The 123,527-nt window shown below is 45.5% G+C and overlaps 1 protein-coding gene and 1 long non-coding RNA gene across 11 annotated transcripts; one reads left to right on the forward strand and one right to left on the reverse strand.

Annotated features, from left to right (window-relative positions):
- Positions 1-256: 256 nt before the first annotated feature.
- BCAS1 (brain enriched myelin associated protein 1) lies at positions 257-92,518 on the forward strand. Of its 10 annotated transcripts, XM_059133042.1 has the most exons (13): positions 269-452; positions 10,074-10,150; positions 12,511-12,589; positions 32,500-33,071; positions 53,032-53,190; positions 54,153-54,197; positions 56,760-56,894; positions 61,171-61,347; positions 67,572-67,613; positions 75,248-75,421; positions 83,155-83,220; positions 88,142-88,405; positions 92,297-92,518. In XM_059133042.1, the coding sequence occupies exons 2-13, from the start codon at positions 10,079-10,081 to the stop codon at positions 92,369-92,371; spliced, it is 1,860 nt and encodes a 619-aa protein (XP_058989025.1). In that variant the 5' UTR covers positions 269-452; positions 10,074-10,078; the 3' UTR covers positions 92,372-92,518. The 10 variants fall into 10 exon arrangements, with proteins under 10 accessions (XP_058989032.1, XP_058989025.1, XP_058989026.1 ...); XM_059133043.1 differs by lacking the exon at positions 83,155-83,220 and having other exon boundaries at positions 270-452; XM_059133045.1 differs by lacking the exon at positions 75,248-75,421 and having other exon boundaries at positions 270-452.
- An 11,629-nt stretch (positions 92,519-104,147) lies between these two features.
- Positions 104,148-106,766, reverse strand: LOC131807704 (uncharacterized). Its single transcript, XR_009344579.1, has 4 exons — positions 106,377-106,766; positions 106,147-106,207; positions 104,901-105,013; positions 104,148-104,778 (listed from the first exon to the last, which is right to left on the reverse strand). It is a non-coding gene; the product is annotated as an uncharacterized LOC131807704 (long non-coding RNA).
- Between the last annotated feature and the right edge of the window lie 16,761 nt (positions 106,767-123,527).

Below are 123,527 nucleotides of genomic sequence, written 5' to 3' on the forward strand. Positions count from 1 at the left end.
AACTGCAAAACCTTACAGAACGTGTTTTCCCAGCTCTGGCCATGGCCCGTGGTTACCGGGGAAGGGAATCAGCAACCCAGGTCAACCCGAGCAGGTACGGGGGGTGGGGGTGGGGGGGCCTGGCCAGGATGCTTGGAGTGCCAGGCAGGCCTTAGTGCGGGAGAAGTCAGGTGCTGGGTTCTGATTGGAGAGGTGAGAACAGCGCCTGCAGCCAGGAAGAGAACCTGCTTCTGTGGGAGGATCCCTGGGGAGGAGGGCCTCACCCAGACGACTGTTTGCCCTGCTCTGTGTGTTCAGCCGGCAGGCTCCGGAGGAGGAAGCAAAGGGCAGGGAGCCGGGCCCAGCTGCCTGCCTAGCTCTGGGCTGCACCAGCTGGAGACAAGGCACCCTGAGCAGGAGCAGCTCCGGGGGACTCCAGGGGACTGCAGACACTCCCGCCAGGGGCTCGACAGGTAACAGCTTCCAGATTAGGCTTGTTTGTGGTCAGCGGTGATATCTAGACGCCAGGCATCCGAGGATTGAGTTCAATCCCAGCTCTGCCACTGATTGACTGTGTGGCCTTGGGTGTGTGTGAGCCTCAGTTTTGCCGTCTGTGAAATGGATCCAAAGATAGTCGTACCAAATGGGTCATAGAAAGATTGTATGGCCACGTAGGTGGTGTCAGGTGTGAAGCAACAGAAAAAGCTCCAGTTTGCTTGGAACGATGGAGAGCCATTTCCAGTGTAAGACCTGGGGTAAGAAATCAGCAGACAAAGGGGTGTGCTATGGGATTTGGGGACCATTGTCAGGACAAGAGTCCCCCTAGGAAAGCTGACTCTGAGTCTCTGCCAAGGGGCATGGTCTAAGGATGTGGAGGAGAAGGGAAGAAGGACTCCTTGTGTGAATCTGGTTCTTTACATCAATTGTCTTATTTAACATTCAAAGCCGTCCTTCGAGGCGGGTGCTGGGTTCAAATCCCAGCGGCAGGACTCCAGAAGTTGGCATTGCCCTCTGAAACTCCCTCCTGCCTTGAAGCACCGAGGTGATGAGAGGGTGGGTGTCTGCGGCCAGATGTCTCGGGCTGGTGGGCGTCCTGGGGCAGGTTACTCCTCCTCCCTGGGCTTCCTGTCCTCGAGTGTTGAGATCCAAGCAGACACTGTGCACTGATCAATGCTGGCTTTTGTTTTTATTGTCATCATCACCTCTGCCTGACAATTCGGGAGAGGAGGCAGGGCCAGTGGGGAGAACTTCCAGGTCTCCCTGGTTTCCCAGAATGGAGCTGAGACCTGGTCCATTTGGGATTCGAGTGAAGGGAGTGAGGCACGCACGGGTGTGCAGAATTTAAGAGACACCAAGAAACTCAGTCATCCAGATAAACTATATATATATTTTGGGGGAGTAGGGGCAGAAAGAGAGGGAGAAAGAATCTTAAGCAGGAACCTGACACAGGGCTCCATCTCACCACCCTGAGATCATGACCGGAGCTGAAATCAATAATTGATTGGATGCTTAACCAACTGAGCCACCCGGGTGCCCCAAGATAAATTATATTTTAAAGCAATATTTAAAAAATAAAAATAAAAAATAAAATTAATGCCAAAACATCCACAAGGAACAAAATAACGGGTTAAGTAAAGACAGGTTCCGTAACAGCATTACTGTGTTTTTTTGTGTGCTGTGTTAAATGCTGTGTTAGAAATGCTGTGTTAAATGCTTTGTCTCGATGGCTTGAGTTTTCCGGCTCCCCCTTAAATTTTGCACAGGGGGTAAGTGCCTGATGCACCCACCATCCACGGCGGTGGGGTGGGGGTGCTGCTGAGACACCGCTGGCTTCAGGCCTGGGGTGTATCTGTCCTGCTTTGCCCCTAAAGTAGCCAAGAGAGGAGTGTGCTAAAGTCGTTTTCTATTTAGGGGGGCGTAAGAGATGCAAGGCCAAGTCCCCAGGCCTGGAGAATTCTTTTCAGGTTTCTGAACTCGGGAACGGTTGGTTGTCTTTTTACCAAGAAGTCCTGTGCTTCTGGAGAGCCAACGGCCCGTCGGGACCCATCCTGGCCGGTCTCCTCCGTCCTGCTGGGGGGACACATGCTGACGGTCGCACTGTTGGCAGCTCCCCTTACCGTCGCCCAGCACTGGGAATAGTTATGGATATGACAGCCTGACGCACCGGAGCCAGGATCGACCCCTGCTCTGCCTCCTTAGGGCTTTCTGATCTGGGGCGGGGTAGGCGGAGGAGGTGGGAGTTACTCTTGTTTATACACTTAATCACCAACGTCCATTAAAGAAGGCAGGACCAGCCCTGCACCTGTCCTCGCCGGGTGTGCGCTCTGGAGGCGACGGGAATGCCTCCCTGTGCCTCAGTTTCCTTATCTGTGTAGTGGTGGAACCATGGGGTGCTCTAAGGAAAAACGGAGACAATGAAAGTAAAGTTCCTGGCCCCAGGGCCAGGACTAGGATGAAGCAAGCAAGGCACTGGAGGGCAAAATCCAGGGCTGGGGAAGGGGACGCTCATTTCCAAGTGTGGATTGTGCACTTGGAAAGAGAATGGCTGCTTGCATTCCGTACCTGGGGGCCTCTCTGGCCCCGCCTGGCTCGGAGGGAGCCTTCAGATAATGCTACCTGCTGCACGATTAGCTGGAAGACGCTTGGTGACACGAAGAGTAAGAGAGTAAGCTCTAAGTCTTCTAGGCACATCCACCATTTATAAGCGCATAACCTGAGTGTTCCCATAGCAAGATATCAACTACCGAGTGTTCCTGAAACACCCCATGTGATTCTGATAAGGAGACCTCTTCTCCGGGGCCCACATGGTCCATTCTACGGCACAGGACTTGGGGAGCACGGCAAAGGATGGATTTCAGTCCTCATGTGCCCCCTTGTGCAGGAGGCAACCTGTACCACTGTACGTTGGAGACCCTCAGAGAGTCTACCGCTCCCAGCATTGTGCTGGGGAACGCAAGGAGACGCAGGGTCATGGGACCTGGCAGAGCAGGTTTGGTCTCTTTACTCATTTGATCTTGCCTTTGGAGTCGGGGGACAGAGAGCTTGCTCTGCTGGGTGCGCCAGATGGCTCTGTTGGCACGGCCCTCAACTGGGTGGTGGGGAGGACCCACGGCTTGCCTACATTCCATGGCGTTGATCTAAGGTGTTTCTGCTTACTTGGTGACTAATCCTGTCACCACTGTTTGAGAACCTCCCCTTCCCACTGGACAGTCCTTTAGCTCCTTGCTGGAAGGCAGCTTTCAGAAATGCTTTCTCCGGGGCAGCTTGTCCCGTGTTTAGGGTTGACTCTGTTCTCATTGCAAGGAGGTGACCTAAACACCAACCACTTGTGTGAAAGAGGAGGGGAGGAGTTCGAGGACCCCTTCCAGGCTGACTAATTCGCCCGGGGAACACACCACAGAGCTAATGGGATCATAACATTCGTAAGAGAAATAAATAGCATTAGGAAGGACTAACGTTTTCTCACCTGACTACTGCCAAGCCTTTGTGCTAAATTTTTGCCCAAAGATTGCTGATGACCCTTCAGTTGTGCATCCCTCCTCAAGTGTGCACTGACTGTAGATCAGACCACACTCCTTGACTGGGTGTGATTTTCATTTCTTATTACACAGACAGCTATGCAACTTTTGTATTCTACAGTGTATCACATTACATAGAAACATTTAATAAAATAAGAGCATAGCATACATGGCAGAGGACACAGTAGACTGTAAGAAGGAAAAAGTGAAGAGTTTGAGCTGCAGAAACAGGCTGCCAAGGGCTAAAGCCTAAGTTACCCAGTTACCGGCAGATAACCTGTATTCGTCAGCTTGTGCCGTTGTAACAAAAACACCGTAGGCTTGGTGACTTAAACAACAGATACGTATTTTCTGACAGCTCTGGAAGCCGGAAGTCCCTGATGAAGGTCGTGGCAGACTCTGATCCTGGTGGGGCCTCTTTTCCTGCCTCTCTCGCTCTGCTGTCCTCTCGCTGCGGCCTCACATGGCAGAGAATGAGCGAGCTCTCTCGGTGTCCCCTCTTCCAAAGACGCTAATCCTCTGAGATCGAGGCCCCACCCGGCTAACCTCCTCTAACCTTACTGACTTCCTTAGGGAAGTTAGCGACAGGTAGGGCTTCACCATGCGAATCTGGAGGGAGAAGCAGGTCAGTCCATAGCACAATCTTAGGCGAGGAGCGTCGGCTTCCTGCAGCAGGTGTGGCGTCTGTAAGACGGGACAATATAAATGCGTGCCTCGTGGGGCTCTTGGGAGGACGTGATACACCCATATAAGACAGCACTCGGGGCAGGGTCCAGCACAGAGAGCGGGCACTGCAGAGATACGAGCTATTATGATTCTGAAGGCACAGCACATTTGATGGGGTCCCTGTTATAATGGCTAATCGTCAGTCCTTCGCTGCTGTATGTGAACCAACCGCGGGACTAAACACGGTGTGGACTGCCCTCTGGCTATCTTCACATGCGAGCGGTGAGGATGGACCTGCTGCCACCCCTCACCCCTCACCTCCACCCCTCACCCCTATAGAATGGGGGCCGAAGCTATGCCCACAGCTGGTGTGAGTCAGGACAGAGGGCTACTCTGTTTCACCCCCAGGGACTAGACCCCCAGCAGCTCCTCAGAAACGTAGGTCACTAGGGGACACTGGGCCGTAAGTGCGAGGAGAAAACTACCAAGTCCAGCCCCGAGAGCCAGATCCCTCGACTTCCACGCTGGTCACATTTGGGGGCAGGTCATTCTCTGCTGGGGCTGTCCTGTGCCCTGCACGATGGTCAGCAGCGTCTCTGGTCTCTGCTCCCTGGGCACCAGCAGCAGCCCCCTGGCCCTGAGTTGTGACCCTCAGAAATGTCTCCTGGAGGGCAATAAGGTCCTTGTTTGGAAGAGTGGGGCTGGCAGCCACGGTGCCCTGCACACCCATTCTCAGGGAAGGGCGGCTGGAGGCCCAGGTTCTCCAGCATTTGCAGGCTGACAGCACAAAGGACCACAAAGATGGCCCTGGCAAGACTGGGGGGGGCGTTTCAGATGCCTGAGCGGATGGTGATTATGGGGCCCGAAGACAGAGGCCCTTCCTCCATCTAAGAATCCGTGTTCTGTGTGTCAGGTTAGGCAACATCTGGGGGAGACTCCCTGGCCCAGGGGAAGCTTCGGCACTCCGAAGTGTCTAAAACAGCGGCCCTGGCTGTCACAGAGATCACTTGGAGATCTTGAAAACGTCCTGGTGCCACGGGCTCCAGCCTGGAAAATCTGAGGGATCAGGTCCAGCTGGGGCCCGGGCACGGGGATTTAAGTCCACCCCTCCTGTGTCTCCTGCACCCACTGATTGTGGCCTCAAGGACACAGCAGAGGTGAAGAACTAAAAGGACTTTCTATCCCAACGACCCCTCGCAAAGACTGACCCCACGTTCTCAAAATGCTAAGGGCTCCAACATGAGTCCAATTTCAAAAACAAAACGCCCCACCATATGGCCTGGCTGGTGTTTAATGTCAGAATAAGTCATTAAAAACAAAACAACTCACACCACTGGTTCACGAAAGGGCATTACCTTCAAATGTGTTTTTGTTTTTTTCCCTTTTTTGTTTTTTTGTTTTGTTTTGTTTTCCAAATAAAAACTGGTTCTTTCACATGAATACAGCTTTCTTGATGAAAAAACTCCTGATCTGATTAATTTTTCACATTTGTTGGACACCAGAGAAAACCCCAGCCCAGAAAGGAATTGCTGTCCGAACCATCTTGAGCCTCAGTTTTGCTATCCATTAAGTGGGGGTAAAGAGGCCTCGCCTCCCAGAGTCCTTGAGCGGGGTTATAGGGAGCTCAGCGCATCCTACTTTCCTCGTGGTGGTGGGGGGAGGGAGGGTGTGCTTTCCTGGTTTTTGCATGAAAGTCCTGTGCCCCCGGACACCTTCTTTCCCAGGACGTCCTGGACGGACGCTCACCATCATGGTACTCTCTGTGTGTGCCTGAGTATGAGACTGCCCTGTGCCTTTACGAAAAATACAGATCCAGGGCTCCAACCCGACTTTTTGGTGAGAGAATGTTGAGAATCAGAGGTGGTGCCGGTTCCTTAGCTGAATCCCACGATCAGGGAGCTTTGAGGGAAGCTGCCTGCAGATCCGCGTGGATGTAATGGTGATAACTGTAACCATGGCTTCCACGGGCGCGGCGCCCACGGTGAGCCACGCTGTCTTCCCCACACCTCGCATAGAATAACTCATTCAATTCTTGCAACAACCTCTTAAGGTGAGTCCTAATGTCATCCCCATTTTTAAAAAGAATTTTTTAAAGATTTTATTTATTTGAGAGAGAGAGAGAACGTAAGTGGGGAGGAGAAGGAGGGGCAGAGGAAGAAGCAGACCCTCCACTTAGCAGGAAGCCCGATGCTGGGGGTTCATCCCAGAACCCTAAGATCATACCCTGAACTGAAGGCAGACGCTTGAGAGACTGAGCCACCCAGGTACCCCTGATATCCCCATTTTACAGAAGAGGAAGCTGAGGCCCATCGAGCCTCAGTAACTTGCCCTGGATCACTCCCATCCTTATCCTATGTGCTACGTGGCTCTTTACCTAGAGCGTTCAGCACTGGGCTGGCACAGGGCTGGCTCTCCCTACACATCAGATGTGATTATCATGATTGTTTTATTAGCTGTACTATCTTTTTTTTTTTTTTTCCAAGATGTATCGATTGATTGATTTGAGAGAGGGTGAACAGAAGGAACACAAGCAGGGGGAGTGGGAGAGGGAGAAGCAGGCTCTCCGCTGAGCAGGGAGCCCCAGGCTGGTCTTGATCCCGGACCCTGGATCATGACCCGAGCTGAAGGCAGAGGTTTAACCCACTGAGCCACCCAGGCACCCCTAGCTGTTCTATCTTTAGGGCAGGGGAGGACTTGCCATGCTTGAGCCAGCTTTTAACAGAAGGCGTGATCGCTAAATGTGAACTTGTTCCCCTTGCCCTCCCAAAAGTCTGACCCCGCCTTGGAGACGAACTGTGTTCATTTCTGCTGCTACTGACGATGGCCAATAGGTGGCAGGAACCTTTGGTGTTTGTCCCTGGAAATCCTCTTTACAAAAACTGAAGGAAGAGCGGGAACAATTTGACAACACCTGTGTTGTGACTGTGGGTGGGAAGCAGTATCATCCGAACCCAGGTTCTCTTTCTGCAAAAGACGGCGAACGCACTGTCCTTCTTTCCATCCACCTGGCCCTGAATTTGCGAAGAGCCTGCTTCAAATGCTACTTCAAATGCGCCACTATCAGGAAAAGGGAGCCCCAGCTCCTTGGGAGGAAACATTCTCCTGCCTACTCACATCATGACCTCAGACATTTTGTGCAAGTGGCCCCCAGATTGGACTGAATCTGCATTGAATAAGAACTTGAAAAATTTGCCAACCCCTTGGTGTCTCATTTGTAATTTTGTTAAAAGCTGGGCTCAGGTGGTGACATAATCTGCGTGTCTATCCTTGTGCGTGGCTTTGGTCAAGGCATCTCACCCACTGACCTCAGTTTCCTTGTCCGTAAAATCGGAATAATGGTTTGCTGCAAGGAGTCGACAAGTTTATTATAAGTAAAGCCCTTTGAATAGCTGCTCAACACATGGTAATCACTCACCAATTTTGTTGTTGTTGTTCCTATTTTGTCGTGCCTGTAGTTGTTAGAGGTGTCATCTTAATTTTTATACACAGCAGGTTCAAATCCTGGTCAGTCTAACTACCGCCAACACTTTGTCTCTCAGCTCCCTGAAACCCTTTCTTTGCAAACTAGGTTTATATCACTCAGAGTGATCTCCAGCAGCGATTGATAAACATTCTGGAAAAGGCTAGATAGTGAATATCGTAGGCTTTATAGACCGTGTAATCTCTGCTGGGACTATGCAACTCTGCCTTTGTGGCGTGAAAGCAGCCCCCTGTTGACAAGACGCGAATTGAGTGGGCGTGGCTGTCTCCGGATAGAATCCAGGGATAGGTACGGAAATTTGGAGTGCGTGTAAACTTCCTGTGTCACAATCCGTGGTTCTTCCTCTGATTTTTTTCCAACCTTTTATAAATATACAGCCTGTTCTTAGCTCTCCGGCCACACTGAACTAGGCAGTGGACTGGATTTGGCCCACAGCTGTTGCTCACTCACCCCAGTCTTGAGGATTCAATGTGATGTGCATGGTGTCCCGTTTATATGGAAGTGGTGGTCTCTTGTAACTACGCATGGCGTGGATTTTGTAAGTAGGAAGCCTTGCAAATTCACTAAAGTCCTGTATGTGTTAGCAGGTGCTCAGATATTGTTATCGATCAAATCCCCCCAAGAGAGTATTTCGTGAGACCTATAACCCTGTTTTGGCCTCTGAAGTTTCCGATAACTCAGTGTGTCTATTACGAGGGCATGAAACCTCATACCCTGTGGGCCAGAACTCCATGGGAGTCCTTAGAGATGCATGGATGGCTTTCAACCAGAAATCAAAAGTGCTGGCTTGTATTATGAAAGCTCCCAGAGCTGAAGAGTCCGGCCGTTCCCCAAACATACATTATTTGTATGTGTGAAAAAGAAACTTTTAGGTCTCAAGGCAGCAGGTCTCTGGGATGTCTGAAAGCGCCCTACTTCTGAGACCAGGCATCCTCTGGGTCAAACCCTCACTCTGCATTTCCTGGATGTCTCTCCTGGGTGAGTTTTGGGAACCTAATTCCCTCCTCTCAAAGGGGAGGTAGTAATAGGCAGAACATTCCAGGGATCAGGAGCCCAAGCAGCCTGTTTGAATCTTGCCTCTGCCATCACTACGGGGATGACCTTTGGAAAGTGATTCGGCCTCAGCTTCCTCATATCTAGAACGAGGTGATGGCAACACCCGTTTCACAGGGGTGCTGTGGGACTCAGGAAACCGACTCCGGGAGCGTGCTTGGGGACTCAGTGCTGGGACTGAGGACGTGCTACATAATTGTTGACTTTGATCATTATTATTAAAACAAGGCTCTCGAGAGGCTCAGTAATGATGTGGGCACATGCCTAGCTGTGGGAGGGGGGTAGGGTAAGCTATCGATGATTACCCCCTCCTCCCACCACTAACGGATCATTAGACCTGATGAATGGAAACGCCGCATTGAGAACAGAAGAACCAACGGCAGGGAAAGAGACAGTCGCGGCCTCATGATGCTCACAGCGTATCGGGGAAGGGACACAGAAGCTAAATGTTCTGTTTTGCCTTCCCAGTCTGGATTCATTGTTCCTTCAACCCAGATCCATCCACCCTACCTACCTACTCCTAGCCCGGCCCCTGTTATATCACGGATTTACTTAGGCTCATTGCATGAAATCCTTGTGTTTGGTTTAACTAGCACTTAGATATCACTTATACCGAGCCGGATGTTGTTCTTACCGCTTTCCTTACCACACTACCACAAGCATTCATCACTGAGCCCGTGTAGCAGGCCTGTGAGGCACAGAGAGCCTCATTAACTTGCGCAAAGACACACAGCAAGGATAAGCAGAGGGAGGGGTCAAGGCCAGGTTGTCTTGCCCAGGCTCTGTGCTCCTAACCACTGTACCATGCTGAGGTGAACTATCAAAAATGGCCTTAGCCAATGGACTTACTACCTACCCACCAGACTTTATTGCCAACCCACCACACTTTAGCTCTATATTTAATTATAAATATATCATTACAAGTACCTCTAAGTGCTATGAGAAACAAAAGCAAACAAACAAAAAGCCAGCGCCACGAGGAGTTTTAACAAGGGGTCTTTAGTTGGACAATCAGAGAATACTAAAAATTATAAATATTATTTTAATTATCTACCTTCTAACATTTCCTTGATACGATAGCTGTGCTGGGCTAAAAGAGAAAAAAAAAGTTACCTATACTGAATATGTTTTTCATGATGAAAACGATTTCCTCCCAGCAGCTGAAAACTGGGCTTGCATTGGACTTAAACTTTACTGAATACAGGAGTCCCAAACCTTTCCTCATCCCCCAAAATAAATAGGAGCAATTGAGTTAACTTGGGCTTGCGGTCATACACCCACAGTAACCGGCCTGTTCCCGACACTTAGCTTCATAGTCAGGAATAAGATTCTTGTTTTAATTCTTCCCTGTCTTTCTCCCTTTTTCTCCGTTGCAGGAACAATGGGTAACCAAATGAGTGTCCCGCAAAGAGCTGAAGACCAAGAGAACGAACAGGAGGCAGAAGCTAACAAGGTAGTGTAGTTAGGGTCACGGGGTCATTCGCGACTGACCAGCAGCTAGATTTGGGGGTGACCGCAGAGTGAATGGCCTGTTCGGTGCTCATCACACAGACATTACTGACGATGAGCTGCTGTTCCCAGGGATTCCTCTGTTGTAGTCAAAGCTCCAGCATCCATCCAGGAGCTTGTTAAAGATGCAGGCTCCAAGGCCTCGCCTAAGACTTCCCGAATCCCAAATTACAAGGCTGGGAGTCTATGCAACCTGCGTCTTCAAGGACCTCCCAGGTGCGTCGTATGGGGCCAGTTTGGTCCCGACCACCAGGTGGTTCTCAGCTATGGGTGACTTTGCCTGCCATCCCCCACCCCACCTTCCCCGCTCCACCAGGGGCACGTGGCAGTGTCTGGAGACATTCTGGATTGTCACACCTCAGAGCTCCTGATCTAGCGGGTAGAGTCCAGAGATGCTGCTAAGCAGTGCACAGGGCAGCCCCCAGAACAGGGCATGATCTGGCCCCCAGCATCAGTGGTGCTGAGGATGGGAAACCCCAGGTTCGGGCCAGCAGCTCACAGCCTCGGCTCCACATCGGGATCCCTGGCCGGAGTAGCACCATAGACCAGTTAGACCAGAATGAGCATGGCAGTGAGGCCAGGCAGCAGCGTCTTCAGTGCAGCGGGTGGGGGGTTCTACCGGTTTTCGAACGCTTCTAGGAGACTGCGCTGGAGGGCTGAGGCCGGGGACACCCCAGCGCCGCTCCTTAGATCTCCTACCACCAAGCTGCGAGAGCCTACACTTCTGCAATCCATTCCATTAAAGACTGGGAGCCCCGTCCGTGATCATGGAAGCCCCCGTAGGAGGTTTACAACCACCTATGAACTAATATCGACCGTATCAATGGAGAATTCCTGCCCAGAATAGAAGGCTGGGTTTGAAGAAATGGGCTCAAAACTCCAGTGCCTGCAGAGTGGGTGTCCAGCCTGAGTGCTGAGTCCATCGTCTGGGAAGCTTTGCAGACAGACTCCCACTGCCTGGTCCCACCTGGGACGCAACAGAGATGCAGCCTGGAGGGTGGGGTGGCTCGGGCTTCAGCAGTCCCTCAAGCTCCCAAGTGACTCCTCATCTTGGAGCCTCTGGCCTCCGGGGGCTTTTTGGGGGGCAGTGACAGAAGGGAGGGAAGCGGGCAGCAGTTACCTTCGGGGGACCGGAGACCAAGGGTCCATGGGCAAATGGTGGGCTCTGGATGACAGAAACCAACCAGATGTTCCCAGTCGGGTTTGTCATCAGCGGTTGGAAAACAGGGTTCACGAACTCTCCTGCTTTTTAAACACCGGCAATTGATTCCCAAAGACTTGAAAATAAAAACTCTGTGAGCCAAAGAAATCAAATTGGCACACCCAGGACTGCCCCAAAGGGGATGCGGGTCATGAGCTCGGGACCAAACAGTCGCACAGGTTAGAAGAGTCCTTGTCGTGATTTCTTGGGAGGGTTAATGGTAGATGCAAGAACGCAGGCTTATTTGAAACCCTTAAGACCATTATAAAAACCTAAAAAGAAGAAAATCTTTCTGTGTCCCTCCCACAAGGCTCCCGCCTTCAGAAGTGCCATCAGACTGTGGTTTTCTCTCTGGGCGTTTATTCACAGATACTACCCTACCGATGCTATTCACAAAATACGACATGGTGTGCAGAGTACTTAGCACATAATCAATATCCAATTAGTGTCAGCTATTGGTGGTATCATTTAGATGGCCTTGTTACTAAAATAGCATTATGTAACAGACGTTTTCTCTCTGGAACATTTTTCTTTCTGTGTGAATATGTACATACGTACATACGCGCATATATATATATATATATATATATATATATATATATGCATGCTTCTTAAATTTCTGCAGCAAATGTCAAGAATAGAAACAATCAGGGCAGGAAATTGGAACAAAGGTTCCAGCAGTGAGGAGGGAGGGGGAGGGTGTGGAGCAGAAGGAAAGCCACGGTGAACTTCCTGTATTTGACAAGTTTGTTGACTAAGGGCTGAGCTGAGGACAACGCCGTGTTTTCGGGAGGGTGGCATGTGGTTAACCTGCCGGGACTCGGGGATTGGCGTGTCCAATTCTCTCTCCCCACTGATGAGGCGAGCGTCCCTGTCAGCGGGGCGTCTCACTGTGCCATGGGGTCCATCCTGCCTGTGTTCGTGGGGCTCCCTGAGATGAATGGTTTCCTCAGTTCCCTGAGGCATGATGGGAAGCTGGGTAGTTTCCAGAAACACAGCCTTTACGTTTAATTTGGTGATGTACCCTGTGGCCTTGAGGTTCTTCCCTGAGTTCTGATTTTCCCCAAACACCTGACTACGAACTGCCGCATATTCTGTTGCAGGGAGCGCCCGAGTGTGAGTGTGGTCCAAACGGGACGCCGGTGATGATATCGACCTGTGACATTCCATGCTATGACGAAGGTCAGTGCCACGCTGGGGAAGTGGGCTGCTCCTCGGGGGGTGGGGAAGGGTCTGCCGATCCCGTGTATGGTGAAAAGAGACCGCAAGGCTCGAAGCCACGGGCTCGCTTTGAAAACGTTAGTGTTAGTGTCCTGGGGCCACTGGGACAGTGTCACAGACGGGACGGCTTACACAGCAGAAATGTGTTGTCTCACAGTGCTGGAGGCCACAGGTCTTTTCTTTGGACTATATTCAGCTGTATTAAAAAGGAAAACCACAGACACAGAAGTGAAGGTACAGACCATGAGCCAGTGGGGCAGTGGGTAGGTAGGAGAGAAAAGCACCTTCGGGCTCTTCTGAGCATCGCAAGCAGGAACCTGTTCTTTGCCTCTGTCCGAGCTCCCAGGAGGTGTTCCATGGCTTCCAGATGCTGTCCTCTCTGTGCACGTCTGTCTGCGTGTCGCATGCCCCTTCTATAAGGACATAGTCATATTGGGTTGGTGTCCATCCTAACTGACCTCATCCTAACGTGGTCATTGGCAAAGACCCTGTTTCCAAATTAAGTCACAGGCACTGGGGGTTACATTTCAACTCTGAGCAGCACCCGTTGCTTCTGAGTTGTAACCGCCGGAAGACGGCGAGATCTCCAGCAGGTAAGACAAAAGCAAAAGAGTGAAACACTAAGAGGTTGGCATTTGGAGTTGGACAGACTGAGGTTAAAGTCCCTGCTCTGTGGGGTGCCTGGGTGGCTCAGGCGGTTAAGCGTCTGCCTTCTGCTAAGGTCATGATCTCAGGGTCTGGGATGGAGCCACATGCCGGGCTCCCTGCTCACACAATTCCCGAGAGGATTAAAGGAGCCTGTCTATCAAACATCTACACATTACCCAGCACTCAGGAACTCCACAGAAACTGGTGAAGTAGACAAGGAAACAGAATCTTCCCTACACAAGGCCAGTTTTAAAATGGGATGATACTCTTATCTATTTCATTTTGTCCTGCATTAGAAGACTATAAATTCAGTGCATCAAAAGTGGCTAAGTTCTACTTTGCAGAGGACATGTATATAAACTTCTATAAGAAGAAGAAGTGGTCAGGGGTAACTCTGGAATCCACCTGCTGGCTTTCCACCTACCAGCTGTGTGTCCTTAAACAAGTTACTTAAGCTCTCTGGACCTCAGTCTCCTTGTCTGTAAAGTGGGATAACAATAGTGCCTACAACAGAAGTATCAGATTTTTTTAAAAAGATTTTATTTATTTATTTGACAGAGAGAGATCACAAGTAGGCAGAGAGAGAGAGAGAGAAAGAGGGGAAGAAGCAGGCTCCCCACCGAGCAGAGAGCCCAATGCGGGGCTCAATCCCAGGACCCTGGGATATGACCTGAGCCTAAGGCAGAGGTTTTAACCCACTGAACCACCCAGGCACCCCATTAAGTATCAGATTTAATAAAACATCTATTTCAGTGCCTGCCATATAGTAAGTGCTCCATGTATCAGCTGTCATTATTCTTTTATGATTACAGATGCTGTCATTTGCATGTAAGTTTCTGGGTTTCAGTTTCTTCTTCTGAGCAATGAGGAAATGAGTCCTATTATTGGTTCTAGAGGTTTTAGAACACCCTAATGTTAGGGGAAAACTCCTTTCTTTACACTCTACTACACACACCACACTGGACACCAAATGTGTGGGCTTTCCATACCAAGCAATTCTGTGATGCTTCTGGGTGTCCTCCATCTCAATGGAGTTCTGACTCTGTCGACCTACAGGTAACATCAGCCCCCACAGGCTGAAGCCTCAGTCCCTGAAGACTGCTTCCCGCTTTTACACACGCGGTGGGTGCTCTGCTTACTTGCACAAATCAGAGATCCCAGGAGCCCCACTCTGGTTCAGTCATTTGCTAGAATGGCTCACAGACCTTGGGAGAACAGCTGACTTACTAAATGGCCAGTTCATTATAAAAGGACACAACTCAGCCACAGCCAGAGGGAAGGGAGGCATAGGGCAATGTAGGAGGGCTTCTTGGTGGTGGGGGTGGGGGGGCAAGTGGATACCAAGCTTCCATGGCCCAGCCTGGCACCCCACCGTCCCTGCAGCCAGCTCTCTGAACCCTGTACTGTAGGGGTTTTTGTGCATGCTCTATTACACAGGCATGATTGATTAAGTCATTGGCCATCGGTGATGGAACTCAATATCCAGCCACTCTCGCTTCCCCAGAGATGGGGGATGGGGCTGAAAGTTCCAACCCTCTAATCACAAGCCTGGTTCCCCTGGCAACCTGGGCCCCTATCCTTAGGGGCTTTCCAAAGTCACCTCATTAACATAAACTCCGAGGTAGTTAAAAGGGGCTGGCTTGTTATGAATAACAAAAGACGTCTTCATGGCTCTTATCATTTATATGATAAGTTTTAGGCAGCCTGTGCCAGGAATGGGAACGAAGACCAAATAGGTATTTCTTTTCTATATCACAGTATCATTCCTGAGGAGTTTATTAATAGCTTAGATGGCAGGGCCCTTCCCATAGGTTCTACCTACAATAAGCTAAGGTGGGGAGCCTTCTGGAGGATTCTGACACACTGCCGGGACTGGCAATCACTGGACGAGAAAAGGCCCCAAGTTTTCCTCCCTTTAAACCCTGTGGGTCAAACTTACATTTGAGGTACACCAAATGGGTGTATTTACAGCAGCAGCCTTTGATGATGGGGTAAAAGCTGGCCATTGAGATGCACAGGCTTTGAAATGAGAATCATACCATTTATATAATTTACAAACTGTAGATGTTTGTTCTCAGGAAATTGAGAGGTATTGAGAATGTAATATGCCTCTTTCTCTATCATAATTATACGATAATTCCCCTATTTGTAGGATAGGGCACAAGGGCAAGGAGTGTGTAGGAAGAACAAAAGCACGGAGGGGTGGGAATTGAGAAAGGTCCCTCCTGTCTCCCTCCCTTGATCCCTCTCGCCTGCCTTTTCTACATCTATATAGATATATCTATATACATATATACACACACACACATACACACAGACACAATTAATAAATTATATATATATGGAAGGAATTCCTAAACGGAGGAAAACAGGTTACAGGAAAACAGGACGACAGTCTGGAATAGCATATTGCTGTTTGAATACCGAGGCATGACAAGGGAAGCAGAGAATTGCATTTTGGTGAGTCATGGGTTCCCTGCATTTAGCTCTAGTCCCCCACAGCCTTGCTTTCAACTTATCTGGCACCCGCTGGAGAATCTGTAAAGAGTTTAGATTAATCCTCTGAGGTCAGAATTCTGCCTGTCATTCACTGACAACTTGAGTCCTATGCAACTCGTTTCGGAGTGATTATCCCATTTAATGAGGAAGGCAGCCTATTATTACCATCTTGCTGTTTTTTTCCCAGATTATTAACTAAGTTATAATATCCAATGCAGTTTTTAAGGGGATATAAAAGTAGGATTCTTTGGGCTTTTTTTGATTCTTTTGGCAGAAGTCTCTGGCCAAATCTTTTGATACACATCTGTGTCCGTCTCTGGTGGGGTATATATACACATATGCCCATAGAGAAAAGTCACCAGAGAAAGAGAGAAGTGGGATTCTGGATGACTGTGTTCCTTCTTTTTATCTACATTTTCCCTATGACGATTCAACAGTTCATCACCCTGCAGGAACGTTTCCTGGGGGGACTTATTAAGAAGCAGGGATAGCAGTAGGAAGGAAGGGTAAGAAGCCAGGATGCGGGATTCGAACTATGGCTCTGTCCTGTGAGCTTCTGGAAGTTTCTGGGCCTCTGTCCTTTCATTTGCAAAATGGGAACAATATTCATTCCTGGTAGAACTAAACTTCTAAGATCATCATGAGGCTGAAATGAGTTGATACATGTGGAATACTTAGAAGAGTGCCTGGTAGGTGGTAAACACATGGAGAAAGTTCCTTGTGCTGGCTTGGATTTAATGTTGATGCTCATAAAGGCTGTCCTTACAGTTTGACGTTCACTGGATTATCTCTAGCATAATTTTTATCTCCGGGTGGGTCCAATGTACTCTCAAGGGACCTTCTAAGGGGGAACCTGGGGAGAAGAGAGGGATAGAAGCAGATATCACAGAAGGAGAGACAGATGAGAAGATTTTGCAGTGCTGGCCTTGACAGGAAGGAGGGGACCCTGAGCCAAGGAACGTAGGGGTCCCCTCCAAGCTGTAAAGAGCAAAGGAGAGATGTTCCTCTAGAGTTTCCAGAAGCTGATGCATTTTCGATGTCTGACCTTCAGAACCGTAGGATAATATATTTGTGTTATTCTGAGTCACCACAAATGGGGCAATTTGCTATAGCAGCAATAGAAAACCAGTGTGAGTGCACTCATACTTAGGAATCTAATGGACCTGGGCTGAGGTCCCAGCTCTGCCACCCAACAGCTGTGGAACCTTGGCGAAGAATCAATCTGTGTTCCCAGAGAGTCATCTATAAATTGGGAGTAATAATAATATTAGCTTTGGTGGGAGGTGTAGAACAGTGGCTGGCACAGAGTAAATGGGTTGAAATACAGGAGACAAGCAAACTAGACGGAGAGCCTGATGAGCTGCCTGTCCTTCATCTCTGGCTTTCCCCGTCATGTCCTCCCACCATCTGAGACTTTCCCACTTGTGTATTTATGCCTAGAACCTCACTGATCTTTGGAGAAATAAAAATGCCTGATTTTCTCCTTCTGTGACTCCTTTCTATCAAATCTATGACATTAGTTCTCACTCTAAAAAAACCAAAACAAAAACAAAACCACCGTTCAGTTCTCAATGCCGTTGGATGGCAGAGACTAACGCAGGCTATATTGACCAGAACACAGCATTTTCCAGAAACAGGAGACTGTCTCTGCTTCACCTGGATACAAAGTTTCTAAAATATAAACAGCTCAGGGGCACCTGGGTGGCTCAGTGGGTTAAGCCTCTGCTTTCCGCTCAGGTCATGGTCCCAGGGTCCTGAGGTGGAGCCTCCCGGAGGGCTCTCTGCTGGGCAGGGAGCCTGCTTCCCCCCTCCCCTGATTTTCTGTCTGCCTACTTGTGATCTCTCTCTCTTTGTGAAATAAATAAATAAAATCTTTAAAAATATATATATATATACATACACACATATATATGTGTATGTGTGCGCATATATATATATATATATATATATATATAGGCTTCCCTTTCTGTTCCTAGTCAATTGTTTCCAAAAAGAAGAATTGCCTAATTTTGCTTTAAAAACAAATAAAATCCGTGGAATCATTTTATGGGGCTGAAAATTCGTACTTGAGCCACCTGTCCCTGCCCATGCGCTGACATAAAGAGAACAGAAGCATATGCCAATAGTGACCCTTGGGCGAAGTGCAATGGGAGCCCCAGTACCAAAAATCAGAGCTACCCGAGAGGTGAGAATGTGGGCCCAACGTCCCCACGTCCCCATGGGAAGCGACCGACAAGCAGGAAGAGGAAGGCCAACATGCGCCACCACTTTCCGCCCTTCCCCCCTTGGATTGGGACAGAATGGGAGCTCTTTCCCAGAAGGCCCTGCGCTCCAGCAGGCATCCTCTTCATCTCATTGGCCAGGACGAGGTCACGTGTCCACACCAAGGCGCAGGGGATGCCAGGACCGCCCCCATCTCCCCTCAGCGAGCGGAGAACGGCGCGCTGGGGTGGAATGGCCGCTGGGGGGACCGTCCGCGGCGCCTGCCCAGCGTCGGTCTCGTAGAATCACAGCTCGGGTCTTTCAAAAGCGGTAAGGGGGTCGAGCTCACTCCCAGACATTCCTTTTCCCTCCGGTCCCATAGCCTTGCCGTGTGACCTCTCACCCCACAAGCTCTGGGCTCAGCTGTGGCCCTGAAACCCTGCGCCACGCCGCCTCCGCGCGGACCCTTGCCTGTCTCCTTCCCCAGCGTCGCCCGGTCCCGCCTCTCCGTGCGTGGCCGCGACTTCCGAAAACTGGCGCCCCCGGGTGACCCCACGCTCTTGCCCCTCCGCCCCCCGGCAGGTGTGCGCTGGGAAGGCTGATCCTTAGTGCTTTTTTTCTCACCAAGAACTCCAGGGGAGAATTTCTGTTGCATAAAGTCATCCTGTGACACTATTACGGTAGACGGTCTCCAGGTGGGCACATCCCTTCCTCCCCGCCCCCCAAATAATCCATGTTTCCCCATTGTGGTCTTCCCATGGGTTCCCATGGAATCCTGGCCGACCTCCATAACCCCTGATACGGAGTGGGAAGGATGACACAGGAATTCCAAGGCCAAGCCTTCGGGAGCCCCGTAGGCTCTGCCTTTGTCTCTTGCGGCCCTAGCTTCGGCCTCAGCTAACCACGGGGTCCGCCCGAGTGCTCTGAGCCCGCCCTGCTGGTCCCACCGAGAAGCCCGGTGACAAGAAAGAGAGGAATGCCCAGCTCGTCCCCACATGTCCATTCAGCCCAGGCCAGGACAGACCCCTGGGCTACGCAAGCGTGTACTTCCCTCCAGCTCAACGGGTACAGCGTGTAATTCATTGTTATTGGACAGCCACAGACTATCTTTTTTTTTTTTTTTTTTAAGATTTTTTATGTATTCATTTGACAGAGAAATCAAAGTAGATGGAGAGGCAGGCAGAGAGAGAGAGGGAAGCAAGCTCCCTGCTGAGCAGAGAGCCCGATGCGGGACTCGATCCCAGGACCCTGAGACCATGACCCGAGCCGAAGGCAGTGGCTTAACCCACTGAGCCACCCAGGCGCCCCAGCCACAGACTGTCTTAAGGTGTGGATGCGTTAGCCTTCGTGCAGCCATGACGCAGAGGGTGGGCATTCATTTTTCTGTTTTTCTTTCCCTCCATTCCAAACAACATTGCAGTGAACCTCTTGCACAACCGTTTTATCCTTCGCATTTTATTTATTTATTTTTAAAGATTTTATTTATTTATTTGACAGACAGAGATCATAAGTAGGCAGAGAGGCAGGCAGAGAGAGAGGGGGAAGCATGCTCCCTGCTGAGCTGAGAGCTCGATGTGGGGCTCGATCCCAGGACCCTGGAATCATAACCTGAGCCGAAGGCAGAGGCTTTAACCCACTGAGCCACCCAGGCGCCCCTATCCTTCGCATTTTTAGATAGTATCTTCCAGAATGGGGGGGGGGGGGTGCTCTACTACGTATGGCCGGAGTGAGCACTTCTAGGTGAACTGCTTGGATCTGCCGCCTCCCTTCACCTTTTCACAGCTGTGTGAGCTCAAACAAGAGACTCCACTTCCCCACCTCTTGGTGTTAGGAAGAGAAAATAAGATCATGCTTGCAAATCCCTTCACTTGGTGCCTGAAACGATAAAAGATGCGCATTACAACGATGTCTGTTCCTGGAAATAGGGGTGGTGCCTAATTTTTAATCCACATTAGAATCACTGGGAGGATTTTTTTTTTAATCTCATTACCAGACCCTACTTAGAATCAGTAAATCAGAAGCTCTAGTGGGTAAGACCCAGGCAGAAATCTTTTGTTCAGGTTTCCCTGGGTACTAGTATTTTGAAAGCAACTCGTGTTCAGCCATGGTTGGGAACCACCGGGAGGGCACTCACACAGAAAATCCTTTATTCACATTTTTTTTTTTTTCAAAAATAAAACATTGGCATTTCTCTTTTAAATTCTTCCAGAACTTTTTGGTCCCTACCCTGGCTGACACCCTGGGCACAGCATTCTGTTCTAGGGTGCATAGAGTCGGATTTCCAGCAGCTTCTGTTGAGTAAAATGCAACTTGTTCTTTACCTCTCTGGACTGAGAAGAAGCCTGGACACCATATTCTGCTCAGCACGTGCAGACATCCGACATGGTTTCAGGAGCATGAGTGATATATTAACTTGTCCCTCTCTGAGGGAGGCCAGGAGAGCCCAAGAGAGACCCAGGGAAAGCATGACAAACAGCAAAAAGAGAAACAGGATGGTCATGGGGCCGCTGCACATTATTTCATTTTTCTTCCCCAGGGTGCATTTAACCAGATCATGAAACACCGTAACTGGCTTCCATTACAGTTCTAATCCTACAGCAGACTTTTCAAAAGACCTTCTCTTCATATCCTTTTACCACACTGCCCCAAAATAATAAATCAGGGAGACCAAGGAAATGGTAAGCTGCCCTAAACATTTCTGAGTTTAACAATTAAAACGGCAGATCAGTGGGTGAGATGTGCTCTGTGCAGAGAAGACCTCAGAGGCCATGTGTTTCTGAGAACGAGAGGACTGGAAACTCAAGCAGAGTCCGGCCCCATTCATAGGCGCAAAAGCTGCGATGTAGAGCCTGTTCTCAGCTCTGAGCCCAGAGACCCTGCCAAAACCCCCAGCGGATAATCAGCTATTTCCATGAAAGCCCCACTTGAGAATTTTCAGATGACATTTCCCAATTCAAAACAAAACAAAAAACCCTAAACATTGTGCTGGACGAACACCATGCCGGCCCGTTCAGCAGATCTTATAGTTGCCCACTTCTGGTAATGTAAAATTATTCTCCCTACTTTTCATTTCTCAACAAAATAACGTTAAATAAAAAATCATCATCACCTTCAGGTGATCCCAGCTTGAAGCAAGTAAAATTATTCTCCCTACTTTTCATTTCTCAACAAAAATAACGTTAAATAAAAAATCATTATCACCTTTAGGTGATCCCAGCTTGAAGCAAGTAAACCTTTAGCTAATTAAGTCTAACAGTTTGCTTGCTTGGTTTCTGAATCCACCAGGCCCCCTTGACAATGCACTCCGGTATATGTTGTCACCAGGAAGGGACCTCGTGGTAAGAGGTCCCCAATGGTTGTGTCCCCTTTTGAAGTCACCTATATGCTTCATTCATGAGCTCTTTTTAAAATGACCTCTGAGGAATACATCATCTCCAGGTGACTTAAAAAGTTGGGGGGTCCAAGTTTGCTGAGCAGAGGGTCAGACTGTGGAATATGGAGACGCCCCCCAGGGCATGCCCTCACTCCAGGATGCAGGGCCCTCTCGGCCTGGTGAAGCCTCCATCACAGGAACCGGCTCATTAGTCACAGTCCCCACTGTCACTGCCCAGCCTGGCCCAGGCTAAGTGGAAATAGGCCAGCTATCCCTTGGGTCAGCCTTAAGTCCCATTCTAGACCTCTCCTTTCACAAGATGGGCATGTGATAATTTATTTAACCGAACCCCTATCGATAAGTTTCTAGTCTTTTCTCAGGGGTACAGTGGCCCAGCAAATAGCGTGTATCTGTTCTGTGTCTTTGTGACTCAGAGCAATTATATTTATAGGATGATATTCTATTATTAGAAATTAGAGTTCACAGGGCTTGTGAACTTTTAAATTTTGGTATATATCACTAAATTCCTCTCCCCAGAGATTGCCAAAATACACTGCCACCAACGATATATGGGGGCTGTTCTTCTATTCCCTCCCTGTTAGGTTACTCAATACCTCCCTTTTCACCACATTGGTAGGTGGGAAGGTAGCTCTCCTAATTTTGGCCACATTTAATCATCCGTGATGTTGAGCATCCTTCCACATGCTTAAAAGCCAGCTGTGTGCCTTTCCTCTTAACTGCGTGCTCTCCTTCGGTGTTCCTTTCCCCACCCCATTCCCCCCATTGGATGTTTATTTATACAATGTCTTCCTTTTCCAAAGTCACATCTAACTCACCCACCACAAAATTCATCCTTTTAAAATCTCCAGTTCAGTTCTTTTGAGTATATTCACGAGGTAGTACAAACCACGTCCCCACTATCCCCAGAATGTTTTCATCACCCCAACCCAAGACTCGGGGGCAGGCTCAGTCCATTCCCTGCAGCCCCTACCCCCAGCCCTTGGCGACCACTAATCCGCTTTCTTTCTCTATGGAGAGACGTCCGCCCCTTCTGGATATGTCATGTAATTAGAAACCTGCGATGTGGTATTTTATACCCGGATCTCTCACTTAGCGCCTTATTTTCAAGTTCATCCGTGTCACAGCATGTCGCCATGCTTTATTTTTTCCTGCAGCTGAATACAGCTCCACCGCCTGGATAGGCCAGGTCTTGGGTATCCATTCATCCATTGACTGCCGGACATTTGGGCTGCTTCCAGTCCTGCAGCTCTCGTATCTAGTGCTGCTGTGAACATTTGTGTACACGTCCTCACCTGGGCATGCGTTTTTATTCGCTGGACTGTGTATCCAGGAGTGGAATTACTGGGTCATCCAGCAGGAGGAGCTGCTAAACTGCTTTCCAGAGCATCTCCGCCGTGTTGCCTTCCTGCCACCACCGAACATAGGAGGGTTCAGTTAGGTCCGCATCCTCGCCAACACTGCTGATGGTCGGTCTTTCTCATCATGGCCCTCCTGCTGGGTGTGAAGTGGTGCCCTGTCCGGGTTTTGGTTGCCTTTTCCTAATGGCCCATGAGGTTGAGCATCTTTCTGTGTCCTCACTGAGCATTCATGTGTCGACTCTGGAGAATATCATGTCTTCTTGATTTGGCTGCTTTTCCTGGTCCTTCTGCCCTGAGCCTCTTGTCTTATAGTGCTTTCTGGCTGGCTACTCCTAGTCCCCAGAGTCCCAAACTAATAATTGTCACTCTTCAGCAGTGTTCTATGGGGCACGAATTCTACCTACCTCACTCTACATGTCCAAGGCTTATCCTTGGTGTTCTTGTCCCTAGAGGGCACTGAGAGAATAAGACGTGACCTCCCCTGATATGTTTTTACCACTTAAGATGTCTTTTATGTTGTGTCTCTGGTCAATGTTCTTGCTATTTCCCATCCCCGCCACCCTTGGGGGTGGGAGAAAGCCACACTATCACACTGCTGCTAGGAATGTGCATCACTAGTGCCCTTTCTGGGAAAGAAATCTGGCAGCGTCTCTTTTTAGAAATTAAGTGCACATCGATTTGTGTGTCGCAGCTGCACATCTGTGCTTCTGTTTCATAGAAAAAAAGCACTAGTTTAGGATTTTTGAACACAGAAGTTTATCTCAGCATTGTTTGTAATAGAAAGGGAAACAATTACTTGGAAACTACCAGAATGGTCATTGATTAAGGCAATGGCTTAAATATCTTTTGGTATATGAATACTAAGGAATATTATGCAGTTATTTAAAAAAATAAGATGGGGTACCTGGGTGGCTCAGCTAGTTAAGCATCTGATCTCAGCTCAGGTCTTGATCTCAGGATCGTGAGTTCAAGCCCCGCTTTGGGCTCCATGCAGAGCATGGAGACTACTTAAAAAAAAATAAGATAGATTCAGACATATTGACTGAGAGGAATAACTGTGATTGCCAATTTATTCAGGTTGCTTTAACAAAAATACCACAGACTGAGGCAGATTTGTTGTGTAGTAGAAACTTCTTCCTGGTTCATAGATGGCCACCTTTTCACTGGGTCCTCAAGCAGTGGAAGGAGTAAGGGAGCTCTCTGGAGCCTCTTTTATAAGGGCACTAATTCCATTCATGAGGGTTGCACCCTCACGTCCTAATCTCCCAAAGGCCCCATCTCCTAATACCACCAGCTTAGGGGTTAGGATTTGTAGTTAGGAACTTCGTAGGGTCATGAATATTCGATCCGTAACAATGATAGATTAAAAACAATTAAAAAAAACTATATCTACTCTGATCCAATTTTTGTAAAAACCAAGAAGCACAAAGACAACCCTTGTGTATCTGTATCTCGGATGCTCGTATGTATCTGTGTGAACGTGAACCAAGCTTGACAAGCCATGCAGGGTCACATATGTGAGTTATCTTGCCATGAGGGTGGAAGATCCATACAAAAAAAGAAAAGAATTAAGAGATAATTGTTTGGGGTAGTAAACAGATGTTAAATGTGTATTATAATCAAGTTGAGAAAAAAATCAAACATTGAATGTGTCTTTCAGTGACACTATTGGCTCTCACTGGAGCAATGGTGGCTTAGTGCTTGAATTATCTTTGTACGTTCCAGACTTCTGCAGCACATGAATGATGGGAAATCTGTGAGCGGAAAGGAGAGTGGGAATGGTGAGGTCCACTAATACAGTCTCACCCCACAGTGACTAGCAAATCACTGATGACTTTTGAGAGAGGGTGAACAATTACCTTTTGGCCACATGATGTTGGAACCCAACATTAAAACCCAGGATTTCCATCGCTAGATGGGCAGATGTGTTGTATCAAGCTGATAGTCAAGAACCTTCAGCTCTAAGATGCCCCCTTTCTTTTATTTATGCTGGAATTTCTTGGTCAAGACATCCTGCTTATTTCATATTGAGATGAAAAGCATGAAATCTGATCAATCCGTGAAATTTCCAAATCTAACATCTTCCTCCATGCTCTAAGTATCTGCCACATGAATCCTTGTTTCAAGACCTAGAAAACAACAAATGCATTTGCATAACACAGAAAGACACAGTTGTTTGATGTGTCATTTGACTCCTGCAGCAGGACCTCAGAAGGGTCTTTTTTGTAAAACTTTTTGAGGTCTTCATCAGTTTTCCCAAGGGCCTACTATAATCCTTTGATATTCAAATATAATTCTCTTTTGAAGAGCTTAGTGGGTCATCATCTAGTTTCCCTTCTACCTTCCTGTCTTCTTCCGTGAACTCTTTGAACTCGGCCAGATTCTCACTCGACCAGAGCTACGTGTGTGATCTGAGCAGTACTTTCCATGACTCAGCAAACTCCTGCGTCTTCTGCCAGGTTTGCAATTCCCTTTGCAAATCATGTGCATTACATTTCCGCCCTACTTGTCCTTTCTCCGGATGGGTCAGGATATTGACACACAGGCCGGTGTGGCACAGGAAGGGATGTCTGAGTGGGAAATAACTTTTGTAAGCAGACACTTCCTTTGTAAATGAAATTATATTATGATCGTGGCCTCTGCTTCCCTCTGTAACCCTAAGGACTAGGAGGATTTGGATAATGGATTGTTAGAAGAAAGAACACCGCCTCTGCCATCACCAGTTACTACAAGGGTTGCTACTCTCACCATTATTATAGTCAGTGTCCCTGGGCACTGGCTATGCCCCAGACTCTGGACTTCTGCCTTACTTTTCCCTGACTTAATCCTGTTACATGCCAAGAACCACTGGAGGCCCTGGGGACACAGCTGTCATCAAGACAGACCAGGTGTCGGTCTACTTGGGCTTACTTTCTAATGGAGGAGAAGCAAAATGAATTAATGAGACCATTTCAGAGAGCAGGGAAGGCACTGCTGAACCGAAAGAAGAAATGGGGGTGAGTGGGAGGGTGACTTCAGAAAGGGTGGTCAGGGAAGTCCTGACCTGAGGCTTGAATGACGACAAGGTAGCCATGGAAAGATGGGAGGGGTGGGAAGAACAGCTAGTACAGAGAGCTTCGGGTGGGAATAAGGTTGGTGTATTAAGAGGAGGAACCTGGGCGGAGCTGAGGCTCTACCATGTTGGGCATGGTAGAGTTCTGGCTTGATTTTAATTGGAGTGAAGCCATCTTTGGATAGTTTTATGCAGATGAATGACATGATCTAACTTTTATTTAAAACAAAACAAAATCACACACCATCGTCTCCCAGATGTGAGAAAACATGGTTTGTTTCTTCTTTTCTCTCTTGTGCATAGTTTCTTGAAGATCCACTAACCCCGTTAACCAAACTTTGTCTGCTTTGTTCTCTCCCTCTCTTCTGTTCTTGCTTCTATGACAAAATGTCAAGGGTTTGAGCTTTTGAATCAGGCAAACATGAGTTCTAATCCTGACTCTACCACTTAAGAGCAGGTTGATGTCTGAAAGGTGACTTTCCTTCTCAAGCCTCAATTTTCCCACCTGTAAAATGGGAGTGGAGATAGTACCCAGTGTATACATTTGCTGTAATATATAAATAAAATGCTTCTTGTTACAGACAGCATTTACCATAATGCCTGGTACGTGGGAAACATTCAGTGAATGAACAGTTGTACTAAGTGAAAATTTGAACTTTGCCACATGGGGAAAAAAAAACAACAACCAAAAGATAATCCTTCCTCATAATTTCTAAATATTGTAATAGAGACTTGTGTGTGTGTGTGTGTGTGTGTGTGTTTAAAATATGTAGTAGAACTCTGAGGAGGCAGCTTGCTCTAACTGAGAATACCTGAAACTTAGAGAGTAGGAAACATTCCTGAATCTTTTCTGGCCCAGATTTCTTAGATTTTTGAAGATAAATTAATTCACATCATTACTATTTTTAAAAGTCTTTCCAGAGCACTCAAATGTATAGATTAAACCATCAGAATATTTTTTTCCTTGTGATTTATGTTTGGAGATATAAAATAGTAATTATAGTAATAATATATTGATAGAACAAAAACAAAAAAAAACACTAATTTTTCTCAAGAACTCACCACATACCCACAAGCAGTAAGCACCTTGTAGGAAACATTTCATTTGATCCTCATAATGATCCTTTGAAGAAGGCATTGTTATTTTCTTGCTCATTTTATAAGAAAATTGAGGCATAGAGATATCAAATAATTCAGCCAGGTCCCAGGCAGATCTTCCTCTACTTGGGATGGGGCTACTTCCTGATAAATCCATTGTATGTTGGAAGTGGATTTATGAGCATCTGGGTGGTTCAGTAGGTTCATTGTCTGCCTTCAGCTCAGGTCATGGTCCCAGGGTCCTGGGATTGAGTCCCATGTCAGGATCCCTGCTCAGCAGGAAGTCTGCTTCTCTCTCTCCCTCTCCTTCTGCCCCCACCTCCCTCCCCACTCATGCTTTCTCTCTCTCTCTCTCAAATAAAATCTTTTAAAAAAAGAAAGAAAATATATTTACTATACATATATACATATACCTATATTTAATATATAAATATATAAAATATACAAAAATAAAAATATATTTACTATAACCTACGAAGCCTAGCCTACCTTAAATGTGCCTAGAGCACTTCCACTAGCCTGTGGTTGGGCAACATCATGTAACACAAAGCCTAGTGTTGACAATTGCAGGTTCATGAAATATACTGAATGTTGCACTGAAAGGGAGAGACAGAATGGCTGTGAGGATACAGACGGTTGTCAGTATACCTGTTGTCGACCCTGCTGGGAGCTGCCAAGACCCAGCATCACTAGAGGGGGTCACCCGCATATTGCTGGCCCAGGAAAAGATCCAAATTCGGGATTCCTCATACAATTTCTGCTGAATGATTATCACTTTTGCACTTTGTAAGGCCGAAAAACACAAGTCCCAGCACTGTAAGTCAAGGACCATCTGTATTTCATATTTGAGAGTCAAACCGAGGTTCTAACAATGACACCAAAATGCCACTGGAGATAAGTTCTCAATCACATGTCTGCCTATGACGACTTTCTCTTAAAAAGCCACACACATAATACAAAATATATTTTCTGCACTAAGAAGATCAAAATTTTCAATGCTCTCACATATTTGGGTGCTGTCGTTTGCATTCTCACTTGATTCCTTTTTATCTCCCTTAAACTCTTACACATTTTCTTTTCATGGAAAGTAAAATCTCTTTGGTATGTCGTCTGTGTGTCTGCTTTATGAGAAAGCTTTTTATTGCAACCAGATTCAAAATGAACTTCTCTCAAGATTGTTCATAGTAACTGAAAGCTTGGTTCCCATCATCCTGAAGGAACTTTTAAATTCTTTCTGTAATAACGTGAGGAAGGTGTGTAAACAATATTCATCTTTGCAAGATTATAAAACTTGTAACTCTAGTGGGTTTTCTTTCTATTCATTTACAGATTGGATGTGTGTGAGTATGCGTGTGCATGTGCATGCATACATGCACACGTGTCCATTTAAATCGATGTTTTAGGACATATCTCATTTCTAATGTTTGTTGAAGGTAAGGTCTCAAAAGTTGTAATCTGTTTCCTGAAGTGGATATTTTCCCTTCACTTTTATTGTGAAGGCAAAGCATTGGTGGCTTTTCTATCTAGCTTCTACTAACTTATTTCCTCCTGTTTCATTCTCTTTACCCTCTCTCCTCCCATACTAACTGCCTCCTAGACAGACTTGAAGAGCCTGGAGACAGCTTCCCAGGAAGAGGATTGTTTGCTATTACTTGACAAGTGAAATGGATACTGGCCAATTCCATAAAATTCTCTCCAAATCACTGAGTATGTACTTAATTTAAACTGGCAAAAATGAAAAAAACAAATCTTTTGGCCATATAATAGTAAATTTCAGCTTCAGGCATAGCTGGATCCAGGCATTTAAATTCTGTCACTGGCTATTTGTCCCTCAGTCTTTTGGCTCTGCTTTCATCTGAGTTTGTTCTCGGGCAGGCACTGTGAATGTGATGGCCAAATCCACCACTTACAGATGCACTCCCACTGATTGGCTAACCCAAACATAAAGAGTGTAACTCTGTTCTAATGGGTTCAGCAAAAGCCACAGAATTAGTCTAGCTTAGATCATGTGCCCACGTAGGAGGTAAGCATTTTAGCAAAGGAAATAGAATCTCTGGGTGTTGGACCTGAGTATGCACTCACCCAAGTTTGGAGGACAGGCCTTCATTATTATGGAATGTCCCATCTAGAAAGTCCTAGTTCTTACAAGTTATTAGAAATACTTTCTCCATTCTCTAACATCAAAAGGTAAAGTTTGCATCTGTTGTAATTTCTAAATGCATTTGAGGGCTAGTCTAGATACCTGGATGAAAAGAATTTATCCTTTATTCAGGTAATATATTGGGCCCTTAAAAAAAAAAGTCTGGGGCGCCTGGGTGGCTCAGTAGGTTGAGGCCTCTGCCTTCAGCTCAGGTCATGATCCCAGGGCCTGGGAATCGAGCCCCGAATCAGGCTCTCTGCTCAGCGGGGAGCCTGCTTCCCCTTCTCTCTTTGCCTGCCTCTTTGCCTACTTGTGATCTCTGTCAAATAAAGAAATAAAATCTTAAAAAAAAAAAGTTCATCTGGAGACTACACCAAACTAAAAAGCTTCTGCACAGCAAAGGAAACCATTAGCACAATGAAAAAGCAACCCACTGAATAGAAGAAAGTATTTATAAATCATTTATTCAATAAGGGATTAATATCCAAAAGTAATGAAGAACCCAACTCGATAGCAACAACAACAACAAAAATCTGATTTAAAAATGGACAGAGAATCTAAATATATAGACATTTTCCAAGGAAGACACAGATGGCCAACAGGCACATGAAAAGTTGTTCAGCATCACTAATTATTAGGGAAATTCAAATGCAAACCACCCTAGGATATCACCTCACATCTGTCAGAATGACTACTGAAAAAAAAAAAAAAAAAAACCCAACATGAAATACAAAGTGTTGGTGAAAATCTGAAGGGGAAAGGGGAAGACTATATATATGTGTGTGTATGTATGTGTGTGGATAGATAGATAGAGATATATTGGAATACTACTTGGCCATAAAAAAGAAGAAAATCTTGCCATTTGCAAAAATGTGGATGGACCTTGAAGATATTGTGTTACATGAAATAAGTCAAGAGAGAGACCAATGCCATGTGATTTCACTGTATGTGGACTGTAAAAAGCAAAACAAATAAAACAAGACTTAGAGGTACAGAGAGCAGAGTGGTGGTCATCAGAGGAGTCAAGAGGGCTAGGAGGGGGTTCAGCTGGGTGAAGGGGCGACATATGGTAACCAGACCTCCCATGGCAGTCACTTCATAGTGTACACCATCGAATGATTACTACATTATACACCTGAAGCTAATATAATGATCGGTGCCAATTTTAACCTTGATTTTAAAAAGTCTGTCCTTGGGAAGATTTTATTTTCCCCCCAAAGACTTTCTCTCTGGGTGTAACGCTCTTACCACTAGCTCTTTCGGTTCCTGGCTGGAGAGTAAGGAAGGGAGGCAAAAGAGAAAGAGATTGGCGGATGCTCTCGGCATTTTGAAAAGCCCTTCCTTGTTTTGAATCTCAGTCTCTGCCTTTTTGTCAACTGTTTCCTCTTCTCCTGGCATGGACTGTCCCCACGATTCATTTATATTCACTGTGATGCTTCAGCTGCCTACTGGCTTACTTGGCACCTGACACATCCGTCTAAGTCCCGTATTCCCGCTGTCCTTCCCGCCTTCTCTCCCTGAGTACAAGGTTTACCACGATCATGAATTCTGGAGCATGGGGGAAGGGGGAGGAAGAGCTGGTGGGCATACCCGATGCTCCGACGGTGTGACTCCCCTTGGGATCTGAGATTGAAAAGAACCCCTAGTGCTTGTCACTGGCCTGTGGACCGTCCCTTCTGTGCTCCTCAGTGATGACCACCGGACAGGGGTCTGGCTCTCCCTTTCCTGTCTCTTTTTTGTTTGTTCCTGACTCTAGACACTGAGAGTTACCAGTTTGGCAAAAACAACTGCTAATAAAAGTGTGTGTCCTTGTGTGTATGTGTGTTTCACACGTATTGATGAGCTATATGAGCAGACTGAAAGATTCTCCCCCTTTCTCCTTCTGTCCGTTTCTCTGTCTTCCTGTAAACATATTTTAAAAGTGACTGGCTATGGGGCAACTCAGTCGGTGAAGCCATGATCCCGGATCGAATCCCATGTCTGGCCCTCTCCTCAGCAGGGAATCTACTACTCCCTCTCCCTCTGCCCCTCCCCACCTCTTGGGCTCGCTCTCTCTGCTCCCTCTCTCTCACACACAAATAAATAAAATATTTTAAAAAATCAAAAATAAAAGCGGTATCTGTCAATTCTCAAACATCTACTACAGAAAAGGCAGCGTGCCGGAGTCTTCGCATACGTCCTCTCCCTGAAACGTCACAGCAATGCTGCAAGGGAGCTAGTATCATCCCCATCTTCTGTACAAGGAGGTTCAAAGATTTTTGGTGACTTGGCCAAGGTCATATAGTTTATCAGCAGAGAATCTTGATCTTTAACTTTCATTCCAAAATTCGTGGTCTCTCCTTTTTTCCTGAATATCGCCCTGCTTTATAAAAGGCACCTGGGAAAGGAAAGCAGTTCAATGAGACCCAGGCAGAGGTCAAAGCAGAAACAGCTGGAGGCTGGAAGCCGGCCCCTCCCCAGAGGAGGAGGAGGCGCCCAAGTCCTCACGCAGCTCTGCACCCTACCCTATGCTTCTGACTCCATGCCCCACTGAGGTCTAATTTGTCGTCCTGTGTGGACGCTTGCTTGCCCTTCCAGCCTTCAACATGGGATCTACCCCCACCACCCCCCAAATCTAGGCTAACATAGGCCAGATGGTAAGACAGAGCGCAAAGGCTGGGGTCAGGTATCTGTCCATAACCAGACTCTGCGACTTAGCAGCTCACCCAGCAGCTGTGCAGAGGGGGACCAAGCCCTGTGCCAGCCACTTTTGTCACTTGCGGGTCATGATAACAGCTAACCTTAACTCATGGAATCTGCATCACAAAATTAGGAGGTAAGTTCTACCATTTGCCTCACTTTGCCAGAAAATTGAGGCACAAGATGGTTAAGTAACTCAGATTCAAAGAGACAATTTAGCTCAGTGGTTCTCACATGTGAGTGATTTTCCCCCCTCCCCTGCCACCCCAGGGGACATAGGGCAGTGTCTGGAGGCATTTTGGATTGTCACAATGTGGGGACATGGGGGGGCACTGACATCTACTGGGATTAGGCCAGGGATGTGGCTAATCTAGGGGCTGAGGCATAGCAAAGAGTGATCCTGCCCCAAACGTCCATAGTCCCGAGGCGGAGAAGCCTTGTTCTAGCTCCAGAGTTCACGCTGCCTCTGCAGTGCAATCATGACGATTTACTTCTCGTGAGATTCCTCCGAACCTGCCACCGGAGAAGTAACACGAGTGTCACTAGTACGGTGCCTGGGGTGTGCCTTTGACCAACTGGCTCTCCTCCTCGCTAACAGCCCCCCGCCCCCCACAATTCCTCTCTCACAAGAAGAGCAGGGTCAGAGTTGTAGATAACCAAGTTCTGCTTCGCAGAGTGAGCGGACAGCCACAGAGCCCCCGCTTCATCATGGCCTCTGTGTATCAAACGTCTGGAGTCCATTATCCATCCTTGGATTTCCTCGCCGGGTTGAATAACCGCTGTTTATGTTTGTGTTTACAGTCGACTTGGGAATAAGTGTCAAGGAGGATAATGTGGCCACTTCTTCCCCCAAGACAATGGAGATCAGCGCTGTTGCAGATGCCAACGGAAAGAATCTTGGGAAAGAGGCCAAACTCGAGGCACCAGCTGCTAAATCTCGTTTTTTCTTGACACTCTCGCGGCCTGTACCAGGACGTACTGGAGACCAAGCCACGGATTCATCCACTGGATCAGTGAAGCTTGATGTCAGCTCCAGTAACGCTCCAGGAAACAAAGAACCAAGTGAGAGCGTGGCACTTCCGGTGGCAGCTGCACTGGGGCACGACCCACATAAAACCCCAGGCCAGAGCCCGGCCGGGGACGGAGGCTTCTCTGCCGCTGGGGGACCGGCGCCTGCCCCACCTGAGTCGGGAGGAGCGGCCCCCTCCAAGCCTAGGGACTCCAGCTTCTTGGACAAACTCTTCAAACTGGACAAGGGACGGGAAAAGGCACCAGCTGACAGCCGCCAGGAAGCCAAGGGTGCAGAGCGTCAAGACCAAGCCCAGGAGGTTTCCGGATTGTCCAGGCCATCTGATGATGTCCCTGCAGAGAGGGTAAGTGCTGGACAGGGGCGATCCCCTTTGTGAACACCAGCTCTGGGAGGGGGGCTCCGAGGGGCCGAGACAAAGGCACCTACATCGCTCTACAGTCACCAAGCGGCCCCGACAAGGTCTCAAGCCATCGACCCCTCTAGAACAAATAGCACATTGTGGTGGAGTGTCCCCCATGTTTCTGTGGGTGGAAACATCTGTTTGCAGAGCAGTAATAGCTGTGACATCTGTTTTATGTAAAGGAAGAGAGGAGGCGAGTTACATACAGATGAATTCGTCCTTCCATTTATCAAAGGTAGAGGAAGACAGATTACGTTTATGATCAATGGAGTCTGCAGGGAAAGGCATTAGCAGAATAAAAATGGTCCCTGAAAGACTTCACTACCCTGCCTGGTCTCAGTAGGTTGTTCCCCATTCCGTGTGTTTATAGGCTTTTGTTGGAATACATTTCATTTCTTCTTTTTAATAGCCTGGATTGATCTTTAACTATCTTTTGCACCAAAGTGTGGGTTTAAATAAAGAGCTTTTACAGCTCTGGGCAGGCTCTTTTATGTACTAATTATTTTCCAGCAAGCTGGAGTCATATCTTTGTAAAAACTAGATTTTTTTTAAGGAGGTGTCCGGAATCAGCTCCTTCTTTGCCACCTGCACAAAGAAAGGCAGGTTCTTTTGATCTTAAAAAAGAGCGTTGGCTTTTTATCTTGAGAGAGTTTGTTTGTATGTGGGCTGAGAAAGGAACTCCTTGAATGAAAAAGGAAATAAAAGTTGTTATAATGTATTTTAAGGTACTTGGTTTTTTTAGTCATTGGGCTTTTAAATAACAGTATTTTTCCAAAATTTGGGAATGCAGTCAGTAGTAAGGTTAGAAGCAGGAAAAAATTAGTTGGGCTCAGTTTTTCATTACAGGGTTCTGTATCATGGCTGCTAATTTATCTGTCTAAATAACAACTAATTGCACTGTCCTGTTGTTAATAGCACTGGGTGTCTTTTATTGAGCACTTACAGTATACCGGGCTCTGTACTAAACACTACATATATCATTCTCCTTAAGGAAAGCGACTCTCAAGTTAGTCTGCGGTTTTAATGTACCCAGGAGGGTGTTGAGAATTATATTTCATTTTATTTTTTTTTTAAGATTTATTTGTTTATTTGACAGACAGAGATCACAAGTGGGCAGAGAGGCAGGCAGAGAGAGGGGGGGGATGCAGGCTCCCTGCTGAGTGGAGAGCCCGATGCGGGACTCGATCCCAGGACCCTGAGATCATGACCTGAGCCGCAGGCAGAGGCTTAACCCACTGAGCCACCCAGGCGCCCTGAGAATTATATTTTAAATGTTAGGAAACAGTTCAATATTCTGGACAGTTAGAACTGGGGAAAGACAGTCAGGCGTGTGTTCAGGTTCTTACTATCAGCATTCTTGCTGCTTCTGTGAATTTCTATGCCAAGAACTGGTTTTCAGACTCTCTTTCAAAAGTTTAAAAAACTATCCTTCAAATGGCCGCTTCCTGAATGCTCCAGCTCAGGGCCAACTGAAGAGCTTTCTGCATAACTCAAAGTAGGTCTTCAAACGCATCTGGGCATCACATCTTACTGAGTGTGACCCTGCCAGCTACAGGTGAGACCAGGCTAGAGGGCCGGCCGTGACAGAGCCCTTGTCCTCGGGAACTTTGTGGTCCTTCCAGAGAAGAGATACAAAACCCCTGAGATTCTTGTGTGAGGCGCCAAGTGCTCTCCGTGGGGAGGCTGAGTGCTGCAGATACAAAGATAATTGGCCTCACAGGCTCAGGGAACCTTCCAGCAAACGTATAGACCTGGAGCTGGAAAGTTACTTGTCTTGGAGCTAGAAACTAGTCATCAATATTCATGAATATGTGAGAAACGATTTACTGCTTGACTCTGTGCAGAAACTCTTGAGTTCTATTATTGGTCCTGGTTCCTAAGGCCATTTGAAAGTTACGACTTTGAATAAAGACATGTTCCCTTCACTTGGGCATCCAAAGCCAACCCATTGCCCGAGTCAGGAAAAGATGGAATTATTTATGGGAAGCAGATGAAGGACTGAGCTTTGCCCATCTTGGGGCAGGTGTCTAGTGATTCCTCCAAATCCTCCCACCTTAATTAAAAAACCCAGTTTAGGATCTGATACCTGACCCTTGAACATTTTTAACTATAAAAGTCCAAAGCAACCAGTCCATTCCTAGCCTAAGAAAAGTGCAGGAAACTCTAGAGTTGGAATCTATCCACTCAGCTTTTTTTATGAAAGGCTCTTAGGACCAGCACCTGAATTTGAGTGGAATGAGTTCCAAAATGAGATTTGATTCAGAAGATGGGGACTTATGCTGGGAGCATGGCAAGTGTCTGGTAGAGTCTAGCCCGTGGATAATATTTGAAAGTCACAGGGACCTCCCAGAAGACACACGAATTTAAACTTACCTCCTTTTGAAAAAAGTGAGTTGACTCCCTCAGATTCACCAGTGAGGTTTGCATTTGGTTTTGTTACACTACAGATGCCCATGTTTTTAGCAGCATATCACTGGAATCTGAGTATTGAGGGCCCACACTGCACTATACGCATATAAAACACGGAAAACCAGGAGGTAGTCATTTATGTCTCCTTCAGTCTGTGAACGTGCGGATACTCAAATCCATCTGTCTGCAAAGGCTTTGAAAACAGCCTTCTGATTATTGAGATGTCTCATCCGACCACCGGCTGCATGGTCTGTATTGGGCGGGGGGAGGGGGAGGAATCAATTCTTCCGGGAGCATAATGAGGGAATGAGCTCTCAGAAAGTAACACGAACAAAACTTCTCCATCCGTGGCTTTCTTGGTGGGAGTCCCGCATTATGCATAAATGGCCATCAGTGTACTGATTCCGGATTCTCAGTGTAGACTATGCGCCGCGCTCAGCCGTGTCAGCTGCCCCTCCCTCCCACCCACACAAACCTTTCCCCTCAGACTCACTGCATGCTTCTTCCTGGATTGGAATTCCAACCACAAACCTGCAGAGCTGTGAATTGGGAGAAAGATGCCACCATTTCATTCTGGGAGAAGCACACAAATCTTCTGTGTTTTCAGAATGACAATCTTATTTTTGTGCCTCATAAAACTACATTCAGAGCATAGCATAATTAAAACAAGGCCAGAATTCATGAACAAATGAAGCATTTACTACATAGGCCAAAGAAAAGATAAATTATATGCCTGAAAGGTTTCACTGAGCTGTGATTCACACAAACCAACGTGTTGGCAGGGATGACGAGATTTTTTTTTAATTTTTCTAGCCCCTCAACAATTGGACCAGAGTTATAAGATATGCATTTAAGAGATTCATTGCAAAAAAAGAAAAAAGGTCCTATAATGAGAATTTGATCTTTATCCATTAACCAAGAAACCAAACACTGTATGTCTGTTGCCAACCAATAATTCCAAAAGGATCTTTGAAAGGTGGTGGTTTTGGGGGGGGGGGGCGGTGGTTAACCTGTTACCACAGATTCAGGAGACTTAAACAAGAAACATGCCTTTCTTTAAAAGTTTAACCAAATTCTCCAACTGTTATTTAAATACCAACCTTGGCAGAGCATGTAAAAGATAAATCACAGTCTAGTCCTTCAAAGATCATATCATTTTAATAGTAAGAGACGAGATTTGTTAGAGGATGTGGTGGGAAGTGACACCAGTCCTCAAATTCATTCTGGCTATAGATATTAAGAAAGAGACTCCATGGGTTTGCTTCCGTGTGTCCTTTTCTCTCTGGAACTCTCTTCATTCAGGCTTTTATCCTCCACAGAAACTGTTTATGTCAAAGTGGCCATGACATCGCACCTCCCCAAACCCTCATGGTGGCCGCCAAACCCCTTGCGTGTCAGTCCTGTCGCACTGGCCTTGCCAGTTACATCAGGCACCGCTCCTCCCCTGGGCCCTCCCCCCAACACTGCCCGCAGTTCCTTAATCCCCTTTACTGGATCTTATCCTCTAAACCTCGGAGTTCCCCAGACTTTCATTCTTAGACATCTTCTCTGACGACACTTCCTTCCATAGAGACGCCCCCCGTCCCAAGGGTTCAATATACAGCTATCGACTGACAAGTCCCAAATTCATGTCTGTAGCCTAGACCCACCCCAAAAGTCGAGCCTTAAGTATCCAGCCGCCTCTTGACATGGGTCCTTGAGTCTCGACATGTCCATTGGAAGGTCTGCCCAGCATGGGCAACACTGGGCTCCTCTCCCACACCTCACAGCAAGCAACAGCGTGCCTACCCGTGTCCTCCACAGGCTTCCTCATCTCACTAAAATGGCAATCCCACCCGGCCACTGCTATTAGTGGTAGAAATGGAATTCAAGAACCAGGATTTCTGAAAAGTAGGGAATTAAAACATAAGCATTGTAGTCAAGTAGCTGAAGGTTTCAACTCGGCCTCTGCTGCCTACTGGCTGTGTGACCTCAGACAAGTGACTAAACCTTTCTGAACCTCAGTTTCTTCTTCTGTAAAATGGGGATATCAATAGTGCTGAGCACATTTTCCCATTATTCACACTTGCCACAACAGTTAAAAGAGATAAGCCATGTAGGGAACTTAGCACCAAGATGTAGCATTTTGAGAAAAAGAGTATTTAGCTATTATTAGTATCATGGTCCTCCACCCCCCTCCCACATTAATCAATATTTTTGTCTTTTTACTCTGGTCTTCTGTAGTCCTCAGTCAGAGCTCACTGAGATAGCACAGTTGGGTCTAATTTGAAAGATATACCACCAAAGTCAGAAAGTCCTGATTTGGATTAAAGGAAAGAAAGAAAAGAGGCAGGAGTTATAAAATTACTTTAGAAAAAATAGAAGTTCAGTGCCCTTGCCTCAAGCCATGGTTCCTTAGTCTGACATTCAAGGGTCTCCACCAGCTTTTCTCTGTGTTCCCAACTGTATTTTCCACTGTTCCCTTACAAGTACCCAGTCAGAATTCTCCCCATGTGACCTGCGCGTTGCCACCTGCTTCCCCACATTTTCTCCACCTGTCTCTCTCTTTCTCTCTCTCTTTAACAAAAATTCACTTCACCTTCCAGTGCCAAGTTCTCCATGAGGCTGACCAGATGTCCCAACTGCTGGGTGGTTTCTGGTGACATGAATCCTCCAATATTTGTTATTTATACTCTACGTTAAGTCAGATTCAGTAACAAAATCGCTTTGAAGGACGCATCTTATCGAAACATCAAAACTTAAGTAGGAATTCCTGTAATCTTTACCATTTTACAGAGGAATAAATCCAAGCTTTAGGGAAACCAAGTCACTGACACCAGCCGACATAGCTAAAGAGAATTGCCCATCCCCCAAGCCCATACTTTCCATGCTCAACATTATATTTCTACCAAATTGTTGAAATTTGTGCAGGAGGGTTGTGACTAAGTGAAAGTGAATTATTTGTTTGAGGAAATTGTTATTTAATTGTTTTTAAATGTTAGGATGTACAACATTGGAAGTAACAAGTTCAAATTCAAAAAATTTAAAAATCACCTAATTCCCATGTTAGAGCGCCAAGTGAATTATAAGCTGTGTTTTTATTTTGTTTTGTCTACCTTATGGCCTCGAGGCCATGCCATTCCAACAGGTCAAGAGAACTGTCCACCCAAAAGACTTTGTCAGTAGGGAGGAAAACTGTTCTAAATTATGCAAATTATGAAGTAAGCAAGGTTTTTAGCTATGATACTGTAATTTTTGTAAATTATATGGATTCAGTACTAAGAAATGTTTGGTATGAACTGTTTTCAGCAGCAGAGAGATGATGTCCAAGTGTTAAGAGTACAAGGGATCCAGGGCCAAGTCCAGATTCTTCAAATAATGATAATTGTGTCACTTTTTAATAATTCATTATTCATAGGCTCTGTAGTAAGCACTTTGCATATTTTATCTGCTTTGAATTCTTCTAACAACACAAGAAGGCAGGTGTCTTTATTGCCATTTATTTATTTATTAAAGATTTTATTTATTTATTTGGCAGAGAAAAAGAGATCACAAGTAGGCAGAGAGGCAGGCAGAGGGAGACGGGGAAGCAGGCTCCCCGCTGAGCAGAGAGCGTGATGTGGGGCTCGATTCCAGGACCCTGAGATCATGACCTGAGCCGAAGGCAGAGGCCCAACCCACTGAACCACCCAGGCCCCCCTTTATTGCCATTTAACAGATGAGGGAGCTAGAGCTCAGAGAAGTTAAGTTACTTGCCCCAGACCACACAGCTAAGTTAATGGCAAAACCATAATCAAGATTCATCAGTTGCCAAAACCCAGGACACTCAGTCATTTCAAAACCTTGTGTTTTCATCCAGAAAAGGAAGATACTGCCTGCTTGAGGTGGGATTGTAAGGTCAGAGGATGATACAGGCAGTCAATAATAATGATGCTAAATAAAACAGTAGATTTTCTAAGTTCTCAGAAAGTGAGAAATAAAGAATGCCAAACTAGATAAAATTATCTTCCTGCATGATGGAGTTTGGGTAGTTTATCGTTTAGGGTGCCTTTGGCTGCAAGTAAAAAGAAACAAAAACAAACCCACCCAATCACTAGTGGCATAGTTAATGAGGAGAAAGCATTATTTCTTGAGCATGGTGAGAATTCTAGAGCTAGGGGGTTTACGTTGGTTCAACATCTTCGTACTCCAGGACAAGTCAGTCTCCAGGGCCTGCCATGAATTGTTGGCGCGGTTCACAGGTTCTGCCACCTGTGGTTTCCACGTGGCCCGCAGAGTTCCAAGTAGGGTACCTCCATGGTCATAGTGTCCTTTCAAAGGGAAGAGGAGTTTCCTAAGAGTTCCCGTTATAAATTCAGTTGCATATCTGTGTCAAGGTCCAAGGAGGGCTTGTCAAGTTTCTTTGGTAGAAAGCAGACTCTGCTAGCAAAGATGGTATGTTATGGATGGAAACCGGATATATTTTTTATCCAAGTTTGTATCAGGAAATCACCGAGTACATGAAACTGCAGAGGCTGTTCCAGTATCCCCTACTCCTATGGTAATTTACTTGAACTTACTCACAGCACAACTGTCTAATTTGACTATGGCCCACAGTAAGAAATAGATTTTACATCTTGATCTGGTAGACATGCCCATGAATGCAACAAAGAATTCACAGAATACTGCTGTTTTCATAGCATGGAACATACATTGGTATTTTGTATTCTTTTCTGTTCTATCATGTTTGATTTTTTAAAAGATTTTATTTATTTATTTAACAGAGGGAGAGAGATCACAAGTAGGCAACGAGGCAGGCAGAGAGAGAGAGAGGAGGAAGCAGGTTCCCTGCCAAGCAGAGACCCCGATGTGGGGCTCGATCCCAGGACCCCAACATCATGACCCAAGCTGAAGGCAGAGGCCCAACCCACTGAGCCACCCACGCATCCCATGTTTGATGTTTTTAATGCTGGTTTTGACCCACTGAATTACTTTCTAATTTACTAATGGTCACAACATGAAGTTCAAAAAGTTTTCTTCTACCATAATCACCTTCTCACATACAGAGACAGTGATCTTGAGGGATGTGGCTGTGTCTTAAGCAACTAAGTATTCCCAGTGCCTGGTACACTGCCTGGAATACAGTGATGTTCGATAGATGAACTTGACGAGAATAAAGATGGTACACATCATGCTACGACCTTGCAAAGGACCTTGGAATGTATTCTCGCTATCTCACTATCAGCCCTGCTTAACACAACTGTAAAAAGAAAGTGACTTCATAATGTATGCATGATACAGATGCCTTCAGTGAAGTAAAGTATGCCGAATCATATACCTGTATCATTTATTTGGTATTTTTTAAAGGTTTTATTAATTTATTTAGAAAGATGTATATAAAGAGAGAGCATGCATGGCGGGGGATGGGGGTGGAGCAGAGAGAAAGGGACAAGCAGACTCCGTGCCAAGTGAAGAGCCCGACGGAGGGCTCCATCTCAAGACCCCAGGATCATGACCTGAGCTGAAACCAAGAGTCAGATGCTTAACTGAGCCACCCAGGTGCCCCTTGGTATTTTTAATTCGGTCTTTAGCATGTTATGGTGTTAATTGTCATGGTTGAATATCAAGTGAATGGTGTTTTGCAATGAATATGCAAAATAAATTTTGAGTTTACTTTCCCTTTGGTGCTATCCAATCTGAGTCCCTCCCTGCAAGGCTCTAATAACAGCCCTAATTTACTGAGCATTTGCTAACTCACAGACAGTTGAAGGTAACTTTCATGAGGTCCTACGGCTAGAAAGCAAGAGAGCTGGAATTCATCACCAGTGCCCACATGCTTAGCCCCTGTGCCTGTTAAGTTCCATAAGAGGAAATATTTGAAACCTTTTGAAAAATCTTATATTTTTAAGAAATGTCTGAAGCTAATACTTTGGGACATTAACTAATTCTGTGGAACATCAGTCCAACGAGATCCACCTTGAAACAGGGCTCACCATCAAAATGTTTCAGAAAATAAAACTTGCCTTATCTTCTCTACTGAAGATTCACAATGGATTCAGCCTCCTTAGGGCCTGAGAAGTCCTACAGCGAACAGATTTACTTCGCTTTGTTTAACAGAGCATTTCTCAGACTTAATTACCCATAAAACTACTAGCCGCCTAACCGGTTGGGCATAGCTTCTGAGGGACTGTTCTTGGAAATGCTGAGCTAGGCATGTAGACCCGAGTTGGAAAATGGCCTCTTGCAGGATGCAGCAAACCACAGATGGATTTTATTTGAACTTCAGTGTTTTAACATTTTAATTGATGGATACTGTTTTAAAATGAACAAAGTTGACAATATCTTAAAATCATGAAATTCTAATACAGTTCCAGGTTTCAGATGTTTCTTGAAAGTGGGAAGTTTCATCCTGGACAGCATGTGAGTTGTGGCGGACCCTTGGAATGGGGCCTTCTCTCTCTAACTCCTCCGGCCCCCACTCCTCCCTTGTTCCCGACAGTGCGGCCTGGGAGTGGTCCTTCACTTCAACACGTGCGTGATTCCTTTTTGCGGCAAGGTTGTGAGTGAAGTGAAAGATCTCCATCACGGACCACTTTGCTTCCTTCCTACAATTATCACAATTTGAAGCTACTTAGGGGACCATCTGGTTACTAAACTACAAATCCAGCCTGAGAGTTAATCTGCTGGCAGGTGTTGAACAATAAAGAAGAGGCTTGAATGTGCTCATGTATTCGTTCAACAAACATCTGAGGACTTTCTTTGTGCCAGGAATGATTTTAGGGATAGAATGATGTACCTCATGAAAGCTTTCGTTCCAATGAAGAAAGCAACAATAAATAAGAAAAAAACGAAACAGGGTCGCCTGGGTGGCTCAGTCAGTTAAGCATCTGACTCTGGGTTTCAGCTCAGGTCATGATCTCAGGGTCATGAACTTGAGCCCCGCATTGGGGGGGAGTACAGAGTCTGCTTGAAATTCTCCCTCTCTCCCTACCTCTGCCCCTCCTCCCACTCTCTCTGTCCAAATTAAATAAATAAATAAATAAATAAATAAATAAATAAAATCTTTAAAAAGAGAAAGAACAAATAAATAAATAGAAAGAGCTATGAATGAAATCATCAGGGAGAAAGTAGAGTGGAGAGGTAGCAGATAACTAAGTGGGCAGGGGGCAGGTCCAAGGAGTTCGGTCGAACCTACAAATTCAGCAAAAAGGATGGGACTTTTTTTTTTTTTCTTTTTCTGTACAAAGCCAAACGATTCTTAGGTCTGCAGCCTGATTTTGGCAGCATGCAAAACAGTTTTCTCACTACTGAGAAGTGTTTGTTAAACAGATGACAAACATATTCTAGGCTATGGGTCATTAGCTTTTATATTTTGAAGTACTTTTTTAAAAACTGGATATTTTCCCTCTAATAAATGTGAAAGGCCGTGATCACTCTGGAGCTTGCACATGTTAGAAGAGAAGAGTCTTCCACAAATCCTTTTTGCCCATCGGGACTTGCCCCAGGAACCACTCTCCACCTGCTCTTTGCCCACAGCAACTGTATTTTTCCATTTCACATCCTACAGAGTGGGCTTGAAGAAGGCGCCCCAAAACACTGACTACTGCAAAAATAAAACAAAACCAAGAGGCAAGAAAAGCACATTTCAGTGCTTAATTCTCTACCCACCTTTCACTTGCTGTTGGAAATCAGGTTGACAAATCCACTTACCCTGCAAGTGGAGGAGCTCTGAGGGAGAAAACGGGAAACCTTACTGGCAGGAAGCGAGTGTGAATTGCTTTCTTTGATAGATTCCTTTCCCCCGCTTCCAACTCTGACCACAATGAACAACTGCTTTATTTAATCTTACAAATACAACATCTCTGCGTCCGTCAACCCCATAGATTAATGAGGCCCTACCTCGTATAGGTGCCGAGCTCCAAGACGAGTTCTTAATACCCTGAGGTTAGGTCTGCAGAGTGTTAAAGCAGGTGGTGATCTTACGATTTACAGTAAAGAGCGTCAGACCAGATAGCTGGTCCAGACCAATCTGTTTCAACTAGAAGAAGCAGATGAAATGAACACTGTTGCCTCTCTTCCAAAAACAGGAGGGAAAATGGGTAAGTAGAACATTTTTAGATCTGTGTCACGCAGCTTAGGTTGCCCTCTTAGGAAACACGCCAGAAGACAAAGAGAAGATAGGGTTCACGTTGCAGTGTTTTTATGTTATTTGTATTGCCCTCTGAAGTCTTTGGTAATTTTTTAATTAGGAAGCTTGTCTCAACGATGGCACGTCAGCAGTCTCGAATAATGTGCTTTTTGAACAAACCATTTGACATCTAGTAATTTATTGAGAAAATGGGCAAAATTTTATCTTCAAGGCTTTTTTTTTTTTTTTCATTCCAGCGATGTCTGTAAGAGGAAAGTTGGGAAGATTAAAATGGTCCAATAAAGTAGTCGTTCTGTTGATTACGGGACTCCCTTACACTGGACATCATAAGCCAGCATGACACAGATCTGGAAGGAGTGACCTGTGAGGACAGTGTTACAAGACAAGAGCAGGGTTCAAAACAAGAAGGATCCTTGTAGGGAAGAATCTTCTTCTGCCCGCTGGCCCACACATACGCATTCTTTTGGAACCCAGAGAGGGTTGTGGAATGAAAAATTACATGTTTTTTTTTAAAGATTTTATTTATTTATTTATTTATTTATTTGACACAGAGGGAGAGATCACAAGTAGGCAGAGAGGCAGGCAGAGAGAGAGGGAAGCAGGCTCCCTGCTGAGCAGAGAGCCCAATGCGGGACTCGATCCCAGGACTCTGAGATAATGACTGGAGCCAAAGGCAGAGGCTTTAACCCACTGAACCACCCAGGCACCCCCAAAATTACACACTGTTGATAGCAGCCTTTTTCAGTAATGGAGTAATGGAATAATGGGTGCCGGTTACGTTTTTCTTCTTTGCTCGTCCCTTTTTTTTTTCCCATTTTATAAAAGCAGCAAGCACAGGGCCCTGCCAGGCTGAGTTAAAGGGCATCAGCAATCCGGGTAATGTCCAGGTCCTTCCAGCAGAGTGCGCTGTAAGGCTTGCGGCATCCCTGGTGGCCAGCCGTCAGGCTGCTAATAGCAGTTCTTTTTTTCTTGACTGTGATTCCGGAACTATGCAATCCAGAACTAGGATGGCAAGTCCCTGTTCAGAAATAACACTGGATCTTCAAATACACTTGGAACCGATGTGTAGTAATCTCCAGTAGGGGATGAGAAAGAGGAATTTGGCTGTGGACGGGTGGTCTTTGAAGCCTTCCATAACTGACATTTCTTGGGTGCTGTGTTCTTTCCTTATTTTTGCCCTGAGCTTAAACAACGTGGATGTCTTTTTATCAGCTGGTATGAATTTGGGCGGGAAGAGTGGGGAAAATAAAAACGAGCTACAGTGACCAACTCTCCTTAGGTGGTTTTGAGCTTTGTGGGAACACAAAGTCAATGTATTATATGTAACGTAGGAAACAGATATGTAGGCAGGGAATTTTGAAGGTCCCCCAGAACAGTTTTAGTAGACTTTGGCTTTGGAGTTCCTTTCTTGTTTATTAATTTGCTTTCCCTTCTGGGCAAATGGGAAGATGAATTCTATCTTCAAGAATTAACCAAATTCCATTTTTCTCCCTCAATCTGACAATGGCTCCATGCAGGTGATGGGACTCTCAGAGGAAGACAGTCTGGGGATCATTGCTGCCTAGCACACGATGCCCTTTGTGCCGCTGGGGCACAAGTGGGAGAGGAAACAGAGCTTTCCCTTTTATCCCGGGCAGCATGTGGCTCAAATTTCTAACAGATGGAAAGGAATGGAGTAATGGGTTTCTGTACCATTCAGTGTTCTTCGGACAAATTTTCTTGTGTTAAACTGTAAGCTAGGAGCTGATTCTCGGTACAATGATTCAAACAGAAACCCAGGACACACCGTCAGTGAAGAAACCTAGATGGGGGAGACATTTATCACTAATAGCTCCAGACAAGGCTTTCATGCCTTGTGTTTTCACTTTAACAATGTAGACATTGCTTGAAGAGGCCGAGATCCAGTTGATAATTCACAGTTGAAGGAAGGTGCCAGAAGTTCCATATGGGTTTTATTATAGACAATCAAATTATGATAAGGCGGCATTATTTTTCAACATGACAAATTGTGATCACTTAACTAGTGTCCCTGTCTGTTTGCCCTTTGAAGTCAACAGCAAGGGGGGAAAATAGGCTTCTTCCACACAGATGGAAAACAAGCTGACACCATGAACACCTGTTTGTATCAAAGAAGTTTCCAGATATTTCCTGGGGATTGTTTTTGCTTCAGTCTAAAATTTCTGTTCACTGAGCATGATCTGGAGGCCTGATGAGAATAGCAAAGACATATTTGTAGTTAGGAACAAAGATCATTCTACAAAGAACTCAATATGTAAGGCATCATCTTTCCAACTGTATTTAGTTTCGCCCTCTGGGAATTTTTAAAATTTGGAATTAGTCACCTACATTATGTTTTAATTTTGATTTTTATACATAATACCTGGCTCAAATTAAGAGATTCTAAAAATGTTCTACCTGTCTACCAGTGCCATCCCCAGCAGATAATTACCGGTCGCATTTTTAAGTGCATCCTCCCAGGATCTCTCTGGACATACATAAGCAAATGCAAGCATAAATTTTTATTCCTTTTTTTTCTTTTTTTTTTACACAGAAGATGATATAATATACACTCGGTTCTAGTCCATGCTTTTTTTTCAGACAACACTATTTCAATATCTGTACAGCTTCCTCATTTCTAACACTCGTGTACTGTTCCGTTGTGTGAGTGTTCCAAGATCTAGTTTACCTGGACCCAAACAATGACATTGGGCTGGTTTCCCAACATTTGTCAGTGCCCCACAGCAAACAGCTTCATGAATTTGGTTTTTCACACGTGTGTGACTTGAAGTTTAGAGTCAATGCTTAGAAGCAGAATGTCTAGATAAAAGAGTCCGTTCTTTTTTAAAAATTTTGGTAGATAATGCCAAATTGCCCTCAGTCGGGACTAAACTAATTTACATTCCAAACAGCAGTAAACAAGACTGCTTGGTTCTCAAACCAGCCTCCCAGTGGAACGTTTCCAAACTTTCGGACTTTTATTTTTTTCTCTCAATCTTTCCTTTAATGGCGTCCGGATTTTGAGTCACAGTTACAAAAGTCTTCTCCATCCAAAATTATAAAATATAAATATTTTTCTCGTGTTTTCTTCTAGCGTTTTTATCCATTTGGATTTTGTTCTTCTATAGGGTTGACTTAGGACACCAAGTTAATTTGCTTTCAGATGACCACCTGGTCCCTGTATGTTTGATTAAATAGTCCTCCGCTTTGAATAGATTTGAGGTGTCCTCTTTATCATACCCTAAATTCCTATATGTCCTGGAATAATATGTGTCATATAGCAGGGAAGAAGAATAGAGACAAGAGAAATAAATAGAACAACTCTTGGTTTTGAGCAAACCTGAAGAAAGGGAGTTGGCGGGGGTAAGGCAGCATGGAGTGTACATGCTTTTTGCCTTGGAAATAATTTGGGTCTGGAATCAAATTCTAGTTCTACTCTACAACCATATGCAAGTTATCTATCCTTTTCATGCATCAATTTATTCATCAGTAAAAAAAACCCAAAAATGCATATAGTACATACTTCATGAAATCCTTGTAAGAATTACATGAAGCCTTTTGGGACACCTGGGTGGCTCAATCAGTTAGGCATGTGCCTTCAGTTCAGGTCATGATCCCAGGGTCCTGGGGTCAAGCCCCACATCGGGCTCCCTATTCAGTGGGGAGTCTGCTTCTCCCTCTACCCCTCCCTCTGTTCATGGACTCTTTCTTTCCCTCTCCCCACCTTTTCTCTCTCTTTCTCCCTGACAAATAAATAAGTAAATAAATCTTAAAAAAAATATATTACATGAGGCCTTTTTAACTAGTTTAGCAGGGCCTGACATATAAAGGTTGGTCATGATTATCATCATTGACCTTTTTTGCTCTTTATACTTTCCTCAAAGAATTCGTGGCTCCAGAATATCCCATCACATGGAATGTGTTCATTCCTACATGTAGAAATGTAGGTTAATGTAGCCTAGAGGTTAATCTCATACACAAATACCATGTACAAATTTATTGATGTATTCCAGAATTGTTGGGCTTTTCATTGATTCTTCATTCTTACTCTTCCGGAATTATCCTCAAATGATTTTTAAAAAAAATTTTATCTTGAAATTATTGTAGATTCACATGTGGTTGTAAGAGATGATACAAAAAAAATCCCTTTATCCGGGATCCCTCAGCGGTAACATCTTGCAAAACTCTGATACAATATCACAATCAGGATATTGACATTGATATGGTCCCATGGAGAACATGTCCGCCTCATGCTGCCCCCCCTCTCCGGACCTCCACTGCCCTCCCAGCTCCACCCTCTTTCCCAACTTCTGGCAACCCCCATCTGTTCTCTGTTTCAATAGTTAGGTCCTTTCAACAACAGTATATAAATGGAGTCACGCAGTCTGTACACTCTTTGGACAGGCTTCTTTCCTCCAGCAGAATTTTCTGGAGGTTCATCAAGGTCATGAAGTCTATCGATACAAATTGTTCCTTTCCTTCCTTTTTTATTGCTGAACACTATTCTCTGCTACCGAGAGATCACATTTTGTCTAGCCATTCATCCCTTGCAACACATTTGGTTGTTTCTGGTTTGGGGCTATTACAAACAAAGTTGCTATAAACTTTCATGTATAGGTTTTTCTGTGAATATATGTCCTCATTTCGCTGGTGGAAAAAAAAAAGGCCCAGGATATTGCAATTGCTGGGTTGTATTGTGGTTGTGTATTTAGTTTGTCAAGAAACTGGCAAACCCTTTTCCAAACAGGCTGTGCCATTGCTGCCCACCAGCAAGCCATGCGTGAACAATCTAGTTTTTCTGCCTCCTTGTCGGCACTTTTTTGCTCAGTGGCTGCTCTTATTTGCAGGTTGCTGGCACCTCCATTTCCAAGTCTAGGATTTATGAGGCAAGAAGAAACCCCAGGGCCCTCCCCTCCCCAGGGTTCCTTCATTTCCTAGCTGGTCTGTCTTCTCCTCTCCACCTGGCAGAGAGAAAGCAGGGACTTCCCATTGTGCTTACTGGTAGGATAAGGAAACGTCATATTCTCCATCTAAAAGTCAGTCTAAGAAGAAAAAAAAAAACAGTTCAAGGAAAAGGCTCAAGTTCAAGGTGAGGATTTCAATGGAAAGTCCATAAAGCTCTCACTGGGGGAGGTCCCCCGGCAGACCCACAACCTCTGTGCACTGGGCAGGAGGGGGTCACCCTCCCGTTAGCCGAGACTCGCGACCCAGCTGCACCTGGGAACTCAGGGAGGCAGAAGTCAGGCTTCAGGGATGTCAGGAGATGATGCCATGGGACAGAGGATGGAGTTGGAGGTCATCTCTGTTCCTGGAGTCCTGTCCAACCATGTATCCCCCATTCAGAGTGCTTTGTCCTGGGTAAAGAGGTACTAATCGTTATCCGCTTCCTCGGAGGATAGCCACTGTGCAGGATTTCCCTGTCGGTCCCCCAAGGACCACCACTTATTTCCAGGAAGTTCAATAAATGTCCCCTGCGTGTCTAGCCTGAGATCACAGAGATAATCATTGCCTCTTGCCCTCCACAGGAAACGCCCGTCCGGGAGCTAGCCGTGGCCTAGAACCAGGCCCTTCCCCTCCCTGTGAGGAACACTGGGAGCCCATGGGCTGTGGGGCCAGAGGGCCTCAGAGCAGCTGACCCAGCCTGGACGTCAGGGGCCTTCCAGAAAAGATTCCTCCCCCGCCCCCAGATGTCCGTTCCTGGAGGACTTCACCCAGCACCAAACCACCCTCTGTTCCCTCGTGTTCGTTTGTTGTCTTGCAATTGTCTCTGCTTGAGGCATAAGTTACATTTATTGGTTCATCTGTATTTTTGTTTGCTTTTGCTTTGCTCCGCTGCTAGAAGGTCAGCTCTCTGAGGACAGGGCACTGTGCGTCTCAGTCCCTGCTCTATGCCCAGTGACTTGGTCCATGTCATGTGCCTGGTAGACACCTGATAGTTTCTTTCCTAATTCTTTTGCTATCACAGGCATATCCCAGACCTCCTAGGGATTCAGAAGTCCAGTCCAATTTTAAAACTTCAATCTTGGGGTGGCTGGGTGGCTCAGTTGGCTGAGCATCTGTCTTTGGCTCAGGTCATGACCCCAGGGTCCTGGAATCAAGTCCCACATGGGGCTCCCTGCTCAGCGGAGAGCCTGCTTCTCCCTCTGCCTGCTGCTCCCCTTGCTTATGCTCACTCATGTGCACTCTCTCTCCCTGAAAAATAAATAAAATCTTTAAAGAATTAAAAAAAAAAAAAAAGCCTTCCCTCTCATATCCATTTTAACATCATCACAGTTTTTTCTGGAATCAAGCTGTGAGGCAACCTTGGACTTATCATCTGGAGGGGGTAGGATTTTCCCTTCGACTTCTCCTCTGCCCCCAGGTGTGCGCATCTGGGGAGGAGGGATGGAGAGATGAGAGCTCTAGTCTTTTTGCCTTCTGGTGCCATTGTCCTCTCTTGACTCTTCGCATTTGTTGCATTGTAGGCAACTGTAGGCAACCACAGACATCCTCCAGGCGGAGATGTGCCTTCTCTGCCTTAAAGTTCCCTGTGGGAACCCTCTCCTTTCTGCAGCCCTTGCGTCTCATTGCCTGCTCCCCACCCTTGTGGTGAGGGACAGCGAGGCTGCTCCAGCCCAGAAAACTTCCACAGCCCCTGTTCCTTAAGCGGGCACTCTGCATGTCCTCAGTCCGGCTCAGGGTGGCATATCCCTAACCACCCTGACTGCCATAGCCCCTCCACCGTAGCTGAACTAAATAACCTCACCCCACACCTTCCCCAGCCCTCTTCCTTCCTCATCTTCTCTACATTTTTCATGCTCTTATCTCTGGCTAAAACCCCTCCCCCACCTCCACCCATCTCCCTGTGACGGGCTCCATGGCCAAGGGCAACACTGCTTCGTCCTCAGGTCTTCCCTTCTCTTGATTGCGGTTGTTCTCAGCCCCGGGGCATCCTGCAACCCCCCGGGACTCAGTAGACCTCCAGAAAGTCTCATTCAATTGGTCTGAGCAGGGTCTGGGCAGGGGCATTGGCTTAACCACTGCCTAGATGGCTCTAATGTACCATCCAAGTAGGCGTCCATGGGCCAGAGGGACTCACTTGTCTTTTACTCAGGGGACTGTCCTCTCTCCCAGCTTTTGTCCACTACAGACTGGCCGCAGAGGGAGGCCTTGTAGAATAGCGAGCATTCATTGGATGCCTACCAGGTGCTATCGCTTGTCCTGGGTCCTGTACATAGACTCTCCCCTTGACTGCCCCAACCGCTCCAGGAGGTGGCCTCAGAGCCCAGGCTGACACCTGTGGTCTCTCTGCAGTTTGGATCTAGTCCCAGTTCCCCCCACAGCTACTGAATGCAGATGGGGAAACGAGTGATGACTTTGTCCTAGGCCACACCGTAAGTCAGACCCAGTGCAGCATTTCTCAGTGAGATTTATTCTGTTACTGCTTTCGTGATGGCTCCTCTTCCAAAACACCTGTTTGGTTATTTATGTAATATTTTTTTTATTTCAAATTTTATTTCAAATGTTCTTTGTACTCAGCTTCACCTAAGCAAAAATATCCATAGTACCAAAGGTTTGATGCTGGGAATATTTTTCTAAAGCACACCAGAACAGTAACTTTGCATGTGCGCACACCTGTGGGTATACCAGCCCTCAATGGCTGTAAACAGGATTTTCAGCCATCCTTCCCCCTTAACATCGTGGATCCGAAATATACCTGGAATTTAAAAAAAAAAAAATTTAATTCATATAAAAGCCTGGGTTTTTTTTTTAAGATTTTATTTATTTTTTGACACACACAGAAAGAAAGTACAAGCAGAGGGAGAGGCAGAGGGAGAGGGAGAAGCAGACTCCCCGCTGAGCAGAGAGCACGATGCAGGGCTCGATCCCAGGACCCTGAGATCATGACCTGAGCTGAAGGGAGGTAAACCCTCTGTTTATTAAAAGAGCATCTCCTCCAACACAAACAGTTTTTGCCTGGAATTTGCTAGAAAACATAACAAGATTTTTAAGGCCATGTCTCTTAGCTGCTTTTAGTTTTACAAAGTTCCAGACCTTTATGAGACATTTCATGAGAAGCAGCTCTCCCTTTGGAAAGAGTGCTAGGGCTGAGGGAACCCTAGGGATACGTGTGTCATTATTACCTTTTCAAATATTCATCAAAACGGGTGTTTGTATTTTTATAGCCCTTCCACAAAAGCCCCATTTTTAATGCAGACAATTCTGGCCTGGCCTCTGGCATTAGGCTAGTCTCGTAACTATAACCCACATGCCAAATGAGCACCGAGAACAGGGGTATGGAAACTCAGAGGAGGGAATACATAGATGCTGTGGACGGCAAGGCTCAGAAAGACGTCAGTGAAGAATGGATGGGTTTGAAGTAACCTGGCTTAGCCCAGGGTCATGAGCATAGAGATGTGGAACGGAGTACAGGTTTGGAATGCTTCCTCCCCTCCTGCCTGGGTCAGAAGAAAAAAATCAGGTCCTGTATCGTATCCCTCGTACCGATAAACTCCCAGATCCCCAAAACAGAGTTATTATTTTAAAACATCATACTTTCAGGGACATCTGGGCAGCTCAGTCAGTTGACCATCCAACTCTTGATTGCAGCTCAGGTCATGATCGTGGAGTGGTGAGATTGAGCCCCACATCGGGTGCCACGCTGAGTGACTGAGTGTGCAGTCTACTTGAGATTCTCCCTCTGCTCCTCCCCCTTGCTTGCACTCTCTCTGTCTCTCTTTAAAATGGGTCAATAAGGGGCGCCTGGGTGGCTCAGTGGGTTAAAGCCTCTGCCTTCGGCTCAGGTCATGATCTCAGGGTCCTGAGACCGAGCCCTGCATCGGGCTCTCTGCTCAGCAGGGAGCCTGCTTCCTCCTCTCTCTCTCTCTCTCTGCCTGCTTCTCTGCCTACTTGTGATCTCTTTCTGTCAAATAAATAAATAAAATCTTTAAAAAAAAAAAAAGGAAAAGAAAAAAAGTACTTTTAAAAAGTTGATACGATTCATACCTTGGGGATTGTGGAAGTCAGATGGAGGCATCTCTGAGGATAATGTGCAGATCATTGGACTAGGTGACCATAAAGTTGAGAGATATTGGCATCATACACAACGTCTTTGTAGAATTGGGAGAAAAGGGGTTTTGTTCAGGAGGCAACGTGCACTGCTATGTTTGTTACCCTCTGGCTCCAAACAATGTCTCTCCAACTGACTGCAAATGCTGCATATGTTAGAAAGCAGAGGAGGGGAAGGAAGAGGGACTCTCATAAGCTCCTGATTGTTCTGCACACCCGTGGGCAGAAGAAGTATGGCTGGAATTAGGGGGTCAGGGAGAAAGGGGTGCGAAGCAAAAATTATCACTGTGAGAGTCCACATTCAACCAGTGACGACGGGGAAAACTCTTCTTTTACACCTAGGACATAGGGGACAGCAAGGGGATAGAAGGACAAGAGGTCCCCACCGGGAGCTGCTCTGTCCCCAGGAACCCGGAAGAACTGGAGACTGCAAAGGAGGACCCCCAGACCACAAATACAACCGAGAATAATAATTCCATCATGAGCTTCCTTAAAACTCTGGTGAGTGGTTGCTGCCCTTTCTTTCCTCAATCCGATTGCTCCAAAGTTGTGTTAATTCCAAGAATAATATATATTTGCTATTGTATTGGGGGGGGATCATGATGGTGCGGCTGGAACATTGGAGAACAGGGACGGGATGTGCTTTGCAAGGGAATTGGGTCACATGGAGCTTTCAGTGATGGAGCCCTTAGAGCTGGGAACTGTGGCGTAAACAGCAGGTGCCTGAACTATGTGAGTTATGTTGCAACACAACTCTCCTGTGGTCCCATGTCTTATGGTCATTGAACATAAACATAAAGAAAAAGGTCCTTGAGCTGTTGACCTATCAAAGCAGTTTTGCCATTCAGATAGCAAATAAAACTGGAGAAATCGATTCCTATCTAGAGGCAGGGGCCCATGTCCTGTAACGCTTGCTTGTCTCTGACTCCTCAAGGCAGCCATGGCCTGGTCCATGCCAGACCTGTGAAAGGGCTGAATAAATCAATGAATCAATGAATGCATAATCAAATGGACAGCTCCAAGTGTGTTTGGGTTCTTTCCAAAGCTCAAGACTAGCCTCAAAAAAGTAAAAATCAGTCAACAGAACATGCCACAAATACCCAAGTGTTGTGCCTTTGCTTGGATCAGTGGTAGAAGTGATGGAAAGTCTCTGGCCTTCCAGGAGACAATTTGAAAGGTGGTCAAGCTCTTGGTGAATGTATAAGGTCTGATGTATTTCATCATAAAACCTGACTTTTTAAAAAAAAACTTTTTTATATCTAGAAATTATCCAGAAGTCCATGGCTGTCTACCAAACTTGGTAGAACGCTTTTGTACTGAAAAGGACTTCTCATTACATTCGTTACCTGCAGACTGAACAGCAGCAACCCCTTAGGGTTTTTAGAAACAATGTCTCTATGAAATCAAATCACCCTAAAAAGATAGCTATGATTTTTAATACTTGGTTTTCTTAAACTTTTAAGGTTTCACCTAGCAAAACTGAAACAAAAAAAGATCTGGAAGACACGGTAGGTAGTTTGAAGTGTGTTCCTGTTTGGATTTGTGCATGGAATTGGATTTGGATTTGTGTCTGCTGCTTGGTTTCTTGAAGTTTGTGTGTGTGTATGTGTTCAGCAATGTCATAGTGCTGTTAGATTGTCTTTAAAGTGTTTGATTAATATCAGCGCTATTTTTATGAAAATTTTAGTGGAAAGCTTGAAATATTTGCTAACTCTGGATAAATAATGACACAATCACCAATTTCTTATATAAAATAAGAACAAAATACTAACAACCACATATCATGTTGGTCTTTTTAATTGTGCATGGCGAGACCCAGGGAATATAGGAATATAGCACAAATTAGCTACTGGAAATGAGGACGAGGTGAATTACAATTTAAAGTAGAAGTAAACTGCTCTATTTTTGACTTTTAAAAAACATGTTCCATGTTTTTCATGTAATTTGGAAAAAATAAATCTCCTCCACAAAAACAATTGTTGGTGAAATCAAATAGTCCCCACTGGATGCTTGCCAAGGGAAGGAATGTTTAGAGTTAGGATGCCCTAGAGAGCCTGAATTTTTTCACTGTCATCCTAGCCATCCAACCAATTCCCTTCAAAATAAATTTTATTTGGAATAACTACTTTCTAGAGATGTTTTCCTTTAACCTTGACAGAACTGATTATCCCTAATGGAACACATGGTTTAACTTTCACGGGAATCGTGAGGAAAGTTTAATTTGGTGACAGATAAATGTCTTGCATCCTTCTTTTGATAACTGAGGGTCTTTGAGAGACGCCGGGACCCAGTAAATGGCCGGGCCAGCCCAATACATCTGTTACCAATATTTGAAGGGGCCAGGTTGCAAAAAGGATCCTAGAATTTGTCTTAAGACCTGCGTTTGAGCTCCAGGCCTGCTATGTGGTAGCTGTGTGACGTGATCCGAACCTATGTGAATCCAACATCTGTAAAATTGGGACAATAAATTCTGTCTCCAACCCCAGCTTTGAAGGAAAGTGTGGCAATGCCTGGCAAACTGTGGAACTCTGTTCAAATGTAGGTGATCACTTTTTCTATAATCACTGCTAGATGTATTGGACATCATGATGACATTTGTAGTGTATCAGTTGCTTCTTCTAGAATGTTCTTCTTCCATTTGAAAAAAAAAATTTTATCTGACTCATCTACATGCTTTTTCCTATAAATGTAGTCATTTGCTATAAGGCAGCTGGGGTCAAGTTCAATGAATAGTTGGATCCAAATGTTTCTCTTTTGATTCTGTGTCTTACATTGTTTGAAGTCACACAGTCAGCACACTAGGCTATAAACAGTGGGGTATGTGGGTGTGTTGTGTGGCTTCCCAAGTGACCTGATGCGCTCATTCTCTTAGCTGTTCATGCACCAAAACTCCTCGCTCCACCCCCCAGAATGTGGTCCCAACTGCACAAACCTAGCTGATAAGATCTCACTACCCTGCCCAGAGAGGTCAGGGTCACTGCCAGTGGAGCTGAGTCTCAGAAGAGGGTTTTGTGAATGTAGGTTGTCTAATACACAAACCAACCTCTTTCCACAAACCTGCATTTTTAACATTCTTTCTACCAAAGTTCTTGGATTCTTGCTTTCGAAACATATACACTGTTGGTCCATCTTCCCATTGGCCCAGACAATTTTTATTTTTAAAGATTTCTTTGACAGAGAGAGAGATCACAGGTAGGCAGAGAGGCAGGCACAAAGAGAGGGGGAAGCAGGCTCCCCACTGAGCAGAGAGCCCGATGTGGGCTTGATCCCAGGACCCTGAAATCATGACCTGAGCCGAAGACAGAGGCTTAACCCACTGAGCCACCCAGGTGCCCCTGGCCCAGACCATTTTGAACACACTCCATGCTCCATGCAAAATCCCCCACCATTTGTAACTTGAGTCGACAATTCTGAATGGTTGTGGCTGGGCTGTTTCAGCTCCAGTCTCCCCCGACTTTGGCCCAGCGGACTGGCGCACAGCACAGTAGACGCTTCTCTTGCCTGGGAGATCTATCCATCTAGAAGTCAGTTGAAATTTTTGCAGATGATACAGCTTCCCTGAAGTTTCTAATACTGAATAAAAGATGGGTTGGAGAAAGGAAGCCACTGTTAACAGTGTTTGCTTTGACTCCAGGATGCAAAAATAAATTGTTTTCATGTATCTTTTCCTTTCCCGTGTGACAAGAGTATTTAGATCTTTAAAACTATCAAGTAGGGGCAGAATTATCTTTTTTTATCTGAATATTTTATGTCATACGGATCAAGCTTAATGTCCTGTCTTTGTCTTTAGCAAATAGACTTGCGTTAATCTGGGTCATTTAAATAGGCTGCCCTGTTGAAAATCATGTACTGGAAATGGTCTTGGAATTTACCAGGTAGTAAATTGTCTTTGAAAGTTTAAAAAAGATAAACATTCACGTGATGTGAACGTTATGGTTGGGGGATGGGGTGATTGTGAAAGTGACAGTTAATTGTGAAAGTGTTTTAATGCACTTAAAAACGACAGGGGAATAAAGAAGGATTTTTGTTTAAAAACAAAGTTCTAAGCTGTGACTGCTGTTGCCCAAAAGGCATCCAAAGCAGAAAGTGTCTGTGATGGCCAACCAAGACAGAAGACCTGTGAGAACCAAGCTAAAGGCGCCAAGAAAAAGCACCTGCATAGCCCCCGGCTAGGATTCGCATTTAGAAAATTCTTTAGGCATAAGGTCTGTATCTTGTTAAACTAGAAAGGAAAAAAAAATAAAAAAAGAAGAAGAAGAACCCTGGTCTTCACCATATGTACACGTGGCTGTGCTGGGTCCCTCCAGCTCTACTTTGGGGAAGACAGCCTGGTGTGATTGAGATCATGCATGGGAATTAAAAATGGTGTCAATCAAATTTCAATGATTCTTTTAAGTCTCCGTAATTATTCATAAACATCTGACTAGTTTCTTCCTAGTGTGGACCAGGGTTCTGAAATTATCCTTCTAACTCAGTGTTTCTCAAATGTCTGAAGCATGCATACCATCTTCATCATTTTTGTCAGATGTAGTATTATTTGGTTGATCTTTTTATATTAAAAAGGACTCATTTCCTATTTAAAGAAAACTTTATATTACCGGATATGTGGAAAACTCGAGTCATTTTGCATAAAGAGTTAACCATGAATATGGCTCACACACACACAAAAAATATATTCTAGCTACCTTGTTTGTGTCAAGCTCCAAATCTAATGCCTTTCTAGCCTTATTAAAATGCAATTTGCCAGCAATAGAAAAATGTTAAAGATGTACCAAGACCAGACTAAGCTTTTCCCCCTGAGTGTTCTTAAAAAGATTAGATGAGAATTGAGGGGGAAATGTATTTTCTCCATTTTAATGGGTTTTTTTAAAATGTTTTATCTCAGCACAACCTAAAGTTGTATGTGATACCACCAATGGTATGCTTCCTACACTTTGGGAAATACGCTTCTAACCTCAAGAAAACCATCTTATCTTTCTGTGGTCTGTTCCACTCACTCTCAGTCTTAACTAAGCTCATACTGATCCCAGAAAAAAACCCAAGCACAAGAAAACAATGAATGAAGGCAGAGCAGTTTCTATCCCCATGCCCTTGGGAAGTGAGGACAACATAGAAGTCAGCTGTGGAGTTTTCTCTCTTTGAATGGCTAAGAAGACACCAAGGTTTGTCTGAAACCAGCAGTTAAGATCCTTGAATTGGGCCAGCATCCTTGGTCATTTGTTTGAAATATCCACCATTCTCCACTAAGTTGAATGAACTTAAGGGGTGGTAGGGGGAACCTTCCCCAGCAGGATGTTACAGCCCCAGGATTGTGTAGGCAAGTAAAAACTCCATAGAAAGATCTCCTGGCTGAATCTATAGTTGCATAAGCAAACTGTGTTATGAAGCCACTCTTGAATTTCCATACAGGCTGATTTTGTTTTGTAAAGACAGCAGGGGTGGAGGGAAAGAGATTGCCTTGAGGGGGTGGTTGGGGTTAAAACGTGGTGCTACTGTACGTGGGAGACCATTCGGTAACAGTGTCATGTAAGTGTGTCATGGACCTCATGCAGAGAAATGCACTTGGAGCTTCTGCGAGTCGGGGGGTCTTGAAAGTTTACAATGTACGACCTTCCCTTTTGTACCTGCATTTCCGGTGGCATTCATCTTATGCACAGCTAAGTTTCATGCCTCCAGAATCACTTTCCTCCACAAAAAGGGGGGCAGCCAATTTCTGTATTCTTTTATTTTTTTAAGGTAGATTTATTTATTTATTTATTTGACAGGCAGAGATCACAAGTAGGCAGAGAGAGAGAAGGAGGCAGGCTCCTGGCTGAGCAGAGAGCCCGATGGGGGGCTCGATCCTAGGACCCTGAGATCATGACCTGAGCCGAAGGCAAAGGCTCAACTCTGAGCCACGCAGGCGCCCCCATGTTCTGTATTCTTAAGTTCTCCCCAGATCACTGGCTTCACATCCTGGCACTGAGTTGCATTTTGGGCAAAGTTAGGATTCAGGGGAAATACTGGGAAGGAGAAGAGATGCCCCTTTCTGGACTATAAGGTTTTGCCTTTTTATGTAAAGTAAGGAGATAATTCCCAGATGTTCTCAGGTGTGCAGCAGTTTGCTAGCGCTTCTTGGCTTTTACCTCCTTTTTCTTCACTTTATGATTCTGTCATCCAAAAAGATAGGAAAACAGGGCCATTAACACGGACCAGACAGACAGTTGCATGGTTAGAGGAGGTGTATGTCTCCTTCTCAATTTCATTGTAACCTAGGAAAGAAAAGAGGAAATCCAAGCAAATTCAGGGATAAAAACATCATCTTCTGGTTTTGCAATTCAAGAAGAAAAAAAAATACACTGAGGACCCATTGGGATCAACTCCTAGATTCCCGTCTCTTTATCTTCATTTTTCTTCCTATGAAAAGAAAGTTTTCTTTAAAAATTTTTTTTCTTAGTATAAAAGAATAGGGAGTCCTGGAATTAATAAGTGAAATAAGCTTCTTGTTATAAATAGAGTGTCAGCTTTTCTTTGCTGAATTTGGATCTTTTTCTCTTGGCTTAATCACATGCTATGCTTCAGAATCAAACTTTTTCACATGTTCTTCAAACACTGAACATGACAACATGCACACAAGGCAAGGCATTGTTTTAGGATTATTTATTTATTTATTTATTTATTTATTTTCCCGACCATACCCAGAAATGCTCATTTCCCCACTCATGTTTTCTTGTTGCCCACCCTCTCTGTAGGGCTTCTAAAATATTAGTAGGTGGCTTGTGTGAATCCTGAGCTCTGCCCCACATTCATTGTTTTCCACTCCTCGGTGTCATGTTTACCTCTAACTAACCGCTCCCCTCTCCCACGCCCAAGTGTGAAACAAGATGAACACTTACTAGGGAAGAAGGTAAGGTCATTTGATACGCAATCTCCAAATCTAGTATGTTAGAATTTCATGGGTAATGTTGCCAGTTAAAATACAGACACTCCCTTAAATTCAGATTTCAGATAAATAGCAAATAATTTTTTAGTATAAATATAAATATGTCCCAGGAAATCCTAGGGATATTTACTCTTACGCTTCAAAATTATTCTTCGTTGATCTGAAATTCAAATTATCAGGGTTATCTTATCTTCTTATTATTGAGAGTATTGGCTAAATCAGGCAACGCTATCCATGAGATTGACTCCAGAAAATACCAAGTTTTTGTGATCTCTTCCACAGTGCAGACAGAGAGTATTAATATTCAGCTGGCAGAACTGCACCTGGGGCACTTCTTTGGGAAGTGGAGAGCTGGGTGGCAGGGAGGAAAGCCTGCAGGTGGTCTGTGGCTCCAGAGCCCACTAAGGAGGGGGAGGGTGGGCAGCAACAGCATGGCAGGATCCTGTGTAGGCATTTCTCTCTGGTCCTTTCCATACAATTATTTAGTTATTTATTTAATACCTATTTTGTGGCACACCCTGGGCCTGATGGGAGCTACGGATGTAATGGCGTCCAAGGCAATGGCTCTTACCCTCAAAGCTCATGATCTGGGCAGGAAGATACATATTTGACAAACAATTACACTAATATATTACAGTTATATTATTCTATATATAATGCAGTTATCTCTTTGCAATGTTTTTTTAAGAGTCTCTGGGTATTTTCCCAGCGCAAAGAGGATGGCCCGTTCCCCAATGAAACTGATGAGTGTAGATGTGTTTCTCAGCCTTTTTGTCATTATCACTTTCCCAGTTGAAACTTTTTTAGATATTTTCTCCCTGGATGGGTTCAGTAGCACAAGGAGTGGGGGACTTTGGTTTGTTGGAGGTGGTGTAGTATAGAGGAGGGGGTAAGAGCTTGGGTTTGGATGTCAGAGTCCCCGGATTTTGATGTCAACTCTGACCCCTTATTAGTGTAGTGGTGGGAAAGTTTTTTAACCATCTGGGACCAAAATTTCCTTCTCTGTAAAATGAACGTAATAATCAGTTCCTTCCCTCATAGAACTACTGTTAGAACATTCAGTCATTTAGAACAGTGCCTGGCACTGGTATCTTTGATTGTGATTATTAAATCAAAGTTAAAAGTTGGAGACAATGTCCCTTACATTTATTTTAACCTCTTTCAACTTCACAATTGAATTCATCAAATAGTATATGTATAATATAAGCAAGTGCACACATATTGGAGGTACATATTCAAACTGTTTTCACTGATGGGAACATCATCAAAACCATTTGAAGACCAGTGGCCTCAGTATAAACTAACTTTCTCACAGGAAAATGCCTCTTACCAGCACCTTGATTCCTAATGACTTATATAACGTAATGTATTCTTTTGCAAAAGGAAACTATCTTGACTTTTCCCAAAATTTTAACACAAATCCGCGTTCATATAGAATCTTTGCAAGGACAGAAAATGATAAAGAAAATTAACGTGTAATCCCAGCCTGGGCTTATTAAAAAAGAGATCTCACACTTTTGAAATCCAGAGGTCATTTTAATTTTTTTTTAACTCTCTAGGGTGCTGAAAAGTCACCTACCACTTCATCTGATGTCAAGTCAGACAAAGCAAACTTTATCTCCCAGGAGACCAGAGAGGCAGCTAAGAACCCTCCATCCCCCGATACTGCAAAGGAAACTGCCAAGGGAAAGGGGGGACCCAGCTCTCTGCCTCTGGGCAAACTATTCTGGAAAAAGGTAAGTCCCATTTTCAAGATTTGTGAAGTAGAGTTGGGGCTAGGGTGACTGGAGAAATTATTTCATTTGGGGTCACCTGTGGGCTCACCAAGTACAGAGTTTTTTATTTTTGTTTTTTTTTCCCCCAAATGACTCAACTAGCCATTGAGCTGAAACCTTGTAATTTACTCCTGGGAAGAATGAGTGTCTAGTGTGTGAGAAGCATGTGTTTCATGGGAAAGACAAGGAAATAAACAAGTTCGATTTTTTTCATTCTTGGAGTGTCCTCGGTCCATGACAGACAGTGGTGGTATTTCGTGATTTTCTTTCCAACATGGCTTTCCTCTGGCTTTCTCCTGGATTCCTCTGACCACTGTCCCCACCAGCGAGCTGAACCACCTCTGGGTGCCTCTCTCTTTCCCCCAGCAAGATAGAATCAGTCATTATGAACCACTAAAGCTCACTCTGCTTTTGGAAAACGGAGGTGTCTACCATTCACCACCAGGGCGGGCACACACCGCGCTCTGTGATAGGAGCACTCCGAACAGTGTCTCATTTCCTTCCCTCTAGAATTCTGGCGGCTCACAAGGGACCGCGGTGCGGCGGCGGGGCTGGGTCCGCCTGCGAGCTAGCCCTTGATCATCATTGCTGAGACACCCCAGCTGCCGCACATGTTCAGACTCTTGCCTCTTTTAAATGTGGCCAAAAGATGAGCAAGACGTCGTGGGTGAGAGAGGGGAATATAAGTCATAGAGCTGAAAAACAAATCAAATTAGGAATTTCATCAAAACACCCATGCCACTTAGCACGCAGTGCAAGGCAGGCCAGAAATATAGACACTGCTACAGTGTTCACTTTATTCTTTGGTCCAGAATCCAGCTGGATTTCTGGAACCCTTTTCTGTTGGCTTTCTGTCGTACAGAGATCTTCCTTCTGGGCTCTGCCCAAAACACAATCTCCAGTACTTAATGAAAACTTTGGGTGATGTCATTTGGCATTCTGTCCGAATCCTCTTTCCTTCCCAACCACCAATTACTTATTTTTAAAAACTTTCTATCAGCAATATAATGTAGGGGAAATTTCCCAAGTGAATCGTGTGTGCATATTGGCAGCCAGGAAGATGACTAGGCAACCCACATTCAAACATCATTTATTTTAAAAATGATATATATTTAAAATGCTTGAGGAAAAACTGAGCTAAAGCTCATTAAACTCAAGATTTAATATATATTTTGCCCAAGGTGAGTCTATATTTAGTTTAAAAAGTAATCCAATTAAAAGGAATAGTTTAAGAAGTAATCCAATTAAAAGGAATAATGTTACTGATCTTTAGTGTGTATCATAAATTCGGATCCTCCGAGGAGGGACACGCAACAGAATTGATGTGCAATAGATTTATTGGAGGAAAACACCCTGAAGGATAAGGGGGAGGGACAGGAGGAGGTAGAGAGAGGCCTCAGACCACGGCGGGGGGCTGACACGGCAGAAGGGAGACAGCGAAGGAAGGAGAAGTTTGGGAAAGCCACAGACTCGGGGTGGTGCTGGGCCAATGGCGAATCCCAGAGCAGAGCTTGGCCACAGGGGTCACGTGTTGTGTAAGAAGGGCCCAGTACCCTGCCGTGCTCGGTCGTTGCCTTGGAGCAGACAGCAGAGGTGTGGTCTCAGCATTCACTCTGTAGCAGAAGCCGAGAGTTGGGGGTCGAGGGCTGTCCCTCCAGCCGTGAAATCAGAGCAGCGTACCTGTAGCGGCCACAGATGGTACGCGGAATGTGGCCAAAACCTTATCAGAGGCTGGCAAATGACTCAAGTTCGAGGAACGCTTAGGGAAGGTTTCAAAATTGGGCGTTGGACAGTGAGCCTTGAAGAACTGCCTCGATTTCCTCATTTGTAAAATATAGGTAATAATAGCACCTCATCCTAGCAATGAAGAGTCGATGAAATCATTCTTGCAAAACCCCTAACACTGTACAAAAAGTGGCCAACGGATGGGCCTTCCGACCTTTGTCACTTGTCTCCTTTGTGCTGAGCAGTGCGGCCACCCTAACTGCTCACAGGGGTCATGTCTTCATTTCTCCATGCCCTCCAGTCTGGGGAAGCTTCTAAGCCACTCTGCCTCAAATACCGCACCTGCCCTTATCTTTGGGGTCTATACGGCATGTATTCGTTCCTCTTTGAAATTCAAGCTATTTCCATGGAGAAAAAAAAGACAAGAACCCTGACGTTCTTCCCCTAATGGACTGATTTCACAGAGTTCAGTCTCGCTGTTTTTTTTTTTTTTTTTCTTTTTCACTGTTATCTGGCTTTATTTCTTTAATCAATTATAAAAATAATGAAGAGAAGCGAAAACCCAAATCACTCGTAAATCTTGCTTTTCCTTCTCTCACCCAATCAGAAAGAACCGCTCTCTGTGGAAGTAAGATAGGGATGATTCACTTGTACAAGAATATTTTCAGTCTCCTTTGTGTGCAGTTTTTTTTTGCGCCAAACGCTTTGTGCTAATGCGTGGAAGAAAGAGCAGTGACCAGATCGCTGCCCTTCTGTCGCTTACATTCTTGGGGAGGGGGGGGATTCACGTGCTAGTGGAAAACAAAAGACCTTCGTTTTCTTTTCCTTAAATTAGATACGCTTTGGTTATAAAATCACTGTTGTAAAAATTTGGGGAAGAAAAAGAAAAATGCTAGAAAATTTTGATTTTTCCACTAACCCAAGCTCGCTTTCTTCTCCTCTTTTGACTGGGAAGCTTTGAAACAAACGGACTTTGGTGTGTATACATCTACAATGTGAACATCAGAAACAAAATGTCCCCCCTAATGTGCTATGGATGGGAAATGATAAGTTATTGTCATTTATTGTCTTGATGGCTAAAGTCGTTCTTATTATAAAACAAAAATAACACAAATAACCTTTGAGAAAATTAATTTTAAATGATGGTATATTTGCCTTTAAGTGTTTAAAATCCGGGTACCTAGACCACCTACATGTTTCCCTTATTGTTCTGGGTTCTTTGGGAGTACCGTTTGCTCTGTGGCCTCACAAAAGTTACTCAACCTGAGTTCCTTTTTCTTCATCTGTTGAAAGAAAGGGTTGGAACAGATGACCTCAGAAAATTCTGGTGTGCGGCAGGTCTTGCATAGACTTGAAGATCAGACTGCATAGCCTTGGACAAATTTCGGAACCCCCGGAAGCCTCTGTTTTCTTTTGTGTAACTAGGGACCCGTTTCTCCCGCCGCGCTGTTATGCCAGTCCACTAACTGTAACAAGAGACCCTCAGACGTAGTACGTGCTCAGCGAACAGTTTTATCGTTTCTTTAGGTGTGAACAGTTGCGGGTTTGGATCTAAATATCCATGTGTGGCGTCTGGCGCCAACAGCACCCGAGGTACAAAACGAGTCTGAGACTCACTTATCCCACTATCGAAACACCTGAAGCCTGTTGGAAGGAACAGGGGAGATACACACGCCTGTACGTGCAGGTGTGTACGCGTGCATGGACGCGCCCACAACTTGTAAATGATACGTCTGGACTGTCTTCATAGTAGTGTCTTGCCTGCTTTCCCTTGGAGGACACACGTGATGCCGTGGGAAACAGCGGGCATGCGGAAGCCCAGGAGACACGCCATCCGCTCTCAGCTCTGACAGCCCCTGGCTGTTTGGTTGTGGTCGGGTCACTTAAATCCTCCAAGCCTTGCGTTCCTCAGTTCGGGAAGTGGACAGTGACAGCCACCTTTTGTGACAGCTGGGAGGATGGAGTGGAAAAATGAATGCGAAGTGACGAGCCCCGTTTCAGGACAAGGATGTTGGAATCCAGTGTTCATGTGTGGGGAGCAAGTTACACAAGGCTATGCGTGTCTGAAAAAAGGCAGCAGTCAGTATAGGGCAAAACAGACTAAGAGAACTTAAAAACTCTTCCCGAATCATCTGTTTCAAGTACAGATTCCTATATTTGATCTTAGAAATCCCTGAGAATCCTGGTTAAGAAAGTCTGTCATATGGCCGGACCATTCTGGAAGCACTTGAAAGGCGGGCTGAAATGTTTAGGCTTGAGGAAAGGTCTTAGGGCCACTGTGAAATCAGTGAATGCAGAACAGCTGTCACATGATCAAATGATGCTTCCAGAAGACCCACGAGCAACAGGATGTCTGTTGGCTTAAGTGCTACCATGTGACAGTATTTTAAAGAAACATTCTTTTTTGAGTGTGCTCTTCAAAGGACGGGAACACTGGCTGTGCAAGTTGAGACTGGTGCGTTTCAGGGGCTCTGCTGGGGTCCTCATTCTCAGCAATATAGACGCCCAGACGGGACCCTTCAGTTTCAAACTGGGTTTTCTGTTGTTATCACGAATGAGGCTGGACAGTTTGTAGACTGAGCGGGGAACAGCCAGGTGGCCGGTGCACCAAAGAAGATCAGAAGTTTCTGGTTTTGAGATTTGAATGGGAATCCTGCTGTCTCGGTGTTTCCTGATTAACCTCACGCCTGAGTAGGTTCTTCTGGCTGGAGATTTGAGAACCCAATAAACACCTTTCGGTCTGCTGAGGTGGGGCTTGCACTTGACAGTCCTCTCTGGTCTCCTTTGAAGTGAGCTGTGCAAGTTTCATTCTAGTCTCTGAGATTTCCTTCCCGGGCATATTTCCTATGTGGAACCATCGATCATCCGCCTTCTATCTAAGAGCTTATCTATCACCCAGGACCTGTCAGACTGCTCCCGGGTGCCTCTCCTCCTCTGCTTGTAGGCTTTCTACTAGCTGGGAAACATAGGAGAAAAGGCAGAAGCTGCCCGAGGCCTTCGTTTGTCATTGTGGGTTGAGTGTGGAAACCACGCTGGGTGCTGGAACACATGACATGTGAGATCCAGACTTGGCTCAGAGAATGAGTTCAACGGAGATACTGCTGATGAATAGTCCAAGCTGCAAATCTCATCTAGAGAGAAAGCAAGTCTGGTCGTGGAGAGAGAAGCTCACACTATTATTAAAAGGTGTGTTTCTGACCCTTGAAATCATCACAGCAGGGGGAAATCTTGGCTCTCAGAACCATCTCCACCACTTTCTGGCTGCACCACCCTGAACAAGGGACTTTAGCTCTCTGTATCTCCATTTCTCCCTAAATAAACAAGGATCACCATCCTTACTGCTTTGGGCCACTTTCAGTGAGAGGAGGTCTACGAAGCACCTGCATATACAATGTCTCTACGGGTATACAAGCCGTGAATGTTGATTCCTTTCTTCCCTCCTCCTGCATGTTTTAAAGGTGACAACAAACACAGGGCTTGGAACAGAATGAATATAAAAAAGAGCTCCTAGACTGGAATCCAAGAGATGGTCTCTGGACACCCTAAAATTATTTGCAAAATATTTTGTTTGTGTTTATTTTTCTGGGATGAGAATCCAGATCTGTAAAGTGAGTTGAGTCTCAAAGTGGTCTATAAACACCACCCCTCCCCCACCAGATTTAAGAACAACCGCAATGATGAGCTCCAAGGTTGAAGCTCAGCAGACTGATGTGATGGCGGTGGCATTGACCTTTGATAGCATTGGGCCAGTTGCTCTCCTAATCTGAGGCAGGACTGTGAATGCCAGGATTACTGTAGGGAGGAACAGTGTTTGAAGTTGGGTGTATTGGACCCCCAGCTCTCTGAGCCTCCAGAGGAGGGTTTTAACCAGATTGATCTTGGTCATGATGACATTGACCCATATGGACGGCTGATGTAGGAAGCAGCTTCTGATGCAGGCCACTGTGCTGTGGTTGGGATAAGGCTGAAGACCCAGCTCATGACCTGGGTGCCTATTTGCTCTATGAGTACCACAGATGGACTTCTCTGGACTTTATGCCAGAATTTTCCTGAGCAGCTCATTCGCTTTTACCTACCAGTGACAGTGGCCTGTGTGATCGATCCTTTTCCTCTTTTTCTCAGCAACTAGAGAATGTTAGGGCAAACGCTTCGCTGACCCACAGCCCAGACTGTGGTTTGTGTTTTCTGTAGCAGCCCCTTCTCCTCACTCCGTTTGTGTCCTGGGCTGCATGTGGGCATTTATTTTCCCTTCGTTGCATGTTAAAAAATACAGAACTATTTATATTATCTTGCTATACCGTTTACTTTCCCATAAGCCTCCTTCAAGTTCGTTTTGGAACCAGGTATGTGTAAGAAATTCCATGGCCAAGAATGGCACTGGAGACCTGCGAGCCCAACTAACTCTCCTTTTTGGGGGGGTAACATTCTGACTCTTACTTTTGTTTTTATCTCCCCTTTAGTCAGTTAAAGAGGACTCAGTCCCCGCAGGTGCAGAGGAGAATGTAAGTGATGCGTTAAATGGCAGAACCATTCTGTGCTCATCTTCTGCATGCTGGACCATGCATGGGGCATTCCAGCTCTGGGGCCCGTGTTCTTGCATGCGCCAATGTCTCCCATTTTCTGTAGACTCTTTCATCCCTTCACGTGATCAGGGGCCAATGGGAAATGATGCTGGGTGAAGATTTGTAACACCTCTTGAATCCATGCAAACTAAACACAAAATCAGAGCAAGAGTCTTTACCATTTGTTCTCATTTAAAGGCTGAAAGAGTCTACCAAACATAAGAACACACTCACACATCCTTAAGGGGCTAGGATGCTGCACGCTGGGCTCCTCCATCTTCACTACTCATTCACCTCTATTTCCATGGCAACCCAGATTCTCTACTAACTGTGGGTGGTACCCAGGGCAGGTCGTGGCGTCAAGCATGAGAGCATCTTGCCGAGCTCCGAGTTGAGACTGTCGGTCTTGGGCAGGAGAGCTGCCCTCTTGAGCCTCACTGTCCAAACTTTCAATACCGTGTGTTCACATTGGAAGGGGATGGCTTGGTAGAGGCACATCAAAAATCGTTTTCCAAAACATCTTGCAGGGAGATGAATCAGTTGTCCTCCTGAGTCAGCAGTTCTGGTTCTGAAAGAAGTACAGTCTTTTTGGAAAATTTTGTGAGCGGGGACAAGTGAGTTCACAGCTCCTTAAGAGAGAAACTGATCGTGATCATTTTGCCAAAGTAAAATATGTTTGGCTCTTTCTAGGTGTCTCTCGTTTGCTAGCCTTGGGCAGGGCTTGTGTTTTCATTTTTATTTAATTGCTGGCCTTGCACCGATGTTGAGTATCCAAGGACATTCCAGAAGTGTTGCCTGTGATGTGGAATGAAAATCAGAATGGCTGTGTTATAATTCTTGTTAGGAGAAAGACCTTCAGATCTGCTTTTTTGTTGTTGTGTTTTCTTTCCCTCCCTCCTCCCCGCCCCCACCCCCCCTCTCACCCACCTGCCTTTCCTTCTTCCTTCCTCTCCTCCTCTCCTCCTGGCCTTCCTTCCTTCCCCCTCCCCCTCTCTTTTGACTCAAACTCAATAGCTCAGGAAAGCTCAGGTCTTTCATAATTCCCGAAAATTCTCATGAATTTACCAGCTCTTTTCTACAGAGTCAAAGCCTATTTCAGCAACCAGTAAGCAGCAACTCTGAGTCTTTTTCCCATGAACTTTAAATTTAAAAGCTTCTGGTGAAGTCTGAAGCATCAGGTAGCTTGGAGGTTCTGGGTTTTCTGAAGAGAAACTTGTTCTTGGATGTTTGTGGGCAGTTGCCTGACTGAGGAACACCTCGCAGCTCGCATGCTAGCATGCAGAGGTCACCTTTGACAGACAAAGTATCTCCTTTTCTAATGTGACGTTCAGGACAGAAACATAAATGTGAACCAGAGTTATAATTACTGATGCCAAAAGAGAACAAAAAGCTGATAAAGATACCAAAGAAAGCAGAGTATTTTCTCAAGTATTTCTCAAAGTATTTTCTCAATAAAGAAGCGTTCTCAAGATGGCTTTAAAGTACTTAGCCCTACCAGTGACCTTTCTGTTTGGAAGCTCCAACGTTTCATTGTATAGGAGCCTGTTTGTTGGAGGGCATGAGGCTAAAAGTACTGATTCTGGGCCCATCATCCCAGGCTGTGCCACTTCTGCGACCTCAGTTTACTCCTCTCTTAAATGGCCACAATATTACCTACCCCTTAGGGTTCTCATGAGAATTAAATGAACAAGGCATGTAACGTGCATACCTCAGTGCCTGAAACATGAAGAATTCATTCAGGGCACAGCACACGGCAGCTCACATGCCAATTCCAGCCCATTGTCCGTGTCCCCGTGGCCCACGAGCTAAAAATGGTTTTTACATTTTGAATGATGAAAAAAATTTAAAGAAGAATAATATTGCAGGGCATATGAAAATTACACAAATTTGGGACACCTGGGGTGGCTCAGTCAGCTAAGTGCCCTGACTCTTAATGTCAACTGAGGTCATGACCTCAGGGTAGTGAGACGGAGCCCCACATCGGGCTCCATGCAGGGCGTGGAATCTGCTTAGGATTCTCTCTCTCTCCCTCACCCTCTACCCCCCCCACCCCTTCCATGCTCATGCACTCTCGCTCTTTCAAAATAAATAAATAAGTCAGTAAATAAATAAATAAAATAAGAATATCTGTTTTTAAGAAAAAACACACAAATGTTACATTTCAGTGTTTATGAATAAAGTTTTATTAGAACACAGCCATACTCATTCATTTGCATATCACCTATGGCTGCTTTTCTGCCTCAGTGGCAGAGCAGAGTAATGGGGACAGGGCCCTTGGCAGGAAGAGTCTGCCGTCCCTGCGGTCACTGTTAAGGCATAGGAGTTGTAACAAGATGATTAAGTGCTTCCCAGCAATCAGTGATTTTATATATATATGTATATATACACACACACACACATATACATACACACACATATATAATTATATATTACATATATAATATTATATATATACAATTTTGTGAAATTACACATCTGTCAGCTGACTCAGTGCCCACATGGAGTCAAGGCATGTGTCAAATAATTAGCTTAATTACCTCCTCCCAAATAAGAGAGATCGCATTAATGAATAAAACAATGCATAGTACTCTAAACCTCCAAGCAGGACATTAGGTGTTAGTAATCATATTATAAGAGTCCGTTAGCACCTCTGGCTAAAATATGGTTGGGTTTCCTTATTTTTTAATTTCTCTACCATCAGTTTCTATAACCCATCTATCATCCAATGCAAAAGCAAAAGACAGAGTGACTTCCACATTTCTCAAAGTTTTTCACGAAGAGAAAATCAAGGCTTTGGAGACCCACAGAAGTGTAGTGTTTTTCTAGCATGTGCTTTTGGTGCTATCAGAAATAAGACCTCCTACAACAACTATTGAATCATTCTGCTGACATTTTGGCCATTGCTTAATTAAGTTAATGTTCTAACGCATGGAGGGAAAAATCTTTCCTTACCAATGACCTACATGTTGAAGGAAAAAGGTACTTCTGTTGTTTACCTCAGTAAGTAACCTCACAGTTGCCAGTGAAAGGAAACAGCCCAACCTAGATTTGTTTTAATTTATTGGCACTCCTCACTGGGAAGTAGCATTGCTTTCAAATCAGTCTTGATGTAGGACTTCCTTGTGACTCAGCCTTCCTGGCCTGGCTACATTACTTCTCACACCCCAGCACACAGTCCAGAGTAAGGGAGAGACTGGGCCAGTGGAAACTCGGCCGGCCTGGAGTCAGTTCTCTTTCCCAGACTTACATGGGTTCCCAGGCTCTACGAGTCATCTCTTATCAGGCTGTGTTGTGGTAACATCCAGGTCCCACGCCGCATTGGCTTTCAACAGCAAAGATCCTTCTTTTTCTCACTCACGCTATAAGGCAGCCATAGGCTGGCTCTGGTTGATCCAAGTGGCTCCTTCCTGCCAAGATCTAGACTGAGAAAAACATCCCCTTCAACAAGGATGTGCAATTGTTGTGACAAGAGAGAGGAGAGGGCTGGGGAGAACCATGAGATGGCTCGGAGAGCTTCCACTCAGTCCCACTTTACAGCATGACTGCTCATGTTACATTCACCAAACAAGTCACCCAGCAGTGGGCCCAGATGTATGATCTCTTTATAGGAAGCCAGAGTGAAAAATTGGGAAAGTAATACCTTCTGCGGCAAACCCCCATACCCAAACTCCATATGGCCAAGGAGCTTGACCATGTGGATTGGCTTAGATCTGCTCAAACGACTTTTTCCTGTCACGTGGGCTTAAGGTTAAGGAGGGTTGTTCCCCCAACACACAACTGGGAGTCCATAAAGAGAATGAGGGAGAACAGTGACTAGATTGAAAAATAAAATCTTTCCTAGGTCTTTGTAATCAAATAATCATGTTCTAAATCAAATCAGACAGCGTCTTTTAAAGATTCCAAAGTGAAAACTGTTAATATCAATATTATGTGTTATGGGGGCAGTATAGGTGGAGGAAATCTATTTTGCTATAAATTGGTTTTCAGAACTCACAGTTCCAGTGAAAACTGTAAAATCCAAATTCCAAGAGCAAATATGGTACAATATTTGAGGCAAAAGAAAGTGAAAACTTTTGCTCTAATGTATTGTCTGTGTTAAACATACTAGCCATCTTCACTCAATGTATAATATCCCCTCCTGAAATCAAGCCAGGGGGATTTGATTCTAAAGGATAGCACAAATCTGATTTTCGTTATATCCATCATACCCAAAATTAAAATGTGCAGATATAGTTCTATATTCTAAATAGGAAGTGACTTTTTCCAAAAGCCTAGCCTGGAAGGATGTCAGAAAACTATCCAAATAAAAATCAAATTCTATGTCTGTATATGAAAATCAGCTCCTAACTCAGCTCAAATACTTCTGGATTTCCACACTGGAAATCAGTGGATTTTCCTTGGCTGCTGAAAGCCAATTTCTTGGCCTGACTTCAAAGTTAATGGGTGTCTCTAGAAGTCCCCCCAACACCAGGCTTTTTTTTTTCCTTTTCTTTTTCTTTTTCTACTGAAATAGTTGTGTTTTGAGGAGTGGGCTCTGGCTAGGATTTATGAGTTGACACCACTCAGATTTTTAAAAGACCAGCAAGAAAACCATTGACAATCAAAAAATTGATTGCTGGAGTTACTGCCACACAACCTGATCATTTTATTGTATAATTTTCCCTCCAGGCTCTTGCATACAAAAAAGGAACCTGCTGCTTCAAAGACAGAATAATTCTGAACCTAGATTCAATGAGTTAGACTCTGGCCATTTACCTACCTAAGGGCTATTCTCTATTTCTCCATCCTTCTTCCCTTGATCTTAGGCAACGTTGGCAACTACCACACCCCCCAAAGTATCATGATTAGTCTAAAGTAAATATCCCATTTTTTTCAACAATAATTTGGGAGTAAGGATGTGACCGCTTCTGGCCTGTGAGATGTATGCTGAGGTAGGAAATCAAATTACAGAATTTCATTGGAAACAAACCTTTTGCTATGGCCAACCTTCCTTTTTTAAGACATTAGGTTGAGGATGTGATGCCTGGAACTGTGGCAGCTATTTTATATCCATGAGATAACAAATAAAAGGATGAAAGCCCATCATTCCCAGAGCCAAAGGATAGAAGGAGCCCGGGTTCTTAAGGACATTGTGGAGCCATTGAACCAATCCTAGAACTTCCTACTCTCAAACTGGTTGTTCTATATCATTACTAGTAAAGTCACTATTAAGTATTCAGTTACTGATACACAACTCCATCCTCCCAGAAATGGCTACTTACCTGTGCTATGACTTAGGCCAAGTCATTCAATCATTCAGATTCTTCGTCTCTAGAATAGGGATAATGTTAATTACTCTGAACTCTTTAATAATTTAGTAACTATTCCCTGAGATAATATATTAAAAATACCTTGCATGAGGTCTGTGGTAAGAGGTAGTTATTAATATCATTTCTAAAAAGTGGGCATGCTCATGTTGGATAATTCCTCATAATTCAGGCCCATGGGAAAAAACAGCTCTCATAATAGCACAATTAACAACACTAGTATTAACTGAGTCATTGTTATGGGTCAGACACTGTTCTAAGAACTTTATGTGCACTGCCTGATTTAATTCTGCAAACAACCTTCTGATGTGTACACTGTCTGGATCAAGAATTGAGAACACCCAGGTACAGAGATGTTGAGTAGAGACCTTGGTCTAGAGCCTCCGTAAGGGCTGGAGTAGAGACACAGGGCCAGGCAGGCTGGAGCCGCAGGCTGCTCTCATGAACTCTATGTCAGATTTGCCTGCATTTCAGGCTGACCCCTGGATTCTGGGGGCAGAAACCTTTTTTCAGAAATGCAACTGAACTGAATCAGGCCCACATGTGGGAATCCATGACCGTGTCTGACCACCAGTCCCCAGTATGTCACCTGGCTTCAGTCTCAGCCTGGTTTCCCAAGATGGGCTGGGTCAGAGCCTGGCAGCCCACAGCAGGAGAAGCCCTCCCACAAACACCTGTGGCCCAGTGTTTTTTTTCTTTAGATGGGACAACTCCACTTGTCCACTCTAGCTGCTACCACTCCTTTGGGTCTTCTGGTCAGTCTCCGCTGATATTACATGCCTTCTTCACCGCCTTCGGACTTTTGAGTGAATGACTCCCCAACCTAGGTCTTTATCTTCAAAGGGAAGATGCTAGAAGTCCTGTAAATAGGTTATAAAATGGAAGGTGGGGAGAGATGGCTGTGATTTAGTTGCCATATTTCGGGGTGCTCCCTTACATTGATTTGTTAATGGGCACCTCCCAGTTTTGATCACTGGGATCATGTGCAAGCCAATGGCATATTCTGCATGAAGGAAAGGAAAATAATTTCTCCACAGGCCTACAGGTATTTCTGGAAATACCTAAGCTCCCTTCCCCCACTCCCTGATGGCAAGAACGAGATGCAGAGGAAGCTGGGGGGTCCGGCACCAGCAAAGACCAATGCAAAGATGCCTTTGGCTCTAGAGTGCCTTCCTCTGAGGCAGAGGATGACAAACCTATCATCCAAAGAGCTGGGTAGTAAATGTTTCAGACTTAAAAGGCCACATGTTGTCTCCGTTGCCTGTCTTTCATCTTTTAAAAACATTTTGCAGCCCTTTTAAAAAAAAAAAAAAAATGTAAGATCCATTCTGTGCTCGGTGTTGTGCTGAAACAGTCTCTGGGACAGATTTGGTAGTCGATTGCCAGCCCCTGTCTGAGGAAACAAATTTTAGAGCCTTCTCCAGGCCAATTAAATCTGTTGCAGGGATCAGTGCAAAGCAGGAAATGGTCCAGAGGTGACCGGGGCACAGCACAAATGGAGGGAGGCGATGCAAAAGAACAGAATTTGAAATCAGAGTGCAGGTGAATTGGACCCTTCCACCCAAACCCCCCATTACTGGCCATCCCTTCTCCCCCACAGACCTTTAGCGGGTTCTAAGCTCACCAGGTACGTCGCTGGGGGCCGTCAGGAACTTCGCCATGGTTTTCTTGCCAAATGCCGTTTTCTTCTGAACTTCAATTAAGAGACAAAGGCAAATGACCGGCCCTGGGGTGAGGTGGGAAGTAAGTCAAAGAGGAGGTCCCGTCTGGGAAATTCAGTGTGGACTTCACGCTGTCTTTTCCACAAAGAGGACAGGTCTTCCCAGTTGCATGCAGCAGAAGGTGTCCTTGTCACCGACTCTAAGGCTGGACCTTTAAGGAAATAACGACTCCTGATTTTTATACAGGCCTGGGGTAAGTCGCCTTGATGGCAGGCCAAAGAGGCGGGGCTCCTGGAATGGAAATGGGCAGAGCCTGCTGTCCCTCGGAAGGACTTCTCTTTCAGCCTTGTACCTTGCGGAGCACGATTTTTGCTACTTCCAAGTCAGCATATTTGGCATTTTTTTTTTTTTTTTTTCAGAAATTGGCTGTTTGAAAGCACACTTTGCATCCTTCTCAAAGATGTGCCTGGGTAGAAATGATCATTGGGTCACACCTGTAGCACATGGACACGGGGGCCACCAGGACTCCCCCTACTTTATAAAGCCTGTTTTGGGGAACGTGTGTGTTTTTCTTTTCACTGTCTTATTACCTGGCAAAATAATCCAGGTGGTGTGTGAATCACCAGTAGAGGTTGTAAAGTCCGAGGAAGTAGACTCAACCTTACAAACAGTGGATCTCAACGAAGGAGGAGATGCCACCCCCGAGCCCACAGAAGTAAGACTCAAAAGAGAAGAACGCAAACCACCAAGAACCCTCCTGATGACGTTTCTCAGACAAATGGTAAGCCCCCTGCTCCCAGCAGGGAAAGCTGGAATCCTCAGATCAGCTTCTGAGAGTGAAGGACCTGTCTCAGGTGGGGTGAGACGTAACTGTAGGGGGTAGAGGGATGCACGGGTCATCAGTCCTGTGCAGGGAGATAATTCCCTTTCCTCCTCCTGACTCAGTTTATTGCTAATGCTCCTTAATCTTTCCTTAACTCCTGCTAACTTCCTTTTTAACAAGGAAAGAGCTGATCTTAGGTCCTGAGCTTTGGCACAAGCAGCATCCACGCAGAAGTTAATATTGCTCGTTTTCAATTTAATTTATTTTTAAAGTTTCCTTCTGTGTATGGCAAATGATATTGTTTTTCTCATTATGGTAATGACATGCAGTTTCCTTTGAGAATACATTTATTTACATAAAGAACATAAGGCATTGTTTAAAGGACTAGGTAAGAAATAGGCCAAGTTATATATATTGATGTTGGAAAAATTCTGGAAGTGATGTGTGAGTGACACAAACTTGGACAAAGCCGATCTAAAAATAATTCCAATTATAAAGTGACAACATAATTTTCTAATCGTGGACACGTATAACTTGGTGAATTTGTCATGCTTTTAGCTTGCATAAAATGGAAAGAATGTGGGCAGATGTTTTTTGGTGTCTCTGAAGTGTCATGTACATTAAATAACAAAGCATCCAAGAACTTATGCAACAAAACCCAACGTGGTTGGAAGACAAAAAGCAAAAGCCCATGCAAAAGGTCATCGGTTTAATTCTCTTTTAATGAAAAACAAGACTTTCATTATAGGGCACCATTATCTTCAGGAGTATTTGGGAATTTAATCCTTTGAGAAAGCAGCCCTCCAGTTTCACAGGCTCTGCCCAGTAAGAAATTCTTTCTAGTCCACCACACAGCATAACATAACATAAAACCCTTGCCAGTGGGAGCTGAGGCATATAAGAAATGACTCTCTTAGAAACTGTCAACAGGAATCATTTTCTTTTGTCATCGGACTCTCGGGGAGTAGGAAGTATAGAGTCAGTAGTGAGCAGCCTGCATGGCTGGGTCCCCATCTATGCTCCTGGTCATTATTAACTCTGCGTTTCGGCACCGAAAATGGGGATCAAAATCTGAGATTTTTCAACCAATTTTTACACAATGTCAGGAAAGAAAAGAACATTTGGCCTCTTTCTGGCAACCCAACTACATTACAAACGGCATCCCCAAATAGCTCGTCATGACAGTGAGAGTGATCCAACTTCCCCATTCCTGGGTGGGGCTGAGAGCACCACCCCCCTCCCCAGCAAATAGTACGACTTTCTCTTCCAAATAACCAACCTGAGACTTCTTCGCTTAAAGACAAGAGAATGTAAGAGCCTCCAAATAAAGCACAAACGAAGTCTAAACCACCCACTGCATCCTTTCAATTCAAATCCTTGAATTCTAATGAGGTCCCAGATTACTCCAGTTCACCCCCCAGAGCTATCCTTTAGAGGCCTCTGGGGGATATTTTCTAGCATTAGAAACGGGTTCCTCAGAACAGATGGGGGAATGAGTTGGAAGCGAAAGAGTCCTTTATGATTGAATCTCCATAGGACAGGGATGGAGGTGCAAGGGGGCGCATCTTCCTGGAGCAATCCTCAGTGCGTTCGTAGCATCCGGTCTACAAGGGCCATCGTTCTAATTATGTACCATCTGTAGAAAAGGTTACGCCTGGGAGCTTGACCATGATTGCCCTCAATTAATGTTCAAACTCTAAACTCCCATGATTTAGGGGATTTTCCCTAAAAATTCCAGATACCGTAGTGATTCTTGTCTTGCAGTCTGTTTTGTTTTCATTATAACAATATATTACCATTGTGAATAGTTCAAATACACAGAAAACGTGGGTCTTCCATTTCATCACTGATCACACGACTCCGTGTTACCACACCCAGCTCACTTGTTTATGTCACTGGCCCTATCCCTGTGGGTATGTGGTGGTCTATCCCTGATATGACCCACCCCATTCTTTATAACAATCATGGAAGCACATCCTCTGGATTTATCATACTGGGATTGATGGAAACTGGATTTGTTTCCAACTCGCTGCACTTCATTTGTTCATTCTTTCAACAAATGATTACTGAGTACCCATTGTATCCCATACATTGGGATATAACAATAAGTAGATGTGGCCCTGTCTTCACAGAAAATAAAACCCAGTGAGGAAAACATGTTTACTTTTAACTCTAGGCCATATGCAGTGAGCACACACCATGGGTCCCAAGCACATGATCTCAGGTCCTTCACTCATGAACCTGACGAACATTCTTGCACACCTACCTTTACGCACATGTGCTAATATTCCCACAGTGCGCATTCCTGGAGTTGGCTGCAGCATTTGTCTTCAGGAAACACTTTGAGTTCACATATCATGACTTCCAAAAGAATTTAAAGTCTGGATTTATGCGGGAGAAGATCAAACCAAACCAAATCCTCCTCTCAGGGCTTGAAACTCGAGACAACATCCGACTCATCACTGAGCTTTTCCTTTTTTATTTTTTGAGCCAAATAAGTGAACGTTCCAAATTGATTTTAGATATTGTTAGCAAAATATAGTTCTTTTCAAAATAATCAATTTAATTGAAGAGGAAACTCAACTGCAAATGCATTAACCTTGTTTTGTGATCAATGTCTCCATTCATCAGCATTGATTTCCTACCTCTTTACCTTGGTCTCTCTTAAATTTCTCTCAGAAAACATATTTTGCTGTCCCATGGCAATATGACTCACAGTTGCATATTTAAAAAAAATAATAAATGCATTGCCCAATTTATTTCCAAAGAGATTTTTTTCTTTCCAGAAACTAACCTCTCGTTAAAAAATAGAAGTTAAAAGACTATCATTTTGCAAATAATCTTCTTTCAGGAAAAATAAGTATATTTTAGGAAAAAATAGAGTCCCTACGTCCTCATACGGCATCGGACACACATAGATCTACCACTTCACAAAAATGCTATGGGCTTCTATAGATCTTCAAAATAATTGCAAGGAGTTGCTAAGGCATCTGTCATGCCCTAAATAGAAAAAGATTCTTATATGTATTAATTCAAGTGTATGTCAAGAAATTGGATATTTGAAGTGCTAGTATATTTTTATCAGGTGAGTAGGTGGAGAACTCTATTCATGTGCCCACAAACCAGGTAGGCAGATGAAACCATACGGTGGTAGATAGAAATACAGATATAGGTTTATAATTTGTCAATATTAATAACACCCTGTACTTACAAAGTGCTTTCCTCCTCTGAATCATTGTTGCCTACTGTTTCATTTAATCCTCCTCCTGTCTCTTTCCTTAGACCATTCATTTTGTAAGAAGCTTTTTGTTGGAATAATGTTCTCAGGCACAGAGAAGGACTGTGAGCTTTAATATAAGATCCGAATGCGGATAGAGCCAGGAAATCACAGTCTTCCGTTGCTTACCTTCAATCTATAAATCTAATAAAACCAATTGAAATGTGCCATCTGGAGGAAAAGGGAGGATGGTTTGTTATGGTGATCGTAAAAGAAAAAAACAAGAACAGGGATCTTCTAGCTCAAGTTCTCAATCTCCTGTTCTGCCCCGAGACCTGACTATGAACACAGAGTTGCTCTTCAGGTTTCTGAAAGTCACATTTCTTTGGGCAATTCCTGTCTCCAGAGCAGCTTGCTTTCCTTTCTACCTTGGCAGGGGATTCTGTGGTCACTTGGCACTCTCAGTTAATAATTACAGTAATGATGATAATAGCTAGTGTTTATGTATCATGTGCCAGTGGCCTGGCCAGCACCGTGCTAGCCTAGTGCATGCCTTAGCTCATTTATTAGCCTAAAAACCCCAACAACACATCCCTGCCCCCACCGTGCAGAGAGGGCATGAAGGCTCAGGGTACTGAAGTGACCAGTCAGGGTTACAGAGCTGGTAAATGGCAGCACCATCACTCAGACTCTGGTGCGTTTTGCTGTTAAAGCTCACTCCTGTACTTAGACGTGACTGTGCCTTTCTGGGCTCCCAGCAGCTGGTTTTCCTTGAGGGTACGTGGAGGTAGAATAGCCCAAACTCCATTTTTGTGATTCTCCTGGTAGTGTTTCCGGTGCTCAGCTCAAGTCCCTGAAATTACAATGAGGCAAGAGAGAGGAGAATTAACACATGACTGTGTTAAGCTGGGAGGGATGTTTTCTGAATTTACTTGTCACTAAAATGAAATTTGCCTTGACTGTGTCGTTTTGTCTGACAGTCCAGTTCTGTTTCAGTTGGGCATCTTGGTAAAACACGAAGGTTGGACCCATAGCCTTTGTTGATTCTGGAAATTTCTAGCAGGTTCATTTGCTTGGATTTGTGTAACCATGAGGCTGACCTAGTCAGTCCTGCACTTTCTTTTTCTAAATGTTCTCAAGCAAGGCTGGCCCATGTAGAACAATGCAGAAGAACCAGAGGAAGAAAAAAAGATAATTGAAAGTATCTTCCCAATTCTTCTTTTAAATCGCAACTTTGGTTGGATTAGATCTCCACCAAAAATATGCTTACACTCCTCTCAAAGGAATGAGAATACCCACCCAACATTTCCACTAGAACTCTGAATATCTAAGTGATACATGTTGGAGAGGGTTCAAATGCTCCTCAGAGTGTCAAGCTATCGGAATGCGTGACACAATAAAGAAATAAAAATGGCCTTATAAACATGCAAAGCTTAGATGTCACAACCAGATTCCAACCCAACACTGCCGGCTGGGTGCCCTGAGATGCTTCACCTTTTGCTCTCATGAATAAAAATAAGCCCCTGGAAGAAATTTGCTCAGTAATGAACTAGAAAACCTCTGAAGTTCCTTCCTTGGTAGCCTTCAAATTATTCTTTAGGGTATTAGGTAGTCCCTGGAAAAAAAAAAATCTGGGTTCCTTTAAACAGGAACTTGATTTTTGACAGCTGGGGCAAATGAGCTTCTGTGGTTATGGTCCTTTGAATACAAAGCCCAACATGAACTATTTGACTTGGTCTCTGAAAGAGGACACACGAGAGAGTGATAGAAAACAAAGAGGGGAAGGCAGGGAAGGCCTTCATAAGACCCTTAGTCTAACTCAGCATGCAGTTATCTTTGCATATATACAGCTTTTTGTGCCTCAAAATGAATAACAGAGGAAAATCCTAGAAAAGCTTGAAAGAATCTCTTTTTTAAAGAAGAGGAAGTTGAACTTCTTTGCATTGATCTCCCTGACAGCCGGAGGGGCTGTTCTCAGGATACTAACCTAGATCACTGCTGCCAAGAAAGCCTTCTGATTCAATCCAAATTCTCCTCCAAGGGCTCGGAAAGACAGGGAGGGGAAGAAAACAGATTGCAACCTTCAGCTGGCAGAGGACCTAAGGGATATCAAATTGAAACCACTAAAGGGAAGTTAAAAATCTCTCTCTCTCGGACAGGAAGGTTGGCCCCAGGAGCCATGCATGCCCCTTGATCTCCATTCAGGTTTAGCTTAAAAAACCATTTTGTATGTTTGTTTGTCTGGTTTTGCCCCTCAGCACTACCCGAAGGCCAGCTAGTGAGGATGTGACACCATAGTCTAAAGGACACTAGGAAATGTGTTTGGGTAGGAAAAGGCTCTTAATGATGGCCTGAATTCTGGAGGCCAGAGAACTGGCAAATGGCAAAACCCTTTGGACGCAATGAGAGGCTGTCAGAGCTGGTTACAGGGAGAGAAATAATAACCAAGAGAGTCTATTTCTTTTTCTAAATGTTCTCAAGCAAAACTGGCCCATGTAGAACAATGCAGAAGACCCAGAGGAAGAAAAAAAAAACATTTTCCATCTAAATGGATCTAAAGTGTATGTAGAGGACAAACCTATCCATTTTGCCTCTGGGCTGAACACCTTGGTGAAGCCCATGACCGTGATGTCCCTAAGAAAAGCTCATGGAACTTCCAGACACCAGGGGGTTCAGGCTGAAGAAAGATTTCTTCCATTGCTAACCATTCAAGAAGCATGTATCAAGGTTCTGCCAAGCTCTGTGAAGGTTGTTTCGGAGGTAGGACAAGATCTAGAAATTGTCATACTGCCTTAAACTGTTGACAGTCCTCATCAAGACTTCTCAATCTTAGCAGCACCAAGTAATATTTAAGGATGAGCCTGGTTGACCTCTGAGGAAGGGCATGTTCCACAAACTTCCCTATTTGAGATGTATGAACCTCCAGCTTATCCAGGCCTTTATTATCTTTCCTAATCAGGGGCTTTGTATTAGATGCTCAATTAAAAAAAAAATGTGTTCACATGCACCCCTATAAAAAAAAAAAATGTGTTCATTGAATGGTGCCTCCTACCTTGGAGGGACAGTATGGGGAGGCGGTTAAGAGTATGGAATATGAAATCATTGCTCGGTATCAGATCCGGACTCCCTAACCTGCTAGTTCCATGATGCATGCTGGTTTCGCTGAGTTTCCATTTCCCTGCCTGTAAAATGAGGCAAATAAAATTATTCTTCCATCTTAAGCTTCTGCATGATGAATAACTGAACTAGGTAGGGAGGGTTATTATCTCATTGAACACACTGCCTGACCCTTAGTAAGCACTCCACTAAAAATTAGCTTTCATGAATAATAATTTTTATTGTCTTTACTAATATAAGTACCATACCTCAGGTTACAGAGACATATAATATTAATCAGTCAAAAATTATTTGAGTGCCTTGATGTTTTTACCTGTTCTCAATGCAGGTGTTAGAGTTTCTTGCCATCTGTAGACAGAACAGCTAAGATCATAACAATGGGAGCTGAAGTCTTCCTTTTGCCTCCCATTGCTTACCCCCTGCTTCCTACACTCCCTGTGGAGGAGATAATGAACAATGACCAAATATGTGGGAATTAAACCCGAGGCAACATTGTTGCTAAGAACTGGACAATTCATTACCAAATTTCTCAGGTACTTTATCAAACATTGGGCAGAGAGCATTATTGAATTGACCGTTGAGACAGCAGACCCCAGTATTGGTCTGCATTTGTCTATGCCAGTTAGCTTTAAAAAGTGATGCTTAAACTCAAGTATGCTTCAGAATCACCTGGAGGGCTTGTTGCTCAGCCCCGCTCCCCACCCGCCCCTGAGAGTTTCTGATTCAGTAGATCTGGCGTGGTTCTCAAGAAATGGTATTTCTAACAAAATCCCAAGTGATGCTGAGGCTGTGGCCCTGGAATCACAATTTGAGAACCCTTTGGCTCCTATGCTTTCAGGAGCCAAAGCTGTGAATTCAACCCAACCAGCACTATCCTGATACCATGGGCCACAGCAGTCACTAAAAAGGAAAAAAATAGGATATTCAGTAAACCCCACCTCTCTGTGAGGAGAAAAAAAAATACAAGGAAACATCCACCACCTTAAATGTTACCAATGGAAGTCTACCGATGGTTTAATTGTTCATTCATTCCACACGTCCCACCACCTCCTGGTTCCAACATTGGCATTTTGGTCACCGTTTCTTTATCCCAGGATTACCTACTCCCAGGGTTTAAGAGTTCCATTGTTGTTGTTATGTGGGGAAGCCAACACTTGACTATAATCGGACTCTGGTTACAAACCACATGGAAATTGTGTATCTCATGAGTAATGTGTTTCTAGCTGGTCTTCCATTTGTCTTGACCCTGAATCTCAGTCATGAATGACTGAGGTCATCCATTTCAGAACTCCCTGTGCGTTCTCCACGTTGCTGTGCTCATGGTAGCTGAAAGGCCATTGTCTGTTTGTTATTTTAGTCAGTGAAAGGGGATGGAGGGATCCCCCACTCAGAAGAAGTAAATGGGAAGGACTCGAGCCATCAAGTAAGTGACCTGTGAGATCTGCTCGGTGGGGGGTTGGGCTTGCATGTTCTCCCTTCTTTCCAGCTTAGTTGCCAATGCAATTCTCAGCCACAGACAATCATTTACCATCTCTAGGTTAAGCACCTGCTGTATGCTAGGCACTATCTTGGGCTCTGCAGATATATGCATGAACAAGCTTGAGTTTCCTGGCTCTTTCATATTTAACAAATGTTTTCCCTCTTCTCCACCTGGCAGCTCCCTTCCTGTCCTTCAGGTCTTGGGCTAAAGGTCACCTCCTCCAAGAAGTAGATGTTCTACTTCTGTCCATCATCAGTGCCTCTTGTTCTTTTACTTTGTGGAATTGATCACACATTGTAACAAGTCATTTGTCTATTAATTATGCTTCCTTTACCCCTTCCTTTCCGTGTCTGGGGCATCGGTGGAGCAAGGGAGGAGGCTCTTTGATTTTTCTTTCATATTCCATAGTGTCTGGCATACAGTAGGAGCTCTTTCTTGAGAAAAAAAAAAGGGGGGGGGAAGATATGGGATCCCGTGGGGTTTTTTCCATTATTTTCTCCATTCTAAAGAAACCTAGCTATGACATTGTTATAATGACACAAATCCTTTTTTAATGGGATCGTCTCATGCTCAACACCCCATTTTATAACCCGCTTGCTTTCTTAACTTAGAAATATAGCTTCACAAAAGTGTCCTCAAATATTCTTCTACTGATGTTTGCAATACAGAGAACAGGTTAAGAACATGAGTTGCAGGCTCAGACCACCTGTGTTCGAACCCTGGCTCCGCTCCTTTTTATCTGTGTGATTAAAAACAGCTGACCAAATCTCTCTATGCCTCAGTTTCCTCATCTCTACAATGGAGCAAGGAAAAGTACTGCTTCGTGGCATTGTCCTTCTTTACGTGTCAACACATGTAAATCCCCTGGAACAGTCCTAGTACCGCAGACCCAGTAAATGTTAGTTGCTATGGAAGCCACACGGGCTGCCGTACAAACGAACAACAGACTCAATGGTTTAACAACAGAAATGTATTTTCTCACAGTTTTCTATGAAAAATCCAAGATCAGGATGCTAGCGTGGTTTCTGACAAGGAGAGCTCTCTTCCTGGCTTTCCTACAGCTGCTTTCTGTTATGTCTTCCCATGGCGGCTCTTATAAGGACACTAATCCTATTGGATGAGGACCCCAACCTATGACCTCAATTAACCCTAGTTACTTTCTTACTCCAAATACTTTCACACTGCGGGTTGGGGCTTCAACACAGGAAGCCATAGAGGTGGCTATTAGTTTGTTACTATTACTGTTATGCTACTGATAGGAAATTACCACACTAGTGTATTGTTCATAGCACACAAATGGACAGCAATGACTATAAATAATTTATTATATTTCTATTTCTATATTAATTGAATTAGACCATATATTTCAACAGGGAATATGTTGCTTTTTGCTACACAAATTATTTTTGTTTTTCTTTTTCAACTTCTGACTATGCTCACCCCCCCACCCATTCTCTCGACCACTTCTGAACCCAAAATCCTGAAGTGCACTACCTTGAAAATAAGATAAATTTACTTTATTCATTACGAAACATCCAAATATCATTGTACATTTTGTCTGGGATCTGAATGTGAAACAGGGTTGCCAGTCACCTTGGCGATTCTGAAATGGAAGTGAAGTCCGTGAAAATCTGAGTGAGCTAGAAACTTCATTCCATTTACACTTACTGAGGAGTGTTCTGAGTATCCATTAGAGAGCCCTGGATCCAGACTTGAGATGGGTGATCTTGGAGATATGATAAATGTTTAGTTTCATTTTGGGGCGTGGAAAGAGACAGTCTCTGTTCCTTTCCAATTCGCCCCCTCAGGGTTATAAAAATCTTGGTTGATGATTCCAGGAGAAGCAGCCTCGGGCACCTCCTGGTCTAAGGTATGCTTCCAAGGTCTGAATCAAACAGGATGTTCCCATGACCTTGTCCTCCAGCTTTCTGCCAGCATCACTGGGTTCTAGGGGAGGACACACTCAGACGATTTGGATGAGAATAATTTTTGTTATAAATTCTGAGACAGAGTCAGATCCCAAGCAAATCTTTTTAAATCATCTACATTTCGTGATAAAACAATCATCACACAGTTTTAGATTCTTAGCTTACTTTGAATATAAGGAACCAGCCATCTGTTATTCTCAGAAGTTAGTTTCTAAGCCATTAAGAAGAACATTTAAGCCTAATAGCATGGCGTAACCCTGTGGTAAATGGAGCTGATCCATTGAAAGCTCTCCTCCTGGAAAAAAAAAAAAAAATCAATGTCCTGTGAAAGCTATTGATGTGTGGGCACTTCTCCCTCCCCACCTCACAGTGATTTGCTGAGGAAAATAGTGTAGAAACATCTGGAAGGCGAGTTGCTGGCCATTCATTCAGCCCATTTTGGTGGAGACTTACTATGTGTCAGATGAGGTGCTGGGAATGAAGCCACAGAAGACAGAAGAGTTTTGTTCTCCGGAGCTCCCCCTCCAGCAGAGGGAGGCGTGTGGAACACTCTCAAGTGAGCCAAGAAATCCCCAAGATTAAGGCAAACATAAAGAAAACACAGCAGTGTTTTGTCAGAGAGGAGTCGGGCTTCTTTAGACCCTCTAACCAGGGACTGAGTCTCCAAGGAGGCAACTTCGGAGCTGAGACTTGACACAAAAAAGCAGCAATCCTGTCAAAGCCTATGCGCACACTGAGAAGTTAACAGTGAATGTGAAGCCCCCTTTTTTGAGAATAAGCTTGTTCATGGAAGAAGGGGAGGCCATGTGTCTAGAGCAGAAGGAGCAGAGGGGAAAGGGATAAAAGATCAGGTTGGAGAGGCACAGGGACGCTCGATTTAACAAGTATTTCCTGAGCCCTTTGTCTGTACCTGGCTCTCAGCTCCACACAGAAAGAATCTGTCAGGAAGATTCGCTGTGGACAATGTTGGGTCAGGATGACCAACTCTTCCCAGTTTGCCTGAGACTTTGTGTTTTTAAAGTTAAGTTGTGTGTCGTGGAACCCCCCCTCTCCTAGACCCAACAAGAAGGCGGGCCCCCCGATGTTTGGCCTTTCCCATGGGCCAGAAACCATGTGATACAGGCTTTCCGTGATTGACTACTTTTATCCTCAGACCACCATGAGGTACGAAGTCTTTGTTGCATCCACACAGACAAGGAAGCTGAGAGAGCAAATGACTTATTCCAGGTCATACAGCAAGGATGTGATGGAACCAGAGCCACGCCCTGTTCTTTTGACCACAAACAAAAAGCCCTTAACAAATAACTGGATCTTACCATCTTCTATGCAAAAAAAAGAACAGTCAACAGGATGTTCAAATGGCCTGTGGTCTTTCTGACGAGCATCATGGTGGGGATTTCTGTCTCACTGTACAGGGATATCCACTCTCCGCTCTCTGTAGGATTTGGGCTTCTGTATCTTACTTCACATTTGCTACAACTTTGGCAGCCAGGGTCTGATGGAAATATTCAGCAGGCCGTGGCAGGACTGCTTCTTGGGGTGACTCGGTTTCGGATGTTTCCTTTCTCCAGGGAATTCTGCCCTCAGGAGACTCTCGGGACTGGGGAATCTTCTGTCTTCTTGCTTATTTCTAAGGGTCATATTGATACTGATGAGAAATGATAGTTCTTTGTGTATTGTTTTCTCCATCAAACTGCAACTTTATCCGAGGAACTTTTTCACTCAGGAACAATCTATCACTTTTACAAATCAGAACTTATAAACATATATTCGGTGGGTCAAATGTGGCCCATGGGGCTACTGATGTGGCTGTTTTCCAGTTTCCATGCGAAAAATAGAAGACTGGACAGCACTGGGGTTGTAATCCTACACAGGGTCTTGGCTGGCTCTGAGCAGCTGGCTCTGAGCAGCTGGCCCCTACCGTAATTTCAGTTTAAATAAATTATGGGGGAAAGGCTTTTACAGATTTTGTTATCTGTAATTTACCTAGAATTTTTTAGAATTTTGGATTGTATAGCTTCATCCTTCCAAATTGTAGGAACCAGGTAGGATTGCAAAAATCTCTCTTCAGCATGAAAGATGTGCATTCAAAACTTAAAACACTTATGTTCTCTCACCACTGTTTTATAGACAGAAGAAGAGCTTCACACCAGAAACGAAGGTAGACATAACCATGAAAAAAGACTAAGCATCCTCAGGAAAAGAATCACATATGGTTGTTAAGCGGGAGAAACCCTCTCAAAGCTGGCTTAAGCACAAAAGGGCTTCAGGAACAGCTAGATCCAGGGGCATATGTGAGGCTATCAGCATCTGGGTTCTTTCTCCTTCTCTCTCTCTCTCTTTATCTCTCAGCTCTGCTTTTCTCTCTAGTGTCTTCCTTTTCAAGCAGGTTTTTCCTGAAAATGGTGCTGGCTCTGGAAGCTCCAGGCTTTTATCTTCACGGTTCGGAATCTAATGGAGGGTGGACAGATCTCTCTTGGGTGGTTTGCTCAGTTTTTATCTGCATCCAGCCAGCCTGAACCGATCACAGCAGCCCGATCATGTGCACAGCTCTGATCAGCCAGGTCTGAGTCCTGTGCCTTTGTCCACGGGCGGAATTAATTTGTCTGAACCCACGGTGAATAAAGGAGAGAAAAGTGTGATTCTCCTAGGAAAACCCAAGTTCTAGTCCCAGAAGAAGGAGAGAAGAATGTTGAGTAGGAAAACATAAATAGATAGATTATTAGATAAACATATAAATGTCTCCTACTGGGACCTTGAACCATTGTAAGTATCTGCACCTTTTTCTTATTTTTTTTTTTTTTCATTCCATCCAAGACTCATGAAGGTAGACCCCATCCAACATTTGAACACCTCTGTTCTGACATACTTAGTCCCCTGCTATCGAGCATGGTCTTCCAGCCCCTAAACACACATTTTGTTTGACTTTGCCGCAGACGTCGGACTCACCGGGGAAGGCCGTCACACCCCCAGAGCCAGAGCCGGCGGGAGCAGGCCAGAAGAGCAAAGAGGGTTCATCCAAGGACAAGAAGGTGGCGACTGAGGGGAACAAGCAAAAGAGCCACAAGCAGGAAGCCAAAGAACCGGCCCAGTGTGCGGAACCGGCCGTGGGTGAGGCGAACTCGCTGCAGAATGGGGACAAGCCCCACAAGAGGCAGGAGAAGCGGCGACAGTCCCTCGGAGGCTTCTTTAAGGGCCTGGTAGGTAGATTGTTGGTCTCTTCTTTCTAGGCTCTTGGGCCAGGAATGTGGTTCCCACCTTCAAGGTGGGATTGGCCTAGACCTTGGTCAAGGAAATACTGATGGAGCTCGGGCTGTCTGGCAGGTGCTGGGCTAGGCTCAGAGAGCAGCGTGGGCAGAAAACTCACCACTGGCGGGGGGCGGGGACTTAGGTGCAGATGGCTGGGGGCGGGGATACTGAGAGGACCCAGAGCGGGGAGGCAGAAGACAGGTGCGCGGGAGCCCCCAGGGGGTTTGAAAGGAGTGTCGGGGGAAAGCTTCTCCGCAGAGATCACGTCCAAGGTGAGGCCTCAAATGAGCCTGTGGAGGAGGAGGCAAGGGGAGGCCTGAAGGCCGAGTGTGTCCCAGCGATGGAGAGACAGCACAGACGTGAAATCATCCAGCGGGAAGAGAGCGCAGGAGGACAGAGGCAAGGTGGCAGGAACGGGTGTTGATGGGGGAACATCCGTGTTCGTCTGTGGCCAAAGGGAGCCTTGAAGTGTTTAAATCAGGAAGCTGCTCTGAACGTGACCTTGGGTGGTGGGTGTACAGAGGTGACTAAAAATTTGCTCCTGCCTTCCAGAGAGGCCTGGTCCAGGGTGAGGGGAGCCCAGACATTCAACGCTTAATTAACCTCCGGGTTAGTGTGTGTGTGTGTGTGTGTGTGTGTGTGTCTATGTGGTTCTTCTCTGTCTCCTCCCCTGGACTGGTGGCTTTGGGAGAGCCGCAACCAAGGTCGCTCTCATGAGCAGCCGTGCTGTCCTCCCCAGTGCGGGGGCTGGAGCATAGCAGACAGCAAAGCAGGGTCTGTTGAATGAGGGAAGGAGTGGATGGAGTGAAATACGGCAGTAGTAAATGTCTTCTTATATTTAGGATAATATTGATCCTGGCAAATAAGGAGAGTCTGAAGGTCATTAATCAAAACTTAAGCAAGGAGGTCAAGTCTCCAATATGGAGGAACAGGTCAAGGCATACCTAGGCCCCGGGGGAGGTGGCTTGAGCCCGTAGCGCAGGACAAGGAAATCACAGGGACAGTCGCCACGGGGCTGGGGTTAGCTGGGGTTAGCTGCAGGCCGTGATGGAGCTGGGGCAGGAACAGGAAGCAAGCGACCGCGAAGCAATTGATCGGTTCCTGATTGCCCCAGTCGCTGAACACCTGTAGGTATTAGTGACTCTGATGGATGGAGGCGGGGGAGTATGATGGTTCCCCTGGGCCCAAGGTTGGTCTCCAAACAGCATCTATGGGAACCTGATAGCAATGCAGACTCTCGGGCTCCGTGTCTGTTTTATGGATAAATGTCTTCGTAGTCTGTCTGCTCGGTGTGTCTGAGAACGGGTATGGAACCTCAGGGTAAGACCGTGCTTGAAGTCATGGTTTGAGGCTGTTTGGAAATGGGAAGCACTGGTACAGAGCCCCTCTCCCACTCCCAAGGCTCTAAGTTTTAAGCCCTCCCTGGGTTTTAAGAGATGATGAAGACCAGAGACCGACCATCAAGGCGGTGAGGGGGGAGAGGAAGCCTAAAAGACTGATCACACTTTGAGTGGTTTTGTTGGAAAATTTGTCCCCATTCTCTGCTCTAATTCCTTGGAGAGGAGTGTTAATCCTTTTCTAGACAGTTCCAAACTGACTGTGCATTTTTTTTTTTTTTTTTTTTTTTGCCCAAAGTTCTGGTCGAACCATTCCCTGCCAAACCACAGTGTCTGGGGTGTGTACCGCGTGGGGAGGGTGCTGTTCTGGGAAGATGCTGAGCTCATGGGCCCAGTGAGTTCCCCGCTTTCATGGTGGTTTTTTGTAGTTTTCTGGGTTTTATTTTATTTGTTTTATTTAATTTTTTGGTCAGAGGCTCATGGAATGTTCTCTGTGTATCTCTTTACCCACGAAATCCCTGGAGCTAACAGGGTGTCTCTCATCCAGTAGTTCTGAACCCGTGATTTTCTCTGCAGGAGACACTCAGCAATGTCCAGAGACCATTCTGAGGGTCACTACGGGGAGTAGGTGCTGTGGGGACATGGTGGGTGGAGACCAGGGATGTTGATAAATATCCCACAGTGCACAGAGCAGCCATGGCGCTGTAGTTAACCTTCAGTGTGATAGTCATAGGGCAGGTACATGAGATAAACTGCCCTGAACCAATGGGGCATTCCTGATTGTCCCTGTCCCCGAATATCTGTGGGTATCGGTGACCTTTGATAGATGGGGGTGGGGGAGCCCAGAGTGTCAGTGGGGCCAGAGCTAAGAAGCCCAGAGGTGACCACATAGCACCTAGGGCAGTGGAAAGAACAGAGCAGTGCCCAGGAGCCTGTGCTGTGAATTTGGGCAGCTTCCCTGGAGTCCTGGACCTACCACTTCCTAGCTGTGTGACCTTGGGTTAGTCATTTCATCCCTCGGAGCCTCAGGTTGCACCTGTGCAAAGTTGAGGTGATAAAGACAGCAACCACTCTAGGGTTCCTGGGGAATCGAGTGAATGTGTGTCCTCAGGGGTCCAGTACCTGACATGAAGCAGGAATTCCGTAGTACTCGCTACCATTTCCCCCCGGCAAATACTCCGGGACCTTGCGTTTGGACTGGAGCCTGACCCCCAGCAGTTGTCCCCAGTTGGGACATCGGCCCGCAGTGCTGTCACCTAAGCCCATGTGGGACTCCTCCCCCTGCAGCTCATCCTCCCTGTCCGCATGCCGCCTCCCTTTCTCCCTGCCCAAGGCCATCTGCCCCAGTGGGTTCCCAGATTCACTGCCTGCCCAGCCCTGCTTCCTCTTCGCCCTCCAGGAGCGGTCCTCTCTGCTCGGCTCCTTCCTTCTCCGCTCCTTCGTCGCCGTGCTGCCTGGATTCTAATGGGGGCAGCTTCCTTGGCATGTCGTGCTGTGTCTGAAAAAAACTGGAAGGAAACCTTTAGAACTCATCAAGGGCCACTGTTTGCAAGCATTTGGCTTTTGAGCAGAGGGACTCGGTTGAGAAAGGAAATGTCAGAATGTCTCGTGTGTATGTGCATGTGTGTATGGACAGACACATACATGTGTCTATGGAAACAGCTATTTGATCAGCATGGGCTCTGACTGGAGAAGGAGTATTTTCCCCACCCCCACTTTTGCCCAAGAGTCACCCACTCGATGGTGTCCTCATCTGCCTCACTGCCGCGGATCCCTGACGTGCTCAAGTGGTGCTAGGAGTCCGTTTTACAGAGGAACGGAGATCAGAAAGAAGATAGGGCCTATTCTTTATTCCCCTGCCTGTCACCTTTGGCCCTGTTCACTGGGCACAGGCTGACCTGAGGCAGGGCTTGGAAAGAGTGGACAAGACCCAGGCGGGAGCCTGGAGAGCAGGTGCTCTGAGGTTCTGATTCCAAGTCAGGAGGGCCCGTCCTATGCTCCATAAGCCGGTCCTGACTTCTCTTAGAGCCTGTTGCACATCTGTACAACTGGGCTAATCATCACTGCCTGTCTCACTGGGCTGGCGAGAGGACCAGGCGAGGGTGAGCTTGGCCTGGCGAAGGGCAGTCCTGAGACCATAGGCAGGACGGAGGTGACCTCAATACCTCTGATCGCCAAAATCCATGCCTCATGGGGGCCAGAAGGGGGACTCGCTTTACCTTGGAGCAGACCTCTGAGATAAGTTGTATCTCCCCCACTGGAAAGATGAAGAAACTCAGTTCAAAGAGTTGAGTCATTCCTCCAAGTTGTCACAGAGCCGGAAAGCGATAGAACTGGGCATTGCATCCCACATCTGGTGGGAGACCTTTCTGTCATCCCCCACTCATGCAACAGGGTCTGTTTGTTTAACATAAGAGCTGGCATGGAGTAAGTACGAGATAATGGTGGTCACCGCTCGCGATATTTCAGACTTTCATTAGGGTGCAACTTTATATTTTTCTCCAGGGACCAAAGCGGATGTCGGACGCCCAAGTGCAAACAGACCCCGTATCCATCGGACCGGTTGGCAAATCCAAGTAAACAAATCACTACAGTTCCCACCAAGTTGTCCTGCCAGCGAGAAGTCTGCTCCCTGCTCCATTCCCTCCCCTAGCCCACTCCCGTGTACATAGTTCTCTTTTAATGGCCATCATTTCCAATGAAATTCTGCCTACAAATTAAGCCTGAGCTGTTGTATATTGAGGTGTATTATTTACGTCTCTGGTCCAATCTTTTCCCGGAAGGAGTCGTCAAGATGGTTTAGCCGCTGAACCAGTCAGGTCGGGAGACTTCACCGTTGCCAGGCAGGGGTGGAGCGGGCGGAGGAAGGCTTTCCGAGTAAGTTATGTGAAATGGCAGAGGCAAGTAAGTTGCAGAAGAAGAATGCCGGCTCGAAGGAATTAAGCTTTGTAGGAAATACGCGTTCATCCTCTACACTCAAAGAGGAGAGACAAAAATCCTTTAAGTTCACATTTCTGGGAGGGACAGCATGGGCTCGGGGGGGGGGGGGGGGGGGCGGGGGTTGCCAATTTCCTGGAATGGAATGTGTGGGGAATGAAAAAGGAATGAATAGGCGTTGCTTGTCGAATAGGGTCCTTGAAAGTTATTGATGAGAAAGGGAAAGATTGGCCGCAGAGGGTTCGAAATGATTGGGGGAAACAGTTGCTTTTTGAAACTCAGTGAGGAGGGCAAGGATTACAACTTCAAAAAAAGAAACAAAACAAAAAAAAAAAAGCAGAACTTGAGTGAATGAAGTTGCAAGTCTACTTTGCAACACAAGGGGGCACTGAGGTCTCCATTTTAATCCTGCATCCCGGAGCCCTAACAAAGATTCGGTCTCTGCGATCTCACATTATTAATGCTTCTCAGATGGCGGAGGGGCTTGCTTCATCTGTTCTGTCTGACACTTATCTCAAGTCTGTCTGTAATTTCCTAATGTTCTCAGGATGTTTTCTGATAAAACCCTCCCCATAACCCCAGTTAATAAAAATTTCTGGAAGATTATTCAAATACCCGAGGTTTTCTTAATACGTGTACAGAGGAGTAAATAGGACCGTGAGTCTATTAAAATGTAATTCAACGTAGCATATGATTGACTGATACCATGTATACTGTATCTTTTTTTTCTGATTTAATAAAAAAATACATTTACATCTAAAGCATCTTTTAATTTTCAACTTTTAAAGCAGGGCTCTTGTACTCTCTGAGACAGCTTTCTTGTCCACAGAGTAACATCAGTCTTCTTCCTCCATCTTGTCCTGCCTCCCAGATGCTCCTAGATTTCCGTGTGTATGGGCACGTGCCCATAGAAATGGGTGCACATATATTTGCATAGATACACGGGCACTTATATAAAAGCACCGCCTGAGCCCAGGCTGCCTAGAGCAGAGCCTGAGGCAGAGATTCCAGAGTCTGTGATAAACCCGAGGAGGACTTGGGGTGGAGAGAGGAAGCCACCCACAGGGCAGGGAGGTTGCTGAAGGAGGATCGGCCTCAGCTGGAGTTGAGTTTCATCCTGAGCCCCTAGGTGGCGCTGGAGCATGACTTGCACCTTCCACTCAGTTCGACCTTGAGCCAAGGGGAGCCGGCCCTTGTACCCTCGCTGCTGAGTTCCCACACACCCTGGGAAGTGGTGCGACAGGCAAGGTGCTCCCACTGCGCTGGGAAGTGGGAAGCTAGAGGCTGTGTGCCTGGGCCATGTCCACTATAGATAGGCACATGATATGCAGATAATGTGTTTGCATCGAGGTAGGGAACAGTCCATACATATAAATGTACTTTACATACAGAAGTGGAGAATGTATGTCCACATCCATACTCAACATATTACATACAAGAATAAATGAATGCACATTCACATGCATACGCACACAAATAGATCCGCAGATACACGCTAGCTTGTAAAAATCCATTAGACAATGATCTGACGTAAACATTGAATACGGTCTTCTGACAAGTTTTCGCATTAAGTAAATAAAACCATGGCTTTGGCAAAAGAAAAAAAAAAAGACATTTGGAAAAGGTGTTCAGGAAAACGATGGTATCCCTGAAAAACCAGATGTGGGGGGCCCGTTGCGGCAGGGGGTCTGCTAGCGCTCCCAGCTTGGAAGGCCCAAGGCTAGGTTTCAGATAAAGATCAGAGGCCCTTTCTTTAGCTTCTTCAGACCTGCTGCTCAAACCTTGGGGATCAGTGTCTGTGGCTCACTCAGCTGAGAATGACTTCATGCCACTTCTGGTCTGAATGCTTAACTTGGCATGCATCAGGAAAAAAATCCTTTGGGGAAGCCCTTACTGGCAGGGTGACTTTCCTCCACCAGCACCATCAGGGAGCATGGGCTGATTCAAGAAAACAGGCAGCTGCTTATTTCTTTGTCCCCGAGCACCAGGGGGGGTTGCCTTGTGTGACCTTTGGTGAGCTCTGGGCCATACTAGTCCATTGAGAAAGGTGACAGTTTCATTTGCAAGTTTCACCTCACTGGGCACAGGGGCTTTTGGCCCTGATGAGAAACGCCTCCAGGCAGGACTGAGTCACTAAATGCAGAAGAAGCCCTCCCATCCCCCAACTCCCCGGGGCCCGGGGTGGGGGGGGGGAGTATTTTTAAAAATATTTTCAATGATGTTCTTTGCTGAGAACCTCTCTGCACAGCCAACACTTTCTGTAACGGTTCCATAGTGCCCTGGCCAAAAAAGAGAGCAAGCTTTTAATGAAATTGCTTAGGGTTGTCATAGTTGTTGTTGCTGTTTTTAAAGGCAAGAAAACTTAAGCCAGAGCAGACTCAGACAATGACTTATCTGGGGGGTTGGAAAGCTAGCTGTAGCCTCAGAACCATGATAAACCCTCATTTTCAAGTTTTGAGGGTTTGTTGTTTGTTTGATTTTGTTTTGTTTTGTTTTTTTTTTAGCTGGGAGCTCATTCCTGATGCATTTACTTACAGTCAATACTAATTTCCATGCCTCCCGCTGAACTCCTGTTAAAAAAAAAAAAAAAAAAAAAAAAAAGAGCGAGCAGAAACTCCCCCAAGTGAGCTCTGCAAAGCTCTTGAGTCTCAAAAGCCTCCAGGGGAGTTCCTCCAGGGACTGAAGTTCCTCCAAATATGGAGCCCAGAAAGGCCACTTGCAGCTGAAAGGGAATTCTGGCCTACGGGAGGGGGCCCGGGGGCCTTGTTTAAAATTTACAAACTCATTTATTCATTTATTTTTTATTTTTAGGTGCACAGGGAAGGGTGTCTTCTCCAGTGTCAAGAAGAAGTGGCCCTTCCAAGAATTGAGCTTTTGAGCTGAACCGGCCGCCCCTGGGGGGAGAAGCAAAAACAAAACAAAAACAAAACGCTGCTTTCCAGTTCCCGCGGATGGTGACTTTTGGACTGATATCCATAAAAGCATCCATTCAAAAGCACGCTTGTACTCAGCAGCCCGTGAGGTCCCTCGCGAATTCATCGTCTAGGGAAGGGGAGGCATACCTCCAGAAATGCCCAAAAGGAAGGGAAAAGGAGAAAGAAAGTTAAGTTCTTCGGCTTTGGTTGCATCCCCCTGCCCTTTAAGCAAATTATCTGGGATTTCGACACACACACACACACACACACACACACACACACACTCTTGAGCTGGACTGCCCTTATTTGTTTGCAAACGGTCCAGATGCAAGGGGGCCCCATTAAATGAGACTCCAAGAGCCTGGAATTTATGGCCTGTTAGTTCCTTCGCACAGTGCCTGCCCACCCCCCACCCCTCCACCCCCGCGCCTCCCCAGAAGGGAGCTCATTTCCACAACCCGGGCCTGACAAATGTCATTTCTTATGTCAAACACTCCCATGTGGATCTTAAACCCTAAACAAGAAAATCAACTAGCCTTCCTGCTGTAAAGAACATTTTGGAAAGGAAAACAGTTTCAGAGATCGACTCACCCAAGTTGCAGGCAGAGGACACGGGCTTTGCAGAATGGTAAGGAAGGTAAGGGCTGGTTTTAACCGGCCTCCCAAGCTCCCTTTTGAAGCCTTCTTAAAAGGCCGTTGCACCGTGAGTAGAAATCAGCCTCCTCCACGGTCTAGATCTTCCTCACTCCATCACTGAACACACGGTGCCCCTGGCCCACTGGAAATTACGGGCTCCATTAGGGAGAAAAGAAATTACTTACTGAGCAGCAAATTCTGTAAATTTGTAATTCAGATCTTAGTGCAGGCCTGAAAGCCGGTAGGGATCTAGCCCTATGCATAAATTGGTGTTCTGGAGAGCTTAACCCTCACGGCTCTCTCCCCCCCACCCCCCACCCCGCCCCCAGAAAGCTGCTCATTTTAGTATCCCCCTCCCCTGGCCCTTTAATTGGCCAAAGCAGACATCGGGTGCGGATTTCACAGATGTAAAGATAACTATAAAATGCCTCACATTCTTGCCCTTAGCAATTTATAGAACACTTTCTGAATACGTCGTCTAATTCAAAGCTGTGTACCTCTAACTGAACTTAATTGCCACCTTTGTTGTATTTTATTACGAGGGCACAGGGACGCACGCACCTGTATGTCTTTTCTCTCTCTCTCTCTCCAAAGGAGCAGTTCTTGACAAAATGGCCCCCAGCTGCTTTTCTGGCAATGTTTGCCATTGAAGGAGCTCATGGCTTAAGGGAAGGACTCTCCTTGGAGGATGTTTTGTTGAAATCTGGCCACATGGGGGAGTTCTAGGACCTAGGGTGCAACTATCATCTCCAGCCAAGCCCTATTCCCTCACTCCCTAACCGGGAGGTTGGGCCAAAAAAGCTCTTAAGAATGTGTTTGTTGATTGTCTTCTAGAAAGCAGTCAAATTTAATGAGGAGAACTAGAACAAGAGGGGGCCAGCCTGGGCAAGTCAACTGCCTTCCATGATTCCCAGTTGGTCAGACCAAGACAAAGTCCGGTTGGTTGGTTCTTCCATTCTTAGCAGCTTAGGGTTGGAAGAAGCTTAAGGAAGGACAGTGTGATTGTAAACTATTTAGGTTGGTGTCATGGCCAAGCATTGATTTACGTTCCCCTCACCGGCTCTTCATGCTCCATAACATAGCCTTACCTTTCACGTCTCTGCACCCAACTTGCAGGCAAGGGACTTAACGTTGCTCTCAGTTTCCTCCTAAACAATGGGACAGTAATTGTGCCTACTTCGTGGAGCCAGTGGCTGGCACATCATAAGCGCTTTGTAAAGGAGAGCTATTATGTCATAGGGAAACTTCAGCATCATAGCAGAAAACTCCTACTTCAATTGGCTAGTTAAAATCGTAATAACTATAGAGAGATTTATCATGTCATTGAACAGATGTTATATCACAGCCTGGCTCTGATTCTCCAGACTCTCCCCTGCCCTGTTCCGTGGGCTGACTTCACCTAAGATCAGTGCCAGTGCAAGGCTACAGTTCCGGACAAGGGGATTATGGGATTACCATAATCAGTTTTGATTTATCCTTTTGGCAAAATCAATTATTTAGAGGCAACTACAATGATGCAATAAATAGCAAGGCAATTTTTGACATCAGTGTCTTTAAAGTTAGCAGTTCCTCAGACCAGCTGTGGAAGCACCCCCCCACCCCCTCCAAAACAGGGCCCTTAGACTGCGAGCTCATCAACGTCGGGGACTTTCTTGTCTGTGTCCCTCACTGCTCTGTCATGAATATTTAGCACAATGTCTGGACACAGTAGATGCTCAACAAATCTTGGCTGAATGGTTGTATTAGTAGAAATTCTGTGGCCACATCCACTGGTGAGGGGTTGCCTTATGCTCTAGTATGAGTTTATCTCAGCACCAAGTGGTCAGCCACTTTAATCAGACATCCACCCCCCCTCCAGTTGCCTCGCCTAGTGGTTCTCAGGGTGTGGCCAATCAGCTTTGGCATCGCCTGAGAACTAATTAGACATGAGAATTCCCAAGCCCGACTCCAGACCCACTGGATCAAAAACTCAAGGTGGAGCCCAGTAATGTGTGTTTCAGCAAACCCTCCAGGCAGTTCTGAGGCAGACAATTTGAAAAGCACTGGTCTAGGTAGAGCTACCACTCCCCTGATGATCCGTTGAAGAAGACCAGCCCTGAAGATACATAGCCAGCACTGGACTTACTACAAGCCAGCCATTGTGCGCCACGTAAATTACCTTGCTTACTGCCCATTTTACAGATGAGGAAATTACGGTTCAGAGAGGAGAAGCCATGTTGTTCAAGGGCACACATGTTAGAGCCAAGGCTGAAACCCAACCTAAGCTCTTACTGGCATGTTTTCTTGCCTGTGGGAAAGACGGGCAGGCAAAAGGACAATAATAATATAACGTATGATAAGTGAATGTAGGGTGTCGTGGAACTCAGAGGAAGGCACTGCTGCAAGACTACAGGGGATGAAGGCTGGCCATTGGAGGTGGTGACAGTTGAGCTAACTCCTAAGGAATGATGAAGACTTGACCAAAGTCGTTCCCAGCAGAATAGGAAGTGCCAAAGCCCAGGGTCTGCCGAGAGAATGGCAAGTTGTTCCACATGGTCAGAGGGAGGCTCTGGGGGGGATAAACAAGATGGTGGAGGCTGGAGAGGAGGCGCAGACCAGATCGTCAAGGACATGAAGTAAGGAGCCCACAGTAAGAAGTTAGAACTTCTCCTGGGAAGTAGGGAAAAAAAGATCTGAGCCGGAGGGCGGCAGAGTCCCATCTGTATTTCGGTGGCAGGTAAGATCTAACATAAACTCATTGAGTGAGCTGAACTATCTCGTAGGCAATACAAAGTATAATAATTTTCTTCTTAAGCCTCTTTTAAAGGTATAAGAAATACCCACTCAGATTAAACCTCTAACTGGCACTGGTCCCTACGAGAATGTTTAAATGCCCATTTCCAAGTGTCATAAATGTAGGTTTGGACTCTGGCCCCTGATCCACCCAGACGATCCACACCTATGACCCAAGGCTGGGAGATCGTGAGCAAGATATTTCACGTAGAAAGCCTTAATTTGTTCCTCTGCAGAATGGGAATAATAGCAGAACTGAATTCAGAGAGTTGCCGAGAAGAGTAAACGCGACAACGCATTTATAGCTTGTAAGGACAGTGCCTGGCAAGTGGTAAGGGCTGAGGACACGGACATCTGCCCGAGGTGGAACACATGTCTTCACTTTCATGGGCTCAAGGGCCACCCAGTCTTTAGGATTAAACTGTGTGCCAGGTCCTTTCCATTCTGGCAACCAGTTAGCTGACTGGCTCATCCAAGAAAAAAGGAAAGAAGGAAGAGAGAAGAAAAAGAAAATGTTGGTTTTCCATGATGTCCATCTCATTCTAAAGTGAAGTTTCTGGGGAATACACTCGAGTGTGCCTTTGGTTTTCCTCGGTTCTATCTTATAATATTAACCAGTTTGGGGACTCCTGGGTGGCTCAGTCTGTTGGGCGACTGCCTTCAGCTCAGGTCATGATCCTGGGGTCCTAGGATCGAGTCCCACATCGGGCTCCTTGCTCAGCAGGAGCCTGCTTCTCCCCCTGCCTGCTGCTCCCCCTGCTTGTGTGCTCCCCCTCTCTCTGACAAATAAATAAAATCTTTAAATATATATATATTAACCAGTTGGCCACGGTAGCGGATGCTGTGGATGCCCCATCTCATTTCTCTTCATCTCACTCCAGAGGTCACATACAGCACTGAGAGCTCCTACCTCAAAGATCCCTCCACTATTGGCTTTTCTTCTCAGTGGCTTTCTCCAGGGGCTGTGAGAACTCATTCAGCCCACATGTAGGGTGTTCTGGAAATGCCTAAAATTTGACGCCCCTAGGGACAACCTTCAACCAACGAGGAGATGGCAGATAAGTATCTCAGCTCCCCCACCCCTCAGAGGGACGATTTTGAGGTGTCTTCTAAATGCTCCCGCACGGTCCCCGGCGCGACTGAATCCTAGCTGCCCGCAGTAGTGACTTTCTCATGAACACACTCTCCCTCCTTTGTGCTTCCTGGGATCACGTCCCAAACAAACTACCTGCAACCAAGTTCTCGTCTCAGGGTCTGTGTCTACGGCACAAACATCTGTATCTCACTTAGGGTCCTTGTGCCAAGTAGTTTAATAGAGGGGAATTCATAGGTGCTGGGTGAGGTAAAAAAGCAGGCACATGACGAGGAGACCACCCAAGAGACTGGACACGGAAGGAAACTGTAATACCAAATACCAACGGGGCCAGACAGACAAAAAGAGGTCCTGTTCCCAGTGCCAGGGGAGCTGGACACCATGTGGAAAGTGGAGCACCACATGGGGCTGGGGGAGGTTGCCGGAGGGTAGCTGGGGTCCAGAGGGGGCCTGGGGTCCAGAGCGGGGAAGCACTACCTCTCTGCTGATGGGAGAGTATAGGAAAAATGGCTTGGTGGCAGCGCCCCCTGCTGTCTGAACCTAACCGAAGCCAGTTGGCAATGGAACCTGGGAAATGAAATTTGAAGGGGAACACTAAAAACCAATGGGCAAATAAATGCCCCAGCACAACCTAAAGCCTGGCTTAGAGAGAAAACTAACATCAGAAAGCAACGTTGTCAGGGCCCCAAGCCAACCCTGGAATTAGACAAATGAACATGTATGTGATGGTCCCAGCAACATGAAGTCACCTAACTTCTTCAACGTCACTGTGGTGTCCATACAATGGAGGATGACAAGGGAATCTACCACGCGGCGTTGCAAGGCGGGTCTAACGATATATTCCACGCAAAGCAGTTAGCACTGTGCCTGGTGCATGAGTGCCTACAACATGCTCATGCTCTACGGGACATCTTGAGATTCAACTGCTCCTTTGAGTACCTGGCAGCCCATTAAAATTCCTGCTCAAACTTGTTTCTTCCCTTCTTTACCACTCAAAGGCTTGACTTCAATGCCTAGAATCTGCCTCTAGTCTCTATTTCATTGCCTTAAAAAAACAAAACAAAACAAAAAAAACCCCAAAACTTTCCACTTTCACTGAAGTTGTGCCAGAACTGAAGGAGGAATAGCTCTGTCCTTCCTTCCCCAGCCCTCTCCCCGCAACCCCCACACCCCCCTCCCTATCTGTGCTGGCCAGTTGTTCACAAGGAGCTTAGCAGTTTTGAGGATATAAAAACAGGAAATTGTGCACCAGTCCTGACTAAGGCTAAAAACGTATGTGCAAACCCTTCCTCACACAGATTTCTTCAGCTCTCCAAAACGAGGCCCTTGAAAAATCAGGTCCCTGGCCAAGGTCTTTGGATTTGCTTAATCATTTCCTTTGCCAATGTATAACCTCTTTAGCCATGAAGAAGAAATGGTAAGAAAGGGGGAGGTGGGAGTTGAAATATTTTAAATCAACCACAAGACAGGACAGGAAATTCTGGAGGGGGAAGGGGGGTGGGAATGTTTCTTTAATCCCTTGGTGCCACAGCAGACTAAGACAGCAAGTTGGGGGAAGTGATCTTTCTAGGAGATTCTTTTATTGTTGACTCTGACCCAGAGTGAGATGTCATAGGCCTCTTCATTCAGGGATGAATAGGGAACATGAGAGCAGAGAAAACTCTGAGATGCATCCCCCATGACCCTTTATTTGACTCCGGCAACAAACATTTGCTGAGCGCCTGTTCTGCCCTGTGCTATGTAGAAAGGACTGAGATGGGCTCCCAAACAGGCAAAATACCATCCCGCTTGCTCAATGCCAGCTGAAAGTTAACAAACCTATGGGAGGATGCCTACCAGAGAATTTGAAACGGATGACCCCCAAAGTTGTTCTACTGTTAAAATCTCTGGAACGATAATGTAGGTGGCTTCTTTGTGCTTCTTTCTCTCTCTTGGAACTTTCCCCAGCAAATCAGAGCTGTGTGCTTTATTAATCCTTAAGGTAAAAGTCATTGTCTTCAGCAGTGATTTTTATCCGGAATGGAAGACCAACCCATTAGCATTAATCCAGGAAACAGAACGGGAAAGGATGAAATGGAATGGCGCAGAGTAGAACGGAACGGGAAAGAGTAAGATAGGAGAGGAGAGGAGAGGGTAGTTCACGATGTGTTACAGGTAACATGCATCATATGAATTAGTGAAACGTTAGTTTTTATTATGAATATGTGCATATAGACTCATGATGTGTTTCTTATTATGGTTTATAGTCAGAAGAGTTTGGAAGTCTCTGGTCTCTAGTGTAGTTGAGTGGTTAAAAGCCCATGAGCTCTGGAGTCTGCTGGCATGGGTTCAGATCTCAGTAGTGTCCTAGCTGCCTGAGATTAGACATGTTGATTAAACTCTCTAAATCTCAATTACTTCAGGGAAGTACAACATAATAAAGAAAAATACAAAATGTAATATTAGATATTAAACTCTCTCAGGCTCTGGGGCCATTTATTCTCAGAAAGTACCATTCTGTCCCCTAGAAATGTCCTTTGCTCCCAGACTCCTACTAATCTTCTGGGGTCCACTCCTCTTAAGTAGAAGTACTCCTTCTATATTAACTTCTCTCTCCCTAGATCACTTCTCATTCCCTCCAGCTCCAGTGGCTATCTTTAGCATTATCTGGGGAAGGCCATAGCCATTTAGTATGTAAAATTTCTTTCTGGAAAAATGTCCAGATAGTTAGTTGCAGACCATTTCACCTATTAGAACAACTACAAAAGCTAGACCAAAAAAAAGAAATGGTACGAAGGCATCCAAAAATGGAGACACATGCTCCGCTTCAACGGAAAACAACAAGGAGACTGGCAGTTGACTTTTCAGCAGAACTGATGGAAGCCAAAAGATAAAACCCTTTAAAAAAAATTAAGAGCTGAAAGAAAATAACTACCAACCTATAATCCTACACCTAGTAAAAAATATCCATCAAAATTTAAGATGAAATAAACATATTTTCGGACAAAAACTGAGTGAATACATTACCAGCAGACTTTACCTAAAAGAAAGACAAAGGAAAGTCCTTTACAAAAAAAGAAGATAATCTCAGAAGGAAAACTAAAATTTTAAGAAAGGATGAAGAGCAGCAATAGAAGAAATTGTTGACAAATCTAAATGAATACTGACTACATTAAAAGATAATAATCATGTCTTGCCAGGTTTAAAATATAACTAGAATTGATATTTGCAGTAGGAAAGGGGAATTAAACAGGTCCTAATTTTCTTGCATTGCCAGAGAAGTGTTAAAAGCAGGAATTTTATTAAACTACAATAAGACAAAGATCATCCCTGGAATCTGCAAGATAACAACAAAAGAAAATATACAAGCAACAAGCTAATAGAGAGGAGAATGACCTTAAAAAGATGTCATTAATGTAAAAGTTCATAATAAAGAAAATGGAACTCACAACAGATGGAACTGAATGAAACAGCTAGTAATGCATTAGTATTGTGTTAGCAATGTGTTAATAATTACATTAAATGTAAATGAGCTAAATGTTCACATGAAAAGAGATTGTCATACTAAATGAACAAACAAAACCCAACTATTTTCTGCTTCCAAGAGATAATCTTTAAATATGAGCATACAGACAGGATGAAAATAAAAGATGGGAAAAGATACTGTATGCATACAGTAATCAAAAGAGAGTTGACTAGTTACTCTACTATCAGATGAAGTTGATTTTAAGATGAGAGCAGCACAATAAAGAAAATGAATTTTATAATGAAAAGGGTCAGTCCCACTGAAAGATAGAACAATTCTAAGTCTAGAAACACTTGCTAATACAGCTTCAATGTGTATAAGGCAGAAACCACCAGATCTAAAAGGAGAAATAGAGAAATTCACAATCATAGTGGTGGGCTTTGACATTCTTCTATCAGTAACTAACGGACAAGCCAACAACAATAAATCAGTAGGAATAGAAATATTTTGACCAATACTATTTAACACACTTAACTGACACTTACAGAACAAAGCAACTGATGACTACAGAATATGTATTCTTTTTCAAGTGTACATGGAACATTTACCCAAGTGGACATGTGCTGGCCTCTAGAGTAAGTCTCAAATTTAGAAGGTGGGTGGCAGGGGCAGGGTTTGCTGCTGGACTGGATGCGAGGATGACAAGAGAGGAGTCAAGGTTGATGATGAAGAACCCAGTGCTCTAACGTCCAGAGTGACTGATTCATGCTGCATAGTTAGCATTTTGGAAAGATAAGGGTGTGTGTGTGTGTGTGTGTGTGTGTGTGTTTAACAGTCATAACATAGTCAGGAGTATTTACATGAGTGAGTCAACCTGGGAGTCAACCTGTATTCAACTGAACATGAAGGAATTATTCAAACTTGGTTTCTGGAATATTCCCAGGGTGAAGTTATTTCCTGTTTTTATCACTGTCTTCTCAGTTTAAGTGTTTGCTTCTCTTAGGAACTGGGCTGGCATCATCTGTTTCAGTTTGGAATGTCAGACGTACAGAAAAAACCTCCATAAAAATCCCACGAGGTTGACAGACGCTTCTGAGAAATGAAGTGGACAGCCCAATTCCTGGCCTCTCTTATCAGAGATGAATTGGTTTATGCATCTGCTGATTGAGTATCATCTGTGAGTCTGGGTCTGGGAAAGAGATAAACAAGAAAAGCAGAGAACACTCCGGTATAGGTGAGGAGGCACTCTCCCCAAAAGCCAAGTATCAAGAATATACTTTGGGAAATCCCACACATAATTGCGTTACGTACCCTCGTGTGATATATTTGAAGTAGTAATTAAGAACATTCTGGCACTCAGTTCTCCTTCCAATTAGCTTCAAGACATTGGACCGGATATGAAACATCGTGTCTCAATTTCTTTACTGTAAAGTGGGAGTGATGTTACTGATAATACATCATTACAGAGGTAAAACAGATACTATTCACAGCCTGCTCAGAGCAGTGCTTAGGATTAAGCTCACAAAATTAGCATTTGCAACTTTGTCATTCTGCTGTTTCAAATATTCCTTTCCTTTTTTGAAATTATGAAATCACAGCATTTTAAAAAAATGTTAGGAGAGAATAATAGCGAAAGAGTCTGTCATAATCCCATCTCCTCGGCTCAATCATGGTAGCTTCAAATATTTTTTTATACTGATTATGTCATTTTAAAAAATATTTTTATTTATTTATTTGACAGACAGAGATCACAAGTAAGCAGAGAGGCAGGCAGCGAGATTGAGATGGGGAAGCAGACTCCCTGGCGAGCAGAGAGCCCGATGTGGGGCTCGATCTCAGGACCCTGAGATCACAACCTGAGCTGAAGGCAGAGGCTTTAAACCCACTGAGCCACCCAGGCGCCCTGATTTTGTCATTGTTTTGAAAGTGCCTGGCTTACAGCAGATGATCAATATTGGATACAGATTGTCTGACTGTTCAAGTCAAAGCCAACTACTTTGTCTTATGCTTTGCATACCTAATTTAGTACATAAGATGATGATTGTAATTATATCATATACATTCTTTTAAGTTTTTTCATAAACTGGACAATTGCAATCTTTATGGCTCCTGGAACTCTCATCCCCTCGATGGGCACGTGCTGGATAAGCCACTTCTCTTTCGCTGTCCTGTTTGGAGAATTACTGCAGACCACACTCTTCAGACATCACCCCAGTGTACAGCTCTCTATATAGCATTTTGCCTTTTTTGGTAAAAATGTCTTCAGAGAATCACAGAATACTGAGTTGAACATTCCAAACTCACCCTTTGAGTTAACTAAGAAAGGAGCCCCCAAAGATGAAACCAAAATGGGATTCCTTCCATAAGTTTCAGTGGTAATAAAATGAGTTCCTTGAGATGATGAAATCTTGTGGTGATCCTGTTACCATTTTGAAGCACCACTTTTCACTCTTTCCAAAAAAAAAAAAAAGATACAAAACCCACAACTCTGCCAGCACATCAATAGAAGATATGAATATTTGGATGTTTTTGTCAAATAATAGTAAAAAAAACTCACCCTTTGTGGATATACGTCAGAAGAAATCTCATTGGACCACTGGTGCATCCAAAAATTGGCTCTAGAAAGTGGCAGAGAAAGATTTTCAGGTAGGCACATGTCTCCTGAAGCAGCAACTCCAGCATCAGATGGCATGTTGGGTGACAAATGTCTCCCTCCTTGTGCTGGGGAAGCGTGGGGGAGAGGGGTAGGTGGAATCACAACCCTCGATTTGACTCAGAGGCACTTACCTCATAAGGCAGAGACAGCCACGGGGGTTCCCGTCTCAGAGCAGCGATGGGCGACTGCAAGCTGGTGGTCCTCTGTGGGGTCCTTCATGGGGTCTCCAGGCAGCCGTGGGTGTGAAAGCAGCTCTGCTACCTTGGCTGGTACGTAAGTCAGTAACTAACTGACCCGGGCAGGCTTCAGACCCCAGGGTTCCAGCCTCCAAAACCGCTAGCTCCACGAGTACCAGTCCTCTCTCCAGATTGGTTCTTCTTATTTTGGTTGTTCCCAAAGTTCACTGGAAATGGTAAGAATGAATGCAGAGAACCGTGGAGCAGGCCATTGCCACGGCTTCCGGAAAGAAGATGTCAGCTTCAGTCAGCGTGGTTGCCGGAGAGGAGGTGAGAAATGGCTGTTTGCAGGACCTACTTGAAGGAAACATGACAGGATGATCTCATCTATGTGAGCTCCAGGCACGCGTCTGAAAGGTGGCGGGGACACATCTGAAGGCAATGGCGCTTCACCAATGAGCTCATTGCCTCCAAATGGAGGCCAGTCTGGGACTGTCACAGAAACACCAGAGGGTCAACAAGAGGGTCTTTCTCCCCAAACTGGCCTTTTTTGACTCCATCCCCTGAATTAGGGCCCTAAGGTAGCGTGAGAAGAACATAAAATCAGATAACCCTGAGAATAAAACCACCGACTCAGGAATGGCTACGCGGTCGCCCCGAGTTCCAGTGCATCTACAGAGGAACCCACTGAGGTGAGGAATCTGCATCCCCTTCCCACACGGGAGAAAGCTGAAGTACAAAGAAGTTATAGAATTTTCCGGAAGCCACAGAGCTGTTCAGAGAGAGCAGGGATTGCATAGGGGTGTGTCAGATGTGCGGTGTTTGCAGGATTCATCATGTGGCCCTGCTGCTTCCCGCCATGTTGGGGGACATGAGGGGGCCCAGCGTGAGGGAGAGGACCGGCCTTCTCCTCTCTTCACAGAACTGGCTCAGGGTCAGCCTTCGGTTGCCAGCTCGCATCCCAGCCCACTGAGCTCTGTGTTTTCTCTTTGAGGGTTAAGAACACACAACAGGCCTTTGGTTGGGAGCGGGGAGGAGTTGACATTTGTCGTCCCGCGTTGGGGAAGTTGATCGTTGTAGGTCCTCTCACACTATGTGGAAGCCTGACATTTGACATTTGGGTAAAAGGGGAAAAAAAAAATGTCTCCAAAAGCCTGCTTAGGGCCTGCTTGCCTGATCCCTTGCCAAACAGGAATCCTGCCTTGGCTCTCTTCCCTTTCAATGATTTTCAAACCACAGTTTTAAAAGCAGTTCCTTTGGGGAATTAGGCAAGCAATCGTGTTTTGGGGAAGAAAATGGTCCCATCCATAGAAATGCACAAAAAGTAAAATCACCCACTTCTCCTTCACCCGGAGAAGAGCACTGTTGACAACTGAATGGTTTCCTCCTTTTTTCCTTAGGCCTATATCCTTAGTTTTCTAAGGGCGACTGACTGCACAGAAAGTTCTGTAGCATGCGTTTTTTATTTTTATTTTTATTTTTTTAAAGATTTATTTATTTATTTGACAGAGATCACAAGCAGGCAGAGAGGTAGGCAGAGAGAGAGGAGGAAGCAGACTCCCCGCTGAGCAGAGAGCCCGATGCGGGGCTCGATCCCCGGACCCTGGGATCATGACCTGAGCCGAAGGCAGAGGCTTTAACCCACTGAGCCACCCAGGCGCCCCAGCATGCATTTTTTAAATCAAACTTTGCATGACCAGCATTTCCCAATGTTTTAAAAATTAGAAACAGAGAAAATGTGATTTTTTTTAAAAAGATATTATCTATTTTTTGAAAGAGAGTGACAGCGAAAGAGATCACAGACGGAGAGGCAGAAGCAGATTCCCCCTGCTGAGCAGGGAGCCTGACGGGGGGCTCGATCCCAGGATGGCAAGATCATGACCTGAGCCAAAGGCAGACACTTACCGGACTGAGCCAGCCACCCAGATGCCCAGAAAACACGATTTTTAATGACTACCTAATAGTCTGCCCCCACTGATGACTATAACATTTAATCGAATGGACATTCTTTTGTATCCTATTTCAAGCAACTTTATCCCCTTATGAATATTTTGCCTTTATATGGGTATTGTGATCCTACACAATGAAACCATTTAAATTTCCCATCAAAATCCTTCTAGACTTTTCTACATCAGAAAAGTCAAGACTCAAATTCCAGGTGTGATCTTTGCTCAGAAGTAAACACCATGCTCTCCTGTAGTGGCCAGGCCCCAGAAGGAGAAGCCAAAAATGTCCTTTTATCAAGATTTTTGGTCATCCCAGTTAAACGCAAACCAACAAAACGTCCACTTGCTTCTTTCCCCGACCCGAGCCTTTCTGCAGCCCTCTATGGCACTTTCTGCCCCTGTACCCCCCAGTTACTGCTCAAGATGTTGCCATTTTTCCCACTTCTACTACTCTGCAAAGACAGTGCTTGCAAAATGCCGTAAGCATTGTCTTGTGCTCTCAACTAATTTTTAGTTGTGTGAGTGATACAGAAATGCATGTTTCTGGTGAAAATAATTAACAACTTCAAGATAAAGGGAGATTCCCTTTAAGTACTTATCTCCGATCTTGGAAGCTTTTTCCTTCAACAAGGACATCTGGTAACGTCAGTGTGGCCGGAGGCTTCAGATTTAACTTCTATGCACAGACCCAGAGAGAGTGAGTACACACTGTGGATTGTTTTTCTAACGCATCTTATCTTTTTAACTATTCCTCAGGTCAGCACGGACCGTGGTTTATTTCCCTGCAAGTTTACTGACAGTCCCTGAAGTTGTTCCTGGTTCTTCACTACAACGAACAGCGACGCAACCGGGAGCTTCTACCATTTTTCTGTGTGCTTGTGTGGGAATTTTGTGTCCCTGGGACAGGGAATTAGACCCCCAGGCCATTGAGGGTGTCCCTTTCTCTTTCAACATGACTAGGTGTTGACAAATGACCTCTCCAAGTTGGCAGCACACCTTTCAGCAACAGCCTGTTTCAAGCCTTCTACTACAGGCTCTTTTTTTTTTTTTTAAGATTTTATTTAATTATTTGAGAGAGAGAGAGAGCAAGGGGAAGCAGCAGGCAGAGGGAGAGGAAAGAAAGCAGGCTCCTCACTGAGCAGAGAGCCCAACATGGGGCTCAATCTCAGGACCCTGAGATCATGACCTGAGCTGAAGGCTGAGCCACCCAGGCGCCCCTCTACTATAGGGTCTTAAGTGACATTGTGTAGCCAAGATGCCTCTTCGGTTCCTTATCCCCCTTCTCCTTCCCTGTGCACCCTCGTCCTCCCTGTCTATGTTTTCTAAATACCCTTCGCGATGTTCAATGTTCGATGTTTGCTAGGCTGTCCTGAAATGTGCTCGTGGCCTGGAATGCATCACCTCTCGCTCTCCCTGAGTGACCTCGTGTGTTCGTACAAATTGCACAGCTCCCTCCCTCAAGGGTCACAGACTCAAACACTTAGAGGTGCCAGGCAGGTAAAATAAATACGGGGGAGTCCATGCAGCTGCCCCCACCAGCCCCAACCCCAGCCCAGTGCCAGTGGTTGTTGTGTCATTGGAATCTACGTTGAATAATCTCATTTTTTTTTTCAAGAAGAATAAAAAAATCTAGATTCGTATGTAAACGCTCTTATTTTCTATGAGCTGGAAATTAATATAAAAGAAATTTTAAGCCCGTGTGGCCCACAAAACATACCTGTGGGACACATTCTGCTGCCAAAATGCCAGATGGCAACTTCTGCCTTTAGCAAAATCACTCTGTTCCACAAATACCCTCTTTCCTTTCTGGGGCCTGTCCCTTACCCACTCAGTTACTAAATGCTCTGAGGCTGCCCGAGAAGTTGTTCCAGAATTTAGCCTACCCCTCTGTCCTCACTGCCATTCCCTTAATTCCAACACTCGCCAAGTCACATCCCGGCTGTGACTAGAGCATCTAGCTAGGTCTCCTGCCTTCACTTGCCTGCCCCTGCCCCTGCCTTTGCACAAACCCTCCTCTGCATTCTAGAACATTCTCAGCATGGCTAATGGAAAGAGAGGAAGAGGAAGAGGTCTCCTCTCTGCTCAGACAACCCTACTGGGGCCATAATGCCCATAAAGCCAAGTCGCCCACTGCGGCCACATTTTGCCCACCCTTGCTTGCCCCAACCTCATGAAATGTGACCCAGCAGAATCAAATTCGGGTTCATATCAATATTGAGATATTGGGCTTTTTCCTGAAAGATCTGACTGGCTGGCAGAGCTGGGTCCGCCGCCTCCCATGGAAGCAACTGGTCAGGGCCCAGTAGTGACCGTTGAGGTGGGGACAGCTTTGTCCCCTTCCCACTTCCTCAGCCAGCCTCAGGCAGCCCTGTACTACCTGTCCCGGAAGGAGTTTGCAACCCCCGAGCCACAGGCTGAAATTCAACTGTTAATGGGCACATCGGACCTGGCATGTCTGGCCCCTCTGCCCACCCCCAGCCTCACCTCTCAGCCCTGCCCATCACCCGCTTTCTTTTTCCCACCACTAATAACGGCTGACTCACCAAGAAATTGTTTCAGACCTGAACCTAACCGCCGCTCAATGGGGTGACGGCTTTAGTTACTTAAATCAAGATAGACACGCTCTGTTCAGGGAGGGCTTCCCTTTAGCTCAATAAATCTCTCTTCAAATCACTAATGAAGTTGAACTTGCCCTCGACAGTGGTTTCAGGTTTAAGAAACTCCTCCTGAAGCTCTTTATAGTTCTCAGGAGTCTCCCCACTCAGCCTCGGATTCTAATGGAGGAAGACTGGGCTGCTGATGGACAAAGTCACACCTAATTCATTTACCTCCCAGGAGAACAGGGTGGACGATCGTGCAGGAAGAAAGCTGCCTGCTCTCACGGAGAACAGGCGCACACACACGCGCGCACACACACACACACACACACACACACACACCCCTGAACTCACTCACTTCCTTTCTTGGTGTACATAGTTAACAATATGCACGGTCGTCATTTTGCTACGTGGTAATTATGAATGAAAATCTCTTATAAAGACTGTGGAGTTAGGATTATTTTTGTAAAACTGGATAAAACTATTTTTTTTAATTTGTTCATTTTGTTTTGAGATTCTCTGAAGCGGTCAAGCCTACCCCACATGCGTTCTCCCTTTCTACCGACTTCAATGCGAGGGGTGGGAGGAGGGCTTTAGAAACCTCAGCTTCAAGAACTACATTTCCCAGACTCTTCTGTGGCCGGACTTAGCCATTTAACATGCCTCTGGCCCATGAGATGCCGTCAGCCGTCACGTGACCTTCCCAAGAAGCTCCTTAAAGGTGAGGGGAGGTGGAGACTCAGGTGATCTCTTTTCCGCTCCCTGAAAAGCCATGTGACCGTTAGAAAAAGACCAGAAAGTTTGGCCTTAAAATCCGTACCACACCAACACCAGCAGCCACCTACCTCTGGCTGTCATACTGAAGGGGAAAAATAATCTTATTTAAGCTGCTGGCATTAAGTTTACTCCTTCAGGTAGGTATACAATATTCCATTCCAAACTATTTTGAACCAGCCGGGGGGTGGGCAATTTCTCCCACTGGCTAGCCCACCAAAAATCACAGGCAAGGTCCGATTCAGAGAGAACTGTATATAATATTACTTTATTCATAGTACCTTGAAACTTTTTATGTGCTTTTACCATTTTTCGTGTCCTGGCCCAGAGGCAATTCAACATGAAATTTATCAACTGTGCATATAATAAGCAGTGATCGTGGAGAACTGAGCCAACTGAAAAATTTAAACCCAAATGTAGATTTCCACTTTGGCTGAAAGCAAGATGTTCCTCTCGGTGGTGGGAGGCCCTCAATTTCCCACTTCACTCTGGGTGACTCAACTTGAAAGCACTCCCATTGACATTCTGGAGTTTTCTGTAATCTCCTTTCCTTAATAAATTCAAGATAACTCCGCAAGTCGCAAACGGCTCATAATAGCGTTACTGTTTCCGGGCGAAAGCAGGGATGCAGCCCCGGCCAGTAGCTATGTCTGTGGATCTCGGCGTAATTGCTTCAATTCCCCACTTGTTTCTGAGTGAGTGTAGGCCTGACCTCCGGGCATGGCCGAGCATTACTCAGTCAAACCGAGAGTTTCAACGCTAAATGTGACAGTGTGTTCTATATCTGTTTTCGCTCTGGCAGATTATTCAAATACCATCCAGCTGAAGTCAAGTTGTCCCAGAGCCTGTTGAATCTTTGCCCCAACGGTCCGTGTAGGAGCCCTTCCTTAAAGAGCTTCCTTTGCTATACTGTAATCTGTTTCGCAGTGAATATGTGGTGAGTGGATGTTTTCAGCCTGATTCTGTTCTCCTACCTCATGTTCCCTGGAGATCCCGCTGCCTCCTTATAAAAGCCATATGTATCTTATCTTTTCCACTGGAGTTGCTAAAACCAGAAAGCAGGCTGGAAAACCTTTCCCCAAACTGTACTGTTTTTCATCATTTCTTCCTGACACCTCCAGATAACTTGTTAGCGTACTGTCTCTCTGTATTCAGCACAGCCCCACTGGGTGTTTGGGGACTGAATGACATCACCCAGGCACTTATAATTAGAAATAAAAATGTCTCTTTCCAAATCTATAGCACCAGGAGACAACTGGAGAAATTTCAAAAGTTGCCGGTGAAACCCCAAATGAAAGAGGTCTTTTTCTGACCAGGAAGACACTTGCTGGCTTTCAGGACACTACTGGGAAAACACTGGAAGCAAGTAGCAAATAATCTTCCCAACAGCTGATCCCAAGGCCACATGCCTTGGCTCTCCCCAGAGAAGCTGTGTTTCTTGAAGTTCCCGGAAGACTCCAAAAAGTGGTCTGAATTTTTGCCACCGTGGAGACGGAGCTCAGGGACTTTTGATTATTGAGTTTTTATTTGTCTAACAAATTCTTATTGACTGAGTGTGAATGCACTCCCATGGACATTCTGGATTTTTTTTCTGTAATCTGTGTTTCCTTCATACGCTCTGGATAGCTCCACAAATCACAAATGACTTGATTACTGAGTTTTCATTTATTCAAGAAATTTTTATTGAGGGTCTCTCTCAGCAAGTCTTGCGCCTTGAGGACCTTTTCTGCTGTCATCTGGTGTCTTGGCCTAGGAATAATACAGCTGGAGCTCTGCTATCCAACACACTATTCACTAGACACATGCAACTATTTAAACTGAAATTTAGATTAGCAAAGGTTAAAAGAAGCTGCAAATTCATCTCTTCGTTCGCACTGGCCACATCTCTGATGCTCAGTAGCCCACGAAGCTAGTGGTTACCATATCGGACAGCAGACCTCTACGACATTTTTTCATTGTGGAAAGTTCTTTTGTGGACAGCACTGAAATGATCACCGGACTTGCCTGGAACATTCTTGGATGACATGTAGCATGAATAGCTCCCTCTTTCACACCCAGAGGGACCTGGCTGGAAAGGGAAATTGAACAATGACAATGAACTTGGCCACTGTGCTTGCAAGGACTTCTCGGAGATCCAGAACCCTGTGTCTTGCTGAAAGAGCCGGCAGTGTCAGCAATCCCCCTGCCTTTTTTCTTATTTCCCACCTGTCAGATCCACCAGGGGGAGGTGGGGGAGAGTGCAGGAGAAGAAAGGGTCAGTTCTCCTGAAGCGAGTGATTTACTTGAAAGCAGTTTCAGTTTTATTTCTGATTTCTCCTGCCTGAAGGCGTTCAGATTGGCCCCTGTGCCCCGAAAGATGCCCAGGGGTCCAGAAAAGGGTTAAGGCTTTCCCTCCGAGGCTGCTCCCCTCGGTCCGGAGCGCCCCTGCCCGCCTCGCCCAGCAGAGGGCGCCGCAGCTTAATGTTGTGGGCGAGGAATATTTACACAATCATTAGGGATTTTTTCTTCTTCCAGTGAGACTTTATTTTTATTTATTTATTTATTTATTTATTTATTTATTTATTTATTTATTTATTTATTTATTTTATTTATTTATTTTTGGTGAGCAGCAATCCGAGGTGCCAGCTCATACAGGTCACCTTAAGGATAAGTCGTCCAAACTGGGAGATCAGAGCCGCTCGGGCGTGCAGCCAGCTCGGTAGGGATCCGCCGGCTCCCGGACAGGGGGCTGAGGACGCAGCCGCAGCCGGTGTCAACACGGCAGACACCATTTTGCAGAACTCTCCAGAAGGGAGGTCTAAACTGTGTCCGACACGATCTGTGCCGCCCAGCGGGTCAGGCCTGCCCTGCTAGAGGGCCGCCCCCGGAGGAGCACCCCGGTCGGGGCCTTGCTCTTCGCGGGGCCCTGACACTGCCCTGCATCGCAAACACCTGCCAGGCCACAAAATGGTGGTGGCTGCGCAGGGGTGTCTGCAGGGAGCGGGGGTGGGGGGTGGGGGGGTGGGGCTCTCGCGCCTCTGGCTCAGCCCCCCCACCACCACCCTCGGTCGGCACCCCATGCCTGTCTCACCCTCTCTCTCTTACTCTGTTTCCTTCTCTCTTTCTCTCCCCCTCGACCCCCTCCGCCTTCTCCCCCTCCCCCTCCTCCCATTCATCCCCTTCTTCCTCCTCCCCTTCCTCCTCCTCCCCTCGCTGCCCCTCCTCCTCCTGCCGCCGTCCCTGTCCCTGCGGAAGGGGGTTGACGTCCCAGCTGGTTGGGTTCCCGCTGCGGCTCCCGGGGGGCCGCGAGCAACTCCCTGCTCAGAATCCGGGGTGCGTTTGAGCGTATCCGAGGGGCGAGGGGCCGAGCCAAGGTACCGGTTTGGGTTACTTCCTTTGCCCGTCTTGGTGCACCGAACAGGGCTGATGAGATCCAAAAGCGCATTCCTAAATGGGTGTTCATGGCTCTTCCTCAGATTTTCAGGAAACTTTATGAAGGGCCGTCCCAGTGGCAAACGCCTGCGAGACTCCGCGCTACCTTTCGGGAAACGTGCGGGCTCTCAGCTCCGGGGCTGCGACACGGCGGCCGTTTGTCCGGGGCACCTGCATTTGCCTTCCTTTTCTGTAATCACCGCACGCTCCTTAAGGAGTAAGACAAGGCGTGAAGAAGGCACATGGCATGGGTTCCGCGAACACCAGCTACTACTATTCCATTATTTCTTTGCCACGAGCTCCCTCCAGGAGGCCTGGAGCTCACCTTCTGCACACCAATGCTTGCTGGCGGAGCTTTGTGTCACCTGAACCCAGGAATCCTGTGGGAGAGGGTTGCCCCCCCCCACCTGTGACTTCCTCTCTGTGACTTTTGTAGCCATTGTTCCGTAGCTCAGTTTCTCGTTGAATGAAACTCGAGAGCTTTCCTTACCACCCCTTCTGAGACCGTTGATAAAACACTCCACACGCCTTTATGGGGCCCTTGTGATGAGCCAAGGACTGGGGAGAAATGCCCGACCACCGCCCCTCGCCCCACCCCGCACATGCCAGGGTGCCCAGGCATGGCCAGGGTGAGCCTAAATACAAACCGTGCCTCCTTTCCCTCCCCAAAGTGTCGCGATGGGTGATAAATAAGGTCGCTCTACAGAAAACACAGCAGACCTGAGTAAGTTCAAAGTCAGGGGTAAGAGACAAAGATACGGACAGGATATCGATGATAGATAAACGGATGGGTGGACAGAAGGACAGATGATAGATGGATGGACGGATGGACAGTTCGAAAGAAGATTAAGATTAAGAGAGTCTCCACTTCTTCATCTGGAAAACGGGTCGCGGAGTGCCCCCCGCCTGCGGGGTTACTAAACTGACCAGGAGGCAGGTGTGTTGGCCGTGCTGGGTGCACAAGCCAGCGTGGGGGTTCTCCACCTGTGACTGGTCGCCCCATTGAGGCACTAGCAGAGAAGGGCTTCACCTCCCCAAGAAAGAAAGGGAGCATCTCCAAAGAAAATAAGTTCATCGGAGCCTGTAATGTTGGGTGTCATTTCAAAAACTGTATTTCCATTTTATGGTTTCATACTTTTTTCTCTGGAACATCATTGCGGCTAGGAAGAGGACCCCACTGGGACATTAGGGCCTCTTAGGGAGTTCTGCCCCCAGCTATTGGATTATGCATCACCTTATTGTTCTAGGTCCACAGCAGGACAGGTCGGGGAGGGCTAGGACAGAGGGTATGCACCATGTGACAAGGACGGCAATGAAGGAGAATAAGCTTCTGCCTAAATTGGGGGATGGGAGAAGGATGGGGGACACAGAGTCCAGAAAATGGCCTGGCCAGGAAGGTCTCAAGCCTCCTGCCCATAGTCCTGCTCACACATGACCCAAACAGAGCGGATGAGGCAATGGCCAAAAGAGGCAGTTGTCATTTGAGAAACCCTTATCTCCTGCTCCAGCAACTTCCCAAATGTCTTCTCGAATTTTACACAGGCTTCTAAAAATGGCACCAACCGGCATCCAGTGCACGGGACCATGGCAAGTTATGCCATTGAATCCTGAGGCAACACCGTGGAGCCAACCCCATTATCCCACCTCTGCCCCACTGAGGAGGAAGCTGGAGCCTGGGGAGTCTGTGATTGGGACATCCCACTGTCCCAGGCTGGAGAACCAGGATCTGAGCTCTCCTGCTATAAGGCTTTCTTGTCTCTGATCATTTTCACTCTCAGGGCAAGTTACCGGGTCTTTATTGCCGAGATTTTTCTTACCTGCTTGTTAAACCTCAAACTGACTTAAGCAAAATAGGAATTTGTTGGCGCAGAGAACTTAAAGAATGAAGATTGATAGCTTCAGGCATGGCTTGATCCAGACTGGGAGGTCTGAGCCATATACCCACCAGGGTGGTCTCTTCCTGCTTTTTTCTGTGTTGGCTTCACTTCTTCACTCTTGGGTGGGTTCTTGTTCTATAGTGGTCCATGGTGACTTCACATTTACAATTTCTCACTTTTACACACCAGCAGAACTGAAACACTTCCTTATCAATAATTCCAGCAAGAGTCTCACTCCAGCCCCATCAGACCAACTAGGACAGTTTGTGAATCGATCCGATTTGCCAAGCCTAGAAATCAGTGGCCATTCCTGAAGTCAGGATTCAGGGTCCACCCCCACAACCAACGGAGCTCGAAGTGGGGATGGTAGTTAGCCAAAGGAAAGCCAGGGAGATTTTCACCTGTGGAAGAGAAAACGGACGCGATGAGCACGGAGTCTGTGACTGTCCCTGATGTGGGTGAGCACTCGATGTCCTTTGGCTATTTAAGGGAGCACTTAACCAAAAATCAAAGACTGGGGATCACCAAAGCACTGGCGTCGGACCTTCAAGCTCGTAGTTCTTCACCTTGATAGGACACTAAAAACTCCTACAGAGCTTGAAAAATCCTTCTATCCCTGAACCCTACCCTCGGGATTCTGATTCAGTGGATCTGGGGTCCAAGCAGCAGTGGGTGGTAAGTGCACCCAGGAGAATTTAATGAAGTGCCACGGCTGAAAACCACTGCTTTAAGTGAATGCGTATGCTTGGCTGATACCCACGATCGTCCTCACCATAGCACCGAATCTTTTAAACGCCAAATAATTAAGAAGCCATAATTATAGGTGAAGCCTTAATTCAGAATTTCAAAATGTCTCCCCATTATTTCTCCCAGTGCTCCGTGGGCTGACAACAGAATTTTGTCGGTCAGCTAAAAAAAAAAAAAAAAAAAAAAAAAAGTCAAAGCAAGAACTCAGCTTAGGCATGTTCATGTGTGTATTTACATGTGTGTGCACGCGCATGCTCACCCCTCGTGATTACACAAAACCTTGCTCTGGGTGGTTAAATCAGCGACACAGATGACACAGGAACTTAACTAGCGCTGAGTCATAAGCCTCCTTGGTTTTTTTAAACTTTCTTCTTCCCTCCCACTCCATGTCACTCCCAAACCCTGGATAAAAGGCTGGGGGTATTTAACGTCCCTAGTGACAGACAGAGAGACACCGTTTGCCTCCGGAGGAGAAAAACTAAGAAGTAGATGACATCCCCGTAGGCCCCACATTGCAAGTCCGGAATGCGTAGCCTGTACCTAACCACGAGGAACCATTAGACAAACACAAAATGAGGAACATTCTATTATAACGGGGCAAGGCACAGGGGATGGGGGGGGGGGGGTCTTCTCTTCAAAAACGCTAATGTCACCAAAAAGACACAGAAAAGCTGTGGAAATGTTCCAGGTTTTAAGAAGGCTAAAAAAATAAAATAAAAATCAAACCCAAATCTTGCATCTGGACTGTACCTATGCCAGAGGGGAGAATGCTATTAAAAATCATGTAATGGGGGGGGTGCCTGGGTGGCTAAGTGGGTTAAACCCTCTGCCTTCAGCTCAAGTCATCATCCCAGGGGCCTGGGATGGAGCCCCGTATCGGGCTCTTTGCACGGCAGGGAGCCTGCTTCCCTCTCTTTCAGCCTGCCTCTCTGCCTACTTGTGATCTCTCTCTGTCAAATAAATAAATAAATAAATAATCTTTAAAAAAAAAAAATCACGTAAGGGGCGCCTGGGTGGCTCAGTGGGTTAAGCCTCTGCATTCGGCTCAGGTCATGATCTCAGGGTCCTGGGATCGAGCCCCACTTTGGCCTCTCTGCTCAGCAGGAAGCTTGCTCCCCCCCCCTTTCTCTGCCTGCCTCTCCGCCTACTTGTGTCTCTCTTGCTCTGTCAAAAAAAAAAAAAATCGTAAAGTTAACAGATAAAATGGAAATATGGATGATAAATTAGATCTAAGATCAGTTGTACATCAGAATAAATGTGTGAAGTTAACTGTCCTGGGGTGGGTAGGGGACTGTCTCCATGCTTAGCAAATAGGAACTCAACCTGGGGTGTTTGAGTGTCAAGGATTATGATGTGTATAACAACCAGAGGGGATTCTGAAAACAGATAAATTATTCGTGCTTGTGTGTATGTGTGTCTGGAGAGGAGGAGAGAGCACGCAGACAATCAAGCAAACGGGGTTAAACATTAGCAGGCACATCTGGTAAAGGGTGTGCAAGTAGGTCTTCATACCATTCCATATTGCAGTTTTTTGGGTACATTTGAAATTATTTTCAAATAAAAAACGTTTTGAAAGCTGGGGACAGAGAGAGAATATAAACAGTAAACAGGAACCGAATGTGGAAATATACTTCATGACTCATCAAGATTAAGAATTCCAAACACACACACACACACACACACACACACACACACACACACAGGGCGCCTGTCAAAATTCACTCCTCATTCTAATAAAATGAAGAGTTCCTGTCTGCACCTGGGGCAATGCGACAGTCACACTGTGAAGTGCATCTATCCTTGAACACTTTCATGAATTCTGCCAGATTAGGGGCTTTCCAGGAAGCCACCAGACGGCACAGCCACACCCCAACGGGCTCGCAGGACTGAAGAAATGTACGAGACTCGGGCCACCAAGTCACAACCCTCTCCAAACAGAAATCGGTCCTGTCACTGCCAACCTGAAAGCTTCCCACCGGTGTCCCGTGCCCCTTAGAACAGAACGGAAGCTTTTCCCTGCAGACACTCAGTGTCTGTTCATCTGTCGGACTTCGGAACGACTCACTCCCGCTCCTCTCTCTCCTGAAAGCTGTTGTCCTGGGCCTCACATCACTGCCTGCCCCTCCTTGTTTCAATCTCAACTCAACTGTCGTCTGGCTCATTCCATTTATTTTGTTCATAGAAATGACCACGAAGTGGATTTTTTTTTTTTTTTAACTTAAGTTGTTTCTTCTCTGCAGAATGCAGAAACCTCATGTGAGCGTTTCCCGCTCTGTTTCAGGCTCTGGGCGTGTCTTTACCCTTCTGCCCCCAGGAGCATGTGTGGTTTGGCTCAAGTTCTCGCTGCTGTGGGGTTATGGTCAACTCTTGTCCTCAGACAGCCTTCCCTCCTCACGCTCCTCCTTCCTTTGCTTTATTTTTGTTGATGGTATTTGTTGCTGTCTGATCTCTCTCTCTCTCTCTCTCACACACACACACACACACAATGTATTTGACTAATATATATGTATGCATAGATGAATTTGAAAAATGAAATGTGGGGGCGCCTGGGTGGCTCAGTGGGTTGAGCCGCTGCCTTCGGTTCAGGTCATGATCTCAGGGTCCTGGGATAGAGCCCCGCATCGGGCTTTCTGCTCAGCCGGTAGCCTGCTTCCCTTCCTCTCTCTCTGCCCGCCTCTCTGCCTACTTGTGATCTCTCACTGTCAAATAAATAAATAAAATATTAAAAAAAAAAAGAAGAAGAAGAAAAAGAAATGTGTATTTTTCTGATTATCATTCAGACTCCCTCACCCTCAACCCCCAATAGATTATAAACTCCACGAGAGTGAGGAATGTATCTATTTTTATCAGTACGGAACCCCAGCACCTAAAGCCAAGCCTGGCGCCTAATAAATGCTCCAGAACTATTTCTTGAACGAATCAGAACACATGAGCAGGACTGGAAACATAGTTGGTGCTCAATAAATTAATGTTGAAGAAAAAAGGTGGAAGACCTCAGCTACCAGAGTTCAAGACTTTCCACAGATCTACAGTAATCAGGACAGGGTGTGATTGCTGTAAAGATCGACATATAGTCAATGGAACATCCAGAAATATACCCACACAAAAATGATCAGTTGATTTTGTAAACAGGTACCAAGTTAATTTAATGGAAAAATGGTCATCTTTTCCACAAATGATCTGGAACAACTGGATATCCATATGCAAAAATAATGAAACATGACCATTTCCTCACGGTAGACCTAAAATATTAATTTGAAATGGGCTATAGAGCTAACAGACCTAGATGAGAGAGCTAAACCTCTAGGACTCCTAGAGGAACACAGGCAAAAAAATCTTCGTGACTTTGGGGTAGGCAAATATTTAAGATACAAGATCATCCATATGAAAGAAAAAAAATGGATAAATTAGTTCTCTTAATTAAAAACATTAAATTTTCAAAAGACACTTAAGAAAATGAACAAGCAAGTCAAAAATGGGCAAAATATTTGCAAAGCATATATCTGATAGAAGACTTGTGTCTAGAATATATAAAGAACGCCTTACGACTCAGTAAGAAGAAGACAAACAATTTTTTTAAATGGGCAAAATATTTAAACAGACCACTTCACAAAGAAAGATATAAGAATATCAAATAAGGACACGCATGGGTACTCAGGATTGTCAGCCACTAGGGAAATGCCCAGTAAAACCACGATGAATTATTACCACACACCCACTAAGATGGCTAAAACTTTAAAAATTGATAATACCAGCTGCTGGTGAGGATGTGGAGCAATTGGAACTTTCGTGCAATGCTGGTGGGAATGCAAAATGGTGTAGCCACTTGGTCAAACAATCTGGTGTCTTACCAAGTGAAACACGCAGCATACAACCCAGCAATGGACCTCGGAGGCGTTACCCAGGAGAATTAAAACACACGTCTACACAATATCTTGTGTTCAGTCATTCATGTCAGCTGTGTTCATGAAAGCCAAAAACTAGAAGTAACCCAAATGTTTATCAACTGGTAAGCAAATAAACAAATTGTGGTCCATTCCTGTGACGGAATATTACTCAGCAGTGTAAGGGAAGGGGTTACTAATAGGCTCAAGAATGTGGGTGAATCTCAAAAACACGTTCAGTGAAGGAAGGATATAATTCCATTTATGTGAAATTCTAGGCAGGGCAGAATTACAGAGACAAAGCCAATCAGTAATTGTCATGGTTTTGGTAATGGTTGTAGGGCTGTATATGTATTTGTCAGAATTCAAAAAAAGACCCGTTGGTCCATTGCGTTGTATGTCAATTACACGCCCATACAATACACTGCGTGTTGGATGAAACAGGATGCACTTTTGTCAAAGGTGGTATTTCTTCTCTTTGCACCGCCAAGTGAGCCCCAGCCTCACTACGGTTGCCTGTCAATGCTGACTTCCCTGTTACAGGGCTCGCTCGTCGTAATCCTCTCCGGTGTTACCAGGGGACAAGTAATGATGACTAACCTTCATACCTTGGCTTGATGCCTTATCTCAGCCTCTTCCTCCATCAAATGGCATCATACTAGTGCCTGCCTCCTGGGCTTGTCTGGAGCAGGTGAGAGGGGAAGTCACCCACAGGAAGCAGCACTGGGCAGGTGCTCTGACGGTATGAGCAAGCCCTGTGCTAATGACGGGTGAGGCGCTTAGCAGTGGGGCAGGTTCTGGGCTGGGCCTTTTGGAGACATTATTCGATTTCACTCCACAGGGCAGAGCTTCTTATGCCCCTCCCCAGCTCCGGACGAGGAGGCTAAGGATCACACTGGCCGGAGGACGTGAGGTCCCCCAGCTGGTAAGTGGTTTGAGTCTGGATTCAAATGAATCAAATCTAGATTCAAATCTAGACCTGGCTGATGGCACTTCTGGTCATTGGTTGGTCTTCTCTCCTTCCTGGTCTCTCCCTTCTCTTAGTCTTGACCCACCAGGGGGTCAGTTCCTGTTTCCACTGGGTCCTTCTGCCCCTGAGCCCCCAACCGACCTCTGCACACATCCTCTGTTAGTGTCCAGAGTCTTCCAGTCCACTCGCTCTCCCTTTTCATTGCTCCGTCATTCTTTAGGGCGTTCACCATAGCATTGTATACTTGTCATTTTCGCTGACTGTCAACACACACACACACACACACACACACACGCACGTGCACTTCCCACTCCCTGTTTCCGTCCACTACCCAGCCCCACAGAGTATGTAAGCTCCCTCTACGAAACGACAGAGATCTGGGTGGAGTCATTTTTGCTGTTTTCTTCGGTGCCCACCACTATACTGCGAGGACAGAGACTGTCCACATGGAGCTGGTATAATCATGCAGTTTTAGGAGGAACTTGCAAGGTCATCATCCAACACTTGCATTTTTATAGATGGGGAAATCCAGAGAGGTAAAGTGACTTCCCCAAGGCCCTACAGCAGGTCCCGGCAAAGCCACAGAGCCGGCATTGAATGTCAAGTAATGGTTCTATGACCTTCACTCCCAGGTCTAAGAAGGTGGGAGACACAAGACACAACTTAATCATTTTTTTAAATTAATTTTAATGCCATGCAGTGAGGCTGGCAGTGGGAGGCCTAATCCTTGTGCTGCCCTTCTGATGCCGTCTCTAAGAAGATCACAGGCCGGCAGTCCCATCCACAGATCAGATCTATTTATAGATTTTATATATATAGATTATATATGCCTTTTAAATCTTACAATCCTGTATAAAGTGTGATATCATTACAGTGACCGGTAATGTGTGTGTGTGTGTG

The sequence above is a fragment of the Mustela lutreola genome, chromosome 9, assembly GCF_030435805.1.
Source record: "Mustela lutreola isolate mMusLut2 chromosome 9, mMusLut2.pri, whole genome shotgun sequence".
Classification (NCBI taxonomy): domain Eukaryota; kingdom Metazoa; phylum Chordata; class Mammalia; order Carnivora; family Mustelidae; genus Mustela; species Mustela lutreola.

Coding starts and splice junctions, on each gene's coding strand:
- BCAS1 (XM_059133042.1), top strand. CDS start 10,079: ATGGGTAACCAAATGAGTGTCCCGCAAAGAGCTGAAGACCAAGAGAAC. Junction 33,072..53,031: donor ATGATGTCCCTGCAGAGAGG/GTAAGTGCTGGA, acceptor TTTTACACCTAG/GACATAGGGGACAGCAAGGG. Junction 54,198..56,759: donor AAAAAGATCTGGAAGACACG/GTAGGTAGTTTG, acceptor GTTGCCCAAAAG/GCATCCAAAGCAGAAAGTGT.